This window comes from Vipera ursinii, assembly GCF_947247035.1.
Source record: "Vipera ursinii genome assembly, chromosome: 4".
Taxonomy (NCBI): domain Eukaryota; kingdom Metazoa; phylum Chordata; class Lepidosauria; order Squamata; family Viperidae; genus Vipera; species Vipera ursinii.
Window position 1 is genome coordinate 64,736,537 of NC_139514.1, and position 144,179 is coordinate 64,880,715.

Consider the following 144,179-nt stretch of genomic DNA (forward strand, 5'->3'; position numbering starts at 1 on the left):
GACCACCTGCTGCCATTGTCAACCTCCCATCGCCCGGTTCGCTCACACAGAGTTGGCCTCCTCAGGGTGCTGTCGGCCAGGCAATGCTGGCTGGTGACCCCCAGGGGGAGAACCTTCTCTGTGGGTGCGCCGACCCTCTGGAATGAGTTCCCTCCAGAGCTGCAGATGGCCCCTGACCTTCGGTCCTTCCGCCATGACCTGAAGACGTGGTTGTTCCAACAAGCGGGCCTGGACTGACTACGATTTTTAATTAGGCTTTTACTGGGTTAAATTGTTTTGTAATTTTGTATTTATTGTTTCCCCTTCATGGATTACTGCCTTGTCGTGGCGAAGGGGCTTGCATAATTCAATGAAGCTATGAGCTATGCCGTGCAGGGCCACCCAAGACGGACAGGTCATAGCAGAGAGTTCTGACAAAACGTGATCCACTGGAGAAGGAAATGGCAACCCACTCCAGTATTTTTGCCATGAAAACCCTATGGATAGTACCAAAAGGCAAAACGATATGATGCTGGAAGATGAGCCCCTCAGGTCGGAAGGCGTCCAATATGCTACTGGGGAAGAGCAGAGGGCTAGTACTAGTAGTGCCAGAAAGAATGAAGCGACTGGGCCAAAGCCGAAAGGACGCTCAGCTGTGGATATGTCTGGTCGTGAAAGGAAAGTCCGATGCTGTAAAGATTTTTTCTCCATAGGAACCTGGAATGTAAGATCCATGAATCAAGGAAAGCTGGACGTGGTCAAACAAGAGATGACAAGACTGAACATCGACATCTTAGGTATCAGCGAACTAAAATGGACAGGAATGGGTGAATTTAATTCAGATGACCATCAGGTATACTACTGCGGGCAAGAATCCCTCAGAAGAAATGGAGTAGCCTTCATAGTCAATAAAAGAGTAGGAAAAGCAATACTGGGATACAATCCTCAAAATGACAGAATGATCTCAGTTCGAATCCAAGGCAAACCATTCAATATCACAGTAGTCCAAGTCTATGCCCCAACCACCGGTGCTGAAGAGGATGAAATTGACTGGTTCTATGAAGCCCTACAGCACCTTATAGAACTAACACCAAAAAATGATGTCCTTATCATCATGGGGGATTGGAATGCTAAAGTAGGAAGCCAAAAGATAACCAGAATAACAGGCAAGTTTGGCCTTGGAGTACAAAATGAAGCAGGGCACAGGCTGATAGAATTTTGTCAAGAGAATACGATGGTCATAGCAAACACTCTTTTCCAAGAGACGGCTCTACACATGGACATCACCAGATGGTCAACACAGAAATCAGATTGACTATATGCTCTGCAGCCAAAGATGGAGAAGCTCTATACAGTCAGTAAAAACAAGACCAGGAGCTGACTGTGGCTTAGACCATGAGCTTCTCATTGCAAAGTTTAGGCTTAAACTGAAGAAAGTAGGGAAAAGCGCTAGGCCAGTCAGGTATGAATTAAATCATATCCCTGTTGAATATACAGTAGAGGTGACAAATAGATTTAAGGAATTAGATCTGATAGACAGGCTGCCTGAAGAACTATGGACAGAGGTTCGCAACATTGTACAAGAGGTAGCAACCAAAACCATCCCAAAGAAAAAGAAATGCAAGAAAGCAAAATGGCTGTCTGAGGAAGCTTTGCAAATAGCTGAGGAAAGGAGGGAAGCGAAAGGCAAGGGAGAAAAAGAAAGATATGCCCAATTGAATGCAGAATTCCAGAGAATAGCTAGAAGAGATAAGAATGCCTTCTTAAATGAACAGTGCAAAGAAATAGAAGAAAACAATAGAATAGGGAGGACCAGAGATCTTTTCAAGAAAATTGGAGAGATGAAGGGAACGTTCAATGCAAAAATGGGCATGATAAAGGACCAAAATGGCAGGGACCTAACAGAGGCAGAAGAGATTAAGAAGAGATGGCAAAATTACACAGAAGAACTATACAAGAATGAGCTTAACGTCCCTGATAATCACAATGAGGTGGTCGCTGACCTCGAGCCAGACATCCTAGAATGTGAAGTGAAATGGGCCTTAGAAAAGCAGACCAACAACAAAGCTAGTGGAGGTGACAGTATTCCAGCTGAGCTATTTAAAATTTTAAAAGATGATGCAGTAAAAGTGCTACACTCAATTTGCCAGCAAATTTGGAAAACTCAACAGTGGCCACAGGATTGGAAAAGATCAGTTTACATTCCAATTCCAAAGAAAGGCAGTGCCAAAGAATGTTCAAACTATCGCACCATTGCACTCATTTCTCATGCTAGTAAAGTTATGCTTAAAATCCTACAAGCTAGACTTCAGCAGTATGTGGATCGAGAACTACCAGAAGTACAGGCAGGATTTCGAAGAGGCAGAGGAACTAGAGATCAAATTGCCAACATACGCTGGATCATGGAGAAAGCTAGGGAGTTCCAGAAAAACATCTACTTCTGCTTCATTGATTATGCTAAAGCCTTTGATTGTGTGGATCATAACAAACTGTGGCAAGTCCTTAAAGAGATGGGTGTACCAGACCATCTTATTTGTCTCTTGAGAAACCTATATGCGGGCCAAGAAGCAACAGTGAGAACTGGACATGGAACCACTGATTGGTTCAAAATTGGGAAAGGAGTCCGGCAAGGCTGTATACTGTCGCCTTGCCTATTTAACTTTTATGCAGAGCACATCATGAGAAAGGCAGGGCTAGATGAATCAAAACTTGGAATTAAGATTGCTGGAAGAAATATCAACAGCCTAAGATATGCAGATGATACCACTCTAATGGCAGAAAGTGAAGAGGAACTGAAGAGTCTCTTGTTGCGGGTGAAGAAGGAAAGTGCAAAAGTTGGGTTGAAACTAAACATTAAGAAAACCAAGATCATGGCATCTGGCCCTCTCAATTCCTGGCAAATAGATGGGGAAGAAATGGAGGTAGTGACAGATTTTATTTTCCTGGGCTCCAAGATCACTGCAGATGGGGACTGTAGCCAAGAAATTAAAAGACGCTTGCTCCTCGGGAGGAAAGCTATGGCAAATCTAGACAGCACACTAAAAAGCAGAGACATCACCCTGTCAACAAAAGTGCGTATAGTCAAGGCTATGGTCTTCCCAGTTGCAATGTATGGCAGTGAACGTTGGACGATAAAAAAGGCTGAGCGCCAAAGAATTGAGGCCTTTGAACTCTGGTGCTGGAGAAGACTCCTGCAAGTCCCTTGGACAACAAGGCGATCAAACTGGTCAGTCCTAGAGGAGATCAACCCTGACTGCTCTTTAGAAGGCCAGATCCTGAAGCTAAAACTCAAATACTTTGGCCACCTAATGAGAAGGAAGGACTCACTGGAGAAGAGCCTAATGCTGGGAAAGATTGAGGGCAATAGAAGAAGGGGACGACAGAGAATGAGGTGGCTGGATGGAGTTACTGAAGCAGTAGGCGTGAGCTTAAATGGACTCCAGAAGATGGTAGAGGACAGGAAGGCCTGGAGGAACACTGTCCATAGGGTTGCGATGGGTCGGACATGACTTCACAACTAACAACAACAACAATTTATTGTTTAATTCTCTTTTAAACTTTTTACTCTATGTTTTTTAATTTTTATTGTTGTGAGCCGCCCTGAGTCCTCAGGGAGAAGGGCGGCATATAAATTTAATAAAATGAAATGAAAAAGAAATTTGCTTCTCTTGTGAAATTGATTGGTGAACAAACCTCAAAAGGCTTCTATGGCATTCATAGCATAGTATATAACCAGAATAATCATGTAACTTTATCTGCAAATATTCAAGATGAATGTTGCAGATTTTTTAAATTCTAAAAATACAAAGGGTAGGAAGATAGAATTGTTTCTTGATGGGATAGTGCAAGAAAACAAATCAAACAATGAGGTAAGAAGTGATGAGAAAAAAGAAAAACTCAAACAACATCAGGAGATGCAGGAAACATACCCACGGACAGACATAAAGGTCTTAAAAGCTTATATACAAATGCTCAAAGCTTGGGGAACAAACAGGGTGAACTAGAAGGAATAATAGTACACAAGGGTGGGTATGACATAATTGGCATTACAGAAACCTGGCGGGATGAAACCCATGACTGGAATGTACTGACGAATGGATACAAATTTTTCAAAAGAAATAAATCTACAAAAAGAGGAGGGGGAGTTGCACTAGATGTAAGGGAACAGAAATGCACGACCAAACATAAAATCCCGTCAGAATGTATATGGGTCAATATAAAAGGGGGGAGGAAGTAACATTGCCATAGATGTACCATGTTTCCCCGAAAGTAAGACCCTGTCTTACTTTCTTTGGGACTCTGAAGTAAGCACTAGGTTTTACTTTCAGGGAGGGCTTTTTGCCAGTACTGGCACCAATAGGCCGCAAGCATGTGGGGGTGGGGCAGAGCCTGTGCATGGGGTAGAGAAGCAATGCGGCTGTGAGAATGTGGTGGACCAGTTGCTTCCCTCTGCCTGCCAGACACCTGCCAAAGCCTCACAGGGTAAGGTTGCCACGCCCATCCCCACCCAGATGCCCTCACCTCCCCCAAGCATTTTTTACTAACCTGCCTTTCAGCTGTATTGCATTTCTCCGTTTGCTTCTCATCCTTCGCTGTGTGTTTGTGGGACTACTGGTAAAAAAAAAAGTTCAATCAGACTTTCTAACTTCCTGAGATCTTGTGAGAAATTAGAAAGACTGATTGAACTTTTTTTTTTGTCCCACAAACACACAGTGATGGATGAGAAGCGAATGGAGAAACGCAATGCAGCTGAAAGGCAGGTTAGTAAAAAAACACTTGGGGGAGGTGAGGGCATCTGGGCGGGGGTAGGCATGGCAACCTTACCCAGCATGGTGGCGGGAGGATGGGGTGCATGCCCTTCCCATGCCAGGCCAGACCCTTCAGCCCCTGGGCAGCCATGCTGGAAGGGCACCAAGTGGCAGCAGGTGGAGTGCCAGAGGCTCAAAGGAGGGAGGGTGGTGAAGTGGGCAGGGGGGACAAATGCTCTTCCAATGCCAAGCCAGACCCTGCAGCCCTAGGGCGGCTGTGTTGGAAGGGCGCCGAGGGGGCCCACCAGGCCAATCAAAGCAGCAGGTGGACCGCCGGAGGCTTGGGGAGGAAAGGTGGTAAAGTGGGTGGTCAGGTGATTGGCAAGCGCAATATGGCTCGGCTGAAAGAGGCCTTGGAACAAGCAGGGCAGGTAAGGAAAGAAATCCTTGCTCCCCCCAGGAATTGCCTTTCTTTCCTTACCTGGCTCCCAGCCCCATGCTGTTTCTCCTTTGCAATCTGCTGCCGCGTGCAGGGAAACAAAGAAAGAGGGGGTTTTTGGGGAAAAAAGGTCAATCAATCAATTCCAACTTGAGAACTTTTTTTTTCATGGGAAGTTGGAATTGATTCACCTTTTCCCCCCAAAAAACCTACCTTCCTTCCAATGGCCCAAACGCCCACTTCACCTTCTCTCACCAAGCCTCTGGTACTCCACTTGCCGCTTTGTCAGCCTGGGTGGCTCCACCTCGGCATTGTTCCAGCATGGCTCCCCCAGGGTTGCAGGGGCTGGCCTGGCATGGAAAGGGCAAACGTCCTGCCCACCCACTTTGCCACCCTCCCTTCCCAAGCCTCTGGCAATCCACCTGCCACTTTGGTGGCTCTGTAGGCAGAGCTGCGAAGTTCTCTTCTCTGACAGAGAACAGAATGGGCAGGTGAGGGGGGAAACTGCTCCACTTGTTCTGCAGCCGCTTTCAGTCAAGCCGCATTATGCTCACCAATGATGCGTTCATGAGGTAGAGGTAACGTACAGTAGGCCTGGCAGCAGCATTGGGTGCAACCGACAAGGCAGGAAATGGCCACAGCTGGTGGAAAACGGCTGCATCACGCCAAAACTGGCTGTTTGCTGCCTCCTGCCCAATGCCGCTGCCATGAGGCCGTGGAACAAACTGGGCAGTGGTAAGGAACTGGTATAATGGCATGTGGGTCAGAAGCAGGGAGGATCCATCAGGCCTCATCGCAGCGGCATTGGGTGTGATGCGTAAAGCAACAAATAGCTGTGGCCAGCGGCAAATGGCTGTGTCGCACCGAAACTGGCCATTTGCCACCTCATGCATCACGCCCAATGCCACTGCCCTGAGGCTGTGGAACAAGCCAGGCAGTGGTAAGGAATCGGTATACCGGTACCATGGGTCAGTTCCCTCCCTCTGCCATTGGCTTCGCCTCATCACAGAGGCACTGGCAGATTTCCCCCCCTTACCTTGTGTCTATGGTGAAACCAGACGGAATTGGCGGCAGGCCATCTGTGCAGGCCCTTAAGTAGGGCCTACTTTTAGGGGGAGGGCTTATATTAGGCCCACCACCAAAAAATTAGCTGGGGCTTACTTTTGGGGGCAGGTTTACTTTTGGGGAAACACGGTATATTACAGACCACCCAAGCAACCAGAAGAAATAGATGAACTCTTTGCCAACCAGTTAACAAACATATGTAGGAAGCATACCACAGTAGTAATGGGAGACTTCAACTATCCAGATATCAACTGGGAGACAAACTCTGCAGTGAGTGGGAGATCAAACAGATTCAACCTAGCCAACAACTTTATCATCCAAAAGGTGGAGGAGGGACCTAGAATTAAAGCTATACTGGAACTAATTCTTACTAATAAAGAAGAAGTGATAGAGGGAGTTGAAGTTGCTGCAACCTTGGGTGAAAGTGACCATGTCATGCTGAAATTCAATATAATGCAAACATAAACAATAGAAAATAATCCAACCAGTCTTAAACTTCAAAAGAGCTGATTTTAACAAACTCAGAGAGAACCTAGGAAAGATTCCATGGACAAAAATCCTAAGGGGGAAAACAACTCAAGAAGCATGGGAAACTCTGAAAAATATGATCATAAAAGCCCAGTCCAGCACAATACCACTGAAAAAGGAAAACAAGAAATTCAAAAAGAAACCAGCATGGCTGCACAAAGATCTCTCTGACAAACTGAAAGACAGAAAGAACAAGTACAAAAAATAGAAAGAGGGATGCATAACTAAGGCTGATTATCAGCAGACAGCCAGAACATGCAAAGTTGAAGTCAGGAAAGCAAAGGCTCAGAATGAAAGAGTTGCAAAGAAATCAAGGAGAATTAAAAAATTTTTTTACAACGTATTAATAACAAGAAAAAGTCAAGGAAATAGTAGGTCCACTAAAAAAAGAAGATAGCAAGGAAGTAACAGGCAGTAGGGAGAAATCAGAGCTGCTTAACTCATTCTTTGCATCAGTCTTCACACAAAAAGAAATTATAACCAAACATACAAAAAAAACTACTGCAAAAGACAAAATAGAAACAAAAATTAAAATAAGCAGGAAAATGGTAAGAGAATACCTATCCGACCTTGATGAATATAAATCACCAGGACCTGACAAATTACCTGAGGATTGGGAAAGGGCTGATGTGGTTCCCATCTTCAAGAAAGGCGGGGGGGGGGGGGGAAACAGATCCAGGAAACTATAGACCAATCAGTCTAATATCAATACCTGGGAAGTTCCTTGAAAAAATAATCAAAAAAGAGATCTGCAAACAACTAGAAGCAAACAAAGTTATAACCAGTAGCCAGCATGGTTTCTTAAAAGCAGATCATGCCAAACCAATCTTATTTCATTCTTTGATAAAGTGACTTAATTCGTAGACCAGCAAAATGCTGTGGACATAGTATACTTAGATTTCAGTAAGGCATTTGACAAAGTAGTTTATAATCTACTACTTGGTAAGCTAGAAAAAGGTGGTATAGACAACATCACCACCAGATGGATCTGTAGCTGGCTGGCAAACCGTATTCAGCAAGTAGTCCTCAATGGTACTACATCCACATGGAGAGAACTAAGCAGTAGGGTACCACAAGGCTCTGTCTTAGGCCCAGTACTATTTAATATCCTCATAAATCACTTAGATGAAGGAGTAGAAGGGGAACTCATCAAATTTGCAGATGACACTAAACTGGCAGGAATAGCCAACACCCCGGAAGACAAGCTCAGGATCCAAAAAGATCTTGACAAACTTGAACAATGGGCCCTATCCAACAAAATGAATTTTAATGTGGAGAAAAGCAGAGTTTTACATTTAGGCAGGAAAAATCAAAGGTATAAGTACCCAGACATGGCTCAAAAATAGTAATTGTGAGAGGGACCATGGAGTCCTAGTGGACGATCACTTGACTTGACTATGAGCCAGCAGTGTACAGCAGCAGCCAAAAAAGTTAATACAATCCTGGGTTGTATAAACAGAGGCATAGAATCAAGATCATGCGAAGTATTAGTACTGTTTTATAAAATCCTAGTAAGACCACACCTGGAATATTGCAACCAGTTTTGGTCACCATACTACAAAAAAAATGTTGAGACTTTGGAAAAAGTTCAGAGAAGAGCAACTAAAACAAGACCAGGGGCGTCAAACTGCCAGCCCATGGGCCAGACGCGTCATCCAGAAGCCGTGCCCACCCCATTGCCAGCAATGGCAAAACAGTCCCAATACGTCTCATGACATCACATGATGTCGTGAGTTTGACATGTCTGGACTAGACAGTCACTTGTCTGAAATGGCATAGGTTCTCCTGCTTGAGCAGGGAGCTGGACTAGAAGATCTCCAAGGTCCCTTCCAGCTCTATTCTGTTCTAAATTCTAAGCTATTTTTTTAAAGTACTAGCCTTTACATGAAGACAGTCTTTTCTAAACTGTGAGCAAATATGTCAAAAGAACGGAATGGAAAAGAGGCAGTATTAAATATTGGCTATGCAGATTTACTTGAAAGTGAGGCTGCCTGACAATTATGGAAGGATGTATGTGTTGATCATAAAAAAATTGAGCAGAGGGTCCATAACAAAATGCACACACTGAAAAAGGTACTGTCTTCCCAGTACTGTTAACGGAATGCTGCCTGTTGGTACAGGGATGAAGCTATGGGGCACTTCCTTGTTTCAGGAGGGCAGGAACAGATGTCATTCTCAGTACACGTCTACCATGAGAAGTTCTTTCCTTGCTCTTTATCAAAAATAATTCTCTGCTGGAACAAGCAGGGCGGTCCAATATGCCTGCTGCATTTCATTATGTCGTATGCAGTGCTTGCATTCTGGTTAGCTGGTGCATGCTCTGGGGAGCCCTTACTTATTTGTACTAGGCTGCTGGGTCATCTACCAGGAAAAGCCACATCTATTTTTAATGTTGTTTTTCAGATTCAGTTAATTGCTCAACTTCTTTGCTCCTACAAAATTGAAATCTCTTTATACTCTTCCACAAACTGAAAAAAGTTTAATAACTTCCAAATCTTTGTTCCACAGTTCAGTAAGATAGAATGAGGATGCATTAGGACATTAGTGAACTGAGCTTGATAGTTTCAGATCCATAACAAACTTTCTTGAAACTATGAATCTAATCTAAGTACTTTATGCACACCAATGTCTATAGTGAAACTCTGAAAACTCTTTTAAGGAGTAATGGCTTTAAAAAATAATTATTTGGATCAGAGACATAATCCTCCATCTGCAATTTGAAGTGGTTCTGTCAAACCCTGAACAATTTTATCAATCTTAATGTTTTACGTAATTATTATAATCTGTCGATGAACAGTTTGGTGTGCTCTCTCTGGCAATTTCAGTTAGCATTTGTAGACTTTGGTGACATTGTGGGAGGGAAATTACAATTTTGTAAAATTTGTTAATACAGCTCATATGTCACTCCATTTGTAGAATTTCTAAAAAATTTAAGGCGTTAATATGGTAAGTGAATGATTTGAACAAAAGTTCAAACTACAAACCCAACTAATACAATTATTTAACTAATCTGATACACCAGTATGATATTACTCTCCCTAAATCTCTTTCTGAGGGGGGTATGTTACTATGGCTTTTTTGAAAAAGTGCTTTGTCAGCAGTTCCAAAGAACGGGGTGGTGGTGGGAATCATTGTGGAGAAGACTCAACTTTAGATACCCCAAAGACAGCAATCCAGTGATCCAAGCGTAAGGCCTCCTGATCCATAGAAGACAACAACTTCTATTCAAATAAAGCAATAACTGTGGAGTCCTTGGGGGTCCTCGTTCAACCCAAAAAGCCAAAAAGGAAACAACTCCCCCCCAAAATTACCTCCTCACCAGCAATCAACATCTAAATAAACAGAGATTAACACCAAGATTAACATTAGGCCAACAATCAAGAAGCAAACAATACTCCAATCAAGGAACTACTAAGATCGCTCTCACCAGTATATTAAATAAGGGGAAGCCACCAGTATGTAAAATAAGAGCAAATCCCGCTACTAGCTAGTGATAGTGTTACCTACTTTGGTAATAAAACTGCAAGAAAACAACCATAGAAAACACCAAGAACCCCACAGACGGGTGATTGATATAGATAATAGATGATAAGAGAGATGATGGTAGACGATAGTGAGATCTATGAAATGAAAAGGGCAACTAATTTCCTAGAATTAAATATTAAATTCCAGCCCCCCTTATTATAGCACAAAAGTATTAACTTTTCTTTGCTGGCAGACGTTTCTGTTTAGGTTTATTCCTTAGGAAATACACCACTGTGTTGAACTTCCTTCAGTTCTTATACACCATTGCCATCTATTGGTAAGACTCGGAGCACAAAAATCCAATAGCCTGTACTTAAATATGGGTTGTCTCTTGCCTTTTGATAATGTTTTGTTCATTTGACATCTTTATTTTCCTTTTAAAGTTGGAAGAATTATTATTCATATATAGTTTAATATAAAGACATATGAACATGATGTCCTCTTTCCATTTCTCTCCATAACAGAAGAGGACAGAGGAACAGGCAGCCTGAGTTGTCTCTTTCAATTGCCAGCTTTTTCTTATCCAATACATAAATCTGTTTGAGTCCTCTGAAGACAGATTCACTTTTTTTTTTGTTAAATCCCATTTATATCACGCCCTTCTCTGAAGACTCAGGGCGGCTTACAAGGCAATAAATATCAAAATATAAATACAAAAGTTAAAAAGAAGTTAAAAAGGATTAAATATTTATGCCCAATATAATACAATAATAAAACTGTGTTAAAACTAAATCCAACCCCAAACCCATCAGACCAGGCCAGATTGTTCAAATAGATAGGTTTTTAAATCGCGCCGGAAGGAGCGAAGGTCGGGGGCCATCCGGAGCTCAACCGGCAAGCGGTTCCATAGGTCTGGCGTGCCCACAGAGAACGCCCTCCCCCTGGGGGCCACCAATCGACATTCTCTGATCGGAGGCACCCTGAGGACGCCCACTCTGTGGGAGCGCACTGGACGCAGGGAGGTTGATGCCGGCAGCAGGTGCTGCTGTAGGTAATCTGGAACCATGTCATGTAGGGCTTTATAGGTCATTACCAGCACCTTGAATCTCACCCGGAGGACAACTGGCAGCCAATGTAGCTCACGGAGCAGAGGTGTAACATGGGAGTATCGGGAGACCCCCAACACAACTCGCACGGCTGCATTCTGCACCAGTTGAAGCCTCCGAGTGGTCCTCAAGGGCAGCCCCATGTAGAGAGCGTTGCAGTAGTCCAAACGAGAGGTCATGAGCGCATGAGTGACTGTACGCAAGACATCCCGGTCTAGATAGGGCCGCAACTGGCGCACCAGGCAAACCTGGGCGAAGGCCCCCCTAGTCACAGCTCCTATATGATCTTCTAAGGAGATCTGTGAGTCTAGAAGGACCCCCAATTTGTGAGCCCGATCTACAGGGGGTAATAACTCACCCCCCATATTAAGAGATGGAAAATTCTGTGTTTCCCGAGATGCCAACACGCACAGCCACTCAGTCTTGTCAGGGTTGAGCTGAAGCCTGTTCCTCCCCATCCAGACCCAGACCGCCTCCAGGCAACGGGACATTATGTCAAGGGCATCACTGGGGTGGTTTGGGGTTGAAATAAAAAGCTGGGTATCATCAGCGTACTGATGATAACCAACTCCAAAACCACAAATGATCTCACCCAGAGGCTTCATGTAGATGTTGAACAGGAGAGGCAAGAGGACCGATCCCTGAGGAACTCCACAAACAAGGGGCCTCAAGGTCAACCTTTGCCTTCCTGCCAACACCGACTGCGGACGCCCCAGAAGGTAGGAGAACCACTGAAAAACTGTGCCTCCCACTCCCAACCCCCTGAGGCGCCGCAGCAGGATACCATGGTCGATGGTATCGAAAGCCGCTGAGAGGTCTAATAGGACTAGGACAGAGGAGCAACCCGTCCCGAGCCCACCAGAGATCATTCACCAGCGCGACCAATGCCGTCTCCGTGCTGTACCCGGGCCTGAAACCCGATTGGTACGGGTCTAGATAATCAGCTTCCTCCAAGAACAGAGGGAGCTGATGCGCCACCACACTCTCAACAACCTTCGCAAGAAAGCGAAGGTTGGAGACCGGATGAAAGTTATTTAATACAGCTGGGTCCAGGGCAGGCTTCTTGAGGAGGGGTTTCACCACCGCCTCCTTCAAGGCGGCGGGAAAACTACCCTCCCTCAGAGAAGCAGTTATCACTGCCTGGAGCCAGCCTTGTGTCCCATCCCGGGCTGCATAAACCAGCCAGGAGGGGCATGGGCCCAACAAACACGTGGTGGAGCTCAGCTTCCCCATGATCCTGTCCACATCTTCAGGAGTCACAGGATCAAACTCCTCCCAGATAATATCGACAAGACTGCCCTTGTCCTCATCGTCAGACTCTGCCCAGTTGGAGTCCAAACTGGTCCGAATCTGAGCGATTTTGTCCGACAGATGTTGACTAAACTCCTCAGCACGACCCTGCAAGGGCTCCTCCCTCACCTCCTGATTAAGGAGGGAGCGAGTTACCCTAAACAGGGTGGCTGGGCGATTATCTGCAGACGCGATGAGGGCAGCAAAGTGATTAGACCTTGCCGTCCTCATCGCCACGAGATATGATCTCGTGAAAGACCTTAGTCGCAACCGGTCGGACTCAGATCGGCTGGATCTCCAACAGCTTACAATTTAAACCACAAATCAATGTGCTTAGCAATACCTTTCATTCTATGTATATGCCTGCTTATTAGGGCTTTCCCCCCCAAGCGGCATTATTACAAAGTCAGCTTATTGCCCCCCAAAATCTGGGTCCTCACTTTACCTACCTTGGAAGGATGGAAGGCTGAGTCAACCTTGAGCCTGGTGGGATGCGAACCTGCACTAATTGCAGGCAGCTGGTGTTACTTAAGGAGGCATTAGCCCACTGCTCCACCAAGGCTCTTATCAGGAATGGACTTGAGGCCAACCAGCGTGACCCCAAAGTGAGCAGAGGCCTGCAGACTTTTCTCTCAAGTTGAACTTGGAGTCCACTCCTAAGAGATTGTTGAGTCTTAAAATTGAACCAACCCTCCAGTGTGTTGTTGTGGAACTTGTTAGCATGCCCTTCCTAGGCCTTAAAGCAGCCTGGATTAATTGAGACGTGCTTCACTTCTGCAGCTGGATGAGAATCAGAGAAAGTAGTAGTGTGGTAGTAATTTTATGCAAGGTCCAGTTTGTAATACACGGTTCCACTTAATTTTGAGCAATAGCAACATAAACTCACCTTTTTGTAAAGAAGAGTGAACTGAGATCTCAGCTATTGTTCCCAGCAGCAGAATCATTTTCATTACACACAGACACAATTCATTTCACACAAGGGAAGGAACTAACTGAATCCAAACAGGAGTAGCTTGTGAGGCCATCAGCTTCATTGTATGCACATAGTTTCCTGAAGAAAGGAAGGTTTCCAGGTTCAGTTTCAGGCATCTCTCAGAATTCCATGGAAATAATTACAAAACTGATTTTTAAAATTGTATTGCTAAGGTAGTGTGAATTATTGGTGAAAACAATGATGTAGCAAATGAAACATATAATTAACAGGAAAATAATTTGATTTTTATTTTTTCACATTATCAAGTACACATTACGTCACACATCCCCTATATATGAGTCTATGTAATTTGTTTTTTCATTTTTACATAGTGTACAAGAGGGAGGGACATCAAGTACTTAACAAGCATTTTACAGAACAATTATTTATATTATGTCCTTTTAATGTACCGTTTTAAAACATGAAACTTCAACATCAATTTTATAGCGTTTGCTAATCAAATAAAACTAGTTTATAACTGTCAGTACATTAACAATAACTAGTTTTCATTTGCGTTTTATACAGCCACATTGTACAAAATCCACTCAACTGATAAATTCTTAATTGCTTTTTCTACATTGCCAAAAATGTTTCAATGTATATATATTTATGATTCCAGGTGGTATTAGTGAAATAGGAAGTAACCAAGTTTCTTATGTCTGAAATTTGTTAAAAAAAATTCCAGTATGGTAATACTTCTGGTAATACCTCTGAATATGACAAAAGTTAATAGATCTTAATAGCTTGAAAATTATTTGTGTGCAAAGGAATCTATGTAGGACTTCAATAAAAAAAATGAGGCACCTACATTCCATGGATAACTGCTGGATCTTGAAAACACTTGCTTTAATAAACTGAAGCGCTTTTAGACCTCAACCCTGCAATAGTTGTCACCACAATGCAAAAGCTTTAAAGGGTTCCATACAATTTCACATGTTCCACTTAATTTATGACAGTATAATGTGCACAGTGGAGCTGTGTGAATTAGAGCTTAAGAGCGTGCTCAACAATAATAGATTTTTACCAATATTTTCTAAGAATTTGATGAACATGCAACAGTTCATACACATTAAAAGGTCAGAAACAAACATACTTCCACATACATCTTACAATTCGTACAAAATAAGATGTTAACATTAAGCTTTTATGTTTGCATCACAGCTATTTTTATTATAATTCTAATTTTATATTAAAATAAATCACCCAGGGAATATCGAGCTATGTGAAGGAGTGTCACATTGTAATCTGTGACAATGTAATATATGGTATAAAGCTGATGACTTGGAATCCTTAAGTTTCCGATGAAAGGAAAGGAGGGATGAGAGATGGGAAAGCATGATGCAAAACTGCTTATTTTAAACTTTTGTTCACTTTCAATACATTTGATCAGTGAATTCAAGGAACCAGTTAGGGTGGACAGATGACAAAAAGCAATCTAACAGAACATAGTCAGAATATCACATTTTTAAAAACTAGCTTTTATTTCACTTGAAATGTGAAATGTTTTATTCATCAAGTTTCCAGCATGCTTTTGAACATTATAAACTAATGAAACATTTACCATGAAACAGACTGAAGCAGCTTTATCTTAGCAATAATTTTAAAGCACGGTGGTCATTCAACATATATCCATAAATATATAAATGGACAGAAATAATGGGATAATTAAAAAGTTAACTGCTTAATAGATATAGGCGTGAATGTCTAATTCCTTCCTACTGAAATTATTTTGGTAAGGAAAATTCTGTGTCCCTAAAAGAATAAAAATTTTAAAACTGGAAGAAAATGTTTTTTTAAATGACCTGCTTCTATTATTTATTCCTCCACCTGTTCTCTTTCCAGATGGATTATTTTTGAAAGCTGTCCAAAGACCAGGTAGATAAAAATGAGACCAAACCAAAAATTCCATACAGTTACGAGTCTTGTAATAAAACTGCATTTAATTTGGAGTAAACTTAGCAACAGTCAATTGAGTATCTGTTGTTAACAACTGAAACAATATGTTTCAAAAATACAATTACATTTGCAATACAGAACAAAAAGGCAGAGAAGCAGATAATGAATACTTAATGAACAAGTGCCTCAGGTTTTTCTTTAAAATTCACACCTATTGAAAATAAATGCTCCCAGAAACCAATGTATTTCTTACTTATTATGGAAGTATTCAATACTATAAAGAAATAACCTCAGTATTGAAAACAGTTAAATAACCACTCCAATGAATAGCTTGTCGTAAGTTCCTTAAATACCAATGGGACACAACCAAGTGGATCCTATCGTACAATGCAATATTTTGACATTAATTCTGCTCTGATTTTTGAACAGCCCTCTCTATATGTCATCTTTGAGCAATTAGAAATTTAATTGAATTGGCACGGCAGGCAAACATTTTGGAGAATTAATGTAATTGAGAGATGCAGTATCAGACAAAGTTTACTTTATTAAATGCAACTTTATTGTTGCCAACTTTCCTCATTTATTAAACAAACGGAAGGTAAGTCAGAACACACTAATGAACAAAATGTATAAAAGTCAACTAGAAGCAATATTCCTATGTATACAGCACTAAATCAAATGCACAGTATTTCATTTGTAAGATCTGCTTTAAAATACAATGACTGCCTAAAAAGCAAATCTTTTACACCCTTCCCAAATCCCTATCTATGAATTCTCACGGTAACCCAATGTCTTTATGATGTCGCAGAATGTGTTGATTCTTCTCTGAAGGCCTCCGAAAGCCTTTTTTACAGAATTCACAACGGTGAGGATAGTCTTTTGTATGAATGGAAATAACATGCCGCTTGAAACCTGAGGCATCTGTAGTGCTATATTCACAGTACTCACACTGATACACTTTTCTACCACTGTGTGTTTTCATGTGTTTTTTGAGTTCCATTTGCAGCTTGAACCCTTTCTTACACCTCTTGCACCTGAACGGAAGGTCTTTTGTGTGAACTGAGAGAATATGACGACTCAAAATAAATGGATCTGCAATCTTAAAGTCACAATGTCTGCACTGGTGCAGCTTTTTCCCTTTGTGCACTGCAACATGTTTTTTCAGTTCTGAAGGCCTATGAAAGCCTTTATCACACATGTCACACTTGTGGGGATAGTCCTTTGTGTGAACGGAAATTATATGTCTTTTTAAATCACTTGAGTTTGAGCTTTTGTGATCACAGTGCAGACACTGGTGTGTTTTGCTTTCTTGATGCATAAGAATGTGCTGTTGCAGCTCTTTGGTATCAGAAAATATTTGAAAACAAATGTCACACTTGAATGGCATTTCTTTACTATGCCTAGTCTTTACATGAGTTTTCAGGTTGGAAGAGTCAGCAGACCTATACTCACAATATTGGCATTGATAGGGCTTTTCACCAGTATGGATTCGCATGTGTTTCTTGAGCTCTGATGGATGCCGAAATCCTTTTCCACACTCCACACAAATATGAGGAAAGTTTTTGCTGTGTACAGCTAGAAGGTGACGATTCAGTAATCCCTGTTCTGCTGTTTCATACTCACAGAATTTGCACTTGTGCATTTTGTTTGCTGCTTTGTCCCTGTGCACCATCTTGTGTGTAAACAAAGCTCCTGCGTGAGAAAAACTTTTCCCACATTCATCACATTCAATTAGTTTCTCAGTCTTGGTAGTAAGCTTGTGGCTCTCGAGATGATTATGCAGACTCAACTTTTTATTTGTAGTGTAATCGCAATCAGTGCATCGATATTTTTTCTTAGCAAGAAGGTGCTCTGGGTGATTTTTCATGTGTCTTTTCAAGAAGCCTCTGGATTTAAATTTCTTTCCACAAATCATACAAGGGTAGACGGTCAAAGGATGGCCATCAGGCCCAATAATTATGGCTGCATAATAAAAGAAAAAAATAAAAATAAAAATGGCATCTACTAAATACCTGGCAAGCATGAGCATAATCGCACAGAAATTATACATTTTAAGTTCCTATTAGCTTTAGTAGCAAAATTAAACACATGCTTGAGTTTCACATTGAAATACATAGGATACCAACATCCTGAACACTGCTGGAATTGCAAATTAAGTTCAGATCAATTAATTGTCAAGAAGTAATTACAATAGTATGTCAGCTTTCTCCCTGCAAAATTAAAAATCTTCCAACAGAAATATGAAAGACTTACAGAATTTCAATAATTGGAAGCAATGTCAAGTGCCAACATATCACTTAATTAGACAAAATCACCCTGTGGAAAGGAATATCTTGACATGTCAGCAATTGCAACATCTGCATTCTCTTGTGAGAACAGACATATTTTCAAGAAATGACTCGTATGTGGCACGTTTGAAGATAAGATTCTCCAAAAGAACACCTATACAGGTATGCACATGTGCCTGTGTGTACTGATGCAAAACATCCATCAAGACAGAAGTTCAAGATATGTTACATTTAAATAAGAAATCAGTCTACTAGACATTCATAGAATGTAATGTTAACTATAGTTTGAATGAATACAAATGCATACATATCCTTTGATGAAACATTTCAATCACTGTGACTATGCTAGCCAAAGACCGAATTTTAATAGCAAACTTGCTCTTCCATGAACTGAACCCTGCCTCAAACGCATTTCACAACTGCTAGAGATGCCAGAAAGAGTGTGCTCATGGCTTCTATACTAACCACACCTATAACAAGCCTGTGCTGGCAACATGCACACATCAATATATACATAATCTCATTGTATTCATTACTACAGTTTTTTCCCCTTAATATCTATGTCCACATACTTTTGTGGAAGGGACCAAAGGATGACTGTGACAATACCATAATATGCTATAAATTACACACGGCATCAGATGTTAGGATGCAAGTACCTGGTGGCAGCATTTGTAAAATGATGTCACCATAGTTTGCTACGGTTTTGCCCTGTCCATGTCCATAAATAATATAACATTTACTGCTAAATGTTCCTGACCATAACATGGGGAAATACCTGACTATTCTGACTGTTTGCTTATTTATTAAATTTATTTGAGATGCAATTGCTTCTAAATATCTTTCCTAACTACAAAAGACATAGAATTTATTTAAAATAATTGTTTTCTATCCCAACAGAGTTTGGAAGATTTGGTAAACTGCCTGTTTCCTGTCGCTGCTGAACTCTCCATATTTATATAGGTAATCCTTGACTTATGGTCCCAATTGAGCCCAAAATTTCTGTTGCTAAGTGAGACATTTGTTAAGTGAGTTTTGCCCCATTTTACGACCTTTCTTGCCACAGTTGTTAAGTGAATCACTGCAGTTGCTAAATTAATAACATGGTTGTTAAGTGAATCTGGCTTCCCCGTTGAGTTTGCTTGTCAGAAGATGGCAAAAGGTGATCACATGACTCAAGGACACTGCAATTGTCATAAATATGAATTAGTTGCCAGCATCTGAATTGTGATCCCGTGACTATGGGGATGCTGCAAAGGTTGTAAGTGTGAAAAATGGTCATGTCACTTTTTTCAGTGCCACTGTAACTTTGAATGGTCACTAAATGAACTGTTGTAAGTTGAGGACTACTTGGACTTTTTAGTCTTTCTTGCTCCACCATCGGATTTATCTTACTTGAAACATCACATTACTGAAAGAGTTTGACTTACTTTGGGCAAGTCAAACTCTTTCAGTACAGCCCACCTCACAGGGTTGTTGTGGGGAAAAGAAGAAAAAGAATATAATGTATGTCTACTGCCTTCTTTACTATAACGTAATAAAGGTGGGATACAAATCTAATAAATAAATATGCTGTCAACAGAGGACACTGAGAAGCAATTACCTAGGTGTATTTGTATATCTGTATTTAAAAAATATGGTTTTGTTATATGATTTCTTTAATCTATCACAAGCCTGGAAAGTTGAGGCTTTTACATAGTATCTTAGCTGTTCCTAGCACTGCACTCTACTGGATCCAGAGCTCTAATGTTCCTGGAGTCTGTTGCTAGCTTAGGTGTCACCGCTCTCCTACCACCACTGGGACAACATAGGCCTTTACTTTCCACATCCTCTCTAGGCCTTCCATCAGGCCCAGGGATTTCTCTAGCTTCTCATATCTCATCCTGATGTTGTGTCACTTGACACCACTACATCTATCACAACTGATGTTTTCTGGACCTTGTCTATTACTAAAAGGCCTGGATGATTGGCCAGTGCCTGCCAATAAGCATGGATTTGGAAGTTCCACAGGATATTAGCCCTCTTATTCTCCACAACCTTCTGTGGAATCTCCCATCTGGACTTGGGAGGGATCTAGTCCACACATTCTTCCTATATACAATGCCAGCTACTTGGTTGAGTTGTTCAGTGTATGTTGTTCTTGCCAGCATCTTACACCTTGCTACTACATATTGGACTGTCCCTGCGGCCTCTCTGCAGTCTGCAACTCAAGATTGTGTCCAGTGATAAACCTCCGCTTCTATGGATCTGGTTATTTAATGGCTGGTCTTGTGCTGCCATGACCAATGCCTCAGTGCTGTCTTTTGGTCCAACTCCTTCTTGTCTAACACTAATAGGATTTCTCAATGTCAGCCTTCTCAGCTACCATACATTCCACGTAGGGTCTTCTCTTGCCATACCCACACTTTTAGTCATACTTGCCCCACTGTAAGATGTACTTATCGCTTCAAATATCACTTGTAACTACCATATATGCTATTACTTCCTGAAAACATAAAGGTTGTGACCATATGTAGCCATGTAACCAAATAAATTAACAATGGACGTTGGTAAGCAATTATGTAGTGTGTTTGTGTGCACGTGTGTGTACAACAGTATATGGTATTTCTTCCATTCAAAGGTGTCTAATTTTCAGTCTTCCTGACAAGGTTTTTCAGGAATTGTTTGCTACTGCTTCCTTTGTAGGGCTGAGGAAAAGTGACTAGCCAAAGGTCACCCAGCCAGCTTTGTGCCTAAGGCAGGACTAAAATTCCTGATTTCTAACCTGATGCCCTAATCCAGGGGTAGGCAACCTTGGCTCTTTTATGACTCGTGGTTCTTTTATGACTCAGGAATTCTGGGAGCTGAAGTCCACGAGTCATAAAAGAGCCAAGGTTGCCTACCCCCGCCCTAATCAGTACATCAAACTGTCTCTCATTATATGTATGTGTATTTGGGGGGGAAGGAGTAATGGCTAAAATGGTCCCAGTAAGAGCACTTAGAGCTGTGACTTCTAAGCTGGAAAAATGGCTCCAGCAGATCCCAGGAATGACATCAGAGCTCTCTGTCCAAAGGAGTGCAGTAGAATTGCAAACCTTCCCATTTTTTCTGTCCCACCAAAAACCCACTTGTATAGTGTACCAATGTGACTTTGCAGTATGCCTGGGATGATTTCCTTTAATTCCTGCCTTCCTTCAATAAGTTCTTGACTGCTATGCCAGTGTAGCTTCATTTTCTTTCCATGTTGTATGTTAGGACATAACTTGTACATTTCTGTTGACAAGTCCACTTGTGTCAACCTCTTTTCAAAGCGTGTATCATATCCTGAGAATTGTAAGCAATGCATTAGTTGGCATAACTCGCTTTATGTTTTTTTGTATGTACCTACAACTTTTAAGATTTTTGAACCAAACCTTTCCCTAAGCAAAAGATTAAAACAGGGATTTTTTTAAAAAAAAATTGTTAGAAAAATGTATTCTGTGTTCAAATTTTTTTACATTATTTGGATGTATCCAGAGAACATGCATCCATATATTCAAAAATGATCCCTCATGTCTATTATTCAGCATCTTTTATTGGCTGAAACCTCCACGCAGAGTTTCAGCCAACCCCTGGTTTTATTTCTCTTCCATTTTTTCTTATTTTAAAGCATTCAATAATAATTTTCATCCTGAAAAAAACCAGTTATTTGAAAAAAAAATGTGTGATGATATCACAACCCCAATAAAGCAGCAATATTACCCTAAACTCCCACCAGGAATGGGTATAGAGGGCTGTGCTTTTAAAAATGCTAACAGAGAACGCATTTCCATTTCAATTCTATTTTCAAGCGAACAAAAGCGGAGTTATTACCTGTTTGATATTGCCTGGATTCCAGCCTTCTCCTTTTCTTTGGTTTTTGTTTTGTTAGCCTCCCAAGACTAGAAGTCTCATCTATGTGCAAGAGGGCACTTGCAGTTCCATTTCGGTTTTCGACTGCATCGTTATTTCCTAGTGTGCAACAGAATTTAGCATTCTAAGGGCTAGTCCACGTACTATCTCTGAATATGATTTTTATATTTTTAAAAGCTAAGGTCTGAATAATCAGCTCTCTGTTAATAAATATATTTGCGTTTCTTTGTAGTCAATAAAGTCAATAAGCAACATTCAGATTTTTTTAAAAAATCAATATTTTCTTCTCTTCAGTGAATTATTCGTGTGTAGCTTTTGCCAATATATATCTGTATCTTGCTCACTGTTTTCACTTGACTACGCAAAGAGCCTCAAGTATTATACATACATATTCACAGCATGAATTTAATCACACCACAACAAATATGCAGGTAGAAAGAATACTGTAAAAGATAGATGCTCTTGGCAAACAGACACCATAGAATCCAATTACAAGAGTCTGTTTTTCCAAGGCCACTGGAAGATGCACATAAATATTGTACCCATATGGCTGATTATTGTATTGTTTCTACTTCAATGTTAATATGTAGGGAGTAAGTCAACTAGCAACCCTCCACCCTTATGGATGAGAGCATAAAAGTATGTCTGTCCTACATTGATGGATGCATGTAAAAGAAATGGACCCAGGCTGGAAGTTCTGACGAAAAGAAAATAAGTATAATTAACACAACAAAAATCTAAATTTTATGCGAGGTCGGTAAACTTTGTTGTTACTTATCTGATTCAAAATATTGAGTAAACTTAACAAATGCCAAGTCTCAAGATTTGAAAAAACTCTCCAAGGTTGAATTAATTATCTATTTTTGCACAACTATCTAGCAGAAAAAGATTTAAAAGAGATGCTAAATTGTTCTTTTTTATTTTTACTACTATTCTAACTATAATAGAAATAGAGTTCGTTGCTTATTACAGTTTTCTTCTTAATTCCTCTACAGTTTCAAAGAAATCTTACTTCCTTTCAATCAAGAATCAAATAATATATATGTATTCTTATATGTAAATCCTAGCAAAAATACTGGACACCACTCCAGAAAGATTACTTTAATTTTCTGAATAAGAAGACCTGAAACCAATATTCTTACTAGGTAATCTTTAATTTTTGAAAGTAATGACTTACCATAAGCTGCTGCCCAAGCTATTGGCATAAAGCTTTTGATTTCACTGTCATCAATTTGCTGTTCATGAGTCACTGCTGCATCTTCCTCTCCTACTATCACTTCCATATAGACTTCATCAGCAATTTCAGCAACATCTAATAGAAGAAACAACCATGTAATGTGTGTTTGGTATAATTTTTAAAACCTTAACCCCAATGAAGTTCACATACTTACTTAAATCTTCATCTTCATGCTGAGAATCATTTACTGTCATATAGACCATTTTTTCTCTTGGAATGCGAACACTGCTATTTTGATTAATTAAAGATTCACCATGGTCATTTTCAGATTCACTTTCCACAATGTCTACTGTGCCTCCTATGTTAAAAAGAATTAGCAACATTATTTGCAAGAATATACTTCTATTACATTATGGTTCAACTTCAAGAAACCGGAAAAAAATACAGTAACACAAATTTTTAAAAAGTGTGAGAGAAGCTTCTGTCAACTAGACGTTAGACATTTGGAAAGAACGGAGTAAAACAAGAGGGATAATATCCTACTGAAATATAAGCTTCATTATATTTAGTAAATTTATAGAATTACAGACTAAGTGCATAGTCTGTATTTTTACAAAGTGAGATAACTGACTGAAGTTTAACTGGTATTAGATTTTTATCCCATCTTTAAATATACATATATCTCGTGGGGACAAGCATACATAATATGCCTGCCTTTTCTTTTCACCACAACAACCCTGTGAGGTCAGTTGGGCTGAGAGATTAACTGGTCCAAAGTCACTCAGTCTGCTTTCATGCGTAACAGAAGCCTAGGCCACAACCTTAACCACTACCGTACACCAAACTGGCTCTATATATGGCACACTACATGCATAATAGTAGTAAAAAGTACAGTTGTTAGGGAATGCCATTCATAGAGTGTTTCAAGGGTTCATTTTGACAAATTCTCAGAACATTTCTTAAAGATTCAGTTTTCATCTTGAGACCTACAAGCACCAAAATATTTTTTTTTCTTTTGTTAAGAAATCCTCACCTATGTCATCTTCTCCAGGATCAGCTTTGAAAATGTAGACTTTGATGACTTCTGGGCAAATGCCATCCATTTTACATGGATCACTTTCTGACTCAGATTTAAGGTCAACAGAATTGTCACCATCTGTTTTGACAGCATCATCCACTAGAAGAAAATCAATAATATTATCAGGATAACATACTTCTGATAGATTTACAAGCATTTCTTATATGTTTATATATTAAACATATAATTTCATTTTTGTAACTGTTTTTCTCTGCACAGAAATAATTATATTACAATATATGTATTTTTTTTCAACCATAGCCTTTTGCCTCACAATTTCACAATCCTTTTGTGTATTTCTCATTAGTATAACTCTTTACTTAATTCTTTCCATTTTCCCAAGACATTTCCACATTTCCTGATGTCCACTTTCCAGTCATTTTATTGTGAAATAAATTCATTTTCTAATGTTTACAAGCAGTCTTTGTACTTCTATTTTCTCGTTCCTTTTCTTCCCAAGACTCACTACTCATGCTACTAATGCTCATTCTCTTCATGCTCATACTCATGCTACACATGCTAACCCCAACTCTAACCCTAATAGTCTGCTCTTCATTCAAAACTTATTATTTTTGTATTCTTCACTAAGCCTCTCAGTGTTTCACCGTGAACTATAAAATCAATCAGTCCTTTGAATAGGTATGCATGAATGGTCATGCTTAGCTTGTTTCTACCATCTTTTCATGTTGCCTAATAATTTTTCAAACCCCCCTCCAATTGCATTCATTTTAATGTTAGTTATTCCATTACCACAATTCACTGAAGCACAACATGCAATTATCACTAATCTATGAAGTGCTACTTTATACATCTCGATCAAGATGAAATTGATCCATAGCTAGTCTAAAGAAAAGAAGAAATAGGGAAGACATGATAGCAGTGTTCCAGTATCAGAGGGGCTGCCACAAGGCAGAGGGGGCCAGGTTGTTCATCAAAGCACCAGAGGGCAGGACGAGAAACAATGGTTGGAAACTGATCAAAGAGAAAAGCAACCTGGAATTAAGAAGAAACTTCCTGACAGTGAGGACAATCAACCAGTGGAACAGCTTGCCTTCAGAAATCGTGGGTGCTCCATCACTGGAGATTTTTAAGAAGAGACTGGACATTCACCTGTTTGAGCTGGTATAGGTTCTCCTGCTTGAGCAGGGGGCTGGACTAGAAGACCTCCAAGATCCCTTCCAGCTCTATTCTATTCTATTCTATTCTATTCTATTCTATTCTATTCTATTCTATTCTATTCTATTCTATTCTATTCTATTCTATTTCTATTCTTTCTATTTCTATTCTATTCTACTCTAATTTTAATTCTGAAATATATTAATCTTTTGTTCAAATTTATCAAAGCATTCATCATCTTCATCCTACAAAATCAATTACCTTTATTCAGACCTGCTATATCATCCCTGTTTTTTTAGTTTCACAGCATTTCCGCAAGAAAAATAGTAAAATATATTTTTATGAAATAAGGATTATAACACATTCATGCATACTAAGAATCTAGCAGCCTACATTTTATTACAAAAAAAAGGCAAATCAATCATTCAGAGGATATAGAGAAGTCCGCACATAAATCTACTGTTGCTCTGCTGCTATCACATTATGAAAGATTACTCCTAGATTTTCAGTGTATAATACAGCCTTGATAATGATGCAGGGATACTTCTTTTGTCTAAGACTGTATTTTTCAACAACTTTAGATAATATTGCAATTCTGCATCTGGCAAACAATAGTACTACTAAGAAAAAGGCAACAAAGCTATCCTGCAAAAGACACTGATCTCATCAATAAACTGTAATCTCATGGAACAGCAAATCAAGAGCTTAGAAATAGACTGCAACATGTTGCCTGTTAATCATGGATACTAATAACTGTCTTTGTAAGATCTGTATTTATTTGCCTAGAAACATTAGACACAATTAAGAGTGTACACATTTATATAAAGTAGTTAGGAAATAGTTTTTTTCCCCTGTTCCAGGTATAGGTAGTCCTCGACTTACAACCATTCATTTAGTGGCCAAAGTTACAACAACACTGAAAAAGTGACATAACCATTTTTCACACTTAACAACCATTGCAACATCACCATGGGCATGTGATCAATTTTCAGACACTTGGCAACTGGCATGTATTTATGGGGTCATGTGATCACCTTTTGCAACCTTCTAAGAAGCAGAGTCATTTTTTTTAAAATTCCATTTATATCCCGCCATTCTCCGAAGACTCAGGGCGGCTTACAAGCTTAGTAGTAGCCTTCATTCTATGTATATGCCTGCTTATTAGGGCTTTCACACACACCCCCAAGCGGCATTATTACAAAGTCAGCTTAATTGCCCCCAACAATCTGGGTCCTCATTTTACCTACCTCGGAAGCCACTTAGCAACCATGTTACAAGTGTGAAACAACTGCAGTGACTCACTTCACAACTATGGCAAGAAAGGTCATAAAATGAGGCAAAATTCACTTAACTGTCTTACTTAGCAACAGAAATTTTGAACTCAATTGTGGTTGTAATTTGAGGACTACCTGCATATTTGATCCTCCCACTTCATTTTCTTTTGCTAACATGTTCACTACGCATCTACTCTTCATCACTGTATGCTTCCTCTATTCTCTTCTGATAAAAAAAACCAAAAATCAATATTTTTTCAATCCTTTGTTGCCAGTTAACTCTCCATCCTGTATTTCTGCAGGCAACCATTTAAACAGACAGACACATTTATTTAATATATATATATAGATTCTTAAACAACTGCATCTTAAACCAACAATTATTGAAATACAAGAATAGATTAAAATAATATATAACCTTTATTCATTAAAAAAAATGGAAGAATGGAAAATAAAACAAAACTAACAAAATTTACATATAAGGATGATTCATAGAAAGCTTTGGATTTCCAGTAGGAACTAAATAATGTAAGAACGGGTACCTTGCAAATTTGGGAAGAAGAGCATTCTACATCCTATGAATAAGTGGAAAGTAGTAGTCTATCAGTCTCAAAAATGTTCAGTAAGAACTCTATGATTTTAGTAATAATAGGTGTCAAGTGATGGATTTTGCACATTATTTCAAGGCTTGCAGCCCAATGATCAAAGAATGATAGGTGATTGATGCAGCAACAAATGGATATTTTAATAGTAAAAAAGGTAAAGGTTTTCCCTATCCAGTTGTGTCTGACTCTAAGAGGCAGAGCTCATCTCCATTTCCTAGCTGAAGGAGCCAGTGTTATCCAAAGAAGGTACCGTGGTCATTGTGAGGTGCTGAGGTATACGGAATACTGTTATCTTCCCACTAAAGTGATACTAATATAGATATCCCAGTCACAATGAAACGGGAATGTTCACTGCAAAGTCTTTTTTAAAAAAAATGTTAGAGCCACAGGCATGGATACTGATACTAATTTTATTATTTTAACTTTTAAATTAATTATTTTTAAGAACAAAATAGTTCTTGTTACCAAACAAATTATTTTTAATATCAGGCCACCAGAAGCTAATTCAATTATTATGTAGAATGGTGATAGAGTTAAAATGGGTTTGTTACATTCCCGATACATGAAATGTCAGGATCTAAAACTGCCTACATATTATATTGATTAGATTATATTAGCAATGCAAAAATCCAAGAACAAAATCAATGAGAGTCGCAGAGATGAAAAATTCTGTAGTTTAAACTATAGTCCTTAAAAATAGTTTACCCAGACACTTACAGGAAATCATCAGATAGTCTTCACAGTTGTTTTTTTCATCATTATGCTCCACAGATATTCCACTGGCATCAATTACAGCTTCAGAAGCACAGTCTGCCACTAAGACTTCTGAAACTACATCTTCTCCAAGAGAATCTGTGACAATTTCTGCTTCTACAACATTATTATGGTCATGAACATGTTCCATATGTTCAATATCAGGTACATGTATTGATTCACTTGTGAGTACATGTTCAGGTATTGCCATGGCTGAAGCTGTAATTTCAGATGATAAAACATCTTCTGGAACACTGCAGTGTGACAAAGACACTTCTTCGGTGACATCAGTGTCCAGCACTGGTTCAGGAATAATGACAGTTTGAGACACATCTGTATCTTCCATGATATCTGGACACTGAACATCTTCTATAACAACGTCCTCAATGACATCTTGAATTACTACAGAATCTGGATCATCAGGGACAAAATTATGTACAGCTATATCAGAATCTTCTACATCTGATACATATACAGTTTCCTGTATTTCGACAACAATTTCATCTCCATTCAAATGTGTTTCATCAGCTCCTGAAATATATAAATTATAATCAGTCCTATATAATCATAAATCTTACTTGAGGGAAAATCAGCAAATTTTGATTATGATATCAGGGATATCTCTTAACTTATTTGGCATATCAGAAACAAATTTAATCTGAAGGGCTTTACTTGTCTTGATCCATTTATCAGATGTAAATCATGAAAGTCATATATTCAGGTAGTCCTCAACTTATGACCATGAGCCAAAACTTCTATTGCTAAGAGACAGTTATGTTAGTTTTGCCCCATTTTACGAGCATTTTGCCACAGTTGTTAAGTGAATCACTACAGTTATTAAGTTAGTAATATGGTTATAAAGTGAATCAGGCTTCCCCACTGACTTTGTCAGAAGGTCGCAAAAGATGACCCCGGGACACTGCAACCGTCATAAATATGAGACAATTGCCAGGTATTTGAATTTTGATCATGTGACCGTGAGGATGCTGTAACGGTTGTTAAGTGTGAAAAATCAGTGCTGTTGTAATTTCGAATGGTCACCAAATGAAAGGTTATAAGTTGAGAACTACCTGTATTTTATAGAATTTGCTTCCTACTTGTTAGCAACCAGTGATATTTTCTCAAAATAATTTAGTGATAGAAGGTAAAAGCTATTTTAAAAGCTAATAACTGATAACCTATTTTTCAATCAGTTTCACAGATATTTCATAAACTGCCTTCCCACACTGCAAGTTATCTTGCCTGGATTTAAAAAACTGGTACATAACAATATGTAAATATTTGAAACATATACCGGTAATATTCATTGTATATTTAGCCTCAAAATAGATTAACTATTCTAAAATAGTTCTAAATTAGATTATTAACTATTAAATAAATTAAATCCAGACTTGGGTAATAAAGTAATCTGGATTCATGACTAAAATACCCAATAGTCATAGAGTTTAGGAAAAGAAGCTTACATATTATTTTCTTACATACCTGTTGGATCAAAAAACGCATGTGGGACATGTGGCTGTAGTTCAAGCCCATCCTCATCCATGGCCTTTAAATCTCATCAGTCACAACGTCTATAAAAGTAAAACAAATATGTTTTGCATAGACTTATAAGTATCCCAGACTAGCACATGATATATATATTGCAATCAGGGCTGCATTGGGAAAAAGAAATAGTCACATTCTTGAGACTTGAATTTTTTGCCCCATTCCTAAGAAGCACAAAAAGAATGGCTAATATGTTGGTGTCCCTTCATTGCCTCCTTTAAGCAATGGGAGAATTCACTTGTACCAGAGCAAAATATCAATGCCTTCTTTGTAACTTCATGCTCTTCTCCTCATACATGAACATTGTGGCATTTTCTGTTAGACTAAAATCTTTTGGTATAATTTGTATCAAATAGTGCAAGCACTAACTGTATTTTCTTAATTTCATCCATTTTAATATCTAAAGTTTCTGGATAATTAAAACTTTTTATTTGCTTGACTTTGTCGAATCCTAAATACTGTATACTAAAATGTATTACTATAGTATCTGGCATACATTCCTGCTTCCATTCATTTCACAAGGATAAAAAGTTTTCCTGCTCGTGTCTTTGTGAATGCATCGGTTGAAATAAGTATTCCCATAAATACATTCTACATTTTTGCTGTAGAAATCTGGACAAATACTTTAGTTTTCTACGCAAGTTAGTATTCTTCACATCAACCCTTTTTACTCACAAGCTATTGTCTACCTATCCTATTTGTTTTTGAGATGCTTGTTACTGACTGCAGTGTGTTGTTTCAAAACAATAAAATGGTCACTTTTGAGGGTTTTATCTCCAATAATCCAATTTATCTACTTCACATATCAACCCACAGGAAAAAAATCTCTAAGCTGCTTTTCAGCTCCCTATACTTCAAATAATAAATTGTTAGCCATCCTACTATTTACATGAGGGGAAAAAATTATTTGATCCTCTGCTGATTTTGTACATTTGCCCACTGACAAAGAAATGATCAGTCTATAATTTTAATGGTAGGTTTATTTTAACAGAGACAGAATAAAAAAAATCCAGAAAAACACATTTCAAAAAGTTATAAATTGATTTGCATTTTAATGAGTAAAATAAGTATTTGACCCCTTTGCAAAACATGACTTAGTACTTGGTAGCAAAATCCTTGTTAGCAATCACAGAGGTCAGACGTTTCTTGTAGTTGAGCACCAGGTTTGCCCACATCTCAGGAGGGATTTTGTCCCATTCCTCTTTACTGATCCTCTCCAAGTCATTAAGGTTTCAAGGCTGACGTTTGGCTAGGCCACTCCAGGACCTTAATGTGCTTCTTCTTGACCCACTCCTTTGTTGCCTTGGTCATGTGTTTTGGGTCACTGGCATGCTGGAATACCCATCCGTGATCCATTTTCAATGCTCTGGCTGAGGGAAGGAGGTTCTCACCCAAGATTTGATGGTACATGGCCCCGTCCATCGTCCCTTTGATGTGGTGAAGTTGTCCTGTCTCCTTAGCAGAAAAACACCTCCAAAGCATATTTCCACCTCCATGTTTGACTGTGGGGATGGTGTTCTTGGGGTCATAGACAGCATTCCTCCTCCAAATATGTTGAGTTGATGCCAAAGATCTTAATTTTGGTCTCAGCTGACCACAACACTTTCACCCAGTTCTCTGAATCATTCAGACGTTCATTGGAAAACTTCAGATGGGCCTGTATATATGCTTTCTAGAGCAGGGGGATCTTGCAGGCGCTGAAGGATTTCAGTCCTTCATGGCAGTGTGTTGCCAAATGTTTTCTTGGTGACTACGGTCCAAGTTGCCTTGAGATCATTGACAAGATCCTCCCGTGTAGTTCTGGGCTGATTCCTCACCATTCTCATGATCGTTGAAACTCCAAGAGGTGAGATCTTGCATGAAGCCCCAGACCAAGGGAGATTGACAGTTATTTTGTGTTTCTTTCATCTGCGAATAATCGCACCAACTGTTGTCACCTTCTCACTAAGCTGCTTGGTGATCTTGTAGCCCATTCCAGCCTTATGTAGGTTTACAATCTTGTCCCTGACATCCTTGGACAGCTCTTTGGTCTTGGCCATGGTGGAGTTTGGAATCTGATTTGATTGATTCTGTGGACAGATGTCTTTTATACAGGTAACAAGCTGAGATTAGGAGCACTCCCTTTAAGAGAATGCTCCCAATCTCAACTCATTACCTGTATATAAGACACCTGGGAGCCAGAATTCTTGCTGATTGATAGGGGATCAAATACTTATTTCACTCATTAAAATGCAAATCAATTTATAACTTTTTTGAAATGCGTTTTTTCTGGAATTTTTGTTATTTTCTCACTGTTAAAATAAACCTATCATTAAAATTATAGACTGATCATTTCTTTGTCAGTGGGCAAATGTACAAAATCAGCAGAGGATCAAATAATTTTTTCCCCCTCACTGTGTGTAAAGCTTGATGATTACTAATATAAAATTATCAAATGAAGAACAGAGGCCACAGGATTTATGACACATAATTATTAATGAATTTATCAGAGCATAGGCTTTCCTTGACTACTTTCTCCCTGCATATGTGTGCGCACTTGAAAGCTTATTTCTGGTGGGATTTTGGATTTAATTCTGGTGCTTAAGCTGTGGCACCACTATTGCCTGTCAAGCAATCAGCTTTTCTTAATTAATGCAACTGACCCAGACTTATTGTCCTCGGCATCTCTCGCCACTGGCAGGCATCTATTCATAGTTAGGAAATTATTTTTTGCGGAGACAAAACCACCGGGACAAAACCGAACACCTGGCGCTACAAGCAGCCCCTCCAGTATCAACATAATGGGGAGGGGGGCTATGTGAATAATCACTCGTGTTCCGTCGGTCATTGTCTGACACTCAGGGCTAAGAGGCAAAGCAATAATAGGCAGAAAATGCCTCTGCACTCGCTGGATGTTACGTGAAGGGGAAGAATGTGGCGGGACTAAAGTATGCAGGGCTCGGGAGCAGCCGAGCAGGACAACTGGGCACAAGAAAGAGAGGGAGGGGAGGGGCAAGCTTCCCCCACTGGCGCCGTCTCCGCCCTGCCCTGCCCGCCTGTAATGGGGACTGTCTGGGGCCAGAAGCGATTAATTCAAGATGGCGTCCGGCACTCTTCCTCAGCCTCCCTTGCCGCCGCCATCTTGTCTCCTCCTCCTAGCAGCTCTCCCTCCGATTCAGGCCCGGTCCCGCTGTTCCCTAAGAATGCCTGGCCCGCAGTCCACGTGCAACCTACAGCAGCCCACCGTCTTTCCCTCTCTGGAAGCTGAGCTACAGCTGCCCGACCCCCCTGCAAGGTTTCCGGCCCGTTCCTGCAAGAAGGAACGCCGCGCGGCCTAGCTGCGGCCTTCTCGGGGCCTGTACCGAAGCAGGCGCCGAGGCCTGGTTCCGCGTAGGGGTAAGGGCCTAGCTCGGGCCTGTCCCGTGCTGCTTACCAGGCGGGGCGGTGGCGGTGGGCTCTGGGAGGCCTTGCTCCGCGTAGCTGGGCCGATCTCGGTGGTAGTGTCGCGGCGGCGGCGGCGGCGGGGCGGGCGGGAGCGAAGGGGAGGGAGGGGCCGAGCTCGGAGCTGAGTGGAAGCGGCCAAGCTCCCCGGGCCGGGCAGCCGTCAGCACGTCACGTCACTGCCCGAGAGAGACCCAGGGAAATGCGGAAGGAGTTGCCGGCGCCGCTGCTGCTTGAGCCGCCTGCTCTTCGGCCCCGGGCCGGGCCGGGCCGGGCGCGCGACCGAGAAGAAACCAGGCCGGGCCGGGTGGATGAAGTAGAAGGGCGGTGGGTCCCTGCCAGCCCCTCCCGCTGCAGCTGCCGCTCCTGCCGCCGCCTCCGTTCCAGCTCGGCCGTAAAATTCCGCTCCGGGCTCAGACTTGCTCAACTCGGCGCCGGGGAATGAGGAGTTGTTTAGGCCTGGAAAATCCCCAACATTTTGGGGTGGCTTCTCCACAGGCATTGCCCCGGGCACCCCCGCCTCCCGAATCGTAACACATCCCCCTCGCTCACCGAAAATAAATTTATCCGCAGCTTTTTGAATATGAAAATAAGAGGTACCTTATTACGGCATTTTTAATGAAAGTATTGTCCCGCTGTCTGTCTCTTCCCTCCCCCTTCCCATTTGATCGAGAACAGACATTTTTCTTACATAGGAAGCCAGGAAAATGAAAGTACAATGCTTTAAGACCGGTTCATATATATCAATCGTTTTGGTTTAAATGCAGCTATCTACCACTTCTTCTGTTTCTGGTTTTATAGGGAATCAGGGGTACTATTGGATGTACAGCTACTTTTCCAAATCAGAATGTGCAATCTTAGCAAATACAAATTTTGCGATTATTAGACATTGGGTGCCAGTGTGTCTTTCAGGGTTTTTTTTTTGTAAAATGTTTCAAAATATTAATCTCGTTTCATAGATGCAAACTTTAAATTTACTGTTCATTGTAACAATCTATAATGACACAATTATTTAAAAGTTATGTAGATGGTTTGTACAGTTCTGTTTTCAGATATCAAGATCAAATTGTGGATACTTGATATGATTGTGGATCAAATTAAGGCTCATTTCCTTCGGAGACCTAAGGTGCAGATCACATATGCATTGTACCTCATTTAATTCTTTCTGTTATAAATGTGCCCTTTAACAGCAGAACACAATTTTTGTGTCTTCGCTTTATGTTATAAATGCTCAAAATATATTTTCTATTTAAGTTTAGATAGCATTTTTAAAGTTAAAAAAGTAAATCTCAAGTTGCAAAATTCTCAGCTGGGGAATTCTGGGAACTGAAATCCATCCTCTGGAAGGGGATGACAAGGTTAGAGAAGACTTCTTTTATTCTTATACTTTATGCAGTGTATCTTCAATTATTAGCAATAAAATACATTACCACATTTAGTAAATTGTTGTGTATCTTGTTTCCCTAATATTATTTTAATTGCAGGGTTTACTGTCATTTTAATAACATTTGGTTTAATAAAATGTACAGCATTTAGGGGGATAGAAGAACAGCATTAAAAGTTGAAGTAGTCAGGTGCAACTATCTACCCTCATAAAGAACACTATATATCGTAGTTCATGGAATTTGGTGTCACATGATGTAACGATGGGCGTTCAGTTTAGAATTAAAAATAGGATTAAACATGTAGGGAGATAAACACTGCTATGGTTTTTTGTCAAGTGTCTGCATGAAATCCATTTTAAAACTTGAGGCTTTCAAGAAGCATCTACTTGCAAACAAAATTCTGACTTAGAGGGATCTTTTGGTCTGATCAGTAAACCTTAGTAAACAAATTAAACTGCACAGTTTTTATGATACACTAACGTACAAAAATATAAAACTATAAAAGGATCAATACAATCACAAAAATGATAACCATAGAGGTAAAGAAATAGGGCTTGGAAATTACATTATGAACAGTATAGATTTATTTCCATGTGCCATTTTTAGCCAATTTTCATGGCTGAAAAGTCTGCAATTCTTGTATGTAAGCTATGAAGAACAGCAGTTATATTAACAGTCCTGTTGATATTGGCTCAAATGCAACTATAATAGGACAATACCACTGTATCGGTTAATGTTAAGCTCCCAAGATATATCTTCAGTGCAAGGTGATTACAATCCTTACTAACAGGAAGTTTTGTACATTAGCTATGGTTTGTTTAAATAAAACCTAATTTATTGAATTAAAACGAACATATTACGGTAGTGTGATATGTAAGCCAAGCCTTTTTTTTTGTTAACCATTTTGTCTTTTTGTTTATTAACCAACAAACAGTAGTCAACATCTGTGTTTTTTGGCATAGTTGCCAAGCCTAGAAAAATAATTTGTGTTTCTGGAAAATCAAGATATTTTAGATTTAGAATTTTTATGATGGAATGATTAATACAATATTTAAGACAAGGGATCTCTAGAAACAGTGCAACAAGAAGACCAATCCTAGGTTAAGGCTGTGTTTTTGTCCCCCAGAAATTTTGTTTTCATGGCAAAAATTCCTTGAAGTCCTATACCAATCCCAGTAAAACACATGCTAGATGTGTTTTGTAGTTAGATTGATGAACAGTCTTGAGAAAATTATTAAGTATTTTCCTAGACCAAAACCTTAAAAGGAGACAAGATAAACTTATCAGAACAGAATTTGACTATTTCAAACTATAGAACAGGAGAAAATCCAATATATGCAAATTTCAAGGATAGAAAATAGCAAACTATTTTTAAACCATCCACATAAATATTTGCAGAGTGTAGCAGCTGCATTATTCATACAAAAAATAAAAATGAAAAAACAATTCCATATTCTGCTTGAAAAAGTTTTAATATTAAATCGAATGTATTTTAGATTGCGCTTCAGGGGCCATTACTCAGGATACTTCACATAAAGCTTACTAATAATGGAATTACGGTCAGAGCAAATTAGTAACCTTATGCTCAAATAATCTTGCAAGCATGTCACACAAAAGTTATAACAGTATTCCAGAATTAAGTTGCAATGATCTATTACCTAAAATACATTGTACTGAGTAAGTTATTTTTATTACATTATGTATTTGTTCATGGTTTATTATAGCTTGCCCCAGTTGGAAGAATAATATTAAACAATACAAAACTATAATACCTCCATCAAGATGAACACCTCCAACAATCAAGTAGAGTAAAAAAAAATTAGGGGAATTAGGCTGTTTTGGCAGCTTTTGGGAATCCATGAGGAAGGGACCAAACAGGTTAAAGACCAAAACAGAAAAGGCTTGTCATCTGGTCCACTATTCTATATTAAGAAAAATTGAAATTTTGGATTTGATAAAAACCCATAAATGAAATTTACTCCAAAAATGGTTTTCATATTGACTTAAATTCTGTGTAAATTTTATTATTCATATGCAAAGTTATTTGAGACAATATAATCCCACAATATAATTTGCCATCATTTTATTGAGGGAATTATATGTATTTAACATGATGTTTAACAGAAAAGATGTTCAACTTTAAGAACTTAGGTTGTAAATCATTTTCCAAAATTGTTGGACTTTACAGTAGTACCATTAAATATAGAATAACGATCCAACTTGATTGTTATATAACCAATACTTTCTTAGAAAATTAGCTGTCACTTTAGGAACCAATACTGGAGTAATATTACTAAAACATACCATTTTAAAGTACAACATTTACTGTAAATCTATTTTTCCCATTGAATTTCCATTGCTGCATATCAGTTGTGTCTAAATACTGCATTCATTTGGTCATGCTATCATTAATTTGTTCAGTTTCTGACACAGATCTTACCAACTACAAGGAAAACTACTGGACATTTTTTGATCCACTTGAAAAAGTCCACCATCTATATTGAAGTCAAAGGCAGCTTGGAAGTGCAGTTTGATGAGAAAATTATTTAATTAGTATCTTTCATTTCTAGATCACAATTCATCTGGAATGAAATAAAAATGAGATCTATATCCTCCCAGGTATGTAAGACTCAGATTACTTGAAAAGGACCATAGTTGCCATGGAGGTCATGAATTCACAAGTTTCATCAGACTTTCCTCCCAGGATACTTTGGGAGTTCCAACCCGTCCTGAAATGACAATCAGGAACTTGTAAAGCAGAGATCTTCAAACAGTTTGAAGGCCCCTGTTATAAAGTCACTGCCATGCAGCTAAATACTTAGTATTACAGCAGTAACACCAGTTTAATAGCCCAATTGGAAGGACTCCTAACTGGTTACCTCTAAGTCAGTGCTTACAACCACTGCTTTTCCTTAGCCAAACTGGTATGGCTGATACAGGACTCAAAACCACTGTGGGCAAATTACTGATAAGGTTATATTCCTAGTGTTGTCCAACTTGCTTTCAATAATACATGCTAAATTTGTGTGTTTACTCATCCGAAACCAAAGATGGATATCATTTGAAAATTTGCAGAGATGAATATATGCTGAAATGTTATGCAGATGATGTGGTGTTAACTGTCATAGGACACCAAAAAGCAATAAAACAGTTAAGGAAAACAAGATTTTCAATCTGCTGCAAGAAAAATGTGGTTGTCAAGATAGCTTACTCCATGAAATGCCAGGGTTTGCACCTGATAGGCAACAATCAAGAATACTATTTAAATTATGACAAGAGAAGAGACATTGAAAAATGGAGGAGCTTAAAGTTACCTTAGTTAGGATCAATTGCAATAACCAAAATGAATATATCACCCCAGCTAAACTATTGAAATTGGGGCCAAATCAAGAATTTCAGAAAATATTTTCTTCAATAAATATTTTCTTCAATAAATAAATAAATAAATGAACAAATATGTTTTGACTCAGTTGTTTAATTGGGTTAACTTTATCTAGTTGTAGGACTTGTAACTTTTAAGCACCAATACACAAATTGCCGCTTAGTTGGACATTACAATGTGCTTTACATGGGGTCACCCTTAAATTTTCATTTGGAAACTGCAAATAGTCCATAATGCAGCTCCCAACTCAATGGCTGTTGGCATTGGAAGTATATAAATAACGTTGATTCTGTGAGCCCTGCATTAGTTGCTGATTGGTTTTCCAGGTACAATTTAACTTTTTTTTCACCTATATTCTTAATGTCTTAGTACCTGGGTATATGCAGGACCACCTGCTCTAACCAGAACTAAAGAATATCCTTTAGGGAGAAATTAGTTTTGATCCTACACTTTCAAGATGTTGGGGCAAGGGGCAAAACTAGAAATTTTTCCTTGGTCATTCCAATATTTTGGAATAACCTATGATAGTAATCAGTCTGCCTTCTTTATTGACCATCAGGAAGATTTTGAAAATGAGCTGAGGGAAACATTCATTTAGTTTTAAGAAATGTTCTATCCTGCATTGCTGTATTACCTTATTTGTTACTGTTTTATTTCTGAAGATTTATTGTGATTTATTTAGCCCAGACATGTCAAACACAAGGCCCGGGGGCCAGATCCGGCCCGCAAAGTGGTTTCATGTGGCCCACGAAGCCATCCTGGAAACAGTGAAGGAACGGCCCCCGCTGCCTTGGCCCTGGCCTAGAGATCCTCCTTCTTCCAGAGACCCTCAGATCTGTCCCACTCCTGCCCAGGCCCCCATAGGCACCCTTGATGTGAACGATGTAGAGCTGGCCATGCCCACCCAGTAGGCCATGCCCTCCCAGGCCATACCCACCCGGCCCCAAGGGCAACCGCAATGCTGATGCGGCCCTCAACGAAATTGAGTTTGACACCCCTGATTTAGCCATACTGTGGATGTTTATAACTTACATATTACCAAACCTGCTGAGAATTATTAGTGGGGTATAAATCTAGTTAGTTAATTAAAGTATTCATGTTCTATTAGCAATTCTACAGGATACTGAGTAGCTAAATATCATGAATGACTGATAATAGTATTGCATCATAATTACATTAAATCGGATCATCTGTATAACTCTTCACTCTCAATTTGCAATTCAGTTATAGGGCATTTCTATGCAATAATTTCAGCCTTTTCCAAATATAATTAAAATAGTAATTAACTTCCCTTCTTGGATATTGTCCATTGAGGTTGTAAATATTTTATTTTGGCTATGTAATTAGAATTATATTTCAAAATTCTCTTTTGAGGGATTTAGTTTTTAAAAAACATCTACTGACATTAAATAGGACCAGTGGTTTTGGACCATCTAGCTGTAAATATAACAGCGTTCAATAATATGTAGAATCATATTTGCTACAAGTTCAAAGTCTGGTACACAACAAGAAAATTCATCTTCCAAGAACAGTTTATTTAAATTTGTTTCATTGACAAACATTTCAGTTTTTTATTACTCTATGACCTATAAGAGTTAAATGGAAAAAAAACAAGCAATTTTCAAAATTTCAAATCAGATTATGGGGTCTTGAGTTACATTGTTTAAAATCAAATAGCCAGCCCCACACAGTCTCTAAAAAACTGACATAAATTAAACACAAAACAAATTTAGTAAATACTGGAGAATTAGATCTATCTTTGCCAATTTGTTTAATTTTTTGTAGATACTGTCAAGACTTTTAGTGAGAGATTTGATTTTTAATACAACATGGACATTATCTGTGCAACAGCTTTCTCGCTGAAAATGCATTCCAATTGTATGGAAACACACATCATTCTTTACAAACTGAAGAACTTTTTTTTTGCTTTCAGTCATCATCCACAGTAGGCTTGATTGTCACTCCTCTTCTAATCTGTCCCCATCCAATTAAACTGGAAAACAAGAAAAGCAGATTAGAATAACGTAGAGGCATCAAAAATAAATTAGAATAAAAGAAAATCCTCTAAATACAATATATATAAGAATTTTATTTGAATCTCAATTGTTTTCAAATTAGTTATTTAACTTCATGAACAAATATCATTTCCCAAGTATTACATACAGAAATAAGGAAGCTCCAGGTTTATGCAGGCCAGTCTCTGAAATTTAAGTAAAAAAATATTTCCTCAGACAAAGAGGCAGAAAGACATCTTTCAGTGTCAGACAGTTAACTGGTCAACATAGTTCGGTTCAGTTTTTCCTGAAATTAACATATCCAACTGGGAAATCTGACTCCAGATTTCCCCATCTAACTATGAATCATGCAGAAGTGACTTCCGCTTTATAGTTTGTGATCTTTTTCTTCTTAATTCTAAAATTGACAGCTAATTCAGTTACTTGATCGCAGTTTAGGCTTGTTTTCTGGCACACTGCAGACCAGCCCAGGAGTTGGAGACCAGCCCAGTTCTAAAGGACAGAATAAAAATACCCCCAATGTGTTTTTCCCTGCCACGGTACAGAAAAAAAAGTTGCAGGCACACTTTTATACACACTTAACACAGCAGGTAGTAGGTATACTGTATGTATTCTTGGGCTTCCTACAACACAAGTCCTGATATTTATGATGCACAAAATATTTGAAATATGAGAACATTTAATTCAGGGATAGGTAATAGCAGGGCTTTTTTTGTCATAGAATGCTCAGAACGGAGTTCCGGCACCTTTTTTGGATAGAACCTTGTAGGGTAGGCAAGGCAGGTTGTATGACATGTGTGAGTTCTGGCACCTTTTTCTTTTACAAAAAAAAGCACTGGGTAATAGTAATACTTAACATTTGAAAACTAATGCACCAGGTGGGCTGATTTAAACAAAATGGGCTAATGCAAACATTAGTTTGCTTTCTGGATAATTCATGAATCACCTTAGGAATGCTGGGGTTGGCCACTGTCAGAAAAAAAAACCCAAAGTCTGATTGCTCCAATATGAAATGTTTTGTACACTATTGTATACAGGTAAGTTCTCACGTAATGACAGTTGCAACTGGCAGCTCTGAGGCTAAGCGACAGTTAAATGAAACGTGACCATGGCTGACTTATGTAAGTTCTGATACAGTTAAGCAAATCACATGCAGTCATTAAGTGCAGCATCCCGTGGTGACTGTGAGTTGCAATTACTGTCACCTTCCCCATTGACTTTGTATCAAAAGCCAGCTATGAAATCACAAACTGTGATTATGTAACTGTGGGAGACTGAGATGACCAAAAAAAGATGCTGGTTACCAAATGCCTGATTTGTGATCACATAACCTTGGAATTCTGCATCCATTGTACGTTTGTGGACCAACTATAAACTTACGTTTTCAGCGCTATTATGATTTTGAGCGGTTGCTAAACAGGGCAGTCTTCAATCAAGGACTACCTGTGTTTCATTTATTTAACATCTTTGCTATTTTATTATATTTGATAAACATTAACACAAGCAACAGTCCCTAGAGATGTGTGATACTTCAATAACTGAAGTTATTATTACTATAATACTATTTTATTCAATCTTAGAATTTTTACCATTATATATACAAATTGCAATCTCTAAATAGTGGTTCTTATGTTGTTAAAATGTTACATTTATGCATAAGAGGAGACATCATGGTACACAAGGGTTTGCAAATATACAAAAGTAATCTGAAACATATATGGAGAAATTTATTTTTATATATTATTAAATGTATTTGCCACCCATCTCGTGATTTGAGGCAACTCTCAACAAACTCTCTCAACTTCTATAGAATGGCAGGATGTAGGTATAAATGGAAAACTGTTGGGTAGACTGGAAAGGAATATCTATTTACCAGCATGTAAAGACATAGCATTCAGTGTACTTTGAAATATTATGTCAGGTCCAACAAAGTTATTAATTAGTATTATAATGGATTACATCCAGCAGAATAGATACTAACTTGATATTAACTGCTATTTCTGCTATATTCATCCAATAATTTGTGTTTAGTTTAAAATATATTCATAGTGATAATTCATTATATAGTATTATGTTTTATTTCAAATCAACTTACCGCCAGTGTTTCTCAACTCTTCGACTAAGGGCAATTTTTTCTCCTACTTCAGTGCATACAGGATTAGTTAGCACTATTTTCCCCAGATCAGCCTTCACCGCACTGACCCGTCCTCCAGTTGAAAGAGATCCTATGTTTACCATTAGGACTTCATTTTTAGATAATTTTTGCACCTACAACAAGTAGTTAAGAATTTTAAAGCCATGCAATTTGTACCATTTTAAATTTGCAAGCATCCTTTTTAAAATACAGAAATTTACAGAATGTCCAGATTCACCAGAAATAATTTAACTAACCTTGGCAGCTTTCTTGTCCCCTTCAGTACGAACACCCAGTAGTCGCCTCAACAAAAAGTAGGAAATTTCAAGTTCTGTGAATATTTCAGGTAGTGCTTCAACTGCACCTAAAACTTGCCCTACCATTCGATCAGCTCGGCACAAAGTTGGGTCAATCTTGGTACCAACACCTAATAAAAAAGCAATAGGTTTTCAATTATTAACTTACTTTTAAATCAGACTCCATTCAGTGCTTTTAGGGTAATATTTATTTAAATTTATCAGCTGGCCATTCCAATGGATTCTTTTCTTTTTCTTGATCTTGTAAGTATAGGGGGGAAGGGAGTGAAAGCTTAGTAAGGACCCAGCTGACAGTAAAACAGCATTACTACCAGGAATATAGACTGCTTAAATCATCTACGTAGTAAAACGAACTGAAGTGATGTAAGAGTATAAGAGTTTCCTTTCCCCTTCAGCCAAGAGCCATTGGTGAACAAACTAAAACTTTAAAAAACTTACATTTTCCTCTTTTGTTGATAGATCTTAATTCTATCTACCACCTTGTGCTGTGCTATAAATGAAACTTATTAAATGAAACTGAAAAGTATTCACTTTTAGCTTGACTTACTTTATATGTACAAAATGCACATATAGCTACCATTTTAAAAATGGTTTTAGAAAGTATAGAAACATAGCTGTTGCATAAAAAAGACCTTGAAACTGTATATTCGTAGGCCAGTCTTATCTTGGTATCTTCCATGATCTCTTAAACATAAATGTAAAACAGACATACCAATAAGGCCTCCTGGTACAGCATATTGCAAATCATTATGTTCTGCAAACAGAGATACAATTTTGGAGAAAATAGGCTTGCACATAAGTTTTCCTTCACTATCCTTTGAGACAATGCCAGGTCTCACCTCAAGTTCCTGGCCAACCTAGTAATAAAATATATAAGAAAGGAAGGTTATTACATATCTATTTCTATATAATGCACTGGTAATGGATTTTATAGCCAATTGTCTGTCAGTTTGCTATAACCATGGTTTGTTTTCTCTATAATGTGTCCACATACACTCATGATTAGTTTCAGAACTGCTTGTTTTTCTCCCAATCATCACTTTACATGGTAAGTATCATGGAAATTAATGAGATACCATAAATATGTAGAGCAAAGGTGTCAAACTCGCTGCGTCATGTGTTGTGACGTATCGTGACTTTTTTCACATTGCTGGAACTGGGGTGGGCACGGCCTCCGCATGATGCAACCGGCCCACGGACCGGCAGTTTGACACCTCTGATAAAGAGTATGCCATGGAGATCCTTGTTCCAAAGAAAACGCCAACCATTCCATAGATCACAACAAAGACCTTGAAACAATGTCATTGATTCCATTCTTGGGCTAATTTCATTCTCAGATTCACAGGAGGGGACTAATGATGAGCAACCAGCACCAAAGCCAACTTCAGAAACGCTGACTGATGATAGGTAGCCAGCTCCAGGAGCACCAAACGGACAAGTGAATAGGTAAAAGAGGTAAGGCAAAACAACATACAGCAGTCACAGCTGCTGTAGCTTTCTGAAAATGAGGGTGTGGAATTACCACCCCTTCCCAAAACAACAGCTTGGTGGGCTGCAAAGAGAATAGAACAGGGAATAGAGTTCTCTGTTGACAACTGCCTATTAACTCCCACTCCTTGTAGCTTGACTTGCAAAAATACAACTCTGATTTTGAGGCTGAACAGGCCAGCCAATCTACTACAAGTTTTGTCCCTTAGACTTTGCTTCACTACTTTCTTGTGTGCTCCTTTGATCTGGAATACTTCTAAGCCAAACTTGTTGAACCTGGAAGGGACAGGAGTGGGAACCTGTCTCTATATGGCAAGTGCCTTTGTTTGCAATCCTCATTTAGTAAAGAGAACAAAACCACTTGTGTGTATGTATGTGTGCGTCTGGCCTGGGACAGGACAGTTACTGTCATAAACATCAATTTATACTACCGTGTTTCCCCAAAAGTAAGGTCTACCCCCAAAATAAGTCCTAGTTGATTTTTGGAGGTGGGCCTAATATAAGCCCTATCCCCAAAATAAACCCGTTTTTAGGCACACACCTAAAAATCAACCTAGGGCGGGGGTGGGGGTGTGCAGCTCGGTACTCGGCTGCAGTGGCCTTCTGGAAAAGCCTGACTGTGAAATGCAGACCGGAATGCAGCTGCAGAATGAAGCTGCTCCTTCAGCCAGAAGAAGTGGACCGGCTGGGCGGGGCTGTTGATGCCAGAGTTGAGTATAAAAGACATTCCCCAAAAATAAGACCTGGGGTTTTTTTGGAGGCAAAAAAAAAAGAAAGAAAAAAAAGACCGTCTTCTTTTCGGGGAAACGTGGTAGTATCACATCTAAACTTATGCGAGTGGACTTTTATTCATCCAACAGGATTTAGTTTTAATCTCTTATCCTTCATGTTCACCAAACAAATTCTTGAGAATCCTTCAACTTCCACATATGCAGAAAGAATGGGAGCAAGAATACACACAATTCTATCATTAACATAAAATGGTAACAGTGTGATAATCAGCACTGGAAAGAAACATTACCTTTAATACACCTTTGAGAATGCTACCACCAGCTACACCTCCCTTCAAGTCATCAACTTCACATCCAGGCTTATTAACATCAAAAGATCTAATAACTGAAAAGAATATTCCATTAGGTTCAGCTTGCAAAAAACTTTAAAGCATTTTAATAACATCATATATTGATTAGTCAAATTCTGGATCTAATACTTTATTAAGCCACGTTTTTGGTGTATATTGTTGACTCCATATTTCTCTTTGGAACATGGTAATATTATTTGGATTAAAAGAAATCTATACATAAAGAAACTAAAAATATACGTGACTGCTTTCTCAAATCAGTTTCTTCATGTGATAGATGTGACATTATCACAAACCCTTGAAACACATTGTGTGCCTAGAAATAAATTCCTTCTAAACATCTTACCCATTTATGAAAATATGTCTGACAAGGTTCAATTCAAAAACAGGTTACTAATTGTAGGAGCAAAACAATATCAGATTTATTTCTCCTGAACAGCAACATTAAAGACATGGTAATTTACAAACCAGAATTTCAAACTCCATTTATGGAGCCATCTATTCGGTTTTCTTGAATAAGGACCTCACGAATATGAGCCAAACTGCACTTGATTTGATAAAAAACTCTATTAGCCATACAAAATAATGAGTTCCACTTATAAACTATTAAATGTCGCAATCCTCAAATCAATAAATATTGGCCCTATGATTTGTGACTATGCTTATCATTCCATTAAGAGGGCACAGGAATTTACATCCTTATGAAGTTATAAAATGTTACATAAATACATATAATTTTAATGTGTCCCAATTCATCTAAATATGCGTCCTGCTGGATTCTAATCACACAATATATCAATTTCACTTAGAATTAATGATATATAGCACTGTTGAATTTAGGCTAAATTTGTCGTATCAAAATATTTCCTATAAGGTCTATGTAGCAAAGATGCAATGTTAACAATAGCACCAAGTGAGTACAGTAAATACATATTTACCACATCATTAACCAAATTCCTCTGTCAGTGTATGTGCTATGTAGAATCAAACAGTGACTCAAATAGACATACCAATAAGCCTTGGTTCTGATGTGAAGTCTCTTAAAGGCACTGGAATTTTCTTTACAATGTATTCACAAACAACTTCAATGTTGTATTTTAGCTGTGCTGAGATTGGAATAATTGGAGCTCCTTCTGCAACTGTACCTATTTCAACAAACAGTCACTATTATAATACTTGTAAAGCTTTATTATGATTAACATACTGGAAACTCCAGCACAAATACATTTTTTGCTTTATAATCTACAGAATACATGCTATTCTTGGACAACAAAAAAAGAAACCATACAGATTTCACTAACAGAATGGCTTGCTAGAAAAAGTTGGTTTGGAAGAAATAATCATAATTTTCAATACATCAATTTTATTCCTAGAAAATTAGTGTTTGAGAATGAGTGGCAAAGATTCAGAGTCCAAAGTGATTTGATTTTTATGCTTCAAAGAGCTCTTCATGCCCCAATTAAGAATAGGAAAGAATTTGTAGTGGAAAAATGCTTCCTTCAGCTGAAGCATCAATTTATTTTCAGTTCATCTACTGCTCTTCAATTGGTAGTAGTAGTTACAATTAGCCAACACTCTCCAAATTCCTCCTCTAAATAATTGGCAAGAGGAAGAATTTTCTCATGATAAAAATGGCTGTTCTGGCTTCTCCTTGACTAAAAGTAACTGAGCAGTTTCAGGATTATTTTCTGCTAGGAAATATGTGTATATTCCTCTACTTCCTGAATTACTGAGTTTTATAAGACACAAACAAAAATTGGCCTGAAAAGGATTAAAAGGATAAAAACTTTTTTTCATCACTTTGATAATCCCTTACAATAAAAAAAATCTAAAAAAAGACCAGGAAACTAATGGGTTGTAATGTTCTTTACTCTTTTTTGTTATTAGACTGCAACAGTATTTAGTGTAAAATCTGAGTCTATAATTTTACATGAGAACAGATAAGCAAAAGACAGTAACAACATACAATGCTTTCTTTGAGATAAGTACTCTACAATGACTTGAAAGCATTGGATATTCTACTCTTAACAGATAAGGACATTACAAATAGAAAATCTAGTAAATATTTAAATTTTTAGAAGGAGTATAATATATGTATCAACACCATTCTATACAGAGAGCACTGTTGCAATCGGATCGAATTGCTTGTCTCTATTCTTCATGGAGGGAGGGCCTTCTCAGGGTACCGCCGGTTAATGAATGCCGGCGGGTTATTCCCAGGGGAAGGGCGTTCTCTGTGGGTGCGCCTGCCCTATGGAACCAACTACCCTCAGAACTTAGGACTGCCCCCGACCTTCGCTCATTTCGCCGGGACCTGAAAACTTGGCTCTTTGATCTATTTGGTCCAGACTGTGGGGTTGTTAATTTAACTGGGTTTTAGATTTACTCTTGGGGCTTGAATTTAATTTGTTTTTATTGTTTTTATTTTTGTATTCATGGTTTTAACTGCCCTGTGTAAACCGCCCTGAGTCCTATGGGAATAGGGCGGTATACAAATCCAATAAAATAAATAAATAAATAAATAAATAAATAAATATTTGTTGGCTCAATGTTTAAATGTTCTACTGCAGATGAAAAGTGATTGGATTACATAGAGTTAATGCTCAACCAAACTATCAGAAGTTAAAAATGAAGAAGCTTCTTGGATGAGAAGTAAAATGTTTTCAAAGAAAAAAACTAAGTAAGTCGAGTTGCCTTTTGGAAAAAGCACATTTGGGATTCTTGTCTGATTATTTCCTAGGCAGCATCTCTGCCCCTCATTCCTCAAGGTCACCCACACATTCCTTTACATCATTTTGTAAGCTGCAGAGTCACCTATGTGTACGTTGGGTGGCTATACATTTAATAAATAAAAATGTATGTGAAAAAGGACCTCTTGCTGAACCCATTATCTATTGTTCTAGACTAAGATCTTTAAAGGATCAGTTTTGGCAAATCTAAATTATTGGTGCAATCTTGATATATGAGCATCTTGTTTGACTCTCACTTTGTCAAAGCCCTTGCTATGAAGAATTTAGTTGCTTTTCTGGGTTTCCCCATTTAATCTTTAGTCACTGTTTGCTTGCTTGCTTGCTTGCTTTTAGTGTTCCGATGTTGGATTAAATTCACTAAAATTAGCTAATAAATTTGCAAAATTAGTTTGACAGATTTGATATGGCAATAACTGTGAAAATGAGCTGTTTGTGAGGCCAGACCAAAAGTTGGCTTGTAGTAAACAAGAGAGACTTCTTTATTTTGATCTGGAAACTCACCTTGCACAAATGCTAGAATTTGTTCATACTGTTCTTTGGCTTGGCTCTCTTTGACCAAATCAATTTTATTCTGTAGAATTAAAATATGTTTCAGTTTCATAATTTCAATAGCAGCTAAGTGTTCTGAGGTCTGCGGCTGAGGACATGATTCGTTGCCAGCTGGAATAACAGAAAAACAATGTTTGCAACAGAATATAGAACACTGATCGGCTTCTTAATAAATGTTTAAAATATAGGATACTAATCCCCCTGTAAATTTTTTTTAATCCCATTTATATCCCGCCCTTCTCCGAAGACTCAGGGCGGCTTACAATCTAAAGCACAAATCAATGTGCTTAGCAATAGCCTTCATTCTATGTATATGCCTGCTTTCGCCCCCCCCCCCCCAGCGGCATTATTACAAAGTCAGCTTATTGCCCCCAACAATTTGGGTCCTCATTTTACCTACCTCAGAAGGATGGAAGGCTGAGTCAACCTTGAGCCTGGTGGGACTCGAACCTGCACTAATTGCAGGCATCTGGTGTTACTTAAGGAGGCATTAGCCCACTGCTCCACCAAGGCTCTTTAAGTTAGGAATAATTAGAACACCTGAGAGTGAAACTGTACACGTGATTTTCATGTAATGAGTAAATAGAGTTTATGTTACAATAAGGATTACAATTAATGAAACCTTGTTTACAAGCACATGAAGTTTCTCTAGTTGATTATGCAATCCAGGAAATGTATCCTTATAGCAATATGAATACTAGCACAACCTTATTTCTATAAACCCCTATATTTCAATGCTAACATACCTGTGCATATGTGACAAAAAAAAGAGAGAAAATGTACTGGATGTGAGGTTGACTGAATACATTCACTATAAGCTGATCAGTGCAGTATTAGGAAGAGATCTGGCAAAGGAACTATCTCATACTGCTGTGAATTTCACTTTCTTCCTTTCTGAAGCAGAGATAGCAGGAAGTCTACTTTGGGTGTTTGCTTATGTTAGCCACCAATTTTATCTCTATTCTATAACTCAGCAGAGAAGCTCCCTATCCTTATTTCAGGAGATTGAGATAAGAACAAGTAATCAGCATACACAGAATGTGACTCCAGAAGCCTATACTTCTCTGTGTTTGTATGGAATATGAGGAGTGCAGCTCTCCATGATCTAAATGCATACTTCTGGCACCATTCTCTTTGCCTTTTCTTGCTCAGGAATGGCAAGTTAATTAAAAGACAGGTTGATATGGAAGAGGAGATGTAGAAACTACCTGTTTTTCCAGCACAGAAAGTAGCACATAATATATTAACTTGCTTCAAAACCTTATTAAATTCAATCAGGCAATAAATTTGATGATTACACAGCAGTGCTTAAATCTTCCTAGTCATTGCTAAGAAAAAATGATGAGGATGAAATGAAAATTACTTGGCTTTCTCTACCGGTAATCACTCATTTCCCTGCTCTTTGTCCCAAAAGGTACTTCTCACTATCTTTTTAGGAATGCATATATCAACAAAATCCCTCCAGAGTATTGCCTTCTCCAGCATAACTCGATATAATGTATCTTGCAAACCTCATATTAGCAGTAAAATTCCTTAGTCACAATAATGCCATGGGTCTATGGCTATATCAAACTCCTACACTAATAATTACCTATTAACAGTAAAGCTGCATCCATGACAGCTGCTCCATTCAACATAGTAGCCATCAAAATGTCATGGCCAGGACAATCCACAAAAGAGACATGTCTTTAAGGAAAAGGGGAAAAAAAGAATAACCATAAATAGTATTTCCTCAAAAAACAATGTAAAAAAACATGAAAGTTGACATATTATAGCAAATATGAAAAATGATGTATCTTTCTTGAAAATACAAGACTCTTATAGAGAATACAGCTTTCTCAGATTTAAAAAGGATTTTAAATTTTAATTAATTTCATTGTTTTTAAATAACATATTGCACTATAAGTATGGTTTGTATATATGTGCACCTGTGATGTACACACACCCTTTTTCCTGTGCTATATATTAACATATTTTATGAGTTTAAATAAAACAGATTTATATTCTGCCTAAGAAATATATAAAGAATATATTTTGAATGTTTTATAATGAATATATTTTAAATGTTTTATAATATGTGTTTTGTTTGAAATATAAGCATTAATGACTTGAGATATGTAACAATTACAAATAAAGCACAACGGAATTTATGGAAATGTTAAGATTATCAACACACTGGTAATAACAAACTGAACTTCAAAAAGGCTGTTGTGGGACATTCTGCAAGATGTATAAAAAATAAATCATGTTGAACTAGACTTGCCACCTGACTAGTTTAAAATTCCCTTTGGTCCCAGAAATATCTGTAGGAAATTCATCAGGTGTACTGCTTCCACAGGATCGGTAACATTCTGGTCGGGAACAATTTGGATCATCAAGCTTATAAATCTGCAGAGAAAAGACAGTAAGACTTTACTACAATCAGTTGAGTTTAGATAACACAAGATGGTTCAAATAAAAACTGATAATTTGATTAGATGTACAACAGTGACAAACCTTAGCATTGGCATAGCCAAGCTTGATAGTGATATTTCTTTCCAGTTCATTTTTGAATCTGACTGTGTGAACTCCAGAAATGGCTTTTACCACTGTTGATTTTCCATGAGCTACATGGCCAATTGTACCTAGATTTTCAAAACAAAATTTGTTATTAATTTCATAAAAATTCTCTAAGAAGTGAATGAATTTTATAATCCTCAACATCTATTTAAATACTGAATATATTATGTTATCCCCAAGTACTCCAAGTCTAGCTATAGCAATATTAACATAAAACATTTTTGCAGAGCAGATTTTTATGTGAGAACTGCAATTAGGAACAATGCCAAGAAGATGATATATCATTTCATATACTAATCTAATAATTCTGAAACTAGTCTTATTATATTACATGCATTCATGGAAAAATATTTCAGTGAGCAACCTAAACTGATGGCCTAATTTAATACTGTCAGCAATACATTTATTTACAATTAACCTTCTTCTAAATATACTTGAGGCAACATCAGTTCTATAATAAGATGATCTTTTGAATCTTAACCTTCTTTCCCATATAGCAACTATACTCTATATAATTGAATTGTTTTCAGTGTAGCAAAATTAACTAGAACAGAGCATGGAATGAGATGAATATATTCTTCTCTCCTTGACATACACACACGTGAACATACAGACTAAGATATTTCTTACAAAAAGAAGTTCAAAGAAAGGACCAGAAAGGTATAGAAAAGATAGAAATCTAATGAGGGGTTGCTATTGAAAATGCAGTACAATTCAGGAATCAAATATACCGTGTGTGTGTGTGTGTGTGTGTGTGTGTGTGTGTGTGTGTGATGGTGGAAACCATTTAAGACTTACAAATTAAAATGAATTCAGATTATTTAGGTGGTGAATTAAAGAAGCTGAACAAAGTCAACCCACAAAGCATTATACATCCCAGAAAAAAGTTTCAAAAAGTTTTATGTAAAACCTCTACCAATAATATATCAACTCTGATTAGAACTGATTAAAAACAACAGTGAAATTATGATTTGTGATTCAACTAATCAATACAGAAGGTACATACAGAGCTACAGTACATGCACTTATGCCTTACAGACTCGCATTTTAGAAATAAAACATTTAGTATTTTCTAACAGTTCCTACTGAAGTATTGCATGGTGAATAGTACACAATTAATACCAGTCAGAACATCTAACTATAATTTGCTATATTCTTACCTATATTAATTGTAGCTTGTCTACTGATGACTTCTGGTGACAGAGGTGTTAATTTTGTAATATCCTGCAGAGAACAGATTATTAGTGGATTCCAGAGCATTAAAGATCCCAAAATGCGTATAAGACTTTTTTTTTGTTTCCATGATATAAAAAAGGAGAAAAGAAATCTCAAACCCAGATTTTGCTAATCAAGTAAAATTGTACTTTCGATATTTGCTCAAAGAATTCTACATAATTCAATATTATTTTGCAACTAAATAAAACTGAATTTTAATATATCATTTTCCTTCCACTGCTTTTAGAGTGATGAGGTTTTTTAAAATATGGTTTGAAATAATGTTTAAGAAGCAGTTATATAAATTAACTATTTACTAGCTGTTCATGTCATAAAACATCTTATCTTATAATCAACTTATAATTATCCTATAAACATCTGATAATTAGCTATAAAGCTTTCCCACAAAGCAAAGTCCCCAAACTGATGTCCTGTGATTTAAAATTGAAATTAATTTATCAAAAGATTGTTTTTCATATCTGCTGGACAACATCTATAATCTTTCATTAAGGATGGACCTTTTGCATTGGCACTGGGTAATGAGTTAATGCATCGTTACTCAAATAAACACTTTTACCCAATTTATTGTCAAACGCTAAGTAAACATATATTTCCCAAATGAAATGACAACATACCATGCTGACAATTTTTCATAATAATTAGTAGCCCGGAAGATCGCAGCTACTATAGTTAAGACCAGGTATGGCTTGGGAATGCACTAACCACTCTAACTTTATAGTATCCTGTGACTTTTTATGCAAACCTGATCGAACACAACTTGTTAAGTAAAGCATAGCCTAGTACTCTACAGCAGCGTTTTCCAACCTTAGGAACTTGAAGATGCGTGGACTTCAACTCCCAGAATTCCCCAGCCAGCATAGCTGGCTGGGGAATTCTGGGAGTTGAAGTCCACGCATCTTCAAGTTCCTAAGGTTGGAAAACGCTGCTCTACAGTATGCAATGGGAACTCAGCTTCTCTCTATTCTACCCTATATTGATTGCGCTACAGAAAGAAGCAGAGAGAGCGAGAGAGAGAGAAATATCCTCTCTGAACACAACTATATAACATCGGAATTCAGATATTGATAAGAGATCACGTTTCTTTCGCTGGAACCAGCTTGTAAAGGTAGGATGTCGCTCTGCCTGGCATTATGGCTTTGTACTTTCATACTAAATGAAAGAAAATGGTTGTATATAGAGGAAAAGAAGCGTGCGAACATTTCCCACCGTTTCATAAAGACTTTCTCTCCCTTTCTAACTACCCTTTGATAGGAACAAAAAAAAAACAGGAAACAAGCAAGGCGAGGCAAATTTTCTGAACTCCCGACCATCATCCAGCCTTCGAGTACCGGCCAAAGAATAGCTCACGGCAACCCTTGCAATACTGCGCCCCTCAGATGACGCGCCCTCCCCACTCCGAATTCCCTTCTTACCAAAGTAGCCAGGTCTTGCCGAGAAAGGTGCGGCTGCCCCAGTGTCACTCCCGCTTCAGTCCCCGCCATCTTTCCTGAAAGGAAGTTAGGAGTCCGCCGAGTCTGCCTGATCTTTCCCTACCGAACCCAGTAATCTCAGAGGCAGGCAGCTTACTCCCAGACGATGCTGCAAAATATCTAGGAACAGAATTACATCCTGCCGCCTTCCTTTGTCCCGGGAGGAGCTTGGAAAGAATTCGCAGTTGGCTCAGGCAATATGGTGGGCTGCTCGAGAAGGACCCCGGGCCTGGCTGATGCAACCGGCGTGTAAGGAAAGGCATGACAGCGGCAGAGCGCGTTTTCTTCGGTAGGCTGCGGAGGGGGTGGTGCCAACGGCCGTAAGTTTACCACTAAACCGGAAGTATCGTTGCTTAGGAGTGTCTCGTTAGAGCTCTATTGTAATTTTTCCTAATACCATTCTATCTCAGTCGGGCCAAATGTATAGCTAGAGACTCAGTAAGTTGCAGAAATTGCACTACCGTACCTTTTGGGGAAAGATTGAGGGCAAGAGAAGAAGGGGACGACAGAGAATGAGGTGGCTGGATGGAGTCACTGAAGCAGTAGGTGTGAGCCTAAATGGACTCCAGAAGATGGTAGAGGACAGGAAGGCCAGGAGGAATGTTGTCCATGAGGTCGCGATGGGTCGGACACGACTTCGCAACTAACAATAACAACCTTTGTTTTGCTCAGAGTCCATTGTGATGTTTATGTTTGTTGTTTATGTTTTATTTAATTTGTATACCGCCCTTCTCCCTAGGGACTCAGGGCGGTTCACAGGGCATATAAATAACAATACAATACAATACAAAAGTTAAAACAAAGATTAAATCAATGCCCAGTTAAAAAACAGTACTACAATTCTAAAACAACAATTTAAAACCCAGCTCCCCCGTCAGGCCAGACCGGCTAATTCAAATAAATGGGTCTTCAGGCCACGATGGAAAGTTCGGAGGTCTGATGCCATCCGGAGCTCCACCGGCAGTTTGTTCCACAAAGCCGGGGCACCCACAGAGAAGGCTCTCCCCCTGGGGGCCGCCAGTCGGCATTCCCTGACCAGAGGCACCCTGAGGAGGCCCTCTCTGTGGGAACGCACAGGGCGGAGGGGAGTTGAAGCTGGCAGCAGGTGGTCCCTGAGGTAGCCCGGACCCATGCCATGTAGGGACTTAAAGATCATAACTAAGACCTTGAACCTCACCCGGAAGACAACTGGTAACCAATGCAGCTCGCGGAGCAAAGGTGTAACATGGTAGTACCGGGAAACTCCCAAGACAACTCTCGCGGCCGCATTCTGTACCAGTTGGAGCCTCCGAGTGGTCTTCAAGGGAAGCCCCATGTAGAGAGCATTACAGTAGTCAAGGCGAGAGGTCACGAGCGCATGAGTGACCGTGCACAGGGCATCCCGGTCCAGATAGGGCCGCAACTGGCGCACCAGGCGAACCTGGGTGAAAGCCCCCCTAGTCACGGCCACCACATGATCTTCCAGGGTAAGCCGTGAATCTAGGAGGACTCCCAAGTTGCGAGCCCTATCCACGGGGGGTAAGAGCTCACCCCCCATAGAAAGAGATGGAACATTTTGAATGTCCCGGGATGCCGGAATGCACAGCCACTCAGTCTTGTCAGGGTTGAGTTGAAGTCTGTTCCTCCCCATCCAGACCCGAACCGCCTCCAGGCAACGGGACATCACAGCGAGGGCATCACTGGGGTGGTTTGGGGTCGAAAAGAAAAGTTGGGTATCATCGGCATATTGATGATACCCAACTCCAAAACCACGAATGATCTCACCCAGCGGTTTCATATAGATGTTGAACAGGAGAGGCGAGAGAACCGACCCCTGAGGAACTCCACAAATGAGAGACCTAGGGGCCGATCTCTGCCCCCCTGCCAACACCGACTGCGAACGTCCCAGGAGATAGGAGGAGAACCACCGAAGAACTGTGCCTCCCACTCCCAATCCCCTGAGACGCTGCAGCAAGATACCATGGTCGATGGTATCGAAAGCCGCCGAGAGGTCTAATAGGACTAGGACAGAGGAATATCCCCTGTCCCGAGCCCTCCAGAGATCATTCACCAGAGCGACCAATGCCGTCTCCGTGCTGTACCCGGGCCTGAAACCCGATTGGTAGGGGTCCAAATAATCCGCTTCATCCAGGACCAAAGGGAGCTGATGCGCCACCACACTCTCAACAACCTTCGCAAGAAAGCGAAGGTTGGAGACTGGACGAAAGTTGTTCAATACAGCTGGGTCCAAGGCAGGCTTCTTGAGGAGAGGTCTCACCACCGCCTCCTTCAAGACGGTGGGGAAATAACCCTCACTCAAAGAAGCAGATATAACCGCCTGGAGCCAGCCTCGTGTCCTCTCCCTAGCTGCATAAACCAGCCAGGAAGGGCACGGGTCCAACAAACATGTGGAGGAGCTCAGCCTTCCCATAATCCTGTCCACTTCATCAGGGGTCACAGAATCAAACTCTTCCCAGATAACATTGACAAGACCGCTCGTGTCCTGATCGCCAGACTCTGCCCAGTTGGAGTCCAAACCGGTCTGAATCCGAGCGATTTTATCCGACAGATGTTGACTAAATTCCTCGGCACGACCCTGCAAGGGATCCTCCCTCACCTCCTGATTAAGAAGTGAGCGAGTCACCCTAAACAGGGCGGCCGGGCGATTATCTGCGGACGCAATGAGGGTAGAGAAGTAGTTACACCTCGCCACCCTCATCGCTGCGAGATAAGACCTAATATAGGTTCTTAACCGCAACCGGTCGGGTTCGGATCGGCTCGACCTCCAACAGCTCTCTAGGCCCCGTTTCCGACGCTTCATCTCCCGGAGCTCCGCGGAAAACCATGGAGCTCGCTGGGATCTGCGCCGGGTCAGGGGCCGCAAGGGTACAACCCGGTCAAGTGCCTCAGTGGCTGCCCTTTCCCAGGCTTCCACTAAGGCATCCGCCGAGCTGTGAGCAATGGAGGCAGGTGGGGACCCCAGCGCCACTTGGAATCTATCAGGATCCATTAAGCGTCTGGGGCGGTACCATCTGATTGGCTCCGTATCCCCACGGCGGGGGGTGGCAAAACGGAAGACCATCCGCAGGAGATGATGATCGGTCCATGACAGGGGCATAATGAATGGAGAGCCCCCACCAAGATCATCCAACCACCGTCTAGATAAAAAAATCAGGTCAAGGGTGTGGCCTCCCTCATGAGTTGGTTCAGAAATTACTTGCGTCAGGTCCATGGCCGTCATGGAAGCCATGAACTCCCGAGCTAGCTCAGATGAGCCTCCCAGGGATGGTAGATTGAAGTCTCCCAAAACTATAAGTTTGGGAAACTCAGCCACCAACCCTGAGAGGATATCGAGCAGCTCGGGCAGGGCTGCCGCTGTACGACTAGGCGGAATGTACGCCAGCAGCAAGCCCAACTGCGCCCCGGAACCAAATCTCACAAAGAGAGACTCACACCCGACTATCTGAGAAACGGTGGTCTCCCGCGGACATAAGGTCTCCCTAATAGCAACCGCCACTCCCCCACCCCTACCTTGAGCTCGTGGCCGGTGCAGCACCCGGAAGCCTGGTGGGCAGAGGTCAACCAAAGGGACCCCACCCTCTGGGCCCAACCAGGTCTCCGTGATGCAGGCCAGGTCCGCATGCTCACCCTCAACTAAATCCCTAACGAGGGGAGCTTTGTTGACCATGGACCTGGCATTCAGATACACCAGCCGGAGCTCAGGAGGCTGCACATCCTCGCTCCCGGAACCACGGGGAAGAAGCAGAGGGTCGGAGTGCCTCACCGCTTGCAAGTAGCGGAGATGGCCCTCCCAGTAGCGATACGGCCCCCTGTCTATCCGCCTGCTGCCATTCCCCATTGTGGGAATTGGTAATCCCACGACCCGCTCGTGAGCTCTGGAGACAGCGACACCCCGTTCTCCCGCCGCGCGGTCGGACCCAAGTCTGGCCTGAACCATGGTTGATTGGCCACCCCCCAAAGCCAGACAACCCTTATCACCCACCCCTCTCCCTAACCCTATAAAAAATTTAGATAAAAAAATGATCAGAGGCCTTCTATTAACTTTACATTGACGGCCCCTGCCCCTGCCCAGCCATCTCTCAGGGTCCCAAAACTCGGGCCCGTCATCGAGATTAAAAGTGTTTAAGGAGGCGGGTCGCAGCCAGGAGAGGGGGGCTCCCCTGAGGGCATACAAGTCCGTGCTAGTATATTTTCGCATAAGTCTAGCAAGTCCAGGAAAGGCGTCCCATTAGTTGTATCCATGGTGTCGGGCCGGGCACGCCCGACATTCAGACGGGCCGCGGGGAGACTCACCCGACCGTCAGGCTCCTGCTGAGCGCCCCGTCAGGCCCCGAAGCCTCCCGCCAGCGCCCAACGCCTTCCAGAGGGCCAGGACAGCGTACAGCCCTCCCCAGACCCCCTGCCGGCGCTCGTCGTCTCCCGGAGGACCGGCTCGGCATACGGCCCCTCCCAGCTTCCCCGTGACCGCTCGGGGCAACGTACCGGGTCGCAGGGACGTTCGCCGGCCTCCTCGTCTCCTCGCCATGCTGCCGGGCTCCGGAAACGGCTGGCCACGCCCACACCACTCTGACGGGCCGAGGAATGGGACAATTGGGAAAACGACGCAGCGGCGGGCCGCCTGTCAGCTGGGGAGGCCGCAAACCAGCCGGCCGGCTCCCAGAAGCTGCTTACAGGCTGGGAAGGAGCTGTGCGATGGGCCGGGCGATGGCTGCCCTGCGCCCGAGCTGCAGGTCAAGAATGGATGCCCGGGCGGGCCAGGGGGTGACGGAGACGACCGGTGGGCCGGGGAGGGGTTTAGAGCGCAGGTTGCAGCGGTCTGGGGTGGTGAGAGGACAAAGGAGCCTAGGCAGGGTTCTGGGGGGACGGAGAGAGGTTTAGGCTGGGGGGTAACTTACCGGCTGCATTGGTGGTGGGGTGGGAGCCAAAAGGAGGGAATCTTGGGAGGCGGTGTTTAAGTAGGGTGGGGGCGTGGTGGTGTGATTAGGGTGTGGTGGTGGGAGTCGGCTCTGCCGGTTATTTAACAGCGTTGACTGTGCTGTAAAGTCAACGCTGACTTCATTGGTCTTTAAGCAACTGTTTATGAGGAAAATAAACACGGCTAGAAGAACCAGCTCCCGTTCCGGTTTCCATCTTTGGGTGACTCGTCGGACGGGGTCTGATACATGGGAGGATCGAAGCATAAAGACAGATATCTAGGTCCCCACCCAACTTCACTGCCACTCAGTTGAGTGCCCCCAGAGACAGGCCACCCCCTGCCCTCTCACGATGGGTTGCCACTCTGTTCCTGGAGGTGGGCCAGATATCCTCTGGGTAGGCAACCCCATAGAGCTCCCACCTCCATGGGGCCGCAGATGGAAAAAGTCAAGCCACTCTCCCACCGTGGCCGATACCCAGGTATGTCCCAAAATCCAAGGGGAGAGGGAGGGGGTAGGCAGAAAAGATGATAAATATGTATGTCCATATGTCCGAGGCAAAAAGGGCAAGCAGGCCAGGATAGTGAAGATGGTCCAATTCGCCAACATCGCTGCAAAAGCAGTCCAAAAGCGGTGCGGGAACCACGTCATCTTAGCACCATTATGATGATCCGCGGTCATCTTCTCCGCCACTAAATGGACTGAAGACGCCGTCGCCGCCAAGATGACTAACAGTCGCCCTTTCCACCGTCGAAACGGCCCGAGGGCGACATTGCCGCTAAAAAGCAGCCCAAGGCGAGCTAGGGCAACGTGAGGACCCCACCGCCGGCGAGAGGGCCAAAAGCCGAAAAAGCGTAAAGCCAGCCACCGGCACACAGTTCGAGAAACGCCGGTGCCGCCGGTGATCCTTAGTCATCATTATTCTAAACCTGTATTAACCTAATTATACTTTATAAAACACAGCTTGGTTTTTCCAGCAAGCTAACTGGGAATTCAGCCCCCCCTCTCAGGAAATATTAAAAGGGCAGAATATTATATTTCCTCAAAGGATCTTAAAGAGGCAGAAAACCATACCCAGTTTTTCTTAATAGCCCCAAGTCTCCCTCCCCAAGCAGAAACCAGCTATGTAGAAATGCAGATGTAAATAATCCATTCAGGAAGGTTGGAGCCCTCCAGCTAGAAACTTAGGAAGACAAAAACACCTAAAATCTACATATCCCACCCAAACTCTAGGACAGGACATAATAGGATTAACCCACAGATGCCAAATGGGCACACTCAGACTCAGGTCAAAGTGCACGACACAGGAAATATAAAGCCTCAAACAGGAACAGGAAATGACTCCAAACAAAAGCCCAAGAGGGTATAAAACCCACTCCCTATTACATGTGCTCACTCTTCTTCCAGAGCCATCTTTCTGTCTGGCTCTCCTCTTCAATAAACAGCAACCTTCTTTGTAAAGCGGTCGCCATGTTGTTTATTTCCAGCTTGGACTGAATCATGAAGACTTTTCCTTTCTACATAACCTAATATAAACAATAAGTTTCCCAGCTGCCAATTTTATAAAAATATGCATGTGCATATATGCTATCCTCTGACCCTGCTCCTATGCATTTCTTATTTCATTTCACACAAACTGGAAATAACATTAATTGCTAATATCCCCAAGTCATATTTTTGCTGTATATGTATATTTGTTAGATTTCCGTTTGCAAAACAACCATGAACTTGTGGCAAAATGAAGCTCTTATTTTAAAAAATGATATTTTCCTATATTAAAAAAATCCCTCTATCAACCATTTCATAAACATGCACTTCCATAAAGCTTCTATAGCTATAGGGGCAACAGCAAGTAAAGGGAAGGTAGGGAATGGGAACAGGAAATGACATAGTAGTTTCTAAAAAAAACCAATTTCTTTTAGGCTGTACAAAAATTTTCTCATTATTCTCCTCCATTTATATGAAAGCCTGAAAAATGACCTGATGAGTTTAAGGGGTGATATACTTAGCTCCTGCATTTTCAAAAAGTTCCAAATCATTTTTGCACATGTATAACTACTAGAGGTTTGGTGCTACTTTTCAAGTAGGAGAACTGCCCAATTCAAAGTGTTAGAGCAGACGTCCCCAACCTTTGGGGCACCAGGGACCTCATCAATAAAAATGCAAATTTCTTTTCACAAAGTGAAAGAAGGCTAAAACATATGAATGGTTGCAGAAATTGGATATATCTAGTTTAATGAAAAGAAGGACTAGGGGTGACATGATAGCAGTGTTCCAATATCTAAGCAGCTGCCACAAACAACTTATTCTCCAAAACACTTGAGGCAAGACAAGAAGCAATGGATGGAAACTAATCAAGGGGAGAATCAATTTAGAACTAAGGAGAAATTTCTTGACAGTTAGAACAATTAATCAGTGGAGCAACCTTCCTCCAGAGGTTATGAATGCTCCAACACTGGAAGTGTTTAAGAGATTGGACAACCATTTGTCTGAAATGGTATAGGGCAGGGGTGTCAAACTGGCGGCCTGTGGGCTGGATCCGTCACATGCAGGCCATGCCCACCCCAGCTCTGAAAAGTCACGATATGTCATGATACATCAAGTGACATGATCCAGTTTCACAGCCGTAGTATAGGGTTTCCTGCCTGAGCAAGGGGTTGGGCTCTGTAATTCTGTTAATTTCAGGATGGTGGACTGCAATAGCACACCCCAAAAGGGGTGGGAGTGCAACCCCTTTATATAGACTTATGCAAATCAAAATATATATGTAATTCATGAGGTCAAAGGTACTGATGTAATGAAGATGAGACTACAAAGCCAATTGTGTTATTAAAAATGCAGAGGCTGTGGGAGACTTCCGGTTTTGCGCCATAGTGCATGGCCGAGGGATTGCAGAGCTCCGCACCCCATGGTTAGTTTTGCCCTGCCAAGGGACCGTAAATGGGTCTAAAGTTGCCCGAGAGATGCGACAAAGGAAGAGGGGTGCCCCAATGATTGCGGAACGATGGCAGTCATACCACTCAATCTGGGGGAAACCCTCTAATCCAACAGGAGAAAAGCTGGCCACACCTCAGTGACCATCACAAGCTACTTGCAGCTGAAGTCCAAAGGCACTAACCAGAACAATGGTGAACAGTGTGCTTGAAACTGGGTGAGGAATTCAATCTTCTGTCTCCTATTTGTATCTGATTTCCTGGAAAAGATCCCCAAGAAGCAAAAATCCTCCCAAAGTGAGAAGGGAGGGAACTACACTCCCAGCCTCCCATAGACGGAAGCAGTGAATTAAACTCATGGGGAACAAAAATATATTGAAATGAGATTAAAAATACTACATTTTGAACAAATTTGAAAACTGAGAAAACTGTTAAAATTCCATACCCAAAAAGTATTGATGAAATTATAAAATAATAATAATAACTCTTTGCTTTAAAAATTGGAAAATGAACAGCTAATGACAACTAGTGGAGGACTAGAGAAAACTATAGCTGCATTGACTCAGAATTTGGCAAGACTCCGAGAAATAGCAAAAAACAGCTGGGAACAAAGCATTGGGCTATCTAACACAGAGTGAAACTATATATGTTTAGAAACTGTTGATCTTCTGGAATTATAAACACACTGAGCTGCATTTTTAAGTTTAAGAACTGTTTGCAGAGAAAGAAAAACCTTGGCCTTTGGCTAATCTCCTAAGGGGAAGTTATTGAAAGCTTTCAGGTGGTTAAAAACTTTGGACTGAAATCTTGGCTGGCTGATAATCATAAGATCCCTGAAAAAAAAAGAACTGTAAGAAAACACTGCTTTCAGTGATACTTTGATAATTGGAATGTATTGGATTTAAAAAAACCATATATAAAGATGATAACTACACAAGATTTGGTTGTTTGGATTTTAAGATGGGTTGGTTTGATAAAGCTAATTAAAGAGACTACCACACCGGTGAAAGACTACCTAGAGGAGACAAAATGGATGTTTTATATTTATCTAAAAGTGACAGAAAACCACACCTAACACCTCCTCCTGAAGACCCCACTATGGAACATCAGACATCTGCAGGAATAATAACTCAAGACAAAGCAAATACATTCCAGGAGAAAATATATGCAATGCTGCAACAGATTCAAACAACAATTGTCTTAAATCATGATGAGATTAAAAACAACTTTGATAACATAAATGAACATCTCTAACCTAAACTCACAATTAATCAACACTCAAAAAATGACTATAAAGAATGAACAAATTAATCAGACAATAGAACACAAATCAGATGAAAATGACTTAAACATGAAAGCTACAAATGAAGATAACTACAACTTAGCACACAAAATTTTGCTACAACAAAGGAAATAAAAAAGATCTTTTATCTTCCAGGAGTTCAAAACAAACTTGAGGACAAAAAAAGATTTAATAAAATGTATTGAAGAGCTGTTAGGAGAATCATTAAAGTGTGGGAGACAAAAAGCAAATATTCTACTCAATTATTATTTTTTATCTCCAACAGTATCTACAAAAATAAAACCTGGCAAGCTAAACATACTGATTTGGAAAGCGACGTGGCAAAAGAAGAAGATTAGAACTAGACTTAAGAGATGTGATTCAGCGTACCAGATGGAATACTATATAACTAAACACCTGTTTGAATACGGTTAAAAAATATAAAGTTTGGATATAAAGAGGCCCTATAGCAGGCATGTCAAACTGCCAGCCTGTGGGCCGGATGCATCACACTGAAACCGTGCCCATCCCATTGTCGGCAATGGGGAAAAAGTCCCGATGCGTCGTATGACATCACGTGACATCGCAGGTTTGACATACCTGCCCTATAGTAAGATTGCTAGATGGTGTATTATATGATTAAATACTTGTTTGAACATGGTCAAAAGAATAGATAAAGCTTGGACATAAAGGGGCCCAATAGTAAGAGGGATAAGATATATAAGTAGTATATTTTTATAGTGTATGAAATGTAAAAATATTGACAGTGTATTTGAATGAAAAGTTTGGATATTCAAAGGTAATGAATTTTGAGAAAATTATGACTGATGAGTGGTTTCAATACTGAGGGGAAATAAAGCTTAAATAAGAATCTTGAAAACAGGACATATAATGACTTAATAAGATGACTTTTATAAATACAGTTGAAATATAAGCTGATAAGAAAATATGTTATATTTTGATGTTATTGTTATATGTATAAATACTAGAAAAATGTTTATAGCTAACTATATGTATTGAAAGTATTAAAACTTATATTTCTTTAAAGTAGACAAAAGAGAATATTGTTGGAAGAAGAGAGGATCAAGGAAATATATTATCAACTAACATACTGATCATACTGTATTAGAATAGCCATTACTGTTAAATTTTTATTTATAAGTGCACCTCCCTTGGTCTTGCTTTCTGGAGCATTCCTCAACTTCAAACATCACTTCTGTTATCAACATTCCTTTGCCTTCTAAACATTTTTATGGATGCACTGGCATTTTTACGGCTTTCCAAGAGACCCAGGAAAGATAATAGGGGAGATTGAGAGTGATCTGTTTAGCTAATCCCACATTTTCCATTTTGTATTCGCAGCCATTGTGCAATGGGAAATGAAACAATTGAACAGTACCATCTATGCAACTAAGTAGCACTAATGTTAAATATATTAATATAAACTACTAGGTTTCACATTTTGATGCACTAAAATGAATGGCTAAATTATGGCCCAGTCTTTATTTTAGAGCAGTTTGGTTAATTCAGTAAATTATGATTGCAATGTCTCTGTATTATGGTCACTGGCCAATGTTGCATACATAACATTCCCTTATATTTTACATTAATTAATCTGGGAAAATAACCACTGCCTAATTTGTTCTTACCAGAAAAAAATGAATCAACAGTACAGTATTATTTTACCTATCCAAAAGTGGGCAACCTTCTGGATATTGTTGGATTCTAATGCCTCTAATCTTTTAATCAATGTCAGCTGCATTCTTTATTATATTTAAAACTACCTGAAAGGACAGTATTAGCCACCTGATTTATCTCTCTCTGCCTCGTTTTGTTTACTATCAAGCAGGCATAATATTACTATTAAAAAGATTGCTTTTTATCCCTGTTTTGACTAATAAAGATATTGCCCCAGTTGTTTTTGGAGTGAATATGTATTTATAATGTTAAAGTCATAGCTATGCTTATGCTTAGAATTTTAGTATTTACTCTTTCTCTGCAGGTAGTCATTCCAGGCAAGATGAGTTGTGAAGTGGGTTGTGAAATGAGTTGTGATAGCATATTAATGTCTAGAAAGAGTAAATAAAAATTTAGACAGACATTAGCTGCCCCACAGTTAACTGTTTTCAGTCTAACGTTTTATGAGGAAAAATGATGTGGATAATCGTTTCCCATTGCGTTTATTACAAATCTAATAAACTCTGAACCTCTTTCCAACAGTATCATCAAACTAGTTTCCAGAAAGATATTTCCCTAAATATAAAGGACACACACGACACTTTGTAAATTTTATTAAATTTGTTTAAAGCAGTTAAACTTTAAATGTGTCCACGGAATCGGTATAAGTTGAAGTAGACTTGACATGTTTTAAGTGACATCTTTTACTGTAAATTAGTTCTAGAGGTATATGTATATCCAGTGCTTTTTTTGTAAAAGAAAAAGGTGCCGGAACTCACACATGTCATACAACCCGCCTTGCCTACCCTACAAGGTTCCATCCAAAAAAGGTGCTGGAACTCCGTTCTGAGCGTTCTATGACAAAAAAAGCCCTGCGCCTGTTACTCGTCCCAGCTTCTGCCAACCTAGCAGTTCGAAAGCATGTAAAAATGCAAGTAGAAAAATAGGGACCACTACGGTGGGAAGGTAACAGCGTTCCGTGCGCCTTTGGCGTCTAGTCATGCCGGCCACATGACCACGGAGACGTCCTCGGACAAGCGCTGGCTCTTCGGCTTTGAAACGGAGATGAGCACCGGCCCCTAGAGTCGGAAACGACTAGCACGCATGTGCGGGGGAACCTTTACCTTTATATCCAGTCCTTGTTTTGTAAAAGAAAAAGGTGCCGGAACTCACACATGTCATACAACCCGCCTTGCCTACCCTACAAGGTTCCATCCAAAAAAGGTGCCGGAACTCCGTTCTGAGCGTTCTATGACAAAAAATGCCCTGCGCCTGTTACTCGTCCCAGCTTCTGCCAACCTAGCAGTTCGAAAGCATGTAAAAATGCAAGTAGAAAAATAGGGACCACTACGGTGGGAAGGTAACAGCGTTCCGTGCGCCTTTGGCGTCAGTCATGCCAGCCACATGACCACGGAGACGTCCTCGGACAAGCGCTGGCTCTTCGGCTTTGAAACAGAGATGAGCACCGGCCCCTAGAGTCAGAAACGACTAGCACGCATGTGCGGGGGAACCTTTACCTTTATATCCAGTGCTTGTTTTGTAAAAGAAAAAGGTGCCGGAACTCACACATGTCATACAACCTGCCTTGCCTACCCTACAAGGCTCCATCCAAAAAAGGTGCCGGAACTCCGTTCTGAGCTTCTATGACAAAAAAAGCCCTGCGTATATCCCATGAAATAAATCCGGTTTTTTAACCTGGTGTGCAATATAATTAACGGGGGATTTGTAGGCAAAGCCAAACAGATAACACTTCGAGTGGGGAAAAAAAAAACGTAAGCAGGGAGAGTCCTAGCGGTGAAAGAAGAGGCCGAAGGCGAAAGGCGGCGATGAATGAAAACCCCAAGGGGGAGGAGATTCAGAGGCCAGGGGCTCCGGCGGGGCGGGGCTAAGTGTCGCTTGGCGACTTGGCGACTTTTGTGAGGCAGCGGCGGCAGCGAATAGGGCGGCTGGCGTGCGTGAGATGGGAAGGTGGCGACACTGGGAAATTGCGACGCCCTCAGCAGCAGCAGCAGCAGCAGCGTCTTCGTATTCATGGAGATTTTTCCTCCTCCTTTTCTGTATTTCTCTGCCTTTCCTAAGGTGGCGGCGGCGGCGGCGGCAAGAGCGGAAGTGACGGTCAGTGTGGGGTGCTTGTCGTTGGGGGAAGATGCCGACTGTGGCTGTGCTAGGCAAACCAGAAGGTAAACAACTGTGACAGGGAAGGGAAGAGGCAGGGATTCTGGGAGGGGGACGAAGCGGCAGGGCCCGGCCAAAGCCAGGGCCCGGACGTTACCCGCCGCAAGAGGCCTTTCTCGCCAACGCCTTGACGGAAGATATATATCCTGGGCGCAACACCTCAGTTGCCATGTCCAGCTACTTCAGCCCGACTGCGAGACTCTCCTCCTCCTCCTCCTCCTCCTCCTCCTCTATCGTTATGTCCCCCAAAGACCGCCCCTCTTCGTAGGGTCAGCGGGAAGATCTGCAATCTTCAGCGCTGCTGAGAGGTATGTGAAAGCTGGGAGCCGGCTCGTTTGCTCTCCCTGCTCCTGGCCTCCTCTTTGCTGCTTTTTGGAGCGTTACTTTGGGTTGTACTTTTCCTTTGGATCCTTCTCGGAGAAAGCTTTCCTACTTCCTCTCACTCTCTTGCTTTGACCCAAAATGAACGTTTAAGCTAGGCCAGGGGTCGGCAACCTCGGCTCTTTTATGACTCGTGGACTTCAACTCCCAGAATTCCTGAGCCAGCGTAGCTGGCTCAGGAATTCTGGGAGTTGAAGTCCACGAGTCATAAAAGAGCCGAGGTTGCCGACCCCTGAGCTTAGGCCTTTTTCTTTCTTTCTTTCTTTCTTTTTTTTTTACTTTTCTCCGAATTCCTAATTTAGAAGGGGCAACTGTTTCATTTTAAGAAGCGAGGAGATCTTCGGCTGAAATTTCCAACAGAAAAAAAAGGCTGGAAAGCTTTCCTGTTGATAGATGGGACTATGCCAGGTTGGGGAAGGGCAGGCGGGGGGGGGGGTTAGGTTGGCTACTTTTCTTGATAAATTGAGAATATGGATAATGGCTTAAGGAATGAACACAAAACGCATCTTTTTTATATTCAGATGTTTTTACTTTGCTGTGGTGGTATTTATTTTCTCTTTTAATTCAGAAAACCAAAAAAAAAAAAAACCAAGGTGGGAAAGCAGGTTAGAGGAAAGGCTCACCTTGTGCATCTGTGTAAATTTATTTATTTATTTATTTATTTTAATTCCATTTATATCCCGCCCTTCTCCGAAGACTCAGGGCGGCTTACAAGCTTAGCAGTAGCCTTCATTCAAATACATTCAAATAAATGTATTAGTGATTTTCCAGAGAACTCCAGTCTGCTATATCTAAAAGTATCCATTTTCTCTGTTTTAATTCTGAATGAATTGAACTATTTAGCTTTAATTTCAGTTTAGCTTGACCCTGTCCCCTCCCAGCAATATTTGGAAAATGTTTCAAAAGTTATGTTAGTGTGAGTTATAGTATCTCACAATACTTATATCCAGTATTGACAGTCTTTAATCCAGCATTCAAGTAATTGGTATTAGCCTAATTAACTTTGAACTTTTCACATTTTGATCTGGCATAATTGTGTAACTTTCCTTGAACTTGCTTAACTGCCAACCAGTTAAACAGAAAAAGGAAAAATAACTTATTTTGAGATAATGCATTTGTATTCTGCAATACTGTTCTCTTTTTTGTGTGTTTCAGTGAAGAATATTTTTTGCACTGCCAGTTTTTATTTTTGTAACACTTCATATTAAAAATAGTTTTCTGCGTCATTTTTCAAATAATTAAATGTTAGTAGGATACCAATGCATCATTTTTTAAGAGAAAGAAAATACGCTACAGGGTTAGTCCACAGTTGGCTTTTTCAGTTAGTCTAAATGATTATGAAAATTATATTTTTTATAGTTTGCATTATACAATGAAAATTATAAAAATAGAAATAAGTGTTGGCTTTAAGTATAATAATGTTATATTTATGGAATAATATGGATGTCTTTTCCCATGACATCATTTCATATGTCATGAATGATTCCAATACGGAATACAGTGTATATACTTACTTTCAGCCTTCTGTACAAGTAGTCCTTAACTTACAACCACAATTGGGACCAGAATTTCTGTTGTTAAGATAGTTGTGAGTTCTGCCCAGTTTTACAACCTCTTTTTGCCATGGTTGTTAAGTGAATCACACCATTAACTTTTCTTTTGGAAGCTGACTGGGAAGATTGCAGATGGCAATCATATGTCCCTGGGATGCTGCAACCATTGTAAATATATGCTGGTTACCAAGAGCCTGAATTTTGATCACCTGATTGGATGCTGTGACAGTCATAAAAGTTAGGATCATTTGTATGTTGAGATAGTCATAAATGTGAGGATAATTTTTTAGTGCTGTTATAACTTCAAATGGTAGCTAAACAAATGGTTGTAGTCAAGGACTATGGTACATGAATAATTATTTTCTAGAGCAGTCTGTTTTACATTCATAATTAATTGGTTCTAGGCAAAAATGTGGAATGTGTGGGAAAAATAATTCATTGCAGTTGCTATATCATGTTAATTTTTATTTATAATGATGTTAGATTTTTTAAAATTATTCATAGACATAAACAGTCTGTTGTATGCTGTCATGAGCCTTGCTGATTAGTAGAACATGTTCACATTTTGCCATGCAGTAATTGTATTAGACAATATTGGAAGCTGAAATCCATACTTTTGGAGAATGCCCAAGTTGTCAAAGACATTATTAGCACCTGGATATCTGCATGGTCTTAATTTGCTTTTTTAACCACAGGGTAGATATAGATATATGTTACTGATTTCAGAAAATCAGCATGTTGTACCACTTGAAAGTAGGCAACATCTAGACTTAAATATGAAAACAACAGGAATGAGCCGTGGTGGCACAGTGGTTAGAATGCAGTAGTGCAGGCTACTTGTGCTGACTGCCGGCTGCCAGCAGTTCAGTTCGAATGTGACCAGGCTCAAGTTTTACATCCTTCCGAGGTTGGTAAAATGAGGACCCAGATTGTTGGGGCAATATGCTGACTCTATACACTGTTTAGAGAGGGCTATAAAGCAGTGTGAAGCGGTATATAAGTCTAAGTGCTATTGCTTTTGCTAATTTGGAAAGGTGTTGTAGTTTTAAATTCATATTCTGTACTTGTAGACAAGCTGGATAGCTAGCTTGTGGCAATTAAAATGTGGTTAAAATACTTGAAAAATGTGTGTAGTTGAGAGTATTTTATGGACCTGAGTGGATAGATAACTATTTCATTAGCATTAGATCATCCCATGCTATGTAGCATATCGGACAGCAAGGTGTTTCCATATTTTTGGTTTGGGGTAGATGCTTCAATGTCTTGCCATGTGATATTTAAAGTTCTTTAAGTCTTCTATGAACGTCCTCCGCTATATATTTTTGGGGTGTCTTCTTAGCTCTTTGGCACTAGGGAGTCTGTCTCATTGCCATCTGGGGGATTTGATTGTTCTTCATACAGAGAATATAACCTGCAAGTTGGAATTTTCTGTGTGCAACAGTGTTATGTAATTTGCAGGAATTGGATCACTTCTTTGTTAGTAACCTAGTCAAAATAGCTAATCTTTAGGATACGGCAAAGGCATCTTTTTTGGAAGACATGAAGTCTCTTGTTAATACTCATTGATGCCTTCCTTGTCCCACTGGCATAAATGGTTGTTGGGATTGCTATAAAGGCAAGAAAACAGAATTTAAGTTTCAGTGATATAGGTAAGTTAGAAATAATTGGAAAATTCTATTCAGAGCTATACAAAGATGATCACTCAAAAGTAAAAAAAAAACCCACAAAAGAGGAAATGCCAGATATCCTAGTGGAGGAAGTATCAATTGCCATAAAATCAATGAAAAATGGCAAAGCCTCAGGAAACAACTGGGTTACAGTTGAAATGCTGAAAGCTGGTGGTCACAGTTTACACAAGATAGTAGCAAAACTATAGTCAGAGAAGAAAAAATACCAGATGCTTGGAAAAATGCTGAAGTGATTCTTATAGACAAGAAAGGGGCCCAAGATGATTTAAAGAATTATCGCCCAATACGCCTTCTTTCAGTCATCTGCAAGGTTTTCACCAAGATAATAGCAAAAAGAATATTGATAACATTAAATGATGCTCAGCCAAAAGCGTAGGCAGGGTTCAGAAGTGACTACAGCACAATGGATCACATCCAGGTTGTTCAGAAAGTCATTGAAAAGCACAATTGGTACACCATGCCTCTGTGCATGGCTTTCATCAACTACGAAAAGGTGTTTGACTCAATATTCCAGCAAGCAATAATTAATGCATTGCTCAACCAAGCCGTAGACACTGCTTACCTAAACATATTACAATCAGTATGTGAAAAAACAATGGCGGCAATGCCTTAATGATCTTAAAGTGGAAATCAGGTGTATGACAAGGCAATACAATATCACCTATCCTTTTCTCAGCCTGTTTTGAAGAAGTATTTCGCAAACTAGAGTGGGCAAAAGATAGAATAAATATCAGTGATGCCTATTTAAATCACTTAAGATTTTCAAATGATGTTGTCTTCTCACAAGACCCAGAAGCGCTACAGAGACACATACAAGAGCTGCACAAACCAGGAGAACCATTTGGCTTAAAAATAAACCTGAAAAAGAGCCAGGTTATGTTTAATAAATTCACCAAAGGAAAAAATATATATCTGGAGAAGAACTAGATGTAGTAGACCACTACATATACCTTGGCCATGGATCTCAATGGTAGGTGATAGAATAGAAGAAATTGAACGGTGTGTTAAATGTGGTTGGCAGGCATTCAGCAAGCTAAGCATAATTTTCAATCTCCCCCTATGCCTGAAGAGAATCGATACAAAAGGTACGAGTGGCGCAAAGAGCCATGGAAAGATACATGCTCGGCATTACAAGATAAGATAGAAAGACCTGCACGTGGAAAAGAATTGAAATGGAAATGGGCTGGTCACAGAACAAGAAGAACTGATGGCAGGTGGACCAAAGCAGTCATGGAATGGATCCCACTTGATAAAAAGCATCCATGAAAGAGACCTAAAATGAGATGGATTGATGACATCAGCACACTTTGCGGGCCCCATTGGCAAAAGAAAGCTCAGGACAGTAGTGGTTGGAAACAAGCGGAGGAGGCCTACATCCTGCGGTGGATAGAGAATGGCTAAAATGATGATGAGATGAGGACCAGATTTTATTCATCCTCTGGAAAACAGCTGTTGCTTTTCCAATGTGGCACTTGACATGTGTCATTTGACAACCACCATTGCCAGTCATAAAACCAAATGAGAAGGGAGGAGAAGGGGGCATTGGGCTTGCAAACTTTCTGTAAAAATTATAACCATTACAGAAACAGCAAGAATATGACTATTTCACATGAATATTTTCTTTAACTAGAAAAATGTATCTTCCAGTCGTATGCCCAAAATGGATAGATATTTTACGAAGTAGAGGAAAACCTAAAATATTTGTAGTGTATAGTTTAGACGTACAATACTTTTTGTGTGTGTGTGTGTGTATACAGGTAAAACTCGAAAAATTAGAATATTGTGCAAAAGTTCATTTATTTCAGTAATGCAACTTAAAAGGGGAAACTAATATATGAGATAGACTCATTACATGCAAAGCAAGATAGTTCAAGCCGTGATTTGTCATAATTGTGATGATTATGGTGTACAGCTCATGAAAACCCCGAATCCACAATCTCAGAAAATTAGAATATTACCGTATTTTCCGGCGTATAAGATGACTGGGCGTATAAGACGACCCCCTACATTTCCTGTTAAATTATAGGGTTTGGGCTATACTCGCCGTATAAGACTACCCCTCTTCCAACGCACACCAAATAAAAATTTAAAAACATCAGATTTGATTTTAATATGGTAATTTTAATTCAAATGCTTATGACATGCAGGTGCTTAGTAGGAAAACTGTCACTTATAAACATAAGGCTGTTTGTCATCAAACATGTAAACATAAAACAGTGCAAGTGGATTAAACTATAATAATAATAATAATAAGAAGAAGAAGAAGAAGAAGAAGAAGAAGAAGAAGTTGTTGGAGGGGACCTTGGAGGTCATCTAGTCCAACCCCCTGCTAAGGCAGGAAACCCTATACCATTTCAGACAAATGGCTGGCCAGTCTCTTCTTAAAAACTTCCAGTGTTGGAGCATTCAACAGCTTCTGGAGGCAGGTTGTTCCACTGGTTAATTGTTCTAACTGTCAGGAAGTTTCTCCTTAGTTCTAGGTTGCTTCTCTCCTTGACTAGTTTCCATCCATTGCTTCTTGTCCTGCTTTCAGGTGCTTTGGAGAATAGCTTGGCTCCCTCTTCTTTGTGGCAGCCCCTGAGATATTGGATCCCTGCTATCATGTCACCCCTCACCCTTCTCTTCGTTAAACTACACATACCCAATTCCAGCAACCGTTCCCTATTTTCCTAATTCACTTTTTCACTTTTCCTAATTCACTCTAAAGCTTTCCCTGCGCAGAGCCTTAAGTAAAACCAGCTGCCTGCAATTAGTGCAGGTTCGCATCCCACCAGGCTCAAGGTTAACTCCGCTTTCCATCCTTCCAAGGTAGGTAAAATGAGGACCCAGATTGTTGGGGGCAATAAGCTGACTTTGTAATAATGCTGCTTGGGGTGTGTGTGTGAAAGCCCTAATAAACAGGCATATACACAGAATGAAGGCTATTGCTAAGCACATTGATTTGTGCTTGAGTCTTCGGAGAAGGGCAGGATATAAATGGGATTTTTTTAAAAAAAAGACCAAATGGGAGATCCGCTCCAGGTTTTCCAGCCAGCCCGCCCAGTTCCTGAGTCAAATGTGTCCTTAGAGCTAAGCCGGTGCTCTGGCTGCTGCCTTCCCCACCTGCCTTACAAGTTGGGATATACTACAGCTGGTCTTCAACTTTAGAAGGAAAGACGCCCAGACCCCAGCCTGTAAAAAATCACAGACTGCAGCTTCTTCTCCAATTGGTCCCGCTTTCCCTGCGCAGACTAAATGGCAGATCCGCTCCAGGTTTTCCAGCCAGCCCTGTCCCTAAATTTTCAGCACCCGGCGTATAAGATGACCCCTGACTTTTGAGAAGATTTTCATGGGTTAAAAAGTAGTCTTATACGCCGGAATCTACGGTACATGCAATCAATAAAACAAGGAGTGTACATAGAACAATATCGGACCTCTGAAAAGCATAAGCATGCATATGTACTCACTACTTGGTTTGGGCCCCTTTTGCAGCAATTACTGCCTCAATGTGGCGTGGCATGGAAGCTATCAGCCTGTGGCACTGCTGAGGTGTTATGGAAGACCAGGATGCTTCAATAGCGGCCTTCAGCTCTTCTGCATTGTTCGGTCTCATGTCTCTCATCTTTCTCTTGGCAATGCCCCATAGATTCTCTATGGGGTTCAGGTCAGGCGAGTTTGCTGGCCAATCAAGCACAGTAATCCCACGGTCATTGAACCAGGTTTTGGTGCTTTTGGCAGTGTGGGCAGGTGCCAAATCCTGCTGGAAAATGAAGTCAGCATCCCCCATAAAGCTCGTCTGCAGAAGGAAGCATGAAGTGCTCCAAAATCTCCTGGTAGACGGCTGCGTTGACCCTGGACTTAATGAAGCACAGTGGACCAACACCAGCAGATGACATGGCTCCCAAAATCAACACAGACTGTGGAAACTTCACACTGGACTTCAAGCATTTCGCAGTGTGTGCCTCTCCATTCTTCCTCCAGACTCTGGGTCCTTGGTTTCCAAATGAGATGCAAAAGTTGCTCTCATCAGAAAAGAGGACTTTGGACCACTGAGCAACAGACCAGGTCTGTTTTTCTTTAGTCCAGGTAAGACGCTTCTGACATTGTTTGTTGTTCAGGAGCGGCTTGACAAGAGGAATATAACATTTGAAGCCCATGTCCAGGATCCGTCTGTATGTGGTGGCTCTTGATGCACTGACTCCAGCCTCAGTCCACTCCTTGTGAAAGTCCCCAACACTTTTGAATGGCCTTTTCCTGACAATCCTCTCCAGGCTGCGGTCATCCCTGCTGCTTGTGCACCTTTTTCTTCCACACTTTTCCCTTCCACATAACTTTCTATTAATGTGCTTTGATACAGCACTTTGGGAACATCCGACTTCTTTTGCAATTACCTATGGAGGGTATCAATGATGGTTTTCTGCACAACTGTCAGGTCAGCAGTCTTCCCCATGATTGTGATTCCTACTGAACCAGACTGAGAGACCATTTAAAGTCTCAGGAACCCTTTGCAGGTTTTATGGCTTAATTAGCTGATTAGAGTGGGACACTTTGAGCCTAGAATATTCCACCTTTTCACAATATTCTAATTTTCTGAGATTGTGGATTTGGGGTTTTCATGAGCTGTACGCCATAATCATCACAATTATGACAAATCACGGCTTGAACTATCTTGCTTTGCATGTAATGAGTCTATCTCATATATTAGTTTCCCCTTTTAAGTTGCATTACTGAAATAAATGAACTTTTGCACGATATTCTAATTTTTTGAGTTTCACCTGTATATAACACATACATACACACACATACACATACACACACAATCTGTACTGTTTACCACTTAAAACAGAATTAAGGAACTTGGATTAGTCTAGCTTTTGTTGGGTTATAGAAGATATTCTGAGCTTGCAAAGGCCATGCTAATTTTCTTTGGAGTTCATTTTGAATGGGGAATGGTTAGTCATTCCAATCCTCTTTTATCTGTATAAAGCTGCAAAATGTATTTATATATTTAGTATGGATTTTTAAAGCTTATTTTATAATAAATTGGATGGAAAGAGCAGTCATCCTAGACTTTTGGCCTCAAGATAAAATATGAATGATCAAGGAGTTGTTTCAATTGACCATTGTTCTCTATGGTGAGACACCAACTCAATCAGATATTCGCTATAGCACTTCAGATGAGGCTGGTTCTAGTTATACTGACCCCTATATGTTATAAAGCCTAGTTTTCTTTACCACTAGCTATGCTACTGTGTTTCATAGGAGTTGCTGGTTTCTGTCTTTGATTTACAAAATGGATTATGTTCCTGCATGAAGATTCTCAACAGCAACTACTGCTTAAGGTAGTGTAAAGAATCCATGAAGGACTATATTACAACTTTTGATTTCGATATTACTTTTTTCAAACATAGTGGCTCACACAGGGTAGAATGCCACTCCATTCTCTTGTTGGTAACTTAACTCTGTATCCTTTAAAGGAATGTCCTATATCCTGTCTGACTACTTAGGGTGGATTAATGTGAAATACCGGTACATACCGGAACTGCATTTGGGATATTTATTTCAACTCTTCTCACCCTGGTCTGCACAGAGTTAGAATAAGTCTAAAAAGATTTCTAAAACTTTTTATGATAAAATAGACATAGTAAGAATTAAGTAAACAATATATGAATATAAGAATCATAGTTCTCTTTTTAAAAATTGCAATAAATCAAACAAAATGACTTTAGTGTAATTAGAAATTTGCTGTTTGGATAGAACAATTTCATGACTATCATGAAAAAATGCATGGCAATATTTATTAATAGTTTGGAACTTTAAAGATCTAAATTATAAACGTTTTCATACCAATTAGTAGCATAATGTTTACTATTTTCCAGAAGATCAAGAGGGAGAGTATTGAGCAGACCTCTAGGGCCAAGATGTTTCATAGTATTCCATGTTCCTTTAATTTCTCACAGGATTGGAAGTTTAAACATCCCTTCTCCATGTGCACTCATTGGCTAGGCAGATTATATTCTGAGGAAAACAGCTTGTAAAGTATCTTAAAGGGGGGGGGGGAATGGTTTTTCACCTTGCAGACCTTTGCAGGTCAAAAAATGCATTTTGAATTGCGTTGAAAGACTAGCTTTAATCTATCAGAAAATAGATTACCAAAAAATAGATGTTATGCTCAGATAGTAGCTCTAGCATGTTACATTCCTGGTTACCACATTTTTATCAGCTTCAGCTTCTAATTATTTCCAGAGACAGCATCAAGTAAAGTACATTGCAATAATTGAAATATGTCGTAATAAGGGCATATGGCAGGCCCTTCTGACCTGGATAAGGGTGCATCTGTAATATCAGCTATGGGCAAAGACTTGTCAATTCCACCTGTTGTTTGAAGTAGAGGCATGAGTCCAAAAGGTTTCTAAGTTAGGGTTATGTTCTTTCGATGGAGGATGATTTAATCCAAATCTCCAACCTAGAACTAAGGAGAAATTTCCTGACAGAACAATTAATCAATGGAACAACCTGCTTCCAGAAGCTGTGAATGCTCCAACACTGGAAGTTTTTAAGAAGAGACTGGACAGCCATTTGTCTGAAATGGTATAGGGTTTCCTGCCTGAGCAGGGGGTTGGACTAGATGACCTCCAAGGTCCCTTCCAACTTTGTTGTTGTTATGATTTTTTATTCATTAAACGTGAACCTCAGTCAACTGAACATTCAAATTGACTGGCGCTGATGGTTGACACGGGTTGCTGCCAGCATCCTAGGTATCAACCAATACCTCCTTAGAATGTAAGATGTTCTGAGTAGCGCAGTTTTTTTGTAGCATTGCTGGAGTTATTGCAGGAAGCTGCAGTTTCTTGATGTATTTTGCAAAGTTTTGGGACATAGTTCCCAGTGCCCCAATGACAATGGGTATCACTGTTACACGTTTCATCCATAATTGCGCAGTTTCGATGGCCAGGTTGCGATATTTTGTAATTTTTTCCAGTTCTCTTTCTTCGACTCTGGCATCTCCAGGTACAGTGATATCAATCAGCGCTATGCTTCGGGTTCTCTACAACTGCGATATCTGTTGTGTTCCAAATGGCAATCTGTCTGTATTTGAAATAATAATAATAATAATAATAACTACTACTACTACTACTACAACTGGTGCAGCTATATTTGTTTTTTTAGGGGTGAAGGTGGGGAAATAGCAAATCCACCTTGCTGGGATTTAATCTGAACTTGTGTCTATCATCCAGACTCTCATAGCCTTCAAATTACAGGTTGGGATTATCACAGCAGCTCTGGCTCAATCGTGGATGGGTGATATACAGTTATATAACATCAGCATAGTGAAAATACCTTATCTCAGACAGTTGGGTGATCTCTCCCCAGCAGCTTCATACATGACTTGAAGCAGCGGTCTCCAACCTTTGCGGCTCACAGACCAGGGGAGGCAGCAGCAGTGGGGTGGGAAAGAGGGAATGGTTTTGCACGCATGCTCGCCTATCACTCCCACTGCCTGGTTTTGAACAGGCTGCAGCCTGGCACTGGGCCGTGGAGCGGGGTGGGGGGTGGGTTCAGGACCCCTGTGTTAAAGAGCAATGGGAACCTGAAGTGTTGTTTATTAATAGTGATATGCAGCAAATTGTCACATCAAGCGCTGTGATGATACTTGTACTTCAGTCCATTTTTTTTTAAAAAAAAAACTTTTTTCTTCAACCTGTTAATTACAGTTGAAGGTCTGATAAAAAATACTATGCAAAGCTTTCCTAAAAAAATCAATAGTATATTGTGAAGTTATTTTGTCAGGGCTGCCTCCATTCAACCCCTAGGAAAGAAAAACCCCTGACTCCAGAGATTTAGAGAAAAGGTACTTTTACTAGGAACGAACTGAATACAGCAGTGGTCCGGCAAGATCTGAAGAAAATTCAGGTGAAAAAACAAATCTGAAGCAAGCCCCAGAGCCCAGCTCCCGGTAGCCAGGCAACCAGAGTTCAATCATCAGCCAGAAAGATGTTTTGGGAAAGTCTCTGGTCCAGGTGCAGTGTTCCTCTTCCTTGCATTCCAAGGCTGGACATTTGGCCTTGAAAAATGTTAAACAACCCGATCTGGTCTCCCTGAGACACGGCCTCCTCACCAGCCTCCTCACCGCTTCACAGAAATTTCATTTCCATCTCCTGTACGCTTCCCCCCCCCAAAAAAAATACCCTGTGCTTCCCCTGCCCCCGTTTCCATGGCAGCTGACAGCAAGCTTGAAAGAAAATGAAGATGCAGGCTGACATTTATATTCTTTTCTTTAAAAGGTTATGCATTTTAGTATTAGATGGTTAGGGCTATGTAGGAAAAGCAGACTTATTCTCTAATTACGTGGTAATACTAGCTTTTAGTTTTCTTTAGTTAGCTGAAGTAAGATAGAAACCGGGTGAAACTTTGTCATGAAGTTAGCCTGTAGAGAGTGTAAGTTTGTGAGTCTTAATTCTCGATATAATCACAAGAATGTATTTATTGATTGATTTATATCTCATACTTTCAAAGTACTATTCTGTAATTGATTTAACAAGGAAAAAATTTAAAAACAAAATTGAAAATGCTAAAACTTACAAAATAAAGAAGTTTTTTTAAAAAAAACACCAAAAGTTAGACTAAAATTATGTAACTCAATATTTCAAAACTGGTTCTTAAATATTTATTTTTATTATGACATTTAAGAAATGTCCTTGTAGGATCTTCAAAGGTTACTTGGAAATAGGTCTGTACAGAGTATTACTGTACAGATTTGTTTGAAGGTACAGAGGAGGTGAAGAATTAAAATATCACTGATTTTTTTTAAAAAAATTAAGCTTGCATTGTGATTCTAAATCCTGTTTATCTATAAATGTTATATTAAGTAATAGTATGTGGGTATGACCTTGAGAAAGGAAGGGAAGAGCCCCAGCTGCATAATGGGCAGAGAAAGAAACTTAGAAAGGATCCGCCCTAATGTGCCATCCTAAACAAGTGGTAAAAAGAGACAGCGGGAGATTTGCACTTTCAGATTTGTAAGATTTTATTAATGTAGCCTTAGAATAAAGTAGGATTAGTTCATCTTGTTGTATTTCCTATCTGATCTACCTGGAAGTGCCGAGGATATAAATTGTAAGTAAATTGTAAGTAAAGGGAAAGTAGCAGTAAGTTTAACTAGCTTATCCCATTTCCAAACTATGTTTAAAAGTTCAGGGTTATGAAATATAATTGCTTATTTCACATTGCTGAATCTTCCCTAAAATGAGCGTTTTATTAATTGCAGTGGGGGTGGATTTGTCTAGGAATTTTATCTGTTTTGGTACCTGAAATACTGCGGACTTTACTGATCTCAGTATTTTTATAAGGATTGATTGTTGTTTTTTGTCCTGTGTTAACAGTTTTTATCTTCTCTATTCCATTATGACTGATGCTGTTCAACTTTACACAAGTTCAGGATGATCTTAAATTTTAAAAAGCTTTAAAAATCTTGCCAAGAAAACTGCTTGGACACATCAAACCAATCACCATTAGTCAAGAATGGCTCAAAAATGTGAAAAGAAAACCTTTACTAAATGTAGCATCTTTTGCCCTATGATCCCTTAAGGCTGATCTTAGTTCATATTTAATATTTTAAACCTAGTTCCATGAAATAGAATTATAATTACTATGCGTAATGTGAAAGTTGGGGATAAAGAGTTTATGATTACTTTTGCTAAAGCAAGATTTTCTATATTGACTGTTGTTGTATAAGATGCCAATTATATTATTCAGGATTAAAAAATGAGACACTGGATTAAATATTAAGGTGTTTCCAACCTTCAGGAATTTCATGAAATTCTAAAGTTTTCTTTGTTTACATTTTCCAGGTGATTCATGGCAGGGGACGTGGAAGGATTTAGTTCCTCCATCCATGACACCAGCGTCTCAGCTGGGTTCAGAACACTGTATGAGGAGGGATTACTGCTTGATGTCACTCTTGTCATTGAGGATCACCAGTTTCAAGCTCATAAAGCACTTCTTGCCACCCAAAGCGATTACTTCAGAATTATGTTTACTGCTGATATGAGGGAACGAGATCAGGACAAAATCCACTTAAAAGGACTGACAGCAACAGGCTTTAGCCATGTTCTCCAGTTCATGTACTATGGAACTATTGAACTAAGCATGAGCACTGTTCATGAGATCCTGCAGGCTGCCATGTATGTTCAACTTATTGAAGTGGTGAAGTTCTGCTGCTCCTTTCTCTTAGCAAAAATATGTTTGGAAAATTGTGCAGAAATTATGAGACTTTTAGATGACTTTGGTGTAAACATTGAAGGAGTAAGAGAAAAACTGGATTCCTTTTTGTTAGAAAATTTTGTGCCTCTCATGGCCAGACCTGATTTTTTGTCCTATCTCAGTTTTGAAAAGCTTATGACTTATTTGGATAATGATCATCTGAGCAGATTCCCAGAGATAGAACTCTATGAGGCTGTTCAGGCTTGGCTGCGGCATGATAGAAGACGCTGGAGACATACCGACACCATCATTCAGAATATCAGGTTTTGTTTGATGACACCATCCAGTGTTTTTGAAAAGGTTGGTGCATTTGAAAGCAGTAGATAGTGCTCATGTGTTTAGGGCAACATGCCATTCATAGGTAAAATACCCAAAATTAGTTGAAGGGGAAATATAAGACTGTTTTTAAAAGTGGAACCTTGAAATTGTGTCTGAAATGAGTGTCGTTTTAATTTTAAAGTTTCCCAGTTACAAGCTAAAAGAATTTACAATCAGAAAACAGGTAGGTAGCTTTTCTGGTTATCAATCAAAGTGAAAACTGTTCAGTAGTGAAAAACCTACAAGACTGTTTATGATAATCAGAATCGGTGAAATCTGTGATTTGTGTATACTGATGTGTACTCACTTGGCACAGTTGTGGAAGTCTTGTATATTTCAAAATAAAATACACACTAAGGCAGGGGTATCAAACTGCCAGCCCAAGGGCCAGACGTGACATGAGGAAAGCGTGCCCACTCCATTGCCGGCAATGGGGAAAAGGTTCCGATACATTGCATGACACCATGTGATGTCGCAAGTTTGACATCTTTGCTCTAAGGTTTTAACTTCCTCCTAAAAATGAAAATTCAAAAATATAAGAGTGCATTAGAAAAAGAATCTCAGCATTTATCATTAGATGCTGAACTTGATTTATTAATCTGATATATATACCATTTGTACAGGAGCTCAAGATGGGGTACATAATGCTCCCTCCTTGGCTTTGTTGGTTCCAAACAAATTTAATATAGGATCTGTAATTTTAAAAAAAACCTAGCTGCTGTTTTTATTTTGACTGTATAAAAAGAGATGTGAGGTATTAAGTTTTAATTCTCTTTTCTGTTCTTTGTTTGATTGGGGTATAAATTTTGGTTCCTCTTCCAGCATTGTTTTTCTTCAACTGCAGAGCAGTGGGCATTGTGGTAGATGTTCTCTACATTGATACAGATCTTTGAGGCTATAGTTGTTGGGAGTGTAAGAAATAACGTGGATCAATTAGGAACTGGTTTATTGACTAGGTTTACTGGTTAACATATGACTTTAGAAGTTGCACAGTTTGACTTTAGAAAGACTCTTTAAATTAGACAACTATAAGAGTTTCCTCTTTATGTAATTAAAGGATGTGTTTTCTATGCTTGGGTAGCACACAGCCTTAGTGGTTAAGACACTGGGCTTGGCTGGAAAGTCAGCAGTCCGCGTTCAAGTCCTGAGCGCCAAGCAATGGGGTGAGTTCTCATCCTCACCTCAGCTCCTGCCCACCTAGCAGTTCGAAAGCATGCAAATGCAAGTAGATAAATAGGTACCCATTTCAGTGGGAAGATAACAACACTCCATAATATCCTGCTGGCCACATGACCACAGAAATGTCTTTGGCACAGCGCTGGCTCAAAGGCCTTGAAGTGGAGATAAGCACCACCCTCTATAGTCAGCAACAACTATTGGAGTAAAATCCGCAGGAACTCTTTTACCTTTTTTTACCTTCTATACTTACTTATGCATCAGAAGCATGTATAGCCTGTAACCAATGTAACATCCTTCTTGGATAGGATTCCTACATCCCCCTGACCCCTAAATCTAATTATATAAATAACAGCTCTTTTATAATTTCTAAATTTAAAAAAAATCCCCAATAGAGTAATGAAAGAAAAAAACAAGATAGCTCATGCACTGCTGTGTTATCTAGAATTGGACATTTTGACAAGGTATCAGTGTAGACTGGAAAATCTTGCCTGGTATATGTGAATCTCCCTTTTGATGACTAATATGTGATTAATTTTAAAAGGTGCTAGATCATTTATGACCTATCGGGTCATCATTTGAGAGAGATTTTCTTACCAAATTCCTCAATGCCTTCAACAGGGCAGAGCTTCTAATGTATTGCTTTCACTGGAAAAACTCTTTAAAAATTCAGGGAGATATTCGGAGATGTGTCTGTTTAAACAAAATGTTTTATGACATAGGTGTGGAGAAACCATGACTTTTATATATTGCTGGCCTAAGACTTCAGAAATATTAGCATTCCTGAACTGTTGAAAGAGCTGCTGGGGGTTATAAACTAGCATATCCAGAGAGTTGTAAGCTTCCATATTCCTGTACTAGATTTTATTAAAGCAAACTCTTCTTAAATATATCTTCTATTAATGCATCCTGTTATGTTACGGACAGTTTCAATTAATACGTAGAACTTCTAAAATATCATGTAATCAAATATAAATTCTGTACAGGTAGTCCTTGACTTAAAATAGTTCATTTAGTGACCACTTCAAGTTACGATGGCACTGAAAAAAGTGACATGACCGTTTATCACATGATCGTTGCAGCATCCCCACTGTCACACAAGCAAAATTCAGATGCTTGGCAACGTGACTCATATTTATGATGGTTGCTGTGTCCTGGGATCACATGATCACCTTTTGCGACCTTCTGTTAAGCAAAGTCAATGGGGAAGCCAGATTAACAACTGTATTAGTAACAACTGCAGTGATTCACTTAACAACATGGCAAGAAAAGTTGTAAACTGGGGCAAAATTCATTTAACAACTGACTCGCATTGTAACAGAAATTTTGGGCTCACTTATGGTCATAAGTCGAGGACAATCTGTACTTGCGGTTCAGCTGCCACTAATACACAAATATAACTTGTAAAATTGAAGTTATTTGTGAACTATAATAGTGTACTGTGAACTATAATAGTAAACTATAATAGTGTAAAGATGTGTGCCCAGTTTTCTCTTAACATCTATAAAATTATTGCACCTGTTAAAATATGCAACATACCAAAATCCATGTATATTTTGATAAAGGTATGAGTTAGATGAAACCTAATTGACGTAGTTGACATTAAAAGCAAATTTTAGAGCAAAGGGAGTCTTTATTACTGTATTTTTAATGTATTTATATGTTAAGAAAACACACACACTCTTCTTAGATTATGTATTTTGAGTTAAAAATGAAATAACTACACCCTAAGACAGGGGTGTCAATTTCATTGAGGGCCGCATCAGCATTGCGGTTGCCCTCGGGGGGGGGCAGGTGGGTATGGCCAGGGTGGGCGTGGCCTACTGGGTGGGCGTGGCTAGAGTGCGTATGGCCTATTGGGTGGGCATGGCCAGCTCTACATCGTTTGCATCAAGGGTGCCTGTGGGGGCCTGGGCAGGAGTGGGACAGATCTGAAGGTCTCTGGCAGAAGGAGGGTCTCTGGGCCAGGGCCAAGGCAGTGGGGGGGCATTCCCTCACTGTTTCCAGGATGGCTTCGGGGGCCACATGAAACCACTTCGTGGGCCGGATCTGGCCCCCGGGCCTTGCGTTTGACATGTCTGCCCTAAGAGATCAAGCTAAGTAACCAACAGTATTACAAGTATATTTTCCAACATTTAATTATAATGCTACATATTGACTTTTTTAAAAAAATAAATATTTTAAAATAAATATTATGATTGCTGTGTACTGTAATCATTGGTTACAAATATTTGAATTGATTAAAGCACTGAACTTTAATTTGCTTTCCATATATGATATTTGCTAATTGCATCATTCACTTTTAGATACTGTATTTATATCTGTTTCATCTTTTTGTATCTGGTTTTATTTTTTTTCTTAGTGTATCCATTTGTATCCATATTGCTGTCCTTCATCTATCTGCAGTGTAGACTTAGCCTCATTTGTACAAGTAGTTCTCACTTAATGATTGCCCTGTTTAGTGAACATTCAAGTTTATGACAGTGCTAAAAAATTAACCTTATGATTCATCCTTGCACTTACAACCTTTTCAGCATCCTTGCAGTCACATGATTGAGATTCAGGCACTTCATAACGAATGTTTACAACTGTCACAGCGTACTACAATTATATGTCATCTATACACTTCACAGATGGCTTCTAACAAACAGAATGGGGAATTTCGCAGTAAAATTGCAAGTCTCAATCACATAATGTCTGTCTTAATAACTGCATGTGACTTGCTTAATGACTATGGTTGAAATGAGATGATAAGCCAGTCAAGGTCACATGAAGTTTTGTTTAACAACCCCATTATTTAACAATAGAACTGTGGCTCCCAATTACCGTAATTACGCAAGGATACTTGTAATAACTTTTTGTCCAGGGACTCCACTTTTTTTCCCCAAAAAATGCTTTTCTCTAGCACAGGCATGTCAAACTGCTGGCCCGCGGGTCGGATACATCAGAATGAAACCGCGCCCTCCCCATTGCCGGCAATGGGGAAAAAGTTGTGATATGTCGCACGATGTCATGTGACGTCGCAAGTTTGACATGCCTGCTCTAGCACTATCTCTTTTATCCTATAATTTGTTAAGTAAAAGTAAAAGGTACCTTCATATGCATGTTTTGGGCAAAAAAGAGGAATAAGGTGATAATGCTCAAGCTAATAGCTGGTACCATTTAAACTAGAATGTCAATAAAGGATTCTTAAACAAATAATGACAAATTAAAAGTTCCAGAAGTATTAAGACCTTCACTGGCAAATTATAGAAGAAGGAAATGTTTCTTTTTTATGAAATGGGTACTGTTACAAAAAAGGAACTTCGTGTGGACCAAACAAAACTCTTTTAAAGACTTAATACATAAACTGATTTTTTGTTTGCTTCTATGTTCAGAATTCATGTTTTATGAATATAATAGGCAGCCTGTTCAAGCAAGACCCATGTTGTACACTAATCACTTTATTATAATGATTCAAAGTTTAATTAATATAAATAATTTATGAAATGAAGGTCATTAATTAGTAAATAATCATTTTCATGGTGAAGACCAATAGAAATGAATCTTAACAATACATTACTTTTGAGGCTATCTTAAATATGGATGTTTAGAAATAAAAGTGTTAAAACTAAGCTTTCCTTGTAACAATACCTTTTGAAATTAAGTTGTCATCAATATCAAATAGGTGTTTATTTCAAAATCTTTTATTTAATGTAATTTACAAAAAAACACTTATCAACTAAAATATATTTCTAGGTTGGTGGTCTCGATATGTTGATAAGAAGATACGAGATAGAGAAGCACTCTTGCACTAAGAAAGGTGTGTTGTATTAAAAATCAATTCCTGTAGGTTGAAAATGAGAGAGCATAATTCTCATTCATGTAATTGCTAGTAAAGACTTTTTCCTATTTCTATATAGAAAAAATATTTAATTTTAAAAATTTAAAAATACAGGTGCTCCTCGTTTAAGTATGGTAATTGGGACTGACAACTCTGTCACTAAGTGACATGGTCATAAAGTGTGACATCATATGACCCTGCTGACTTATGACAGCAGTTGTGCTAGTTCCATTTGCCATTGTTAGGTGAATTCCATGCAGTCACAGCATCCCACAGTCATGTGGTTGTTATTTGGCTTCCCATTGATGGAGGCTGAAGGTCACAAATGGCTATCATGCAACCATGGGATGCTGCAGTGTAATTGCAGGACAGTTGCCAAGCACCTATAATCACATGACAAAAGAGATGCTGTGACAACCACAATTACGAGGAACAGTTGTAAATCCCATTAATTACCACTTGTAATTTCAGATGGTCACTGAATGAAGACTGCCTGAATTTTGCAGGCCCTAATCAGTAACTATATTGTTAAGTTAATGTAATATAATTGGAGAACTTGCCTCAGTTTTAGACTAGACATTAATATTCTATAAAAAAGAGCTTTGGGGAAATCAGTATCAGTATAATAAGTGTGCTGCAGCTAGCAAAAAAACCAACACGGTGCTAGGCTACATTAACAGAGGGATAGAATCAAGATCACGTGAAGTGTTAATACCGCTTTACAATGCCTTGGTAAGGTCACACTTGGAATACTGCATCCAGTTTTGGTCAACACGATGTAAAAAAGATGTTCAGACACTAGAAGGAGTGCAGAGAAAGAAACAAAGATGATCAGGGACTGGAAGCTAAAACATAAAAGAAAGGTTGCTGGAATTAGATATGTCTAATTTAATGAAAAGAAGGACTAGGGTGACATGATAGCAGTGTTCCAATATCTCGGGTTGCCACAAAGCAGAGGGAGACAAGCTATTCTCCAGAGCACGTGAGGGCAGAACAAGAAGCAATGGATGAAAACTAATCAAGGAGAGAAGCAACCTAGAACTAAGAAGAAATTTTCTGACAGTTAGAACAATTAATCAAGGGAACAACTTGCCTCCAAAAGTTGTGAATGCTCCAACACTGGAAGTTTTTAAGAAGAGATTGGACAAACATTTGTCTGAAATGGTATAAGGTTTCCTGCCTGAGCAGAGGGTTGGACTAGAAGACCTCCAAGGTCCCTTCCAACTCTGCTATTCTACTCTACTCTACTCTACTCTACTCTACTCTACTCTACTCTACTCCTATTCTATTCTATTCTGGAATTCATTATTGATGATGCTATGTTATTATGTTGAACTGCAAAAGTGAACTAGTAAACTATGATATGGTAATTTTTGTATTTTAGTTTATGGCCTGATAACTTATGAATTAGAATTTAAAAGGCATGTTCAGAGGACCAGATATTTTAATTATTTTAATTAGTTTCTTCTGCTGCACATTTTTATGGCCTTGGAGAAATAGATAAAAAATTTAGAAAAGGATTTACTTATTTATTAAAGGTATTGGTATATTAAAGATATAAATGGTAGAAGGAGTTAATTATGAAGAATGTTATTTTAAAAGATGCCTAAAAATTAGTATTGGGATCTGTCATACTGAAAATGAGTTCAGTGTGGCCTATAACCATCTTAATTGTACAATTCTGAGTAATTTTGTTGAAGAGCAACAAAATGTAAGTGATCCTGGTTGATCAGATTATTTAAAAGCTGGGTTTTTATGATTTCAGCTAGTAAGTCATATTTGAAGTATTTGTTTCATGGTTTCCCTTAATTTGGGAAATTAGCCAACTTATTTCTGAACAATTTTTCTATAATATTTTCATGCTATATACAAAGCCATATATAGCTTACATACCTAAGGCCTACCTCTCCCTAACAGTTGTTGCCCTTTGTCCCAATTAGGCTAGGTGTTATAGTGGGAAGGATCCCAGCATGGGGTACTCTTTGTAGATCTGCCTCCTTTGAAATACTTTGAAATACTCTGATGTGAGGATAACCCTCACATTCATGGACTTATAGAAGCAAGTGAAAATATGTCTATTCTTAAGTCCTGGGCTATAATTATAACCAGCAAATGTATAATACAGTAAATAGAACATTACTTTTAGCATTAATTTGAGATTGGACTATTTAAATTATATTGACTTAAATTGCATGTTATGTGGTAAGTTCTAGTATCTAGAATACCTAGAATCTGCTTAGTTTCAGATGGTAGATGCATCTTGAAAATAAATATATGTATTTTGCTCTATCCTTAGGTGAAAACTTCAGAATTTTATCGTTATTCCAGACAGTTACGGCATGAAGTGGATCAGGCTATGAATTACTTCCACTGTGTGCATCAACAGCCTTTGATGGAAATGAAATCAAATCGCATTCGTTCTGCCAAACCCCAGACTGCAGTATTTAGAGGAATGATAGGACACAGCATGGTAAATAGCAAAATCCTCCTCCTGCACAAGCCAAGGGTCTGGTGGGAGTTAGAAGGCCCACAAGTACCTTTGCGACCAGATTGCCTTGCTATTGTTAATAACTTTGTATTCTTATTGGGTGGGGAAGAGTTGGGGCCAGATGGTGAATTTCACGCTTCCTCCAAGGTGTTCCGATATGATCCAAGGCAAAATTCTTGGTTGCGAATGGCAGATATGTCTGTGCCACGGTCAGAATTTGCTGTTGGTGTAATTGGAAGATACATCTATGCAGTAGCTGGAAGAACAAGAGATGAGACATTTTATTCAACCGAACGATATGATATCACAGAAGATAAGTGGGAGTTTGTAGATCCTTATCCGGTCAATAAATATGGACATGAAGGAACTGTTCTTGGCAGCAAACTGTACATCACTGGTGGAATAACATCATCTTCTACATCCAAGCAGGTTTGTGTGTTTGATCCCAGTAAAGAAGGGACAGTGGAGCAGCGAACAAGGAGGACTCAAGTGGTGACTAATTGTTGGGAAAACAAATGCAAAATGAATTATGCAAGATGTTTTCACAAAATGCTTTCCTATAACGGCAAGCTTTATGTTTTTGGAGGTGTCTGTGTAATTCTGAGAGCCTCGTTTGAATCTCAAGGGTGCCCTTCTACAGAGGTTTATGATCCAGATACTGATCAATGGACAATATTGGCTTCTATGCCAATTGGTAGAAGTGGCCATGGCGTTGCTGTTCTGGACAAGCAGATAATGGTTCTTGGAGGCCTTTGTTACAATGGTCACTACAGTGATTCAATTCTTACTTTTGACCCTGAAGATAATAAATGGAAAGAAGATGAATATCCGAGAATGCCCTGCAAACTTGACGGTTTACAAGTTTGTAGCCTACATTTTCCTGAGTATGTGCTAGAACATGTTAGACGTTGTAGTTAAAACAAAAGACTTAAGAAGAAAGTATTCATGAGAAAAGCAGAGTAGAGGGAAATAAAGCAAATTAAATGTCATTGAGCTGTGTAATATATATCTTAATAAAGAAAAAAAGTGTACAGGAGTGCATTTACAAAGTTTATTAGGAATGCCAATAACTGCAGTTTCATAATGATTATTTTTTTTTTACATATTATGTGGCCTGAGAAGAGAAAATAAAAGATGTTCTTCCATTTTATTTGTTGTAAAACCATGTAACAGACACACATGAACACGTTTCTGTAAACAAAACTTTATGGTTCAGAAAATACTGGAACATACTGTTTTTGAAAGGTGGTTTCAAAGCAAATGTATTGTGCATTTTAATTTTTTAAAGAGGTGAAAATTTTGGCACCCTTACTAGAAGATATTCTCTTCTAATATAGCAGTGCAATAGTTTTGTTTAAGTACATAATTTGTTTTTTGGATACTTCTTTTTCACTTTTATGCCCCCTGAACAAATTTGACAGATCATCTTTTGATATTGATCACAATTTAAAAGTTTTCTATTTTTTATATGATTTTCCTTAGTTTTATGCAATAATTCCAGTTAGTCTTGCTGAAAAATAAGTTTCTGAAAGTAACAGTTTTTTATGAAAATTCTAGACTGCCTTTGTTTTAATTGTGAAAATAAAATTTATGTATACAGTATGGTCAAGATAAAATTCGTATTTTTATGTGCAGCTAAAAATCTATTTTTACAAGTGCACAGATATCAGCCATATCTGTAGAATTTTAGCTGTAATGGTATCCTTTCATATATATACATTCATTGGATAATTGAAAGCTTCATTGTCATTAATGTAATATACATTTGGTATATGCTGACTGATGGAGTAATATTTGAACTTTTAATGCAAATAAGGAAGAAAGTGAAGAAAGTGTCTGTATTTTTTAAAGATTTTCCAGGTTTTATCATATTAGTGCTTTGTCCCGAAGATATACATAATAGAAATGAGTATAATAAGCATAAAATCTGCTCTCTATGAGCAGATAATTTTCTCCAGGTGTTACCAGCTATTGACAAAACCATTTCCTTGCACTGATTAAGCTGTACTTAAAAATAGAGATTTGACTGACTCAGCATTATTTCAGCAAACTTGAAAATATTACTGGCTTCACTATTTCTAAATCGGGTGGATGGCCAGCACAGGGATCCTGTATCCCTTGAAATTTTGTTGAACTACAACACCCAACCTCAGTCAACAAGGCCAGTTGTAGATGGCAAAATTTGGACTTCCCATCTCTGGACAATAGGATGTTGTTAAAAGCCCTCTTTAAATCTGTAGATGCATGTCTGAAAATGAGTGATATCCCTCAATCTGAATAGAACCTTGGGTTGATAATGAACTTTTTTTATCTCTTTAAAGTAATTTGGAAATGTGAAAAATAATATTTGACAATTTGAAACTTGCTGACTCGAGGCAGACTCAAATGCTCATGTAAAACAAAAGACATAAGCTGCACAATTTTATTTCAGCACTTGGGGAACCTCTATATAACAACATGCTATATTCTTGGAGTTTAAAATTATGCATGTGATAAGTTCCCAATTTGTGTTGTGTTAAATAGCAACATACTTGACTGAAGCAAATGAGGCTCTAATGTTTATAGAATTGTGTTCTTTCCAAGCTTTTCTCTCTGAAAGATAAATTTATGGGGCAATATTACTTTGTGATTATCTCAAAGATCACAAGTATAAATTACCCGTGTAATAATATGCTATGTTTACTGAGGTCATGTTATATTAAAAAAGGTAGACAAAATTTTCTCATTAGTTTCTTGTACACAGACAATATTTGAATGTTCATAAACTTTGTTTCTGAAAAAAGCATATTAGCACAAATTCAGATGCATGTTAAACCAAAAGTGATCCTGTTGTTTGTGTAACTTATGTTTACTTCTTTTAATATAGACATTTACAGTTACTAACCTTATTAAGATGCAACCAAAGCTTAATTCTGTAATTGACAACATAATAAGATAAACAGAACTTATGTGATAGGGAAAATGTAGTGCCAGAGGTCAACAGAAATATATTTTATTCTGTTTTAAGACAAAACAACCCTGCTTGGATTCAGTTTTCAAGGCATATTGGTATATATTGCCAGTAGTTCCTGAATGAATAAAGTAATTCTGATCTTTTATTCATAAAATAAAAGCAGCATACTAATGTGTATATACACACATTCATCTGTTATTTCTATTTTGCTATAGACCTATTCATTTCTTTATTAGTATATAGAATATAGCATATAAAGAGGGGAAAATTGTAAATGAGTTTAATCCACAGCATGTTTCAAAATGTGATGTATAACTTCTCACATCCCACTTTAAGAATTTATGTTGCCAGTGGAACATAATCTAAGCTTCTCAAAATAAGTACAGTTTTTCAGTAACTTCTTGAATTTTTACTCACCCTAAAATTTACTTTTATTTAGTCTATTCATTAGACTAAAATTAACTAATTCTAGAAGTGTTTGTGATAGCAGGATAAGATCAGATAAAAATGGAAGTGAATTTTTTTCCAAGTACATTAAAGAGCCACTTTTGTATCATGTTAATTATTACATGTATGAATAGCAGAGAAGCTTAGACACTTATTGTTGCTGCTTCACTATGGTTGCTATGAGATCAAAGACTTCACTGTAAGAAAATGAGTTTTTGATTACATCTAACTTGGGGGAAATCATTGGGTTAGACTTAAGTGATGGCTTACCTGCCTGGCTTTTAAGTAATATTTGAATACTGATAGCTCTTTGTTGTTGTTAGCTGTGAAGTCGTGTCCAACCCATCGCAACCCTGTGGACAATGTTCCTCCAGGCTTTCCTGTCCTCTACCATCTTCTGGAGTCCATTTAAGCTCCCGCCTACTGCTTCAGTGACTCCATCCAGCCACCTCATTCTCTGTCGTCCCCTTCTTCTATTGCCCTCAATCTTTCCCAGCATTAGGCTCTTCTCCAGTGAGTCCTTCCTTCTCATTAGGTGGCCAAAGTATTTGAGGTTTAGCTTCAGGATCTGGCCTTCTAAAGAGCAGTCAGGGTTGATCTCCTCTAGGACTGACCGGTTTGATCGCCTTGTTGTCCAAGGGACTCGCAGGAGTCTTCTCCAGCACCATAGCTCAAAGGCCTCAATTCTTTGGCGCTCAGCCTTTCTTATGGTCCAGCTTTCACTGCCATACATTGCAACTGGGAAGACCATAGCCTTGACTATACACACTTTTGTTGACAGGGTGACAGGGTGTTGACTTTTGTTGACAGGGTGATGTCTCTGCTTTTTAGTGTGCTGTCTAGATTTGTCATGACTTTCCTCCCAAGGAGCAAGGGTCTTTTAATTTCTTGGCTACAGTCTCCATCTGCAGTGATTTTGGAGCCCAGGAAAATAAAATCTGTCACTACCTCCATTTCTTCCCCATCTATTTGCCAGGAATTGAGAGGGCCAGATGCCATGATCTTCGTTTTCTTAATGTTTAGTTTCAACCCAACTTTTGCACTCTCCTTCACTCGCAACAAGAGGCTCTTTAGTTCCTCTTCACTTTCTGCCATTAGAGTGGTATCATCTGCATATCTTAGGTTGTTGATGTTTCTTCCAGCAATCTTAATTCCAACTTTTGATTCATCTAGCCCTGCCTTTCTCATGATGTGCTCTGCATATAAGTTAAATAGGCAAGGCGACAGTATACAGCCTTGCCGGACTCCTTTCCCAATTATGAACCAATCAGTGGTTCCGTGTCCAGTTCTCACTGTTGCTTCTTGGCCCGCATATAGGTTTCTCAAGAGACAAATAAGATGGTCTGGTACGCCCATCTCTTTAAGAACTTGCCACAGTTTGTTATGATCCACACAATCAAAGGCTTTAGCATAATCAATGAAGCAGAAGTAGATGTTTTTCTGGAACTCTCTAGCTTTCTCCATGATCCAGTGTATGTTGGCAATTAGATCTCTGGTTCCTCTGCCTCTTCGAAATCCTGCCTGTACTTCTGGTAGTTCTCGATCCACATACTGCTGGAGTCTAGCTTGTAGGATTTTAAGCATAACTTTACTAGCATGAGAAATGAGTGCAATGGTGCGATAGTTTGAACATTCTTTGGCACTGCCTTTCTTTGGAATTGGAATGTAAACTGATCTTTTCCAATCCTGTGGCCACTGTTGAGTTTTCCAAATTTGCTGGCAAATTGAGTGTAGCACTTTTACTGCATCGTCTTTTAAGATTTTGAATAGCTCAGCTGTAATACTGTCACCTCCACTAGCTTTGTTGTTGCTCAGCTTTTCTAAGGCCCACTTCACTTCACATTCTAGGATGTCTGGCTCGAGGTCAATGACCACCTCATTGTGGTTATAAGGGATGTTAAGCTCATTCTTGTATAGTTCTTCTGTGTAATTTTGCCACCTCTTAATCTCTTCTGCCTCTGTTAGGTTCCTGCCGTTTTGGTCCTTTATTATGCCCATTTTTGCATTAAACATTCCCTTCATCTCTCCAATTTTCTTGAAAAGATCTCTGGTCCTCCCTATTCTATTGTTTTCTTCTATTTCTTTGCACTGTTCATTTAAGAAGGCATTCTTATCTCTTCTAGTTATTCTCTGGAATTCTGCATTCAATTGGGCATATCTTTCTTTTTCTCCCTTGCCTTTCGCTTTCCTCCTTTCCTCAGCTATTTGCAAAGCTTTCTCAGACAGCCATTTTGCTTTCTTGCATTTCTTTTTCTTTGGGATGGTTTTGGATGCTACCTGTTGTACAATGTTGCGAACCTCTGTCCATAATTCTTCAGGCACTCTGTCTATCAAATCTAATTCCTTAAATCTATTTGTCACCTCTACTGTATATTCAACAGGGATATGATTTAATTCATACCTGAGTGGCCTAGTGCTTTTCCCTACTTTCTTCAGTTTAAGCCTAAACTTTGCAATGAGAAGCTCATGGTCTGAGCCACAGTCAGCTCCTGGTCTTGTTTTTACTGATTGTATAGAGCTTCTCCATCTTTGGCTGCAGAGCACATAGTCAATCTGATTTCTGTGTTGACCGTCTGGTGATGTCCATGTGTAGAGCCGTCTCTTGGGTTGTTGGAAAAGAGTGTTTGCTATGACCATCGTATTCTCTTGACAAAATTCTATTAACCTGTGCCCTGCTTCATTTTGTACTCCAAGGCCAAACTTGCCTGTTATTCCGCTTATCTTTTGGTTTCCTACTTTAGCATTCCAATCCCCCATGATGATAAGGACATCATTTTTTGGTGTTAGTTCTATAAGGTGCTATAGGGCTTCATAGAAGTGGTCAATTTCATCCTCTTCAGCACTGGTGGTTGGGGCATAGACTTGGACTACTGTAATATTGAATGGTTTGCCTTGTATTCGAACTGAGATCATTCTGTCATTTTGAGGATTGTATCCCAGTATTGCTTTTCCTACTCTTTTATTGACTATGAAGGCTACTCCATTTCTTCTGAGGGATTCTTGCCCGCAGTAGTATCCTGTCCATTTTAGTTCGCTGATACCTAAGATATCAATGTTCAGTCTTGTCATCTCTTGTTTGACCACGTCCAGCTTTCCTTGATTCATGGATCTTACATTCCAGGTTCCTATGGAGAAAAAATCTTTACAGCATCGGACTTTCCTTTCACCACCAGACACATCCACAGCTGAGCGTCCTTTCGGCTTTGGCCCAGTCGCTTCATTCTTTCTGGCACTACTAGTACTAGCCCTCTGCTCTTCCCCAGTAGCATATTGGATGCCTTCTGACCTGAGGGGCTCATCTTCCAGCGTCATATCGTTTTGCCTTTTGGTACTGTCCATAGGGTTTTCATGGCAAAGATACTGGAGTGGGTTGCCATTTCCTTCTCCAATGGATCACGTTTTGTCAGAACTCTGCTATGACCTGTCCGTCTTGGGTGGCCCTGCACGGCATAGCTCATAGCTTCATTGAATTATGCAAGCCCCTTCGCCACGACAAGGCAGTAATCCATGATAGCTCTAATCTCTTTTAAAGTGAATTTGATAAGTCTTCTTGCAAATATATCTCAAAGGGCTTCTAAGGCCAAGGTCTTCACTGCTTATATATAAAATATTTTTTATAAATATACCAACGTGTGTCTACCCATGCAAAGTTGATAAATTAAAGGCATTTTTACTCTAGGAGTGCTTTTAAAACAGGAATTCTCCACATCCAAGTTATATGCTATGTGGCCTGATGAATACCTAAATCATCTTGGATATCATATAGAAGAAGAGTTTTAAAAAATAATTACCACTGAGACAATAGCAAAGTTATGAAATATATTAATAGATATTTTATGAATTGCTTTCTTAATTATAGTAAGTTATCTGAAAAGGCACATTAAATCAAATGAAGTGGAACTATGGTGCTTGTGTTTTTTATTTAATTTCTCATCCATTGTAATACAAGAGCCTGGTTGTTTGCATATTTAATGGAAAGTTAGCTTAAATGAGTTACTGAGCCGATACTTAAAGTTAGCCTATGTAGGATGTCAGCCTTAAGTTTTTCAAACCTGCTGTTACACTGGATAAAAATACAACTTATTTATCTTAACATGAATGTTGATTTTGTTTCTTTGATTAAAAGGCAAATATTCTTCAACTTATAAATGTCAGATGATTTCTAACCTATTGTGTATCTTCATTTGGTTCATGATAATATTCTAAATTGTACTTTCTTGAAATTTCTATGCATATAAAAATAACTTATGGTTACAAGAGAAAAGAATGTAAGAATGTAGCAAGTACAGCAATTATTCATCCTTTTGGTAATAAGAATTGTAGCTCTTTGGTATTTTTCCATGTCTGTCACAACTATAATTTCTTTATTTATTTAAAACTTAGCTATTCAACTTATACTGAACTTTGAGCAGTTTCCAAATTGTTGATTCCTATGGTCTCTTAAAAAGCTCACTATTTAGTTTAAACCATTTTCATTTCAAGAATAATTAAAATGCCAACTTTAGTGCCAAAATGGAAGAGGAAGGAAACAAGAACATTTTTAGAGAATTTAGACATAATGCACCAAGGGTGTCAAACTGCCAGCCCGTGGGCCGGATGCATCATAGCAAAACCACACCCATCCCATTGCTGGCAATGGCAAAAAAAGTCGTGATACGTCACGACACGTGACGTGACGTTGCGAGTTTGACACCTTTGTACTAGTTTAAGGCCTGTTCATTTGGGTGTGTGTGTGTGTGTGTGTGTGTGTGTGTGTGTGTGTAGGTCTTGGCGTATTCGGGTCTTTTCCCGTGTAAGATTGATAGTGTCTTGGCGATGTTTCGACAAGGTCCCACGTCAAAACGTCGCCAAGACACTATCAATCTTACACAGGAAAAGACCCCGAATACGCCAAGACAAACACTTGGCAGTGTTAGAAGAAAAAAACCCTGTTTATTCTTAAGAAGAAAAGGCTCTCCAAAAACTCTAGTGTCTTGCAGCAATTAATGAATGTTTACATGTGCTTTATAAATTATTTTTTAAAACAAATTACTCTAGAAAACCTATTCTTAAATTTTATGTTATGGCGTGTTCATGTTGATACAACTTACTTGTGAATAGTATTTCCTATACTATTTAATGGAGAAAACTAGTATAAGTAAAATGGGAAGGATACCACATGAAAAAAAATCAGACACCACTTTAAGCATGATTTGTATGGTCATTTCTTATATTAAGTTAATCAGTACTAGAAAAAAGGTGGTCACAGGTAAAACCATAACAACCACTAGGCTAACCTCGTAGAGTCCATCACTGCTTGTTTTTTATTGTTATAAAGTGGTTGAATGAAGCTACTGATATTCTGAAGAAATGGAATTAAAGATTAAATTCCATTTCTAAAGTGAGAATATTTATACATAATTCAAGAATATCTCTGTTAGTATCAGTATAAACCAGAAAAGGAAATAAGGGCCAATACCTGAAAACAAAACTTGCTTAAAGTTCCATAACCAGAAAATGGTTTCTCTCAATTTTATGGCATTGTAGCATTACAAGATTTATTCAACTTTTGTTTAAAAAAAAGGGGTGGGGGTGGGGACAGAGACAAAACATTTGAATAAAAATCAGGACTAGTCATTCTGAATTAAATTAATCTTGATTAGGATTAAATTTCATATATGTTTTATAAAGGGAATTTCAAATACTACACCAAGTTTTGAGAATATATTAGTAACAATAGTTGGAGATGTTGCTGTTGCAGGATGGTTATGCATAAGCCAATGCTGCTTTTCAACGTATCTAATAAAATGTTTGCATGTTAATTTCAGTTACCTTTGAATTGTGCTATAATAAATTGGAACATTTTATTCAAATATGCACTGTGCATTCTAATAATTACCTGAAGCAGTTGTGAAACTGCAATCTTTTAATATTCTTAAAATCATTTTTATTTCTTTGTAAACATTAATCTGACTCATCCTGTGAATGCATTATGTTCAGTCATGCATATGTACTGTTTTTAAGCAAGGTGTAAAATTTGTATATAAGAATGTAAATAAAATATTTTTAATTTTCATTGTGGTTTTTCTATTAATTTTGTTCCTCTTCCATTATTAAGTCTAATGTTTCACATTCTTAAAGTCATATATATAGGCTTACTTGTGAAAATATTCAGCTGAGCCAAAATGCAGTGGTAAATTTTAACAATGTAATGAAATTTGAATACTTTAAAGCAGACATGTCAAACTCGTGACGTCACATGATGTAGCGTAACATATCGGAACTTTTCCCCCATTGCCGGCAATGGGGTGGGTGTGGTTTCATTGTGACACTACTGGTCCACGGGCCAACAGTTTGACACACCTGCTTTAAAGCCTTGATACCTTTGATTGGAAAAGTAAGGAAGCTATACTTTTTCTTTGAAAGCTTTTTAAAAAGTGCTTAGCCTTGCCTATTGTCCATTGAAATGCTAAAACTACTATGGCTGTGTAAAGTATTTAAAAGAATGTTTCATCAAATATGTGACAGCCAATTTATTTTACTAAATTTTTGTAGCACCCTGAAGGAATTACCTTTCTTCAAACCATAGAACTAGTGGCAACCTTTGCAATGTTGATGTGGCTGTTTTGAAAGCTGCTCACAGATTTCTCACATAGGTTTATCTAGTGTTGTGTATCATCATTGTTGCCTTTGGTGTGATGGGCAGCCATACAAATTTGATAAATAAATGGATAAGCATGTATAACTCAATATTTTCCTGGTAGGCTGAGTGGAAGGGTTGTGCAGGCATACGGGAAAAATCAGAAGCCACTTTTGAAGCAACTGTGTAACTCTTGTGAAAGACTTGGTGAAAGTAAGGTTCTACATTTAGGCAAGAAAAACCAAATGTACAGGTATAGTATAGGGGGTACCTTGCTCAATAGTAGTAACTGTGAGAGGGATCACGGAGTCCTAGTGGACAACACTTAAATATGAGCCAGCAGTGTGCTGCAGCTGACAAGCCAACACAGTGCTAGGCTGCATTAACAGAGGGATAGAATCAAGATCACGTGAAGTATTAATACCACTTTACAATGCCTTGGTAAGGCCACACTTGGAATACTGCATCCAGTTTTGGTCACCACGATGTAAAAAAGATGTTGAGACTCTAGAAAGAGTACAGAGAAGAGCAACAAAGATGATTAGGAGACTGGAGGCTAAAACATAAGGAACGGTTGCTGGAATTGGATATGTCTAGTTTAATGAAGAGAAGGACGAGGTGGGGGCATGATAGCAGTGTTCCAATATCTCAGGGGCTGCCACGAAGAGGGAGTCAAACTATTCTCCAAAGCACCTGAGGGCAGGACAAGAAGCAACGGATGGAAACTAATCAAGGAGAGAAGCAACCTAGAACTAAGAAATTTCCTGACAGGACAATTAATCAGTGGAACAACTTGCCTCCAGAAGTTGTGAGTTTTTAAGAAGAGATTGGACAACCATTTGTCTGAAATGGTATAGGGTTTCCTGCCTGAGCAGGGGGTTGGACTAGACCTCCAGAATCCCTTCCAATTTTTTTTTTTATTATTATTATTATTATTATTATTATTATTATTATTATTATTATTATTATTTATTATTATTTATTATTATTTATATTATTATTATATTATATTATATTATTATTATTATTATTATTATTAATTTATTATTTTTATTTCAGGTGTTTATATTAATGCATACTGGGAAGCACCTCTTTAGTTACCTTTTTTATTTTTTATTGTTATATAAAACTTTTATTCATAAAACATGAAACTCAAGTCAACTGAACACTCAAATTGACTGGCACTAATGGTTGACACAGATTGCTGCCAGCATCCTAGGTATCAACCAGGTATCTCCTTAAAATGTAGGATGTTCCGAGTAGCACAGTTTTTTGTAGCTTTGCTGGAGTTATTGCAGGAAGATGCAATTTCTTGATATATTTTGCAAAGTTTTTGGACTTAGTTCCCAGTGCCCCGATGACAATGGGTATAACTGTTACACGTTTCATCCATAATTGCGCAGTTTTGATGGCCAGGTAGCGGTATTTCGTAATTTTTTCCAGTTCTTTTTCTTCGACTCTGGCATCACCTGGTACAGCGATATCAGTCAACTGTACGCTTCCGTTCTCTATGACTGCGATATCTGGCGTGTTGTTTTCCAAATAGCGATCTGTCTGTATTCGGAAGTCTCACAAGATCTTTACCCTCTCATTCTCGACAACTTTGTCCACCCTATGTTCCCATGATTTTTCAGACACAGGCAAGTTGTATTTTTTACACAATGCCCAGTGGATTAGTTTAGCAACTCAATCATGTCTAGCTTTGTAATCAGTTTGCACGATTTTGCTGCACTCGGATATTAAATGTGAAACAGTTTCAACTTTGTTGTTGCAAAGTTGGCAATTTGGATTGTATTATTATTGTTATTATGTGAGGTGTTTATATTAATGCATACTGGGAAGCACCTCTTTAGTTACCTTTAGTATTAACCTCTTCCTTTTATTTTCCATCTACAGGTGAAACTTGAAAAATTAGAATATCGTGCAAAAGTTCATTTATTTCAGTAATGCAACTTAAAAGGGGAAACTAATATATGAGATAGACTCATTACATGGAAAGCAAGATAGTTCAAGCCGTGATTTGTCATAATTGTGATGATTATGGCGTACAGCTCATGAAAACCCCAAATCCACAATCTCAGAAAATTAGAATATTGTGAAAAGGTGCAATATTCTAGGCTCAAAGTGTCCCACTCTAATCAGCTAATTAAGCCATAACACCTGCAAAGGGTTCCTGAGACTTTAAATGGTCTCTCAGTCTGGTTCAGTAGGAATCACAATCATGGGGAAGACTGCTGACCTGACAGTTGTGCAGAAAACCATCATTGACACCCTCCATAAGGAGGGAAAGCCTCAAAAGGTAATTGCAAAAGAAGTTGGATGTTGCCAAAGTGCTGTATCAAAGCACATTAATGGAAAGTTATGTGGAAGGGAAAGCACCAAAACCTGGTTCAATGACCGTGGGATTACTGTGCTTGATTGGCCAGCAAACTCGCCTGACCTGAACCCCATAGAGAATCTATGGGGCATTGCCAAGAGAAAGATGAGAGACATGAGACCAAACAATGCAGAAGAGCTGAAGGCTGCTATTGAAGCATCCTGGTCTTCCATAACACCTCAGTAGTGCCACAGGCTGATGATACCTTCCATGCCACGCCGCATTGAGGCAGTAATTGCTGCAAAAGGGGGCCAAACCAAGTACTGAGTACATATGCATGCTTATGCTTTTCAGAGGTCCGATATTGTTTTATGTACACTCCTTGTTTTATTGATTGCATGTAATATTATAATTTTCTGAGATTGTGGATTTGGGGTTTTCATGAGCTGTACGCCATAATCATCACAATTATGACAAATCACGGCTTGAACTATCTTGCTTTGCATGTAATGAGTCTATCTCATATATTAGTTTCCCCTTTTAAGTTGCATTACTGAAATAAATGGACTTTTGCACGATATTCTAATTTTTCGAGTTTCACCTGTAGATGCCTCAAGTTATTACTTGCAACAGATGTACTTTGGCTGCATCACTTTATTCTCACATAATATCACATCTTTCTATCAACAGTAGGAATTGTTAGGAATTTTCTAAAGCCAGAGAAATGTGTATATTCATCTTCTGCCATGGTTATGTCTGCAAAAAGAGCAAAAAAACTATAGGAAAAAACAATTTCAACTGTTGCTGCAACCATAATAGAAATGGTAGAAGCTTAAACAAAAATACATTTATCTCTGATTAATCTTCCCAAATATCTTCAGTTCGGAGTGATCTGGCCCAATCGTAAAGCATTACTGCTTCTTGTTCCCAGTCTTCATTAGAAAATTGATTTTCGGGCCCTGGATCTCCAGCTGAATCATCACTCAAAGAAGGACTGCTTAAGTCCTAAACAACAAAATATAAAGCAGCAAACATCATAATTTGAAAGTGAAATCTAATATTATACATTTTAAACTAAATTCTTATTTTGCAGAGATTTTTAATACAAATGCAGCTATCTTGAGATTTATAATATAATTAAATTGTAGTTTTTCAAGATTTCAACCAAAATTAAGCACATTTTTTCTCCTCAGAATTAAGCATTCTTTGAGCAATATATCCCTGAGACATCCAGTATTCTTGGATATAAAATTAATATGGCCACTGCAGCTCTGGAATTAAATTCTTAATATGTAAACAAAGTATTAGATGGGAGTATTTTTTTAGTAAATGAAAACAACTAGAAATAACAAACAGGCACAGTACTTTATGGCCTTCTAACTCCTTTAGCCAGCACTGGTCATATAAGCATCTTTACGTAATAAAACAGATTGCATGTGTGTTTGTGCACATACGTTGCTTGCCCCTTATGTTATAGCTGTTATGCTAGAGGATGTATAGAGTGAGTTTCATATGGCTCACATGATCAGAAGGAAAAGACAGGTAATAGTTGGCTTAAAATGGAGCTGTGAACAATATTCTGAACCACTGCCCAACTTTTCTCACAGATAGCTTCTCTTATCTCTTGACTATTAATTGTCCTTGGGTGCCCTGAGATGATGTTGTCAAAGACTTTTTGAAAATTGAAGAACAGAATGTCATCAAGATGCCTGCTGACACTTTAAAAAAAAAACTAGATTGGTGAGACAGGGTTTTCTTTCGATTACCAATTATATTGATTTTGTGGGAGCAGATGTTCAAGTAACCAGTTTATAATTTCCTGGATATTTCTTTGGAGCCTTTTTTAAAATTGGTGTCAGTGTCAGTTTAACTATTTTCCAGTTATTTGTAATGCAGAAAGCTATTGCCAAATACATAATGTTCTCCATACATGTGATATATCTTGGGATACGCTTCACTTGGAATCTGAAAAAAAATCTATTTTAAATCATTTTAATTTACAACATAAAAAGAAATGCTGCATAATAAATTGTTAATGTCCTGCATTGTTATTACTTCCAAAATGTCTTTGGACCAAATGGATCCCATAAACCTTAGGGAAAAAAATAACGTTACCCCAGCTGAAACAATTTGGTCTGAAATTATGGTCGCTTTTCCAGGAAAAGGAATTGGGGAATATCATACTTAGAGATTATGCTGTGTGTACAATTATTAGGCAAGTGAGTATTTTGACCATATTATTATTTTCATGCATATTTTCCACCTCCAAGCTGTATAAACTTGAATGCTTAGTGGATATAAGCATATCAGATAATGTGTATTTGTGTAATGAGGGAGGGTGTGGCCTAAGGAGATCAACACCCTATATCGAGGTGTGCATAGTTATTAAGCAGCTTCTTTTCCTTAGGCAAAATGGGCCAAAAAAAGAGATTTAACTCACTCTGAATAGTCAAAAATTGTTAAGTCTTTCAGAGGAATGCAGCACTCTTGAAATTGCTAAGATATTGGGGTGTCATTACAGAACCATCAAATGTTTTGTTGCAAATAGTCAACAGTGTCTCAAGAAATGTGTTGAGAAAAAAAGATGCACATTAACTGCCAAAGATTTGAGAAGAATCAAATGTGAAGCTGCCAGGAACCCATTATCCTCCAATGCTGTCATATTCCAGAACTGCAACCTACCTGGAGTGCCCAGAAGTACAAGGTGTTCAGTGCTCAGAGACATGGCCAAGGTAAGCTAGGCTGACAGTAGGTTGGGAGTTCATTTTGAATCCATCTTCAACCCCAAAAGGTCCAGCTAGCTCATCTTTAATAATAACATCCCATACCAGTGCCCCACCTCCACCTTGCTGGCGTCTGAGTCGAAGTGGAACTTTGTGCTCTGTGCCTGTTACTGATCCAGCCATGGGCCGATCCATCTGGTTTGTCAAGAATCACTCTCATCTCATCCACAAAACTTTTGAAAAACCTGTCTTCAGATAGTTCTTGGCCCAGTCTTGCTGTTTCAATTTATGTGTCTTGTTCAGTGGAGGTCGGGTTTCAGCCTTTCTTACCTTGGCCATGTCTCTGAGCACTGAACACCTTGTACATCTGGGCAACTCCAGGTAGGCTGCAGTTCTGAAATATGACAGCACTGTAAGATAATGGCTTCCTGGTAGCTTCACGTTTGATTCTTCTCAAATCTTTGGCAGTTAATGTGCGTCTTTTTTTCTCAACATGTTTCTTGCGACCCTGTTGACTATTGGCAACAAAACATTTGATAGTTCTGTGATCACAATATCTTAGCAATTTCAAGAGTGCTGCATCCCTCTGAAAGACTTTTTACAATTTTTGAGATTTCCGAGTGAGTTAAATCTCTTTTTTGGCCCATTTTGCCTGAGGAAAAGAAGCTGCCTAATAATTATGCACAACTCAATATAGGGCGTTGCTCGCTTTAGGCCGCACCTTCCCTCGTTACACAAATACACATCACCTGATATGCTTATATCCACTAAGCATTCAAGTTTATACAGCTTGGAGGTCGAAAATATGCATGAAAATAATGATATGGTCAAAATACTCACTTGCCTAATAATTTTGCACACAATGTAGAAGGAAAAGAATACATCACAAACATGTCCTTTGTACCTCGTTATATTCAACTGAGATAGCTGGTGGCATTTCAAAATGCCAGATGTATCCACGAGTCCTAACTATTGGGACCTCCTTGTCTGCCTATATCAAAGTCTATACCAGGCTCCTGGAGACTGTATCCTGAATACTTTTCAGGATATTAGTTCATTTATGTTACATCCCAGTCTCACTATCCTATATAACTCTTTGATTTATAGCCTACATGTCACAACAAAGTAAACCACACAACATTGGAAAACTGTATAATATAGTTATAACAGATGAAGTTGAATTTGCAAAGGAAGAAGATAATGTATGAAGGTGTTGATGTTACTGAAACAATAAAAAATGGGCTCTCAACTTCATTATCAGAACCAGGTCTATATAAAACAGTCTTATCACTAAGTAATAAATCCCACTGAAGTCAGAGTGAGTTCTTTTCAATTAAAGATCATGATAAGAGATGGAAAGGTTAGTTTTTACACTTTTCAGGCAAAAGCAGCTATCCTTGGCCAAATTGTGTACTTTACCGGACCACAATGCTTTTGGAAGGTGGAAATTATTTTTTAATAATTTGATTTATAACATTCTCAAATCATGTTATCACAACATTCATTGGCCAGCAAAGTACCCCCCTTAAAAAGATGTTTTAGCAGGTTGAATAATTACAGTAAACAATTAGTCACAGCAGCTGTTTTATTCTCTTTTTTTCAGGTGTGGATTTCATATAAAAGTATGCCATTCCATATACAGTACAATTAAACTATATCCTGCCATTTGAACACTCTACTAAAAGAACAGTTTTCAAAAACCTAGTGTTTGATTAAATCCTTTTAAAACATATTGGTAGACCTCTAATGATCTAGAAGTACTATTCTAAATAGCAAATGTTCCACGTGCTTTATCCTTGCTCACCTCTTCTTTCACAACTTTATAAACTTTCTTCATTTTTGCAATCTTCTGTCTAGCTTGATAAGAGCGGCGCTGTGACATTCTCTGGGCTGCTTTTTGTTTTTGTCTCGATAGGGAAGTAGTTATGAAACCAGGTGACATAGACCTAGAAAAGAACTGGTGTTCTGAACATTATTTTCACAGATCCTAGAGTGCAAATGCTACTATGGATAGGAAATGTTATTAAATATTAACATGAATACTGTGAAAACTACTATTTTTGTGCTCTGAAGCAGAGATGTATTTAGCAACACTTACTGGTTTAACAGTCATTGGCTTATACCAGCCCTCTTTACATACATGCAGTGCACATAAAAAGGGAGTAACCACAGTCACAAAATTACACACGTTTTGAAGCTAATCAATATCACTAGAGATTCTTCCAGGAGGTCATATTGCTAACCTATTTTTTTCTTCCTATTAAGGAACATATGTGCAAATTTACACTGCTATTACTTTTTTGTCTCTCACTTCTGGAAAGCAGTGACTTAAGTGAATTCTATATATCTTTTCAGAAGTAGAAATATTAAACTTTCTAATAATATCCTAGGCACTATTTTTTCCCCAAATGATACCTCTAACTTGGTGGATAACACAACTGATGAAAATAAAAGAAATGGGAAAGAAATGCAAATATCTACGTATACCTGAAAACCATGGATGCCTTAAAAATAATCTCTGAAGCTTAGTTACTATTTAGGTTATTTTTTAATTTAAGATTACATGGCCACCCAATTTCCAAATACTGTATGTGACTTTGGACAACATACGGTCATAAAACAAATCACAATGTAGAAAATATCTCAGATCTAACAATGAAAACAAATAACACAATTGGACATATATTCAGTCTCTCAGGATAAAGCCACCTAATATTCTGGTCTCAAAGTCTGAAAGAATATCCAGGTCTTCTTAAAGACTAACGTGATTGAGACCAGTTCAAATATTAAAGGGGAGATCATTCCATTGGGCTGGTGCCACAAGTGAAAAGGAATTCTGGTTCTGTCAGAAGGCATTATTTTAAAGTTAGGGAGCTGCAGCATACCCACTCTGTTGCAATGTTTGGGATGCATGCCATTAAGCACTTTAAAGGTCATGACTCAGTACTTTGAATTGCACTTGGAAGCTTACTGGGAACCACTACATTGATGCATTAAGGCAGGGCTTTTCAACCTTTTCATAGATTGTACCACTTTTAGGACATGACAGTATTCAAGTACCACCAGTGCTTAGCAAGGTGTCAAAAACTTGATGACTAAAAAATAAGGTGGAGTTTGGGGTTTTACTGGTTAGATTCATTTGTTGTTATAGAAATGGCTAGTTTTTATTATTATGGAAAAGTAAAAAGTTGAGGTTCAATGTCAATGCTTCCTTTTACTGCAAGAGGGGAAGTCGGAAATCAATGCCTGTTATTTTTTTCCCCTTCTTCCCCTCACTTTTTCCACTTTTTTCCTCCCCACTGTGTCTACTATTTGTTTTTGTATTTTTGTATTTTATTCTATAATCTAATAAAATGTTACAAACTGAAAAAAAGGGAAAAAGTACCGGTTTTAATTTCTTCGGTGGCAATTCCTTTGCTGAATCACTTTCCCTTTGCACTGATCAATGTATGATGAATTAATGTATTTATTAATATGCACTACTATCTTGATGGTCAGGTGGCTGGTCATTTGTCTTCCTCTCTCCCTCTCCTCTCTCGTTCTCTCACTCTTCACTTGCAAAAGCCCCTCACTCTCTCTCACACACACACTTCCCCCAAAAAGCTTTTCCACTCTGCCTCACACACATTTCCCAAAAAGCCTTTCCTCTCTGCCTTTCACACACATTTCTCCCTAAAAGCCTTTCCTCTCTGCCTCTCTCTCTCACACACACTTCCCCCAAAAGCCTTTCTGCTCTGCCTCACACATTTCCCAAAAAGCCTTTCCTCTCTGCCTCACACACATTTCTCCCTAAAAGCCTTTCCTCTCTGACTCTCTCTCTCACACACACTTCCCCCAAAAAGCCTTTCCGCTCTGCCTCACACACACCTCCCCAAAAGCCTTTCCTCTCTGCCTCACACACACATACTTCTCCCCAGTCCAACCAGTTCAAACAAGGCCAGCAGAGTAAGTCTGGTCAAGAGGAATACTGTTCCACAGGGCCATGACAGAAAAGGCTTTTTTCCTGGCCCACACCAGATGACACTCCCTGATAGACAGGACCCAGAGCATGCCTCTGCTAGATCTAACAGGATGGAAAGATAAAACCAGGAAGAGACAGTCTCATAAGTATCCCAGCCCCAAGCCGTAAAGATTACTTCCATCACCTCAGACATGGGAAACCATTGGTACAGAATGTTATTTCATCTAAACCAGAGGTCCCTAATCTTTTGGGCATCAGGAACCAGTTCCGTGGAGGTTTTTCCACGGACCAGAGGGTGCGTGGTTTTGTGTGCTGCCTGCATCCCGCGGATGGGGCTTTGTTTCTTTGTGTGGACCAGTTGCTGGCATGCTGCGCCCAGGTACTGGTCCACGGATCAGAAGTTGGGGACACCTGGTTTATACAACCAAGGATTGTATTAGTTTTTTTGGCTGCTGCCACACATTGATCATCTACTAGGACTCCAAGATGCCTCTCACAGTTACTATTTTTCAGCCAGGTTTCCTCTAATCTGTACTTGTACCTTTGGTTTTTCCTGCCTAAGTGTAAAACCTTGCTTTTTTCCACATTAAATTTCATGTTGTTGGAGAGGGCCCATTATTCAAGACTATCAAGATTTTTTTGGATCCTGAGCTTATCTTCTGGGGAGTTGGCCATTCTTGCCAGGTTAATGTCATCTGCAAATTTGATGAGTTCCCCTTCTATTCCCTCATCTAAGTCATTTATGAAGATATTGAAGAGTACTGGACCTAAGACAGAACCTTGTGGTACCCCATTGCTCACTTCCCTCCATATAGATGTAGTACCATTAAGGACTACTCATTGAGTACGGTTTGTCAACCAGTTACAAATCCATCTAGTGGTAATGTTGTCTATCCTAAATTTTTCTAGTTTACTAAGAAGTAGGTTGTGGTCTACTTTGTCTAATGCCTTGCTGAAATCCAAATATACTATGTCCACAGCATTTCATTGGTCTACTAATTTTGTCACAGAATGGACCTCTGGATGCCCACAGAAGCGTCCCTTGGCCTTCTTTCTGGGCGCCAGCAACCCAGAAACAGCCTCCGATGCCCGGATCAGGCCTCTGGATGTCTGCAGAAGCATCACCCGGCCTCCTTTTGGGGCGGCGGTGGCCCAGATTGGACCTCCAGAGGTTCACGGAAGTGTCCCCTGGCCTCGTTTCTGGTTGGCAGCAGCCCGGAAAAGGCCTCCAACGTCCAGATCAGGCCTCCAGAGGTCCACAGAAGCACCCCCCGGCCTCATTTCCAGGTGGAAGCAGCCTGGAAAAGGCCTCCGATGCCCAGATCAGGCCTCTGTAGGTACGCGGAAGCCTCCCCTACTTCGGTTCCGTTCTCTGTTGCAGAGAACAGAGGCCTAAAGTACTGTGAGATCATCTGAGATCAGTAACGTGAGATCTCACACCACTGGTCTCGTGTGATCTTGCATTACCTTAGGCCTCCATTCTCTGCGAATGCACCAAAGGCCTGGAGCAGCCAAGAAAGTGAAAGATCTCGATCTTCACAAGGTGAGTATCCAAGGCCTACTCCCTAGGGAGACTCGGGGGGGGGGGGGAGAGAAGGAATAGCCAGGGTGAATGTTGCAGTACCACTGCAGCCTTTCGTAAGGGTGAACAACTGCTGTGGTGAGGCAACATTCATAATTTCAGGACTTTTTCGTAAACACTAGGGGGCATAACTTCAAACATTTGCTAAGGGAACACTCGTAACTTGGGGCTTACCTGTACCTCCCTAGATTGACTGCCTGGTCTGCAGACTATAGTTTCTGTTTACCAAAGAACTGAGTCTCCTATCACCAATATTCACCTTTTTTCCCTTGGGAAGTCTGGAATACTTTTCTTCCTGTCGCAGGAATGCAGGGTTGTGCCTCTTTTTTAGAAACTATTGATGAATGCTCTTTTGTGAGTGTCTGTATATTTTCTTCCAGGGTGAGGCTATGAAAGCGATTGTTCAGTTCCAGAGAGACTTCATTGGAGTGGGCTACGGTAAATAGTAGGGGCTTTGCTCTTGTTTTCTTCTAAAAGAGACGTGTTTCCATTCGTCTTTAGGTACATATGTAGGCTCGTTTTTTAGGGAAGCTGTTTATTCCCTATTGCACGGGTGTCAAACTCAATTTCATTGAGGGCCGCATCAGCATTGCGGTTACCCCCAGGGTGGGCGTGGCCTACTGGGTGGGCGTGGCCAGCTCTACGCATCAAGGGTGGCTATGGGGGCCTGGGCAGGAGTGGGACAGATCTGAGGGTCTCTGGCAGAAGGAGGGTCTCTGGGCCAGGGCCAAGGCAGTGGGGGCCGTTCCCTCACTGTTTCCAGGATGGCTTCGCGGGCCACATGAAACCACTTTGCAGGCCGGATCCGGCCCCCGGGCCTTGTGTTTGACATGTCTGCCCTATTGTGTTCAGTTTGGATGTATCAGTTTTCTTCTTTATGTTCATGCATTTTTTAAGAAGCTGTTTGCTCTCTATTGTGTCTTTTGGTGTATGTTTTTTTTACAACTGCAATTTTTCTTGTTTACAATTTATTTATAATTTCATTATATTGTTTTTATCCTGTTTTTATAGCCACCCAAATAATATATTTGAGATGGACAGCCATATTAAAGAAAGAAAGAAAGAATATTAGTGGGTTAGGTTTAAGAAATTACAGTGTTTGGGATTATATTGTAGTTACAAATAGGAACTCTTCTTCTCTTGGCAATAATTCTTATCTGTCTTTTAACAAATAAAAGGGAAAGGGAAAAAAGACATTCCAAAGAAAGCTAGTAATCAAATTTGGCAACCATTGACATTATTTACCTAATTTGACAAACAGCCAAGATTTGAGCACGACTTGTCTCTTCGTTCTGTGGTTTCAGCAACAGAAATGGAAGTTCGGCTCTAAGTCTAGCAGACAGCTTCCCAGACTGTGCATAATCCATGATGTCATACACTATCATTGCTCTAGGCCAATTTTCCAATGTCAGCCTTCTCCAATAATTATGTCTGCCACCATAATATGCTGGAGTTTCATCCATATGACTGGCATACTAGAAAGCCATAAGGAAACAACGTTTATGAAATGCTAATTATAATTCAGTTAAGTTTGGGTAGCTTAATTATAATTTATTTTGTTCATTTTTAAAATTTACATCACTGCCCATCTCACTTACATGTGATTCTCGGTGGCATATATAGTTAAACATAAGTAAAACCATAATCTTCTACCATTAAAAACAATTAACACTTAAAACCTACGTTTAAAATACAATAATAAAAAGATAGAGGAGAATTCACTTTGGCAATATAGCTAATTAATAGGCTCCATGAGGTCCCAAAGCCTGATGCACATCCATGTTTTAAGGGCTCTTCTGTAGACCAGAAAAGTTGGGGGCAATCTCACCTTGGATGGGAGGAAATGATGTATCAAAGGGTGGGTACAACAGCAGAAAAGACTCTTTTTCTGGCTCCTGCTAAACAAAGCTCCTTGCCTAATGGGACCCACAAAATGACCTTCTGCTGGACCTGATGGGATGGGTAAATGTAATTGGGGAGAGGTGGCCCCCTCAAATAACCTTGTCCCACTTGATATAGGGCTTTACAGGTCATACCAGCATCATGAATTGGGCTTGGAAGCAAACCGGCAGCCAGTCAGTCTTGCAGAGCAAAGGTGCAATCTGTACCAGTTGAAGCTTTTAGACGCTCTTCAAGGGCAGCCCCATTTAAAGCACATTTAGTAATCCATTTGAAAAGAGACTAGGCCATGAGTGACTGAGAGTAGGGCTTCCCAATACAGGAGTGGGTGCAACTGGTGCTTAACATGAAGCTGTGCAAAGGGGTTACTGGCCATTACTGACACCTGTTTTTTTGAGCAGGAGTTGTGAGTCCAGAAGGACTCCCAGATTCTGCACCAGGTCTATTTAGGATAGTGCAATCCCATCCATCATCAAATATAGTAAATCCTCAGATAGAGAAGTTGCCAAAGCCACTTAGTCATTCCAGGGTTCAGTTGAAGTCTTTTGTTCCAGATCTCCACAGTTTCAAGGCAACAAAAGAAGACATGAATAGAATCACTTAGTTCTCTAAGCATGGAAATATATAACTGGGTATCATCAACACACTGACCTTATGAACCCCATGCTGACCCCATGCTGACAGATGATTTCACCCAGTAGATTCATATACCGTATTTTCCGGCGTATAAGACGACTGGGCATATAAGACGACCCCCCAACTTTTGAGATGATTTTCAAGATTTTTGGTCCTATACGCCGGAAAATCAGTGAGCCCGGGAAGGCATGCCCTCCCCTCTCACTGTGGAGGAAGCAGGGCAGGCTGGCGTCTGGTGGAAGCCGGCAGGGCAGTCCTGTGCACGCACGCACTCCCCGGCTCCTAAGGAGTTCTCGGGGAGCCATGGCAGGCGCCTCACGCTCTTCCCTCTTGAGGCAGCATCGGCGGAGCCGTCCGGCGTCAGGCGGGAGCCGCCAGGGCAGTCCTGCGCACGCACGCGCTCCCCGGCTATTAAGGAGCACTCCTTAGCAGCTGGGGAGTGCGCACGTGTGCAGGACTGCCCTGCCGGCTCCCGCCCGACGCTCTTCCCTCTTGAGGCAGCATCGCTCCCCCCTCGGGGATGCCAGACGCCAGCCTGCCCTGCCTTCCTCCACAGTGAGAGGGGAGGGCGTGCCTTCCCGGGCTCGCTGACTTGCAGCCAAGCCGGAGCCGAAAGGGGCTTTTCCTTCCACCCACCCTTTGGAATAGATGCAAGAGCTCCCGGGGTCTGGCGTTTGCAAGGGGGAGGGGAAGGGGCTGAGAGGCTCTTGGGGGTGGGAAGGGAGAGTCACGTTGGAGGGGGGACTGGACTAAGGAGGCTTGAAGTTGCTTTGCAAGAACGGGGGCGCTCGATTGATTTATGTACTATTTTCTGGCGTATAAGACGACTGGGCGTATAAGACGACCCCCCAACTTTTGAGATGATTTTCATGGGTTAAAAAGTCGTCTTATACGCCGGAAAATACGGTAGATGTTAAACAGAAATAGGAAAGTACAAAATATCTGATTTTTTTTTAATGCTATGCTTCAATGGTTAGATGGCCTAGACCAGGGGTCAGCAACCTGAAACAGTGAAAGAGCCAATCGGAAACGGTTCCCTCACAAAAGGAAGAACTGGGAGCCGCAAAAAAAGTGTGCGCGTGCGCACATGCACAGAACAAGGTTTGACTGAAGAGAGGAGCCAAGGCGAGATATGCACCTACCCTGCATATTTGAATTGATTGGTTAAACTTTTTTAGTCCCACTTTTTGGGGGGGACTACACATAGCAGAAGACTGGGAGCCGCAGGAGATGGCTGAAAGAGCCGCATGCGGCTCCGGAGCTGGGGGTTGCAGACCGGTGGCCTAGACATTGGTATTTGAACATAGATCTTTTTAACATTTACATTTTATTGTGATTTACTAATCTAGCTAAAATGTTAATATATATTGCTAGTCCATGTATGAAATGCCATACGCTAAATAATAAATAGTACCGACTGAGTCTTGCAGCATTCCACATAGTAGGAGCCAGAAGCCCTATCTTTCGCTCCCAATTAATACTGAATAGAACTGGACTCAGAGGGAGGAAATGAACCAACACAATACCCTGCTGCCCAATCCCAGCCCTCAAAATTGGCCCAGGAGTATAGCATAAAATGACGGTATCAAAAGTTACTGAGAGTTCAAGTACAGCGAGGATTGAATGCACTACAGTACTCATTCCTACCAGAGATCATCCAAATGCCAATGTTGTTTTTGTCCAAATTTGGATCTGAATCCTGGCTGGGTGCAGGTTGGGTAGGTACAGGGAATGTTACTTATATGTTACTTATATGTAAGTGTGTAGGTCTATACATATGTTGTATATAGTATGTTTAAATGTGTGTTATGTATGTGTACACTTTGAGAGCAAGCAACTAATTTTCATTTTTAGTGTGTGCCATTGTGCCCACAGTAAAAAAATGACAATAAGGGCTATGTATCTAAGGCATAGTGCAGGCTGGCAATGTAAGATATGAAATGATAATTTTAAGTTATAGGAAGTAGATTTTGATTTAATATTAGGAAAAACAGCTAGAGCAGTTTAACAGTGGACCCATTTATCGCAAATGTTACAGGTCCTTTCATTAGAGCCATTCAAGAACTATGTATTGAAAATGCTTTTAATTTGGAACCTAAGGGGATTAGACTTGACTGAATGGCACTTTAGTATTTTTTTAATTATATAATCCCATGTGATAGATAAATCTTAGCACTGCTTACTTGCATGTAATCTCTTATTGTAGCAATATCTATTTCATCTGTTATTCCATGCCTTTTATTCTGAAGTTCATCTTGAAGAATCTGATTATAATACGTCCGATATCCCATTAATTTGCAAGCATCAACAGCTGCCTAAAAATATTAGAAAATATAAATAACTGATAATAAATCACTAAGAATGAGTTCAGAATCTTAATGGAAAATATTCTTATTCCTACAATAAAAGGGCATTTCCTCTTCCCTCACAAATCTACCCCAACATCTAATTTAGCACATCATGGGGAGCCAATATGTTGAAAGCTTGATAACTCAATGTTCTCTCCCATACCATTTTTTGGGGGTGGGTGGGAGGGAGGGACAGAACTGGGTAAGATATGGTGACCATTTAAATTCTGCCTATTTAAGTTCCCATTTATCTGTTTGTGAAAACCTTTCTTTTTATTATTTTAAAACTATGGAATGAAATCCTTTGGAAATTATATTCAACTTGCACTTCTCTGCCTTCAGAAGAGCAACCAAGAAACAGCATATTTTAACTGTTACCATATTGCACCATATTTTAACTGTTTGTTCTCTATATTGCATTATTTTAAGTATTATTGATACTAAGCAATATTTTACTATCATTACTGAGTAGGAAAGCAGGATATAATAAATCAATTAAGTACAGTTTGAGGAATAAATAAGTGATTTTTGTTTTACTATCAATGTTTACATTTCTGAAGTAGTTATTTACCAAGCAATGTCTTGGCACTGCTGATATAGTTGGATTTCCATATTCATGTATTTTTGTGGTGGCAGTGGTAAAATTTATTATATTAATCTTTTACATCAGTGTTTCTCAACCTTGGTAATTTGAAGATGTATGGATTTCAACTCCCAGAATTTCCTAGCCACACATCTTCAAGTTGCCAAGGTTGAGAAACACCGTTTTTACATACGGGCCTGAAGTCATGCCTGTGTTGCCATTTCCTCCTCCTCCACTCTTGGCTTCCTCTTGCCAGTGCCAGGTAGAGGACTTGTTGAGCTGCTTATACTCAGGTGGCCGGTAAAGCTGTCACCAAAATGGCTGCTAGAGGAAGTGGCGAGCACTCTCTTCTTCTCTCTCCCAGACTGGATGAATGTATTTTCTTTTTGGGACTTCAAGCCATGATTTTGCATTGTAGGTCACATCTGAAGTATACTGACACACATAAAAACATCTGGGGATATTTGAGCAAGAGTACAGATTTTTGTGGAATTTCACATATTTTTCAGGAAACATTGACCTTTAACCCTTGAGAATTCAGAGATACAATTCCTAAAATAACTGTTTCTTTAAAAAAATGAATTCTTTCACCCTCAAGAACTACCCGTTAAAGAGTCTTATCAGATATATTAAAAAGTAAAGGCATCCTCAAATCATATTTGATAAAATATTAAATAATGCTTAAATTTGCATGTCATCACAAGTATGTTACATGTCTACTCCAACTGAAGTAACATATGATAGATATTAAACAAGCAAAAAAGTTTGGATAGATAGAAAATTATCAAAAACAACAGTAGATTACCTTACTTTCTGATGTTATTACTCTTTTCCCACTGATGTATTGGTTGGTTTGGGTTCCTGATTTACAAAATATTTTAAATATAATAAAAGGGGGGAAATCAGATCCAGCAAATCTGAAGGGAAGAAATATCAAAACTGAGTAACTATGCAATAGTGGTGAGTATCTGTAGCTCAGGTGTAGGATGAGGGTGAAGATTTGTTCTCCGAGCTTGTGGGTTGGTTTTTGAACGTTTCATTACCAGGCTAGGTAACATCTTCAGCAGAGTTTAGGAGATGTCAGTATCAATTTTCTTTTCTGTTTATAAGAAATTCTCACTGATGACTCACACATGACCCATCACAAGACCCTTACTTGACACACCCATACCTGAAGAACACTGACACTGACATCCCCTGAACTCCACAGAAGATATTACCTAGCCTGGAAACAAAACATTTAAAGAACAAGCTCGGAAAACAAGCCTTCACCCTCATTGAGTAACTATTTTTATGGAAAATTTATTTTTTATGTTCTCCCTTAGAAGTCATAACTCATTTAAGTGTTTCATATTCAAATAATATGATTAATAATTATTTAAAACATTTTTATGTGGCTGTAAATTACGGCACCCAAAAGAACCACATTTCTGATGTAAGCACAATGTAAAAATATATTACTTAAATGATTCTGTTTTCTTTATGATAATTTGAGTTAGCATAGGTACTTTGTGCAAAAATTCCTTTTGGTAATTGACTCTATTGCAGTAAATATTTTCCTGTTATGAAGAGAAATAATTTATATTTCTGCACATCCAATTCCAAAGAATTTAGTGAATGTCTCCCCTTTCTGAATTACAACTGTATAGAAAATTCTGAAAAATTAGGTTATCTCTCAGCTATCATGTTGTTGTTAGCTGCGAAGTCGTGTCTGACCCATCGCAACCCTATGGACAACGTTCTTCCAGGCCTTCCTGTCCTCTACCATCTTCTGGAGTCCATTTCAGCTCACGCCTACTGCTTCAGTGACTCCATCCAGCCACCTCATTCTGTCATCCTCTTCTTCTATTGCCCTCAATCTTTCCCAGCATTAGGTTCTTCTCCAGTGAGTCCTTCATTCTCAATAGGTGGCCAAAGTATTTGAGTTTTAGCTTCAGGATCTGGCCTTCTAAAGAGCAGTCAGGGTTGATCTCCTCTAGAACTGACCGATTTGATCGCCTTGCAGGACTCGCAGGAGTCTTCTCCAGCACCATAGTTCAAAGGCCTCAATTCTTTGGCGCTCAGCCTTTCTTATGGTCCAAATTTCACTGCCATACATTGCAGCTGGGAAGACCATAGCCTTGACTATACGCACTTTTCTTGACAGGGTGATGTCTCTGCTTTTTAGCGTGCTGTCTAGATTTGTCATGGCTTTCCTCCCGAGGAGCAAGCGTCTTTTAATTTCTTGGCTACAGTCCCCATCTGCAGTGATCTTGGAGCCCAGGGAAATAAAATCTGTCACTATGTCCATTTCTTCCCCATCTATTTGCCAGGAATTGAGAGGGCCGGATGCCATTATCATAATAAAAACCAATTCTGAATGTACAGTATAACTCTTTCCTCATCTTTCTTGACAGTAAGTGATCGGTTTAATCAGATCAACGTATGTATGTGTTGAAGGCTTTAGCAAAAACAATCTAATGCCCATGTTCACAAAAATTATTAAATAGAATCTATATATTTCAGACTTTCTGTTTGTAAATCTGAATATGCTCCTGTGGCATAAATAAATACTTTTGAAAACATTAAAGAACAAGGTATTAATCTCTCTTTCTTCACATTTCTTACCTTGCTATTTGTCTGGTTTCTACATTTCTCCTTAAATATAATCTGATCCATGCACTATGTTTGAACAATATGGTAAACAAAAGCACAATTGGCTTGAGAGTGTAGAATATAGTGGCTGTCACCCTAATACTGTTTGATTCTGCTGCCTATAAAATATAAATGGTGCTTAAAATGCACTGATTCCAGGGTACTTCTTTGTACACAAAAACACTGTCATGTTGACAAAAGTAATCTCATACAGAGAACCAAGGAAAATAAAAGTACTAATATTACCTGAATCTGACTTTATATTGAATAGTAGGTTCTTTAAGAAGTTCAGCTTCCAAAGGACTCACTCTTTTTAAAATGTCATAGCTAATACAACACTCCTGAAAGAAATACAGTATTTAACCAATAGATTTGCAACATTTTATTTACAGAAATGTTATGATTGTCGTGTACACAAATTGAGGTTAATAAGGGAAACAGAGAGGCAACAGTATGCTTAAAATAGCCCAACATTTAGAAACTGAAATATTTGGGGGGGGGGAATTAACAAGCAAATAGCTCAATGATCACTCGGCATATTCAGTATTTATGCAGTTTTGAATATCACTGGGATGAGGATGTGGGAAAGAGAGGGTTATTGGAAATCCTAAAAGAAATCATATTATATCACTATTTGGAGGCATACTAAATAACATGATCCATACTACAATTTACAGCCCTAGTTTTCAATTTTTTCACTCAGAAAAAGAATATCTGCTTTTCAGTATATTTTAATTAGAATATTGAGGTATTTATTAGCACTAGATCGAAGACTACCAAAACATCCCATCTTTAGGCAAAATAACAGTAATTGAAGCATGATAAGATAATGCTGTTCAACTCTAAAAATAAATTTTGCAATTAGTAATAATTACAAACATAAGGCAGAGATAGGTGACCAAGGCTGCATTATTTTCAGTGGAACAAAAGGCACGAGACGATGCAAAAAACCTAAATATATTACATATATAAGAAAGACTGAGGCTTTAAAAAAAACCTTGGGGATATTTTATTTTTTATACTATGTATAAAATAATTCAGAATATGTACTATAATTTAAATGCTTCCTGTTGCAATTGTTGGGAAACAGAATAATTGGTTTCTTACTGCCAATAAATGATTGGTGAAGATAAATCATTACTTTCCCGTTACTAATGGCAGAAACCCTCACAAAATTTGTAGAGGATTGCTGGAAGGAAAGAAGAAACTGTGGTAGAGGAAGTCAAGCTATTCTCCACAGCACCTGAAGCTAGGACAAGAAGCAATGGATGGAAACTAATCAAAGAGAGAAGCAACCTAGAACTAATGAGAAATTTCCTGACAGTTAGAACAATTAATCAGTGGAGCAACCTGCCTCCAGAAGCAGTAAATGCTCCAACACTGGAAGTTTTTAAGAAGAGACTGGACAGCCATTTGTCTGAAATGGTATAGAGTTTGCTGCCTGAGCAGGTGGTTGGACTAGATGACCTCCAAGATCCCTTCCAACTCTATTATAGTTGTTGTTGTTGTCATTGTCATTCTCATCATCATCATCATCATCATCATTATATGCAGGGGAATGCAACTGATGTCACTATCAAGCCATAAAGCCTAGCCAAAATACTGAATACGTATATATAGGTTGCAGGTCTATATCCCTGGGGAGCATATGATGTTGCAAAGGTACAATACTGCACTAAACTGTATTTTGAATGGTGACAGTTAAAGCTCAGATATGGATCTGTTTTAATTATTAAAATAAATTTATCCTTTCCTTTTGCTTGTTGTCTCTGAATCTGCAATGCAAATGTTATTCTATATCTTTGAAATCCATTGAGCTATTAATTTAGCTCAAATATCTGTTTTCTGTTAGCTGTTTAGGAGGGTTTTTTTTAAAAAAAAAATCCCATCCCAGAATGTCATGTTCTTTATGTATCTGAAGCTATTGCTTTTACATGTCTCTTAAATGGAGAAATTTGGGGAAAAATCTGTTTTATTCTTATATCTTTACAGTAAAAATGCTAACTTTAAAAAAAACAAAATTAAAGCTGAATATTCAATAAAAAATCCAATATTTTATTTCTAACCAAAATAAGATAAATAATAAATTTATCTCAGTATCGCATGGTGCTAAATACTGGGTTCTGCCGTACTTCTCCTAGAGCAGGGGTGTCAAACTGGTGGCCCATGGGCAAATGCATCAAGTGCAGGCCATGCCCGCCCCGGCTCCGCAAAGGCAAAAAAGGTCACAATACGTCATGTGATGCGATCGAGTTTGACACCCATCTAGGGAATCAGAATGAATCTTTAGAATTCTAGAGACAGTTTAATCTAAGTTTATCTAGGTTTAATGCTGATTGAAACCCTGTAGTGACTTGTGTGAAACTGAAAAATAAATGAAATTATAATAAGAGAGGTTAATTTACATTTATACTTAAAAATGCTATAAAAAAATTGGAAGTCATTTTTTGTATTTCTGTTTTGCATTTTTTCTGTTCTTTTCTTATTTTTTTAATTTTCTTCCTCCTTGGTTCTTGTTAATTTTATCTTTCATTTTTAAATTTATATTTTTACACACACAAACGCACGCACACATGCACCCAAACCTTCAGAATTTTAATTTTCTAGACAGCATTGAATTCTGTAGTCTGTAACCTAAAGGGAAGATTCAGATTTTCATGTGATTGGGAACCTTCAACAGAATCAGGGAAAATGGTAAAATAATTGGATGGCACAAAAATGAATCTGAAAAAAAAACATGGCATCTAGCTGAGAAATAAAAAGTGTTGAGGTAAACCTTATTTAGACATCAGGCACCAATTGTCAAAACAAAATTTTATCTGACCTGATAAGCAATTGTGATAGAGTCTGGATATGTTTTTGAGAGTTCTGACTTTAGAATACCAGCTTTGAACACATGTGCTGGAACAATGCTATTTCATTCAATCCTTCAACATGTGTGGATCTCTGCTTCGTAACTCACTGAATTTGTCCTTGGATGCTGTTTTTGCTTCATGTTTTATGATTCTTTGGAAACTTTTGCCTGATATCTGACCTGGATTTCAATTAAGTTGTTCAAAAGCCTCTTGACATAGCTTGCCACTGATGGTAGTTATGCTGTTTCTACAACTTTGATATTACAAAGCAAGACAGAATCTTTTATACATCAGAAATTTTTACATTATGTGAACACAACTAATATGTCTACAGATAGGGGAACTATATTACAGTAAAACAGGGTGTATGGAAAGAAAAAGAAGTTAAGGGGTAAAACCATAATGCTACATTTAGTCAGGCATTACTGTGTACATGACCATACCGCTGCACGAATTGTGTGTTTCAGAAGTTTAAATAGTCTTTTTGTCATGTGCATCCACCATCTCTTTTGAATTTGTACAGCTGCTTGCTCTCTTTTAACCCTGGTGAAAAAAAATAAATGTTACCAGCTTTGCGTACCACTGTACGATATTTAAACTTTAAAATATTGGGAAATTATTTGAACAGACAACTCAGAAAAGTCAGATATTTCTAGACTGAAATTATTAGTAATAGGTCAGACATTCCTATATTGTTCGTTATTCATAAACCTTAGATGAGATACATATAAGATACATATACACAACTTCAATAATATTCAGAACAAATCCAGAATGAAGTCAAATGAGTGAGGTGAAATGGAATGCCCCAAGACCTTGGACCAGTCTCAGATAGTATGTAAGGTCTTGCCTCAGCTAGCCCTCCCAAGAAAGCAGAACTATTGAGACAGGCATCATCTCAAAAGGAACTTTTATTGAGAGACAGTGACAGCAAGAAAGCAAAGCAAGACCTAGTATTTTCCCATGTGAAACGTTACATTAAAACATCCCTTACAGCAGGGGTGTCAAACTCAATTTCATTGAGGACCGCATCAGCACTGCGGTTGCCCTCAGGGGGCTGGGTGGGTATGGCCAGGGTGGGCGTGACCTACTGGGTGGGTGTGGCTAGAGTGCGTATGGCCTACTGGGTGGGCATGGCCAGCTCTACATCATTTGCATCAAGGGTGCCTATGGGGGCCTGGGCAGGAGTGGGACAGATCTGAGGGTCTCTGGCAGAAGGAGGGTCTCTGGGCCAGGGCCAAGGCAGTGGGGGCCGTTCCCTCACTGTTTCCAGGATGGCTTTGCGGGCCACATGAAACCACTTCACGAGCTGGATCCAGCCCCCGGGCCTTGTGTTTGACATGTCTGCCTTACAGAGCCCACCCCAACGGCCAAAAGTCCAGTTTGATTTTACCCAATCCTCAGGTGCAAAGTTGTAATGGGAACCAAATTGATAAGCACAGTTTCCAGGCACCATTCTCAGGGGTTTGGTTTCCTCTCGGCCTCTTGCTCTTCTTCCCTCGGTGCAGAGCTAAGACAAATGGCCCAGGGCACATTCCTTCTTCCATTTACACCCCATCCCAGGCTCCCCATCCCAGCAGAATAGCAGAGCATCTTCCTCCCAACAGAATGGCAGACCCGAACATAGAAAGAAAAGCCATATAATAAATGAGGGTCTGACATAGTATTTCTTCTCTTTACATGGTATCATTTTTATCCTTCCTTTAACTAGAAAATTGGGAAAGTGAAAAGATATAGCTTTCTGACTGATACATCTAAACTGACTAGCCATACTTTTCAGAAAAACTGAGATGTAATTATTTTAGGCATTTTATCTCGAGAGATATAGTAACTATAATGCTTTGTGGTATTGATTTTTATGTGACTTTATTCCATTTATATTCCAAGCCAGTCCTTTCCCAATATTTATTGATTTTTTTTTTACATCCTGTTTTCCCATTTTTCTTTTCATATTTTTTTTCCTTTTCATGTTTTTGTTTTGACTTAGTTTGTCTAGATTAGTCAGTTGGTCAGTCAGTCAGGTACTTTATCTCACACTATTATAATCTTAATTGCATATGATTTGTAATGATAATCTATATTTTCAATAAATAGGAAAATGATGACTGTATAGAAAGATAAGTAGGAATAAGGGGAATAATTTATGAATTAAAAGATATATTTATGATTTTTGGAACTGATGTAAGACATTTCCCTGAGAGGAGAGGCACATGGAGATAGTTATTAAAACATACTTCTTTGATACTTCTTTTTCCTTTGATCTCATTTCAGTCAGTTGCTAGATCATGCAATAAAACTGTCTCACTATTTTAAAAAATAGGTCTCCTGTCTCTCCCTCACAATTTCTTTCTTTCGTATCAGTGTCTATCCATATCTGTCAAATTATTTTAGCTTTCCTGATCACCTGAATGCCAGTGTCCATCTCCACCTACCCTTTCACTCCATTATTTCTTACTATATGTTCTTTGATATATGGACTAGTCATGCCAGTGTATGATTTTGTATTTTTCCATTCAGTGTCAAATCCCTTCCAACAGTTCCACAAAACCATAAAGCACCTTTAATTATTAAATTATTCCCAATGTTACTGTTCACTTTTCTATGTGAGCATTTTTTTCATCTTTACTACAAATATAGAAATTCTATACTCACTGGAAATGTATTTATTTATTATTCATTACAAATTACTGCAGTGTTAAAAATTTAAATAGAAGAATTGCCATATATTTTAGCTGCTTTAGAATAACACTCCACTATCCTGATTTCTGATTTTTTTTACCATATTAAGCATGGTATTTCATTTTTATCATCATCATCATCATCATCATCATCATCATCATCAAAATAGTATTATTTGGAATTTTAGGCTTCATTATTAGCATTTTAAAAAGTGATATTAGCATTTTAACCTGGCATCTGCACCTCTTTTCTAACTTCAGGAAAATATTTTTTTTTTGTTAGCCAAGGCCATTTCTACTGATATGGGAGAACTTGTCTTTTCAGCACTTTAAGCAATATGACTTGTTGCACAGTCAGCCAGATGTTCAGACTGGATTTGAAATTTATATCTACCTATCGAGTCCTTGTCAAGGACATGCAATAGGTTGGTGTTATTATATATTATTATTATATAATATAATATTAATATTATATTATAATATTATATTATATAATATTATTATAATATTATATTATTATATAATATTATTATAATATTATTATATTATAATATTAATATTAATATATAATATTATATAATATTATTATTATGCTTGGTCATACAGTCAGCCAGATGTTTAGACTGGATTTGGCATTTTTAACAACTTACTTAGCCCTTCTCAAGGACTTAGGATACGCAGATATTAATGTTTCACTGTGTTGAATATATCATGGCAGGATATATGTTCCAAGTAAAGCTGCATTTGCAATTGACTCAAGGTGATTTTGTCAATGCCGATGGTATTAAAGTGGTGCACCAATTGTTTTGGGATTGCATTCAAGGCACCTAATAGTATTATATGGTTAATCACACAGTCAGCCAGATGTTCAGACTAATTTGGCATTTTTATCCACCTATCGAGTCCTTCCCAAGGACCTGGGACAGGCAGATGTTGATGTTTGATGGTATTTTTGCAAGATGTAAGCTGTCCTGTGTAAAGCTGTCTTTTGCAATTGACTGATATTAAATTTATTAATGCCAATGGTGTTCAAGCGGTACTCCAGTTGTTTGGGATTGTAACCAAGGCACCTATTACGATTGGTACTACCTTTGCTTTCTTTTCAAATATGCTTTTCTTGTTGGGTTTGATCTGTAATAACAGATCATTATTTCTGTTTTCTATCTCTGTATATTTGCAATGGGCAAACACCTTTTCTTCCAGCATTTCTACAGCTGCTGGCCTGGTTGTTCAGCCAACAGTCCTGAGTCATGTAGCCCATTTTTCACCAGATGTCCAAGAACTCCAACACCTAGTGTGGTCTTTGTTGATTGGGCAATGATTGAGCCAATATGGGATTCCGTAATTTACATCTCACCATATTTTTTATGAGAGACACACTCTTTGTCTAACTCCTCTGATGAGATCTATCCAGTATAGCTGAACCCCTGGCATAATTCTCTGAAGTATCTTCCTCAGAGCACACAAGCCCCACATAGTGGCTTGCTGAGGGTCAAGGTGGTATTATTATTATTGTTGTTGTTGTTGTTATTCGCATATCTCAAGAGTTTGAGACTGAACGGAGCAGAACAGTATTCTGAAAGTCCTTGAATACACTTAACAAAACAACAGAGTTGGAAGGGACCTTGGTGTTCCAACTCCCTGCTCAGGCAGAATACAATTTCAGACAAATGGTTATCCACTCTCTTCTTCAAAACCTCCAATGTTGGAACACCCACAACTTCCAGAGCCAAGTCATTTCACTGATTAATTGTTCTGTCAGGAAATTTCTCCTTAGTTCTAAGTTGCTTCTTTTCTTGATTAGTTTCCATCCACTGCTTCTTATCCTGCTTTCAGGTGCTTTAGAGAATAAGTTGACCCCCTCTTCTTTGTGGCAGTCCCTTGCAAGTTTTAAGAATGGTACAAACTCAGATGGGAAAGAATAACGTAACCCATAAATGTGCCACTTGTGGAATGTTATGTAGAATCAGTCTTTTCTACCGTTTAAGTTTTTCACTAAGATGATTAAAGGCCTGGAGACTAAAACATATGAAGTACAGGTTGCAGGATTTGGGTTTGGCTAGTCTAGAGAAAAGGACTAGGGGGGACCTGATAGCAGTATTCTAGTATTTGAGAGTTGCCACAAAGAGGAGGGGTCAACTTATTTTCCAAAGCACCAGAGGGCAGGAGAAGAAACAATGAATGGAAACTAATCAAGGACAGAAGCAACCTGGAATTAAGGAGAAACTTACTAACAGTGAGAACAATTAACCAGTGGAACAGCTTGCCATCAGACGTTGTGGGTGCTTCATCACTGAAGGTTTTTAAAAAGAGACTGGACAGTCACTTGTCTGAAATGGTAGGGTCTCCTGCTTGAGATGGGGGCTGGACTAGAAGATCTCCAAGGTCCCTTCCAGTTCTATTCTGATTGCTTGAATGATCAATGTTTTTTATTGTTTCATTTGCTTTCTGACGTATTATATATAACAAATGTCATTTGTTTCCGTAGTTTCTATATCCTATTAAAATACTTGATTCTCCCCTTAATAAATGTTTTTTGCTTTGCTTGATTACTTGGTGATTCCTATTTTCAGGTGGGCAAAGAAGCCTCTTTGTGTGTCTCTCTCAAATTCAGGCATCAACTGAATTGTTTTTAAATTTTGCCTTGTAAACCGCCCTGAGTCCTTTGGGAATAGGGCGGTATATAAACCGAATGAATGAATGAATGAAAAATAAATAAATAAATAAATAAATAAATAAATAAATAAATAAATAAATAAATAAATAAATAAACTTCTTATCAGTTCCGCGCCACAATCGGGGGTCCCTGAATTTAGAGGCAACAAAGTAAGTTCAATTTCCCTGCTGGAAAGAAGTCGATTGATTTTTATTTGTAGGGAAGTGTGCTAGATCGAACATATAGCTTATACGAGTTTGTGAACTACAAAGAGAACAAGTTGTCGTTCCCAACAGACTTCAAAACCTGGTTAGGCTATTATCCCTATCTCATATTAGAGTCGAACTCCTGGAATAACAGGGAGGGAGGTTTACCTCTGGTTTTCCTTTTCCTTTTCCTTTAGGACGGAAGGCGATAAGGGCGTATCGTTCCACATCGTACCTCACTTTCGCTCGAAGACCCGTTTTCTCAGCATCTTCTGTCCAACCGCTTCCAGCGGTTGCCTAGATACTACACGCTCGACACACAACAGAAAGCAGGACAGACAAAACCCGCCCCCGAATAGTGGTTTGCTGTTTTTTTTAAAAGTGGCACGTAACGTCCGCCGGCTTTTACCATTACAGTACAGTACCCGTATATCAAGCGCATATTTTTGACGTCATCAGCCCTGGCTACACTTCAGGGGGGACACATTTTCACCGCTATGTTCAAGGTGAGAAAGTTTCCTTAGTACTTTTAGGAACAAAATTGGGGACATAGCTTTCTCCATCTTTGCTGCTGCCCACGCAACGTGCGTGTTTTGAGCTGAGATCATCTGTAGAGCAGTACTTGCTCGTTGGGCTTTTGCTTGTTAGTTGGAGATAGGCTAGGGCAGGGGTAGGCAACCTCGGCTCTTTTAGGACTCATGGACTTCAACTCCCAGAATTCCTAAGCCAGCTATGCTGACTCAGGAATTCTGGGAGTTGAAGTCCATGAGTCATAAAAGAGCAGAGGTTGCCTACCCCTGGGCTAGGGCTAGGGCTAGGGCAGGGGTAGGCAACCTCGGCTCTTTTATGACTCATGGACTTCAACTCCCAGAATTCCTGAGCCAGCCAAGCTGGCTCAGGAATTCTGGGAGTTGAAGTCCATGAGTCATAAAAGAGCCGAGGTTGCCAACCCCTGGGCTAGGGCTAGGCGAAGGGGTGGCGGTATTGCACTCATGCCAGTTTATCCAGCCTCAACCACCCACATTTGTTACCGAGTAAATAAATAAGGAACGGCACGAAAGGAGAAAGAAGACGAGCGTATGATGAGATATGAACAGCTCAATGACTAATAAAGCGCTGATTAAAATTGAAGTAACACTTCCGAATGTATAGTTGAGTGTATAGTTGTATGGTTGAATGTATAGTTAGTTATCTTTATTAGAATTGGGGAAAAGTCACAAAATATTAACTCTTTCTCATGTTAAATGATGCAAAAATGAAATGTGAAAAAAGACTAAAACAGTCACGTTTTTTTAAAAAAAGTTAGTTCAGCTGCCCTGTTCATTTTAAAGTTGATTGCAAGATTGAGATACACGATTGATTGATTGATTGATTGATTGATTGAATGAATGCATACTTTTGTCAACCTGAATGCCTCCAGAAGTCCTGAATCACAACTTCTGGGGTTCCTAGTCAGTATATAGTTGCATATCTAAACTAGAGGAAATAGATTTGGAGAAAGATGTTGTAAAAGGAATGGTGAACTTCCTAGTTTGAAAACATGTTTGTCTTGTAGAGCAGATATAAAAAAGAATTAAAATACAGCACTTAACAAAGCTAAACATTAACCTGATATGGAGGAATTACACCAACAGATAATTGTCTAGAAATAACATCCAGTTCATAATCCATATGAACATTCAAATTCAACTAACCTGTAAAAGAGAATTCATGTCCTCTTCACTATTGAATGGGAAACCTGTTTTCAGGCTGACTGTTCATTTATAATAGAATTTGGATATATTGGTTTATTCCTTAGTTATATTAACTATTTGTGCTGTCAGTTTACAGCTTTTTTATCCCTATTAAAATAGAATAATAAAATAAGATATTGAGTTCAGCTCCACTACTCAATATAGTTAAGTATATCCAACAGATGGCAGTCTGTTTGCACATATTCTGGAGACTTCACTTGTCCAGGAAATTGATTTTACTGTTAAATTGTTAGATAGATTGAATTTATGTATTATTTATTTATTTATTAGATGGGTATGTATCCTGCCTTTATTACTTTGTAAGTAACTCAAGGCAGTGAATGTTCCCTTCTGTTTTCCCCACAACAATTCTGTAAGGTAGGTTCGTACTGGAAATGTGTAGCATTTTGAAAATTAGGATGTATATTAATTATTATTTATTAAATTTATATGCTGCCCAACTCCTAGAGACTTTGGAAAGTTTACAAATGATAAAAAAACTGAAAACATGACAATGAATATAACAAAAAACCAAAAAAGATAGATATTGCGTTATAACCAACCAAGTTTAAACAAAAGAACAGTACCTAAATTAAAATGAGGCTATCAAAGGCCTAGACCAGGGGTCGGCAACCTCGGCTCTTTTATGACTCGTGGACTTCAACTCCCAGAATTCCTGAGCCAGCATAGCTGGCTCAGGAATTCTGGGAGTTGAAGTCCATGAGTCATAAAAGAGCCGAGGTTGCCGACCCCTGGCCTAGACAAAGAACCAAATTTATAAATGCCCTACGTAGGGCTAAACTGGCAATAGTGCAGCATGCAAATCAGAGGAGTTACATGGACATAATAAGGCACACACTGCATACCACACCAGTTGAAGCCTCTGGATACTCTTCAAGGTCACTCCCATGTAGACCACATTGCAGTAATCAAGCCATCATGCTTATATACTGTATATTTATATTAGAATATAAGTTCTAAATATATATTTAAAACAATCTTTTATCCTCTTTTCTCTGAATCCATTTTTAATGTAATTGATACTCATGGTGACTAAATTAAAGTGTGCATGCTGGGCAGTGTGAGAAAAACCATGATTGCATGTTTGCAGTAGTGGCGAATATCTGTAGCTTGGGTGTAGGATGAGGGTGAAGGTTCGTTCTCTGAGCTTGCGGGTTGTTTTCTAAAATTTCCTTACCTGTGCCTATACTACATGGCTTTTTCTAATGGCTGTGCATGTGGTAACTCAGGACCCTTCATTGATAGCCACTGCTTGTCCTTTGCTGCCTGTATTGGTTCCCTGTCATAGGGTGTTGCTGCTCCACACTGCCTGTTCAGCCTAAATTAATATAACCTTCTCCAGTATCTTCTCCGACTCCTGAAGCCTCTTTGTCTTCCTTTCTCCATCTTCACAGCACATCATAATCCAAATCAACATATCCATCTTCTGTTGCCTTCTAACTGCCTTTCCTTCCTCAGTGTTCACTATGACACATACATTCTCCCCACATACTAATTACTAATGATGAATGCTGTTATAACTTTTAAAAAATATTGAATCATTCTACAAATCTGGCAGTATACATTTTCTCTTAGCATAGTGTTTTCTAGACCAGGGCTTTTCAACCATGGTATGCATACCACCGGTGGTACTTTAGCACCTGACAGGTGGTACACGACCCATAGCAAGTGTAGTGGGGGAGGGAACCAGTTAAAACGGCACCACGCAGGCCTGGAGATCAGCTGAAGCTGCAGGGCTTGGCAGAAGCCCCAGGATCTGCATGCGTGGCTGCATGCTGATTGGAGAAAAGGAGGAAGAAGAGGCGGAGAGAGGAAAAGCTATAAAAGGAGCGGGTTTTGGCAGGAGAGAAAAAAACACACAAAGCGAGAGAAGAGGAGAATAGGCCAGTGGTGGCGAACCTATGGCACGTGTGCCAGAGGTGGCACTCAGAGCCCTCTTTGTGGGCATGCATGCCATGTCCCGGAGATGGCAACCGTCCCTCTTCAACCAGCCACCTGAGGTCCCAAGTGGCCGGAAGCATCCCGGCACGGCTGGTTTCCCTCCCTGCCGTCCCATCCCTCCTGGCCTTGCATGCTCTCCTTTTCCTGGGCACGACCCATTGCATCATCTCCTCAGCTCTCGTCCAGCTGTCCAGCTCAGAGGCAGCTTCTCTGAACTGCTGGTGGTGGACTGCGGAGCCCCAGAGTGCGCTGATCGAGGAGCTGGCAGGCTGTGGTTGCTGACAGACACCGTCAGCCCCCATGCGCTCGCTGGCCTCTGTGTGCGGGGGCCGATGGTGTCAGGCAGCAGCTGCCCCGGCCCCTACCTTACCTTGCCCCATGGCCATGGCACCCTTGCCCTGCCTTGCCTCGCTTCACCCCGCAGGATGAGCTTTCTGCCCACTGCCCCACCTGCCAGAGACCCCCTGGATCTCCCCCAACCCTGCCCCGCCCCCACAGGCATCCCTCCCCATGAGCAACATTGAGGTGACCACACCCACTTTGGCCACACCCACCCAGTCTGCCATGACCACCACAGCCATGCCCACCCAGTGGGCCACATCCCACCTGGCACCCGGCAATAAATAAGTGGGTTTTGGGTTGCAGTTTGGGCACTAGGTCTCGAAAAGGTTTGCCATCACTGGAATAGGCTTTTGTTAGTGAAGCCATGAGGAGAGAGCAAGCAAGCGGCTTTTGCAAGTGAAGGGTCAGTGAAAGAGCGTGGGGCTTTTGTGAGCAGCATGTGAGTGAAAGAGCAAGAGAAAGCTTGTGCGAGCAACATGTGAGTGGAGCAAGAGAGAAGCTTGTGCAAGCAACGTGTGAGTGAATGGAGCAAGAGGCTTTTGTGAGCAACATATATGAATGAGAAAGAAGCTTTTGTGAGCAATGTGTGAGTGAATGGTGCAAGAGAAGCTTGTGCGAGCAATGTGTGAATGAGAGCAAGAGAGAAACTTGTGTGAGCAACGTGTGTGTGAAAGAGCAAGAGAAGCTTTTGAGAGCAACATGTGAGTGAAGGAGCAAGGGAAGCTTTTGCGAGCAACGTGTGTGAATAAGCAAGAGAGAAGCTTGTGTGAGCAACGTGTGAGTGAATGGAACAAGAGAGAAGCCTTTGCAAGCAACGTGTGTGTGAATGAGAGCAAGAGAAGCTTGTAGGAGCAACGTGTGAGTGAGAGCAAGCTAGAGGGTTTTGCTAGCAAAGGGTGAGGGGTTGCGAGCGAAGGGTGAGAGAAAAAGGGAAAAGTGAAGGGGAGAAGGGAAAAAGAAAAGAAAAGGTATTGACTTCTGAGTTCCACTGTTGCAGTAGGAAGGAAGCATTAACATTGAACCTCAGCTTTTTACTTTTTCATACTATTATAAACTAGCCATTTCTATAACAACAAATGAATCTAACCAGTAAATGCCAAAACTCCTGCCCTTTTTTTTTAGTCATCAAGTTTTTGACACCTTGCTAAGCGCTGGTGGTTCTTGAATATTATCATGTCCTAAAAGTGGTACAATCTGTGAAAAGGTTGAAAAGCCCTGTTCTAGACCAGGGGTGTCAAACTCAATTTCATTGAGGGCCGCATCAGCATCGTGGTTGCCCTTAGGGGGCCGGGTGGGTGTGGCCTGGGTGGGCATGGCCTACTGGGTGGGTGTGGCTAGAGTGCGTATGGCCTACTGGGTGGGCGTGGCCAGCTCTACATCGTTCGCATCAAGGGTGCCTATGGGGGCCTGGGCAGGAGTGGGACAGATCTGAGGGTCTCTGGCAGAAGGAGGGTCTCTGGGCCAGGGCCAAGGCAGTGGGGGCCGTTCCCTCACTGTTTCCAGGATGGCTTCGTGGGCCACATGAAACCACTTCGCGGGCCGGATCTGGCCCCCGGGCCTTGTGTTTGACATGTCTGTTCTAGACTATGAAAAGTCCTGTTCTAGACTATGTAGTCACATGTATTCCCAGAATTGTTTTTACTGATACTTTTTTCCTAACTCCAATTTAAATAACTAGAGTTCTAATTAAATAGTGCCCAACCCTTCTATTTGAAAACAAAAAGTCTCTATAATTTTGCTGTTTATCAGTAGTACACATTCTATCTACTTAGCCCAAGAGACAGAGAATAGTAATTAAAATGATAATAATAATTGAAGTGCCTCAGCAGATGGCATTGTCTGATTTTCTTTGGCCACAGGAGCTAAATAAGAGCATTCTTCATTAAAAAATGGTTGGGAGATGACCAGGAAATTCCATAACTCTAGGTTAGATTATGTAGTCACAAACTATTCTGCACAAGTAAGATATTAGCAAATCATTTTAATGTTGTTGACAAGTGAACTACAGGAATTTGTCTCTAGCAATTGAAAGAGATTTTACTTTAAGTGAAGACTAATCTCTGAATGTGTCTGTTGTGCTATTCAGTATACTTGGAGTGGGGGGGGACTGCAGTTGTGTTTTTTTACCTTTACTGTTTAATGTGATATTGGTTGAAACAAGCGATGTAATTAATGGCAATTTTGTTTTGGCCAACTCTAATGAAAAGTACGTATTAGCATTACAAAATTTAAGGCAGAGAATCAGTTGTATAACAAAATCCAGTCTAAGAAAATATAGCCATAAGGTCATATTGTTTTGTTCTTGCTTCTGCATGGATTGAATTTTGAGCAATTTGAGCTGTTCAAATTACAAAATGGAAATAGCCTGTATTGTGACTCTATGTCTAGAAAACTTGATTGAGCTACTCAATGAGTAAAAACTTAAGTTCTCAGTTTATGCCTGGGTTTTCCATAATTCATAATGTTTGTATGATTAATTACTATGAGCCATTGACAACTCACATTATTAATATAGAGCAGACATGTCAAACACAAGGCCCGGGGGCCGGATTTGGCCCGCGAAGTGGTTTCATGTGGCCAGCGAAGGCATCCTGGAAACAGTGAGGAAACGGCCCCCACTGCCTTGGCCCTGGCCCAGAGACCCTCCTTCTGCCAGAGACCCTCAGATCTGTCCCACTCCTGCCCAGGCCCCCATAGGCACCCTTGATGCGAATGATGTAGAGCTGGCCACGCCCACCCAGTAGGCCATATGCACTCTAGCCATACCCACCCAGTAGGCCATGCCCACCCTGGCCATACCCACCCGGCCCCCTGAGTGCAACCGCAATACTGATGCGGCCCTCAATGAAATTGAGTTTGACACCCCTGATATAGAGTATAGTGGCAAACAGATCTATATTTTAGCAATTTTATTTTTTAAAGTAGGTTTACCTTCTTTTATTCTGGAAGAGCAGATACCGTTCCTTCCAAATTGTATGGTTTGTAGCTATGGCAGATCACTGCTGCTTTAGCTGAGTCATTAACACCCAAATAATGACCTTGCAGAGTAACTGCATTCCCTTGAAAGCTCCGAGTGGCTGCTTTGAAACCATCCTGTGTTTTCTCTGCAAGGATCTGCATAGATCTATTTGTGATGTGATTGTTTTAGAACATGGCTTTTCAACCGGTGGTACGCATACCACCTGTGGTACTTTGCCACATGGCAGGTGGTACGCGACTGCTAGCCAAGTGTAGCGGGGGAGGGGAATGAGCTGAAGCAACCCAAGCCTGAGGAAGAGGCAGTTGCAGCTGCAGGACTGTCTGGGCTCTGCAGAAGCCCCAGGAGCCAGCAGGGCTCCAGCTGATTGGCGCTTCCAGAAGCAGCGCGGAGCTGGAGGTGCACTGAAGAAAAGGGGGGGAGGGAGAAAGGAGAGGCTATAAAAGGAGGTGGTTTGGGCGGGAAAGGAAAAAAAGAGACAACAGGGAAAGAGAAGGATTATGCAGCAGGCAGGGTGGAAGCAGGGACAGGGAAGAAGCAGCAGCTGTTGCTGGAAGAAAAGGTCCCATGGTTCGTTTTCTCCAACTAGGAGAATGCAATCAGCGCCGGCAGATAAGCATGTTGGAAAGGAGGTGGGTTTATTTAGTTCTGGATCAGCTGGCAGCTTGATTGGGTTACCATAAGGATTTTCGTACAGTTTTTACAGCATTTTGTAATTCAGAGGCTCCTTTGTGTGCTTTGGTTATTGGAATATTTTAGTCTGTATTTTAGGCTAGCAATGATTCCAAAATGTTGACTTTTGTAGGTTTAATCCCTTTAAACAAATGTAATTAGTTTTACCCCCTTATCTTGAGTCTGTCTATGGCTTTTAGAAAGTTTTCTTTGAAGGTAAACAGGCTTAATTAAAGGCCAAAGCTTTTTGCAATTGCTGGAGCCTTTCAGTCTTGGATTGCAACATTGTGACACGCCTGAGGCAGCTTAAAGAAAAAAAAATCCAGAGTTTATGTGTTTCTTTATTTTGTGAGCCTTTCTTGCTTTGCACTTGATTTCTCTGTCTTTAAGGGTACAGGGAAGAGATTGGGGGTGTTTGCATTCTTTACTACACTGTGGTAAGAGGAAGAAAGACTGACCAGCTAGCTCAGGGGTCTACAAACTTAGCAACTTTAAGACCTGTGAACTTCAACTCCCAGAATTCCTCATCCAGCCATGATGGCTGAGGAATTCTGGGAGTTGAAGTCCACAAGTCTTAAAAGTGTCAAGTTTGAAGACCCCTGAGCTAGCTGGTAGTGGTGCATATTAATAAACATGGATAAATTCATCATACATTTGTCAGTGCAAAGGGAAAGTGATTCAGCAAAGGAACAGACACCAAAGAAATTAAAACTGGTACTTTTTTACTTTTTTCTACAGTTTGTAATATTTTATTAGATTATAGAATAAAATGCAAACATACAGAAGGAAATAGTAGGACACAGTGGGGAGGAAAAAGGGGGGAAAAGTGAGGGGGAGAAGGGAAAAAGAACAGACTTCCTCTGTTGCAGTAGAAGGAAGCATGAACATTGACCTCAACTTTTTACTTTTCCATAATATAAATTAGCCATTTCTATAACAAGAAATGAATCTAATCAGTAAAACCCCAAATCCCCCCTTTTTTAATCAGGTTTTGACACCATGCTAAGCACTGGTGGTACTCAAATATTGTCGTGTCCTAAAAGTGGTACAATCGGTGAAAAGGTTGAAAAGCCCTGTTTTAGAGTTTTGAACTCTACATGTTAATGACAAGAAGTATTAGGATTTAACTGCATGCATTCAAGATTTGACTTGGTTTTAAACTTCTGCTATTTTTGAGGGAATTGTAGAAGTGTTGAACTTCCAAAAGGAGAGCTATTCCTGATGAACCAATGAATAAAAGTGAATTCTTGCTGCACAAGAAACATCTCCCACTCCCTTGTTCCTAGGATTAGGTTGCGGTGTCCAGAGCAAATACTAATTGATCATAAAAACCTGACCTTGTAATTTGATCAAGAGGATGAATGCTTTTCAAAAACATGTTTACATCTCTTCTTGAAAATGTCATTGGCTTTTTCCCCCATGATCAGCCCAGTGCTTTGTTTTAAGTTCCTGGTTCCTGTAGATTTGTTTCTTCCAATAATACAGGTTTAGAAGCTTACATATTTGACATAATACACACCAAGTACAGGAGATACAAGGAACAGCCTTATTGAGGCTCAAAAATGTGCTTTTGTGGATTTATATGCATCTTTCAGTTTCTACTTTACTAAAACTGTGCACAGTCGTGACAAAAACTTTGCTTAATTCATGTTTGAAATGCAATTATGTATCTTCAATTCCATTTGTACATATGAAATATTCCCATTTTTATTATATTTAGATAAGGCAGTTGATTGCTGCACCTGGTACCTTAAGCTTGCTTGCTGTACAGGTTTATGCTGATTCTGCTGAGAATAAATCTTCCAAAAAGAACCTACTAAAGGTTGATGAGGTATGAGTCTATCTTTTCTCTAAATGATTTCCTTATTTAACCATTCTCTAATTTCAGTATGTAGATTCATACGGTAATTTAGATTTCTTCTTTCCTAATGAAGTTATTCTTTTTTATGAAGGTGTGTTGCAATGCTGCCTCATTCTGGTTTATGTAGAATTTCTCATGTGGAGAACCCCTCCAATATACACTTTTTTTGGAACATAAATAGTAACTGTATTTACTGCTATTTACAGCTTTCACTCTATACCAGTCCATCACCAAAATCAAAGTATGTGGAAGATCCAGAGTCACAACTGGAAGAAACTATTTCTCATCTGCGGCATTCTTTGGAGCCATACGCAGCTTGGGTTCAGGTATAATTTGTATAAGCATGTTGTACAAGCAATTTATTGCAGAAATTATATGAGGAGAACCTATTTCTCTTTCATTCTAAACTGTAAACACAATAATTTCAGTGTTATTACTTTGTCAACTCAGTTATTTTGGTGGTAGCCAATCTTACCTGATGTCACAAAATTAATCAGGATTGGATTAAAAATGCCAGGGCCTGTGGTTTACACTGGGAAGTCCAAGAAATATCCCATACTTAAATTGCTTTGGAAGAAATGCCACAATCTTTTAATATACTAATAGTTGATTCAATTTTGCCCTTTTTAGGACTGTACTGGTAAAGCTATGCCTAAGGTAGAAAAGGCCTGTGCATATGTTAAAGGTGAGAGCATGTTTCCAGAAATTAAACTCTACACATTTTGGAAATATTATAATACATTGTTACTATATTGAGCTTGTGTCACTGTATATATTTTTAAAGTACTGTAATTTCATTATAAAGTCTGCTTGCATTCCCACTACCTATGACTGTTTTATGAATAAGGTCATACACCACCCTTCTGATAACAGTAGAAGGATACTTAAAAGGATTATTTGGAAGATATTCCAATATCTAGATATTCCAATATCTAGATTCTGTTTAGATATAAGCATTCATAGTGAAAGTAAGTAAATGTTTGTATACTTGAAAATACCATTTGGGATCCATTGTGCAAACCTCGTGCTGTGTGTAGAAATCCAAACTAAAGCATCTTGAATAAATGCTATTTAATGTCTACTTGTACAATTACATAACCCAATATCTCTCTTTCTCTCTCTTTTTTTTAACATTCTCCTGGCATATATTTTCCTGTATCTTAATTATAACAGGCCATAACATCCTTTCAGATAATTTCATTAAGTTACTTTTTGAGCAAAAATATGTTTAACCACTTTAATAACATGAGGATTGGAGGTGAGCAATAAGGAACAATTCTACAGGTAGTCCTTGGTGAACATCAGTTTCTTCAGTTACCATTTCCAACTGTTTTAATAGAGAAGTTAATTATCTAAAAGCTTTTCATACACTTCAGCGAGTGTAAATAGTCCTTGCTTATCAATTACTTATTCAATAATTTTACAGCCAATTTAAGACAATTTATGATCTTTACAGTGTCCCTCAATCAATTATTGTCCTGTGCCTGATCTGTGTTATTTTTGCCTTCAAGCGTGGGGAGATTGAAGAGGAAAGGATTACAAGAGAGTAAGCTATTTGCTCTCCCACACATCAAAAGCAATGAATTGCATTGACAGCCTAAAATGGCCACACGATGCAAATACCTTACTCTCTTTCAATTCTTTCCTTTCCAATCTCGTCACTCTGAGAGGGTGCAGTAAAAAAAGCACACAATTTCTTTAAGCAATGTCATATTCCTTATCCTTCCTCCTCTCAAAAATTGAAGAGAAAGGGATTTCAAGAGAGTAATGTATAATATACTGTGTTTACTTATATGAGAAGGTATGTCAGTGTAGTAAAGAGTATAAAACTTGATGAAAATTTTAAATGTCTTAATCTGAATGCAATTTAAATTATTTTTTTAAAATTTCCAGTCTAGACAGCAGGAAATTCCAAGAGAACAAACAGCTTTTTAAATAATATGAAAAATATACCATATGGTTACATTTCAAATGTAATACTGACCTGGAAAATGGATCTTGATATGCTAATTACCAATGAACAGTGGCAACAGTAAAGAACAGGAAAAACAAAAGAACCAATTGTTAATATTTGACTATGGCAGGTGTACCTGATTCAAGTCCCAATTAAACATAAAAATTGATTGATACTTCTTAGTTAATCATTGTTTCTTAGTATGACCTACGAACAAGATTGTCACAAGGACACAGTGCAAATATCTTTCTAACTAATATATCTATTATATTAGATAATAATATACCAAATATATTTCTAATTTTGTAACTAGCTATTTATAATGGAAACTTGCAAATAATAATAAATACTCTGGAATAATATTTAAATACTCTAGAAAATAGGTGTAAACAGGTAATGTGCTACTGTTTTTTTTAAAGAGAGTTATGAAATCATCAAAGCTCCACCTCCAGGATTTTATCCAAGGCTTGGTGTTATAGGTTTTGCTGGTATTGTTGGATTGTTCTTGGCAAGAGGTATGTTTGTTTTCAATGTTTGTTCAAATTTTGGTGTCCATTTACTCTTTCAGCAAGGCAGAACTTGAACTGCAATGTACAATTAATTGATACTATGATGCTCAACCAGAGTTTTACCATCATTACACTACAAATAAAAATTTCAATAGCTCAGTATTAGAATTTATTTGGAATAACCTGAACATGTTTCAGACAAGAGGACTGTGCATAATACAGGTGTAAAAATACTTATTATAAACCAACAATTGTATCAACTAATTCAAAAGTAAATTCCGTTAAGGAACAGAAACATGATGATTATGGATTTAATGACTCCTTTTTATACAGTGAGAATGTACATATTCTTGTACAGAATGACATTATATAAATCATGATCCTTTTTTAAATCCATCAGTTACTGTATGTTTAATAGACGTACATTGCGAGTAAACACTATTTTCATATTGTTGCTGAATTCATATGTTAAAAACCATGGCTTAGCTATAAGGTACATGTCTCTAGTAGATGAAGTAGAGGTAGAAAAGAATCCTGGCTAAACCTTGTCTCTGCTATTAATCAGAGATCCTTCTGGGCTCAATTGATAAATGAATAATCTGACACAGTAAAAGCACTGGTTATTCTTAAATAGCTTTTATGAATAGAGCAAGTGTTTATCACTTGTTGAATCTTTCTATGTGGCTAGGCAGTATGTTCTTTCCCAGATATTTTGGAACGTGGAGACTGAATTATAAATTAAGAATATGTGGGTAGGGTCCAGGCTTGCATCATTTTGCTTCAGTGTTTGATATTCCTTTGTTCTTCACTATCCTGTTTTCCTATATCTTTATATCTAATTGTCATCAGTTAACATATTTTCCACAGCCTACATATTGCCAAAGTAATTCCTATAATAGTAATAGAAAGAATAGGTAATTTAGTGTGGCTAAGAATCTGCCCTTTTTGGGGACGCGGTGGCTTAGTGGCTTAATGATGCTGGAACCGCTGACCAGAATGCTCTGCACTACGGCGGTTCGATACCAGCTCTGTGAGACAGAGTGAGCTCCTGCCACTTGCTCCCCAGCTCCTGCCCACCCAGCAGTTTGAAAGCATGCAATATTGGAAGCAGATAAATAGATATCACTTTGATAGGAAAAACTGAGCTATGTTTTGTGTCCGTGGGAAGGGAAGCCAGCTCTGGACCTAGCTGGATGTGAGACAGTGCAACATGAGATAAGGCGAGGCAAGACCAGCAGAGTTGCCTGGAAGAGCCAGCACCCTGAATACCACTAATCAGCTAGTGTAAGCTAGTTTGTCCCCTGTGGTGCACCAAGGATAGACAGGCAAGCATCAAACAGAATGAACTAGCAATTGAGGCTATCAGGACTGCATTATGTGTAGCATTTGTAGATATCCCTGACATTGTATGCCATACTCTAAATAAGTAAGTATGTATGTAAGTAAGCAAGCCCTTTTAATTTCATCTTACTCAGTATATCACCTACCAGAAGTAACATTTCTTCTGTGGAATAGGTTCCAAAATTAAAAGATTGGTGTATCCGATAAGCTTCATGGGGATTGGTACTGCTCTCTACTATCCACAGCAAACAGTTGCAGTTGCCAAGGTAATTATTGAAAATCATCCTTATTCACGTACCTTTATATTTTTTGTGATCTTTAGCTTTACTTAAGTAATATATTCAGTCCAAAGTGTTGGATTAATATACTGTAGTGTAGGATTCCATAAGTGACTATGACTTTGTGCACACACACATACAAACATAGTTGAGTCTATTGGTTTGATCTCCGAGCTTGGCAATTTGGCTGCAAATTGGGGGGGAGGGGGAGGCATCTTCAGTCTGCTTTGAATTGTGCTCGTCTGTCAGAGCGCCGGCCTTTAAATTGCAGCCAAATCGCCAAGCTTGGAAGATCAGCTACCAACCTGAGCTACTAATATTCAAACACATCTCATAGTTGAGTCTACTTAGTCCCTGTCCATTATTATTTGTTATTTATCCCAGTATATCAGTTGGGGAGATTTTAGTGATTTGCAACTCTAATTCTGTTGCCTTAATAAATAATCAGGAGACCAAATGTTCTTATTAGCACACACTTTTATAGCTATTTTTTCTGCAGAGCCTCTCATGAAAAAACTTTGTAGGTTCCTGTAGTTTCTTTTTTCATCAGTTATGTTTTCCTCTTCTTAGTAATGTTGAAGACACAGATTTTTTTTTATATAACTGAATAGAAATTTTTTCCTTTATTTTGTAAATGCTAAAATTAAGTGCACAAATAACTTAATAGTGTTGCTCATGAAACAATACAAATAGTGGAATATCAGGTTGCAGCAATTTTATGTATTAATTATATGGGGTGCCTGTAAAATGTGTCTACTTAACCAATTAAACCCTAATAAGACCACACCTGGAATACTGCAGCCAATTTTGGTCACATATCACAAAAAAGATGTTGAGAGTTTGGAAAAATACTCAGAGAAGAACAACTAAGATGATAAAAGGTCTGGAGACTAAAACAAACAAAGAACGGCTGCAGGACTTGGGTTTGTCTAGTCCCGTGGTGGCGAACCTATGGCACGGGTGCCACAGGTGGCACGCAGAGCCCTCTCTGTGGGCACACACGCCGTCGGCCCAGTCCTAGGCCTTCAGCTGGGTTTTATAAAACCTTTTTGCTTTAGGTTCAATCAATCAATCAATCAATTTCAAGTTCTCGCAGAAAAAAAGATCTCGCAAAGTTGGAATTGATTGATTGAACTTTTTAGCCCCACCCAGTATGCCTGTTACCACTGCAGCCACGCCCACCCAATGGGCCATGCCCACCTAGCACCTGACGATACATAAGTGGGTTTTGGGTTGCAGTTTGGGCACTCGGTCTCTAAAAGGTTCGGCATCACTGGTCTAGTCCAGACATGTCAAACACAAGGCCCGAGGGCCGGATTCGGCCCGCAAAGTGATTTCATGTGGCCCGCAAAGCCATCCTGGAAACAGTGAGAGAATGCCCCCCCACTGCCTTGGCCCTGGCCCAGAGACCCTCCTTCTGCCAGAGACCCTCAGATCTGTCCCACTCCTGCCCAGGCCCCCATAGGCACCCTTGATGCGAACGATGTAGAGCTGGCCACGCCCACCCAGTAGGCCATACGCACTCTAGCCATGCCCACCCAGTAGGCCACGCCCACCCTGGCCATACCCACCCGGCCCCTTGAGGGCAACCGCAATGTTGATGCAGCCCTCAATGAAATTGATTTTGACACCCCTGGTCTAGTCTAAAGAAAAGAAGAAATAGGGGTGACATGATAGCAGTATTCCAGTATCTGAGGGGCTGCCACAAAGCAGAGGGGGTCACGTTATTCTCCAAAGCACCAAAGGGCAGGACAAGAAACAATGGTTGGAAATTGATCAAAGAGAGAAGCAACCTGGAATTAAGGAAAACTTCCTGACAGTGAGGACAATTAACCAGAAATTGTGGACAGTCCATCACTGGATATTTTTAAGAAGAGGCAAGACAGTCACTTGTCTGAGATAGTATAGGTTCTCCTGCTTGAGCAGGGGGCTGGACTAGAAGACCTCCAAGGTCCCTTCCAGATTCTATTCTATTCTATTCTATTCTATTCTATTCTATTCTATTCTATTCTATTCTATTCTATTCTATTCTATTCTATTCTATTAATTGCAACTAAAAAAGTATATTAGCACTGTATAGCCATCTTTTCTTAAATATAATTTGAGACAATACAATATTTTCTAACATTAAATACTGAACCATAGAACAAAGCTATTATATGAGTCTTGAAAGTGTAATAGAAATAATTACAGCTGAAGTTGTTTATAGGGTGGAAGCTTTCAGTTCTGTTAATGATTACACAGAGCTTATGCATCCTGCTTTTGCAGCTGAAATTCAGAACTTCAGTTTTTAAACTGTAAAAGTTCTCAGAGAAAACATGTTTCAGTTTGTTTCTGTCAAGTCTCACATTACTCTAAATCATAGTTTTAGCTACATCTGTTCACATTTTGTAACTCTATAATTTGTTTTCTACTGAATCATAGCATGGAAATTTAAGGGTGTTTACACAAGGAAAAAAAAATTCCTCTCCTCTATAGAGATTTGAGGCCCCTGAAAAGCTTTCTGGAAATACTGCTTGTCAATATGGGGTAAAGTGCAAGATGTTGCTATGTAAAATAGGCACAGGAATTTCTCTTTGTTTCTGTAAGCGTTAATTTAAAGCAAGACTTCTACTTACAGTTTATTTCAAAACTTGGTAAGAAAATTAGACGCTTTTTTTTGTGCTGCCTTTTCCAAATAAACCTCAACTATTCTTATTTATTAATATTATAACAAAGTCATACTGGACAATGCTTATGGCTGACCTATAAATTCATTTTATGGTGGCACTGAGAAATTGAAAATGTATAATGTGTATTGCAGTGTATGTATATGATCAAGGTATCTTAGTATAAGTTGAATAAAGTAGTTATTTCTTGTTTACTTTATAGCTTTTTCTCTCAATATCATGATTTGCTATACTACTTACCTAAACTTAGAAATGTACTATTTATTGAAATTGATCAAGCCAGAATATACCTCTTAAGGTAACTATCATCATATCACTTGTTTTTGAAAGGTAACTGGCCTCAGCCTATATGACTGGAGTCTACAAGCATATATAAGCCTTGAATCTCTTTGGAAAGATAGTTCAAAAAAGAAAAGGTCTGCAAAAGCAAGTAGCAAGGTATGGTATCTGAGATGTTTCTTGGCATTTTTTTTATTTGGCATGTACTTTTTTTGTTTCTGCTGATTTGTCCTTATATTTTAGTTATAAAAGCTATGCAGGGATAAACACAAGCTATCACAAACTTCAGTAATAATTAGGAAAGGCCTGAAGACCTGGCTGCCATTTGATCTGGAGATCCATTAGGGCAGGGGTCCCCAACCCCCGGGTCTTGGCCCAAAACTGGTCTGCAGCCTGTTTGGAACTGGGCCACATGAGCTGCGAGCGAGCACAGGTGTGCACATAGCTCTACTTGTGTGAGTGGAGAGCACTCACATGCACACTTGCCTGTCACACAGAACCATCCCCTCTGCTCCGCCCCCCCCAGGCCGCCAAGTCGGAAAGGTTGGGGATTGCTGCATCAGGGGAGTTAATCACTATAGGCTACCAAACTAATTAACTGACCCCACCTTCCCCGCTTTGCTATCTACTCCTCCTTTTCCCGTCTTTTTAAATTTCATATAATTGTACTTCCATTGTTTATTTTTATTTTTTTATTTCTTTGCTGTTATGTTTACATTTTTTATCATTTTTGTTCCATTTTATTGTAAGCTTCCCAGAGTAGCCCCACGATGAGATGGGCAGCAAATCAGTCAAACAAACAAAATATATATTAGGGTAAAGATAAACTTCTAGATAACTTCAGTATAGTTTGGACTACACTGCCTATGCTGGATATACCTAATGGCAGTTGTATATTATAGCAACTATAGAACATGAGCCTTATTCTCTCTGTCTTAGTTGATCATTACAATTTGAGGTAAATCTTAGATGAAATCATAAATCTTTAAATTTTTGTCTTACTAGTCTCTCTAAGCCATAAGGGGAGAAGATAAAGCTTATGGCTGCCAATGTATTAATAATCACCAGAGCAATGCCCCTATTCTCCTGAGATTAAAATTAAATAAATTAATGTGATCAATATATAATCTGAAAAGTTTGCTAGCTCCCGGTCAGATGTCCAGCTAGCAAATCCAAATAAGGAACTCCTGGGACATAGTTCTTCCCAAAAGTAACACTTTTATTGAATACACTACGTTGGAACAAAAGAAGTAAAACCAGCTCTGAGTTTCTCACTCAAATGTCCACGTAATTAAACTTGAATCCCCCCCTTTGGCTGTCCCCTTCAGGCCATCGCAATGTCCAATCACACAATGCTCCTTTTGTTATGGGAACTGCCTGGACCATCCAAACATCTGTGTAGCATGGCCTTGAAGGGAAGAGCAGGGTCTCACAATTTGCAGACAGATTCTTGGCATTCCATTCCCACCCCATGCAATTCAACCCCCCCTCCCTATTGTCAAGTTGAGATCGGAGAAGAAACTAGGTGAAAAGCGAATCACTCTTGACACTCCCATTTTATTACTAAAATAGATATAGACATTTTCCTATTAATATGCAATACCATCTTGTTTTTACTCAGATATCTATTTCTCTCAAAAGATTTTTTTTGTCCATAGGTAGAGTTATATAATCAGAGGAGTCACTTTGTAATTCCCTCCAAAACTCCAAGCCCACATACTAGGCTTTTTTCTCAAATATTCCAAAATGCATGCTTAGGAGAAATAAAAATTAGGTGCCATTTTAACATGAACATGTGCAATCTGAGGTGTTAAATATTTCTAAATATTTCAGGAGGTAATTTTGTAAGATTTTCTTTCTTGGTTATCTCCCAGTAATCTTTGTTTCTAAATAACTTCAATCTGTACTTTCTAAATTTTTAATTTCCTTGTTTATTTGTTCATGAAGCCCGATGCAGAAAGTGAAAAAGAATTGAAAGTACAAGAAGAAAGAGCCGTAAAATAAAATACTCCATTACTACTTGTTGAACAGGTAAAAAAAAATCATGTACTGTTCTTAGGACAAAATTGTATTGTTAAAATTGTACTCTTTATAAGGAATATCAGTGACAGAGAATAAAGGTCCATCTAGTGCTACCATTCCACTCGTTAATTAGACATCATTAGAACAATTTGGAGCAGAATTCAGGAATATTTATTTTTATTCTAACAACTATTCAGAAACAGAATAAAAATAAATATTTCTGAATTCTGCTCCAAATTGTTCTAATAATATTATAACAAATGGAATAGTTTAATGCACATGTCAAATTAAACTAATCCACTATATTAAGATGAGCAATTTTAATTGACCAGAAGCTGTCCACTTTGCATGCAGAAATTATATGCTGAATCATAATGCTATCTAGTTAAATTGTTTGAGGTGCTTTATAATATTAATACAGCAACAATGAAGACCTATGACAATTAGAATAAATGAAACTAGTCTAAATAGAATACATTTAAATATTAATGCTGAATTCTTCTTGCGCAATTCCTTATGGTATGCATTTGGGTTAGGTAGTTCGGTGACCTTTGATGGTGATCTGGCTTTTTGTATGTGGGGTTATTATTTAACCGAGGTGCCATGGGTTATATTGTTACAAAGATTTTAATCTTTGTATTTTGCCCAGAATAATTGCTGTGGAAGTGTGAGTCTATGAATCATTTAAGTAAATAAATAACTTTCCCCTTCCATTTTTTCACCAGAGTTGTTAGCAGTGTAAAATTTTCCATTTGATGGCCATTGTTTAACATGTTCCTAACAACTTATAAAATATGGTTTCAGTACTTGAGAATACTTTTTTCAGATTTGGCCATTATATTCACTTGATTAAA

At 39.2% G+C, this 144,179-nt stretch overlaps 5 protein-coding genes across 11 annotated transcripts in view; 2 read left to right on the forward strand and 3 right to left on the reverse strand.

Moving 5' to 3' along the window:
- Positions 1–15,515: 15,515 nt before the first annotated feature.
- ZFX (zinc finger protein X-linked) lies at positions 15,516–34,043 on the reverse strand. 4 transcript variants are annotated; one of them, XM_083361647.1, is made up of 9 exons: positions 32,608–34,043; positions 29,133–29,221; positions 27,615–28,181; positions 23,858–24,001; positions 23,039–23,182; positions 22,825–22,959; positions 21,609–21,746; positions 20,898–21,080; positions 15,516–17,451 (listed from the first exon to the last, which is right to left on the reverse strand). In XM_083361647.1, exons 2-9 carry the CDS (start codon positions 29,191–29,193, stop codon positions 16,265–16,267), a joined length of 2,559 nt encoding a protein of 852 aa, XP_083217773.1. In that variant the 5' UTR covers positions 29,194–29,221; positions 32,608–34,043; the 3' UTR covers positions 15,516–16,264. The 4 variants fall into 4 exon arrangements, with proteins under 4 accessions (XP_083217773.1, XP_083217774.1, XP_083217775.1 ...); XM_083361650.1 differs by having other exon boundaries at positions 17,303–17,451; positions 20,885–21,080; XM_083361648.1 differs by lacking the exon at positions 20,898–21,080.
- A 4,853-nt stretch (positions 34,044–38,896) lies between these two features.
- EIF2S3 (eukaryotic translation initiation factor 2 subunit gamma) lies at positions 38,897–53,216 on the reverse strand. The gene is made up of 12 exons (XM_083361985.1): positions 52,924–53,216; positions 51,436–51,499; positions 50,213–50,340; positions 49,983–50,104; positions 49,308–49,402; positions 47,669–47,827; positions 45,428–45,562; positions 44,358–44,452; positions 42,561–42,705; positions 41,789–41,958; positions 41,493–41,665; positions 38,897–39,375 (listed from the first exon to the last, which is right to left on the reverse strand). Exons 1-12 carry the CDS (start codon positions 52,990–52,992, stop codon positions 39,312–39,314), a joined length of 1,419 nt encoding a protein of 472 aa, XP_083218111.1. The 5' UTR covers positions 52,993–53,216; the 3' UTR covers positions 38,897–39,311.
- Positions 53,217–65,712: 12,496 nt separating this feature from the next.
- KLHL15 (kelch like family member 15) lies at positions 65,713–91,515 on the forward strand. 3 transcript variants are annotated; one of them, XM_083361910.1, is made up of 3 exons: positions 65,713–66,268; positions 79,413–80,124; positions 87,438–91,515. In XM_083361910.1, the coding sequence occupies exons 2-3, from the start codon at positions 79,420–79,422 to the stop codon at positions 88,545–88,547; spliced, it is 1,815 nt and encodes a 604-aa protein (XP_083218036.1). In that variant the 5' UTR covers positions 65,713–66,268; positions 79,413–79,419; the 3' UTR covers positions 88,548–91,515. The 3 variants fall into 3 exon arrangements, with proteins under 3 accessions (XP_083218036.1, XP_083218035.1, XP_083218037.1); XM_083361909.1 differs by having other exon boundaries at positions 65,713–65,965; XM_083361911.1 differs by having other exon boundaries at positions 65,767–65,900.
- A 9,140-nt stretch (positions 91,516–100,655) lies between these two features.
- LOC310639914 (uncharacterized protein CXorf58) lies at positions 100,656–125,034 on the reverse strand. The gene is made up of 9 exons (XM_083361912.1): positions 124,895–125,034; positions 119,630–119,729; positions 116,578–116,672; positions 114,503–114,614; positions 112,950–113,081; positions 109,477–109,706; positions 104,493–104,634; positions 100,812–100,970; positions 100,656–100,721 (listed from the first exon to the last, which is right to left on the reverse strand). Exons 1-8 carry the CDS (start codon positions 124,954–124,956, stop codon positions 100,824–100,826), a joined length of 1,020 nt encoding a protein of 339 aa, XP_083218038.1. The 5' UTR covers positions 124,957–125,034; the 3' UTR covers positions 100,656–100,721; positions 100,812–100,823.
- Positions 125,035–125,176: 142 nt separating this feature from the next.
- Positions 125,177–144,179, forward strand: part of APOO (apolipoprotein O) — a 22,052-nt gene continuing 3,049 nt past the window's right edge. Inside the window, exons 1-8 of one of the 2 annotated variants that reach the window (XM_083361914.1) lie at positions 125,177–125,232; positions 134,133–134,243; positions 134,480–134,599; positions 134,904–134,958; positions 136,647–136,742; positions 138,252–138,343; positions 141,355–141,462; positions 143,251–143,334. In XM_083361914.1, the coding sequence (XP_083218040.1) occupies positions 125,224–125,232; positions 134,133–134,243; positions 134,480–134,599; positions 134,904–134,958; positions 136,647–136,742; positions 138,252–138,343; positions 141,355–141,462; positions 143,251–143,307 (648 nt within the window). In that variant the 5' untranslated portion in view covers positions 125,177–125,223 and the 3' untranslated portion in view covers positions 143,308–143,334. Of the gene's footprint in view, positions 125,233–132,123; positions 132,373–134,132; positions 134,244–134,479; positions 134,600–134,903; positions 134,959–136,646; positions 136,743–138,251; positions 138,344–141,354; positions 141,463–143,250; positions 143,335–144,179 lie in introns of those variants that run through there. The other variant, XM_083361913.1, reaches the window with a different exon arrangement.

Coding starts and splice junctions, on each gene's coding strand:
- ZFX (XM_083361647.1), bottom strand. CDS start 29,193: ATGGATGAGGATGGGCTTGAACTACAGCCACATGTCCCACATGCGTTT. Junction 22,960..23,038: donor GCATGAAGATGAAGATTTAA/GTAAGTATGTGA, acceptor TTCTTCTATTAG/ATGTTGCTGAAATTGCTGAT. Junction 21,081..21,608: donor ATCCAGGCAATATCAAACAG/GTAATAACTCCG, acceptor TACAATTCTCAG/GATATGATACACGCTTTGAA.
- EIF2S3 (XM_083361985.1), bottom strand. CDS start 52,992: ATGGCGGGGACTGAAGCGGGAGTGACACTGGGGCAGCCGCACCTTTCT. Junction 50,105..50,212: donor TTGGCTATGCCAATGCTAAG/GTTTGTCACTGT, acceptor TTTTCTCTGCAG/ATTTATAAGCTTGATGATCC. Junction 47,828..49,307: donor TGCAGCTTTACTGTTAATAG/GTAATTATTAGT, acceptor CTGTTATTCCAG/CTGGCAACGAATCATGTCCT.
- KLHL15 (XM_083361910.1), top strand. CDS start 79,420: ATGGCAGGGGACGTGGAAGGATTTAGTTCCTCCATCCATGACACCAGC. Junction 80,125..87,437: donor CATCCAGTGTTTTTGAAAAG/GTTGGTGCATTT, acceptor CTCTATCCTTAG/GTGAAAACTTCAGAATTTTA.
- LOC310639914 (XM_083361912.1), bottom strand. CDS start 124,956: ATGTGGAACGATACGCCCTTATCGCCTTCCGTCCTAAAGGAAAAGGAA. Junction 116,673..119,629: donor AACACACAATTCGTGCAGCG/GTATGGTCATGT, acceptor TATTTCTTTCAG/GAGTGTTGTATTAGCTATGA. Junction 114,615..116,577: donor CAATATAAAGTCAGATTCAG/GTAATATTAGTA, acceptor TCTTCCCTTCAG/ATTTGCTGGATCTGATTTCC.